This window comes from Kogia breviceps, chromosome 19, assembly GCF_026419965.1.
Source record: "Kogia breviceps isolate mKogBre1 chromosome 19, mKogBre1 haplotype 1, whole genome shotgun sequence".
Classification (NCBI taxonomy): domain Eukaryota; kingdom Metazoa; phylum Chordata; class Mammalia; order Artiodactyla; family Physeteridae; genus Kogia; species Kogia breviceps.
The window spans coordinates 42,231,011-42,339,187 of NC_081328.1; the positions used below are offsets into that span (position 1 = coordinate 42,231,011).

At 40.7% G+C, this 108,177-nt stretch overlaps 2 protein-coding genes across 13 annotated transcripts; one reads left to right on the top strand and one right to left on the bottom strand.

Annotated features, from left to right (window-relative positions):
- Positions 1 to 422: 422 nt before the first annotated feature.
- On the bottom strand, positions 423 to 57,777 carry CDC27 (cell division cycle 27). 10 transcript variants are annotated; one of them, XM_067020681.1, is made up of 20 exons: positions 57,585 to 57,691; positions 50,581 to 50,729; positions 46,276 to 46,351; positions 38,125 to 38,272; positions 36,456 to 36,581; positions 30,921 to 31,018; positions 30,018 to 30,172; positions 29,701 to 29,912; positions 28,615 to 28,729; positions 25,927 to 26,042; positions 17,582 to 17,681; positions 16,156 to 16,363; positions 15,761 to 15,930; positions 12,522 to 12,674; positions 11,425 to 11,633; positions 9,435 to 9,552; positions 6,587 to 6,715; positions 3,179 to 3,253; positions 2,206 to 2,298; positions 423 to 1,004 (listed from the first exon to the last, which is right to left on the bottom strand). In XM_067020681.1, the coding sequence occupies exons 2-19, from the start codon at positions 50,620 to 50,622 to the stop codon at positions 2,224 to 2,226; spliced, it is 2,325 nt and encodes a 774-aa protein (XP_066876782.1). In that variant the 5' UTR covers positions 50,623 to 50,729; positions 57,585 to 57,691; the 3' UTR covers positions 423 to 1,004; positions 2,206 to 2,223. The 10 variants fall into 10 exon arrangements, with proteins under 10 accessions (XP_066876782.1, XP_066876779.1, XP_066876781.1 ...); XM_067020678.1 differs by having other exon boundaries at positions 2,206 to 2,362; XM_067020680.1 differs by having other exon boundaries at positions 15,761 to 15,933.
- Positions 57,778 to 57,834: 57 nt separating this feature from the next.
- On the top strand, positions 57,835 to 86,484 carry MYL4 (myosin light chain 4). Of its 3 annotated transcripts, none has more exons than XM_059048793.2 (8): positions 57,835 to 57,910; positions 75,420 to 75,576; positions 78,393 to 78,420; positions 82,923 to 83,072; positions 84,533 to 84,706; positions 85,192 to 85,269; positions 85,840 to 85,884; positions 86,311 to 86,484. In XM_059048793.2, the coding sequence occupies exons 2-7, from the start codon at positions 75,454 to 75,456 to the stop codon at positions 85,866 to 85,868; spliced, it is 582 nt and encodes a 193-aa protein (XP_058904776.1). In that variant the 5' UTR covers positions 57,835 to 57,910; positions 75,420 to 75,453; the 3' UTR covers positions 85,869 to 85,884; positions 86,311 to 86,484. The 3 variants fall into 3 exon arrangements, with proteins under 3 accessions (XP_058904776.1, XP_066876787.1, XP_058904779.2); XM_067020686.1 differs by lacking the exon at positions 57,835 to 57,910 and adding an exon at positions 58,050 to 58,090; XM_059048796.2 differs by lacking the exons at positions 57,835 to 57,910; positions 75,420 to 75,576; positions 78,393 to 78,420 and having other exon boundaries at positions 82,754 to 83,072.
- Positions 86,485 to 108,177: the final 21,693 nt, after the last annotated feature.

A 108,177-nucleotide genomic window follows, 5' to 3' on the forward strand; every position in this document is an offset into this window, starting at 1 on the left:
TTCTGATTGTATTAAGGCTTTCACTATCATGATCTCTTAAACTCTTTCCATTTAGTGTTCTCATTTTGATTCTTCTGGTGAACTTAAATGGTTATTAAGAGCCTTTTTTTGGCTTTTCAGTGGGCAACCCTTCTATCATTTCTGAATGTTAAAGGTGATCCCACAGAGCGCAAAGAGAAGAGGCAATATGGTAAGGACCAATTTTAAAGTTTGTAATACCTAGACAACAATGATCAACACTTTGAAGCAAGATGAATAAATTAAAATTCTTGGTTAGACATAAAGTATTCTTGCCAAAAGTAAGTGTACACTGTATGGAGGGATATTGATTCCTACATATGAGTTCCAATATGCCCATTATATTTGTTTATGGGAGACACTGCAAGCTTAAGGTAATTTACATTCCTTGGCAATCAAGTTACTCTGTTATAGGCAATGTCTTTTATTGTTCCATCTGGCACTTGCTAACACCATTCTTGAAGAAGCTAGAAATGAAGGTCAGTCACTCTGTTTATCAGGAACAGAACCAAGTAAAAACAAATTGTTGGAAAAATGACCAAGAGATTCTGGTTCATCACCATTTTCCATATCTAATGGTTCCTTCAAGATAAAACAAAACTCTTCCTTCCATGATAGCTTTGCAACAAAGGGAGATTAAAGAAAAAAAAGAAAAGAAAGTTTCCCACCCTACCCCCTAAATTGTCATTCATACTGGTGAAAGAGCCAGTCTTGTTAGCAGCTAAATATTGCACTGCCTTTCATTCTGTGTACAGTCAGGGTCCAATGAAAGGGGCACACTCAGGGTATAAGTGATGGATGATGACACTGCTGGCTCAAGAGTGAAGACTCAGTATATGGAAGGACAAGAAACACGTCAGCACTAGTCACACATCCAGTTGCAAAAGTCTTGATTTTCAGAAGTTAAAATTCATCACTTTCAGCTGCATGAAGTTGTGTGTCATCCGCATCTGTCATGCTGCTCTCCTGGGATTCATCTGTTCCCACTTTAAAAATAAAACAAAAGTCTACAGTAAGATATCTGACAAATATTTTTTGTTGGTTCATGAAAACAAGAAAATTATTATATTCAGAGAGATGAGACCTTAAATAAAAGCCCTTAAAAATCCTGATATCCTTCAATAAAATGCAATTCAAGTTCCTTATTTTATAGCATGTCTAAGATTATTTTATTGCATTTAACCTTTAAGAGTTTTAACTACTAAAACTGCCTCTCCCTAATGAATTCCTCTTCCTAACCTAAGAATCAGAACTATTCTCTGAAATTCCATCCAATTGTTGACTCCATTTTGGGGACAGTCCCCGTTAGTTCACAAAAATATAGAATTAAATATATTTCTGGAACAAAGCCATCTTAGTTTATCTCATCAGAGGTCTCTCAATTCTCTTATTAAAAAAAATTAATATCTTAAGTCTTGGCTCTAATTATTTTAAGATATACTCTCAATTAAGCAATAGAGTATATTTTTTGCTTTTTAATTAATTGATGTATAGCTGATTTACAATATTATATTAGTTTCAGGTGTACAATATAGTGATTCAATATAGGGATAGAGTATTTACTGCCTTAAGTTATCAATCTAATTCTTTGTGCCTTCCTCTTTTCTTGATCTCTTCATTTAAATATATTTGCCATATATTTAGATTTTAGATTTGTGAGAGCTACATAGAATTTGAATAGCTACTACAAATCTGTCAGTACTTTAAAATGTGCACAAATTTATTATTCATTCACTTAGCACTTATAATGTTTTCAACATAGTCACACTTATCATCTTTTCTCCCCCTACCACATTCCTATGAAGCAGATAAGGCAGGCATTAGTTACACAGATTGAAGTTTAGGTAAAAATCAGCAATGGATTTGTCAAAAATCACACAGCAAACTAGATCCAGAACTGAAACTAGTTACCTGGCTCCATATGCATGCTGTTATTATACTACCCTGTTCAATTTCCCTAAAATTTCATTTGGTGTAAAGAATCTAACATGGTTAGAGATAAAATAAAAAAGCAGTCCCTAAGTCCTTATACAAAAGGTAGCTTTCTGAATACTCAAAAAAATTTCCATGTTTATTCTGTGCCATAAAGAAATATCTGTTTCATCTTACCAACTCTGATGTGGTGTTTCACTAGCTTTCTAGTTTGAATAACCACATATAAACCTAATTCACATGGATGATACTCACTGATCTGTTCCTCTTGGGTTATTGGCTCCTCATCATCTGGAAGGTAGCGCTTATCAATTGCCTCTTTAATCTGGTTATTGGCTCCTTTAGGATCTAAATCCATAGCCCAAGAGAAATTCATCAGGGCGAGGTGCGTTTGACCTAACTTCTTGTAAACCTAAAAATAAACAGCAGCACTACATTTTTCATTAAGTTGTAAGCTTCAGCTATAAAATCCTAAATATTTTAAATTTAAATTAGGCTCTTGATTATGTGCTATAAATTCATTCTGATGAGTAGGACATTTTCATCCTATCAAGAATTCATACCAACTTTTGAGTTCCTTTTAATATATTCATATATTATTTTCAGAATTCCTTGCCTATCTATCTCAGGTAGTGAGCTTCCAATAAATCTCACTCTGTCTGGAACAATGATAATGGAAAGAAATGGACTATAAGCTGCTTGATTAGCATTCATTTACACTGATTTTAAACCGAGTTACATCAACTCTCAGCACCTGTCCACTGTCCTCAGCTACCTTAACCAACTGGCATCTGGGGGCCTACTGTGTAAAATCCTGACTAGTCTGGCCTTGGAAATTTTGCAAGCCATTTATTCAAACTAAACAACACAGCAGCATTACTTTTTTTCTTTTGGGGGATGTTTGAGTATTTTATTGATAATTGGAAGCTAAGGGCTTTCCTTGAGGTAGCCTCAGTTATGAACTCATTACTGACCATTGGCTGCAAGTGCTAATACACTTCCAAAACTATAGAAGGATTAGGGTTATAGGGTGTGTGTTCTTGCTTCTTCATTAGGATATCATCTTCTTAAATGTTAAAACTAAATCCATTCTTTATTTCCAGAGCAATTAGTTCAGAGCTGTAGTTGAATTTGCCCAACAGATATTGTACAATAAAATATATTTATTCTTCAAAAATTAATATTTGTTATGAAAGTCACAGTTTAGAACCAGGGCCCCAATCTTTACCTTTCCTATTAAGAAGTAAACGAGGGATTCTTTGGGAACAATTTGTTTCAATTCTTCAAGTTCTTGTAAAGCAGACTGAAAAAAGCAAAGAAAAACACAGTAGCAAAATTGTACAGTTTTGACTAAGCAAGTGTTTTTATTTAATTTCCCAAATCATCTTAACTAAAGCTTACTAGATCTTAATAATGTACTTCCTTGTTGCATTAATTCTTGTTGTGAAAATAAAATGCAAGGAAAATACTTATGACAACAGGAACTAAGAAGTGGCAGGAATTCACCAAAATTCACTGAAAACACACACAATTCTTTGTGAAATATGGAGGTGACAACCTTGCTTTTGTCACCATTTTGTTTAATAAAATAACTAAACTCCATCACACTGAATATGAAAGCGTTTTAAAAACTAAGTTGCAGAACAACTCTGAAGTTCTGTTAATTTACCTTCTCCCTAACACCAGCACTAAGCTTTGAATACCAACCTGCCATTTTAATTAATGATGAAGAGCCTAAAATTTAGCCCTCTGAATTGAGTTAAAATTATCTAGCAATTTTCTGACCACTGCTAAAAGGTTCAGGAGATTGAAAAGACAGATAGGAAAATTGCATTTGTATTTAAAAGAAAGATATGATGATTAAAAATAAAAACTGGGGCTTCCCTGGTGGCGAAGTGGTTGGGAGTCTGTCTGCCAATGCAGGGGACATGGGTGCGAGCCCTGGTCTGGGAAGATCCCACATGCCGCAGAGCAACTAAGCCCGTGTGCCACAACTGCTGAGCCTGCGCTCTAGAGCCCGCGAGCTGCAGCTGCTGAGCCCACATGCTGCAACTACTGGAGTCCATGCGCCGCAACGAGAAGCCCGCACACCACAACGAGGAGTGGCCCCCGCTCGCCGCAAAGCCCGAGCACAGCAGCGAAGACCCAAAGCAGCCAAAAATAAAAAACAAAAAACCCCAAAAAACTGGCTCCCCAAATGAGATACTGTCAATTTTTCACCTAGTAAGTGGACAAAAATAAAAAGTTTGATGTTACATAAAGTTACCATGAGTGAGGGAAATCAGGTATTCTCATCACCGAGGGCAGAAATGTAAATTGATGCAACCTCTGTGTTAGGACAACTTAGCATTATCTATTAAGTTAAAAACTGCAGGGCTTCCCTGGTGGCGCAGTGGTTGAGAATCCGCCTGCCGATGCAGGGGACACGGGTTCGTGCCCCGGTCCGGGAAGATCCCACATGCCGCGGAGCGGCTGGGCCCGTGAGCCATGGCCACTGAGCCTGCGCGTCCGGAGCCTGTGCTCCGCAACGGGAGAGGCCACAACAGTGAGAGGCCCGCGTACCACAAAAAAACAAAAAAAACAAAACAAAACTGCAGGTAAACATTGATTCAGCAATCCCACTGTTAGGAATCTAGCCTAGTTATGTTAACTAACATAATATTTTTCTAATCAGAACAGTAAAAAATCAGTGAGAAGAGTGACATTGCTTAACATTTTTGCAAATCTCTGGTTAACAGAAGACAGCTGGACTCTCTTATCTGCTTCTGCATTCAATCTGTTATGATATCGCATCAAGTAGTTTTTGAAACATTCCACTGTACACTGGGGAGAAAATGAAAGTGAAAAAGGCAAATAACATCTAAATATTATTATGAAAATAGTTTTGACCTTGTGGACTTCTTGAAAGGGTTTTTGGGACCATCCCCACCAGAAGTTCCCAGACCATACTTTGAGAATCACTGCTTTAAAGAAATTTTAATCAAGATAATGTACCCCAAAACTTCTATACTTCTAAACCACACACAGTTCACACAGTTCAGAACTGATGTGTTTTTTCCTATGACTATACGTTACAATTGTTATCAAAATTTCATGTATCTATCATGCCCCCCCCGATAATCTACTTGCAAATAGAAAAATAGTGAGAAATAGTGAGAAACAGTGTCTAACACAGCACCAGAGTTCTCATTTTTGCCCTAAAAGACTTAAGACTTACACAACTAGATATCAACACAACACATTAAACAGGGTGGTGTCTAGCAATGTTTTTGCCATAGAGAGACTGAGGTGGCCCTCTAACACAATTTGATTTTCATTTGGGAGGCAAGACATTTCAGAAGCAATCAGTAACTGTTCCTTATGCCCTTTTTCTACCTGTATCTAATCCATGCATCAAAGTAGGCCTTATAATTTAGCCAAGCTCCAAGCTGGTACTCAGAAATGACTATAACCATTATGGCCTGGACAGTGGGTCAGATTAGAACATGAGCTTCTTGAAGCAAGTATAGGGCTGATTTACATGGCATTCCTGGTAGGTGTGGTGGCATTAAAATGGCTTTAAGAACAATAAATTGAATAAAATCCTTCAACAGAAAAACCTGACCACATATCTAGAGAAGTACAGTGAAGCAAAAAAATGAAAACAAATGCTGAATTAGAATTATAGTACTTCAAAGAGCAAGTTAAAAGTGTTTATTAGATTTAAAAGAAGTTTTAAAAGGACAGAACAGTAGGATTAGACATCCACTTCTTCAAAAAGAAAACCAGAGCAAGACTAGAAGAATTATTGAATAAATGACAAAGAATAAATTATACATTTAATCCCTTTATATATCTTTCTTAGTCTTGTAAAAAGTTAAGGGCTTACCACCAAGTTTGTATTTTTCGATTTCAGCAAATTTCAATGTGTACTGGAAGAACAGATTTCTAGGGAAAGAGTCTACTAAAATGGATTATTTAGCCCAAGTTTTTCCATGCACTTAAATTTCGGGTATTTTTTTGGTAAGTTTTTAACTGTTTTTAGTAGAAAGAGCCTGAATTTATTTAAAAAGTAACCTGAACTTAAAATCAAAACTTTGTATTCATAGTTTATGATTACCTAGTCTCCCTGTTATAAGATCTCATAACTCACTATGTATACTTTTCCTTTATGTATTATTCTTGTGATTATTTGATTAATGTCTGTTCTTCCTCTAGAAGGGTACTAGATGGTAAGCTATTCAAAGGCAGGAAATATGGTTGCTTCATTTGCCACTATATTCCTAGTGCCTGACATATAACAGATACTCAAATACTTATTGAAAAATGCACACATTCATTTGTCATCTGTTCACATATTTTGGTCCTAACAGGATTTTAGGTTTTACATTTAAGATAACTGCCTTTCCACATAGGAAATCTTTTCAAGGGATAACATATATTCCTAAATATCCATACACCCATCCTTCCCATGAGTACTTCTCATGAAGAAATAAAATCACACAGGTGCAAAAAAGAAATTAATAGCTTTTAAAAATGGGGAAAATAGACTATTTAAGATAAAAATTCAAGTATAAATAATTTTTAGTTTATTAAAAAAGGGGCAAAACTTAAGCAGTACAATGTTGGGGACGATTAAGATACATATATATCTTACCTTATATTTTTCATTTGCAAATAAAACTGAGGCTCTGTGAAATTTGCATAGAGGGTTCTTAGGATCAATAACAATGGCTTTGTTTAGGGTATCCAAAGCCTTCTCAGATTTTTTCAGTGCGTGCTGAACCTGTAAGAAATAAAGATCCTATTTTTCCTTTTGATATTTATAAGGAAAGGTGAAAACCAAATAGTGTGACTCAAAACCAACATAGCTCCCAATTCACCATTACCCTACATAATGATAATCAAGATTCTATCTTTAGAGTAGATAGTTGGTTACCTTTAAGCCTAAAAGATAAGAAAAACCTTTGTCTTCCTTCTCAAGAAAATCTGTACTATTTAGCTAGATAATACTCACATTTTAACAGATTTATTATGGTCCTCTAAATATGAGACTTTTCAAAACTTTATCCAAGAACCCCTAGAGGATTTGGCTCTAAAACTTACCAACCCTGTTTCACTCAGAACAATTACACTTTTACCTATTTTAGGAATTTGTTTTAAAAATGGTCCTTCTGGGCTTCCCTGGTGGCGCAGTGGTTGAGAGTCCGCCTGCCGATGCAGGGGACGCAGGTTCGTGCCCCGGTCCGGGAAGATCCCACATGCTACGGAGCTGCTCGGCCCGTGAGCCATGGCCACTGAGCCTGCGCATCCGTAGCCTGTGCTCCACAACGGGAGAGGCCACAACAGTGAGAGGCCCGCGTAATTCTGGGTAGTAAATAATTTATTTTAAATAACTTAAAAAAAACCCAACCAAGTCTCACTATTTATTCATGTGTACTCATATTCTGCTCTGTTCCTCCTTAGATGAATTATATGTTAAAAATGAAGTGGAACAGACTCACAGACATAGAAAACAAACTTACAGTTACCAAAGGGAAAGGGGTGGGGGAGGGATAAATTAGGAGTTTGGGACTAACGGATACAGACTACTATATACAAAATACATAAACAGCAAGGACCTACTGTATAGCACAGGGAACTATATTCAATATCACATAATAACCTATAATGGGAAAGAATCTGAAAAAGAATATATATATATATAACTGAATCATCTTGCTGAAAACCTGAAACTAACACAACATTGTAAATCAACTATACTTCAAAAAACAAAAACAGGGAAACTATAGCAAAGATAAGTGACCTTTGTAGGTCTTAGAACCGACAGATCACACAATGCTGGACTATGGGCTTTAGAAACTGGCCAGTGGGGGGTGTTCAACCATCACACTTTGTCTGTTTTATATTGTATAATTATGAAACCTTGACCCAGTCTCTTACCTGGAATTTGAGTGTGATTGGAAAGTGGGATTAAAACTGAAATTATGTTCCTTGAAAATCTCAATTAAAATAAATAAATAAATTAATAAAATAAAGTGGAGTGAATGGATGTGATTGTGGAACTTTAACGAACAAGAATGTGAGAGTAGGTACTGCTGACATCTGGTGCTAAATTCATCTATGCAATGATCTTTGCAGAAGGTTATTACTACATGTGGCCAAATATTCTGCCCACAGAACTGAAATCCTAAATACTAGTTCCCTAACAGAGGAGCATACTCTTTTATCTAAAAACTTCAAAGAAACCACTCAAAATTATAAAACAATCTGTTTCACAATAACTTTAGAAGCAAGCCTACTTTAAAAAATGTTCAACTTCACTAAAAGGTATCAAGAGATAATCAAGTTTGATTTATCTTAAGTAAAGTGATGGAAAAAAAAATCTTTAATTTGACATACTTTATATTTTTTTGTACAGTATCTAACTATAAAAGAAGTTACCATGTCATTTTTTTTAAGATCTTTGAGTATAACTGTTTTACAATAATGTGTTAGTTTCTCCTTTACAACAAAGTGAATCAGTTATACATATACATATGTTCCCATATCTCTTCCCTCTTGCGTCACCCTCCCTATCCCACCCTCTAAGTGGTAACAAAGCACAGAGGTGAACTCCCTGTGCTATGCAGCAGCTTCCTACTAGCTATCTAATTTACATGTGGTAGTATGTATATGTCCCTGCCACTCTCTCACATCGGCACAGCTTACCCTTCCCCCTCCCCATATCTTCAAGTCCATACCATGTCATTTTTAAAGAAAATTGTTATAAAGAACTACAATTATTCCCCCAAAATGAATAGTGAAATTCCAAACTAATATAATTTTCCTCATATTGCCCGCTTGTTCACACAAAAGCCAAATTTGCTGAGAGAAAGAAAAAGGGGCAGGGGAAGGAAAGAGAGAGAGGGGAAGGGGGTGAGAGGGCAAGAAAAAGAACTTAAGGTACCATGCTTGCAGAGAAACTAGTAAATGAGATTTTTAAAAGCAAACATACCTTTTCTCCTATCTTATCAAAGTACAACTTATTATCAGATACATTAAAAAAATATAAATATAAAATTGGCAATCCACACTGCCTTATAAGAATTTTAATTAGTCCTGACATAGCTATAACACTCAGAGGCTAAAATACAGGAAATCATTTGCCTTAAATTATTAATTACTTAATTTAGGAGCTAAATATTAACATGGAAAACTGCTTTCAAAAATATGAAGTATCTCATATGAGTGTTATAATAACCCTAGAGGTATGCAAGGTGGTATTACTTGTCATTCATAAAATAGAACCTCAGAGAAATTAAGTAACTTGCCTAAGGAATGAGGGTACTCCAGTGATTTCTCTTTATGCCAAGCAAAAAGGCAATATTTTTGGCTGTAAAAGAATCTAGGATATTGTTTCAAGAATAACAATAACAAAAAGGCCTAATTTTCATTATAGCAATTAAGTCAATAACAAACATTTCAAAAGGGATTAACTGAACAATACTTAGAAAGCTACTTACTACTCCAATGTGGCAAAGCAAAACCGAACTTTGAGGGTTGATGTCAAGTGCTTTCTGGAAATGCATTTCTGCAAGGCTGAATTTTTCTTGCTTGTAATAAATCATTCCTAAACCATACCTGAGAGTTTAAAATAAAGTACAATTTTAGGGATATGAACTGCTAATTTAGTTCAACTAATAAAAGGATATGTATGGAATGTGGCATTTTAATAAACTAGTAGAAAAATACTGATGGTCTTAGGATAGGCAAAAACTATCAGTCATGATAAAAAATTGTTAAAGAATTCTAGACAAGTCACTTTTACAGGTAAAAACAGGTAAAAACAACAAATCCAATCCAGTCAAGCAATCAATCAATCAAATAAAACTATAACAATAAGGGAAAAAAGAAACCACATCCTTAGACCCACCACTACAATCTAGATTTAGTAACTAATTTTTACTGAGTGGTTATCATGTGTGTGTGTGCCAATAATTTTGTTAAATTCTTTGTGTGATTTATCTCATTTAATCCTAGAAGGAACCAAGGATATAGGTACTGTTACCAATCACATTTTTAAATAAAGAAACTGAGGCTTAGAGAAGTTAAATAACTTGCCCAAAGTTATACAGCTAATAAGGATTCTAATCAGTTCCTTCCTTTATGATTCTAGACCCTAAACTCCTAACAATGCTACTTCCATGTTATTTGTCCAAATGCATATATATTTTATACTATAATTAGAATATGCATAGTGTCATGTTCTGCTTCCATCCCGTCTCCCGACTCACTGTGTCAAAAATATGCTCCTATAGATTTCAAAATTTACAGACTTCAAAATTATAGTTTTTAAAGGCTTCAAGTAGACTTCAAAATTATACATTTTAAAGACTATGTAACAGTATATTAACTTGATATACAGGTATTTTTCCTGAATTTTCAAAACATCAAATGAATACATTGTGACTGATTTACATTAAGAATCCCTCTTGGCTAAACTAGCTAATGATGATGGGGAATAAACATCAAATAATTAAGAAAAAAAGCACAATAGTATATCTGCTTTATTTGTGTGGTTTTGTTTATTATTATAATTGTGTTAGAGGTGAAGAAAAGGTATGAAAAGTTCTGTGCTAATAATGGTGAAAGTGGAGATAACTGAAGAAAGACTACTTACCTTGGAGTTGGAAAAACAAATTTGCTTAATGTTTAGTTAAATACTTATATAGTTACCTAAATAACTCAATATTGAAATTCTTCCCAGTAAAAGCTTGCTAGTCTAAATATTCCTCCTTTTCTCTAATTGAAACAATTATTTTTATAGCATAATATTTGATATGGTAAAGTTTTTTTAAGAATGCAACTATTGCAATATAGCAGAACAGATAGTACTCATTTAAAAAACAACAGAAGTCCTATTAAGAACTGAGCTCTGAAAATATCACAGAGAACTTTATGTGAATGTTGGCAAGCCTGACTGTTTAATAGGTTGGCAGAAGCTAGCACTTATCAGGCCATCTTTCAGGCAACGTAACTACTTAGAAATGAGATATCCATTAAAAAATACCTATACACAAATGAAAAAATGTATTTCAAAAACCTAGTGCTTCAGATTTAGTGACAAATAGAAAATTGCTATAATGATTAACCCAAAAGATTAACCTTCCACAGTCCCAACCACTTTCTATTTTAATCACCATTTTAGTGGTCTCAGAAAAAGTAGCAAATCAAAGTAACAAAACCACCTATTTGCAAAAATTTGGTAAGAGAAAAGGTTGAAACTGTTGAATATAAGGATCTGGAATTCTATTGGCATTAGTTAAGGGTTTGTTAAAGGTATAAATTTCACATAAAAAAACATTTTGGTTAGAAGTTATCAACTAGTAGGTACCATTCTTAAGTATTAGTTAGTAATCAAATTCATGACAACAAAGAGATATCTAACAAGAAAAATTACTGAGTATCAGCCCCATCAATAAGACACTGCCTTTGTACTTTGTTAGCACTTACCATGCATTATAATGTCTAGGATTGACTCTGATAGCATTTCGAAAACAAGCTAATGCTTTGTCTAATTCTTCAGTTAACACAAACTCATGCCCTAATAGAGTATAGGCATAAGCATAATTTGGATCAACCTGGATAGCTCTCTGGAAGAATTTAATCGCAATATCATGTTCCCGTTGCAAACTGAAACAGTTCCCTGCAGCACACCAGGCCTTAAAAAAATGGAAACAAGAACCAAATGCACAATTAAAATTTTGTTTTATTTTTTTCTAACAAAAGCAATCTATGACTAAAATCAAGACTCAGATCTTACTTAGAAAAGAAAGACAACAATTGAAAGAGTTTTAATATAGTCAATCCTCATTCATGGATTCCATATTGGCAAATATGTCTACTTTCTAAAATTTATTTGTAAAACCAAAATCAATACTTGCAGTGCTTTAGTGATCACTGGTGGATCCAAGTGTGATATGTGTGTATTTCCCCTAGGAGCAATGGTTCAGTATTTGCCAATTCAGTGTTCATGGAGACTACAGAAGCTTAAATATGTTACAGAAGTACCACTAATCTTGAGATGCACGGAAATAAAATCCTTATAGGACTGAAACATGTAAACTGTGCCTATGTCTTAAAATGACAGTTAAAATTATTATTTTAATTTAAAATGAGCACTTTAAAAAATCTCTATTTCTGTTTAATGAACTCTACTCTTGGTGACAACAGCAATTATAACAAAACCAAATCTTGATTAATCCTGAATGAAATATCTGCTTTATGATTTTTCTATTTGTGAATCTGCACCATATACTCTAGGATTTCCCCTTCTTCTCTGAGTCCCTGCCTATACAGAAGAATACGAAAATAAGTGTGGGTAATACTAAATGAATGATTTGGATCATTTCCATTTGGTAAAATGATCAAAAGATAGCTACAGGGAATTCCCTGGTGGTTCAGTGGTTAGGACTCTGCACTCTCACTGCTTAGGGCCCGGGTTCACTCCCTGGTCAGGGAACTAAAATCCCACAAGCTGCGCTGGTGAGGCAAAAAAACAAAAATTAGAAAAATATAGCCACATAAGCAGAGTGTTTCAGTTAATTTACCTCTGGTGAATTTTTATCCATATCTGTTAAGTCTTTTGAAAGAACTGAAAGAGCAACATCCTTTTGAAGATGCCAAAGTGTTGTAGAGTAGATCTCCATGCCTTCGACTCTGTAATTCTCAATTCTTCTAACCTCTGAGAATATTCTTTCAGCCTGAAATACAAAAACTAGTAAGGGGAAAACAAGTTGATACAATTTACATATATAGAGGGAGAGAGCTGGGCACTGTTCTCATAGGACCTAAACGCTGCCTTGTTTTACAGTGTTTATGTGAACTAGTATTGATACTAACACATGGCCAAATTGAGCAAGCTTCCATGGTAGGTCAAATATTGATGTAATCATATTCACACTTAACCGAGTTTTTATAAACAAGTCATGGCAGGAACATGAATTCTGAAAATAAAATTTGTTTCCACCAAAAAGACAAAAGAGATATCTATACGAAGTTAATAATTTAGAAAGAAGTCAACTATTTTATTCTCAAAAAACACTATTCCATGTTTTAATTATGGCTTTATAGAATAACTCTCAGGAAAGGTGAGAGAAGAATGACCTCTGTAATACAAAACCTATTTTTGTACTGATTATTAAGAGGTTGAGCTTAAAACTTTAGGGGAAAAACAGGCTTGGCTGGCTGTCAACCCTGTGGCATGTTGAGCACTGAATATTTCCATCAATGTCTTACCTGCTAGGAACTATAGTCCCTGCCTAGTATAATTCCCTTTTCTTCTGTAGCACTCTCTTGACTTTAGGGTCCCTTCTCAGCTACCAGGTCAAAGTTTTTCCTCACCACACTCAAATCTTCCAGAACTGTGCTTCTTTCCCCTGAAGTTTGAGGCTTTGGGTTATGTAGCTCACCAGTTTATCAATTCAGTAAGTTAAAAATTCTGAAAGTCAAGTTTAGTTTAGAATAAGGAATATCTGGTCTACTCTTAATGAAATGAAGATGACAAAATATGGAAACAGAATTTATAAAACTAGAAAAATAGGAACAATTCTTAGATATGGCCATATACTATCTAAAATTAGCTTAGATTTGTGACTTCCCTGAAATACCTTAAAAGTTATACAGATAAGTTTTTCAAACGGGCATTTTTCAAACATGCATTGGCTAAGAGAAGACAGACCTAACCACCTGCCAAATACAGGTTTTGGAAACCTTCTGGTTTAAATTTTTTTTTTTTTTTTTTTTTTGCGGTACGCGGGGCTCTCACTTTTGTGGCCTCTCCCATTGCGGAGCACAGGCTCTGACGCGCAGGCTCAGCGGCCATGGCTCACGGGCCCAGCCGCTCCGCGGCATGTGGGATCTTCCCGGACCGGGGCATAAACCCGTGTCCCCTGCATAGGCAGGTGGACTCTCAACCACTGTGCCACCAGGGAAGCCCTGGTTTACAATTTTTCAGAATCTATTGCTTCCTCTGAAAAGTGACTGTGCCATAGACAAAAAGGAAAATGAAAAAAAAAAAAACTTATTAAATTAAGTTGAAACAAAGGTTTTCTTTAGTTAAATATCTGGTTCTACATCTGCTCTATAATTAGGGGTAACAATAAAATTCATGTAAAGTACCTATGAAACAATAAATAAGAAATAATCCAAACAAAGCTTTTACCTGTGTACCAATTAAAAAAACCACAATCCAGCAATGAAAAAGTCTTTCGGTCTACAACTCTTTTTTCTTTAGTACTCAAAATTATAAGATAAATTACAATTTATTACAAGATAGATTACAAAAATTACAAGATAAATTACAATTGTAACTTACAATAAATTACAATTCTGCATTTATTCTCTACCTGGAAGTACACTTCACCCCTAGAGCTTTGTATGGCTCATTAAGGGAGAAGCAACCTTTTTCTGAGCATGGTTTTTAAAAAATAGCACCATACTTCACTGTCTCCCAATCTCCTTACCATGCTTCATTTTTGTTTCATATGACTTACTGCTATGTCATATGCTTATTGCTATTATTATTGCTTATTGCTATGACTTATTGCTATTTCTTTCATATACTTATTGCCTGTCCTTATATATTTATTGGCTTACAATATGTCTCTTACTAGAAAGTAAGCTCTCTGAAGGCAAGCAATTATCTGTCTAGCTATATTACAGTACAGAAGAGAGTCTAGGATACAACATGCACTCAAATATATGCTGAAAGTAATCAGGGCAAATAAGTGACCTTATTATCAACTTTAAATAATTTATGTTAGAGAAATTTTACTAATATATAGGTTTCTGAAAGTTTTTCTTAAACATTTTTCTAATTTTAAGTTTAGGGGCAGGGGGATGAAGTGCTTTGAAAGAAGAAATGGGGAGTAAATTAGAATTTTCTTTGGCTTTAGGCTAATCATCCTCTCCTTTCCTGATTTAAACAGATAACTTAAGCAACAAATATAATTAAAATAAAAATGATAAAAGCCTTGTAATACGGACATTATGTTCTCGGTTACATACAACTTTCTTCATAGTATTAAATTTATAAAACATACTAAATGCCAAAAAGTCATCCCAGTAAGAACTCTATATATATAGTAGAAAGAATTGATTATAAATGTCTATTACATGGTAAATACATATTTTCAGATCCAACTGAGTACAAATGTTTCACATAAGAATGTATGGATGGGGACTTCCCTGGTGGTCCAGCGGTAGAGAACCCACCTTTCAAGCAGGGGATGCGGGTTCGATCTCTGGTCGGGAACTAAGATCCCACATGCTGTGGGGCAACATAGTTGCCCCACAGCACAACTATGTTGTGTCCCAAGTGCCACAACTATTGAGCTCACGCCTCAAGGAGAGAGCCCGTGTGCCACAAACTACAGAGCCCAGGTGCCACAACTAGAAAGAGAATACCTTCCCGCCACAACTAGAGAGAAGCCTGAGTGGCACAACTAGAGAGAAACCCAAGAAGACCATGTGCCGTAACAAAAGATCCTGCGTGCCCCAAGTAAAACCCGATACAAGCCAAAAAAAAAAGGAAAAATAAATTAAAAAAAAAAAGAATGTATGGATGACTTGGGTTCTCTACAAATCTATCTCAAGTAATCACAAAGAATTTAAACTACCCCTTAACACAAGAAAGAATTGTGCTGACAAATTATAAATAGTGACAAATAAATATAGATATTACATAATAAATACTGACCCTTTAGACCTAAGGCTTCTCAAGCATAAGCATTTTAATTAAATTTAAATTATCTCTAGAAAGGCATATATAACTATTTTTCATACTTACTTGCATGTACTCTGAAAGTTCAAAATAGGCCCTTCCAATCTGGCACAGGACCCAACCAGTATTGTAGTGGTGAGAAGGTAGGTGGCTCAAGATATTTATAGCTTCTTTGCAGTTGTATGAGCACAAAGCTAAATAACCTTTCCCCATTTCACGAAGAAGGCTCATCAAACCTTCTAGGAGAAAACAATGTAGTAAACAAAGGAGAAAAACACAGTAAAGCAGTCTGGTTTTCTAGAAAGGCTAATTACAAAATAATTCATTAAAAATTCCAACATCTATCCAGAAAAAAATGGAAAGCACTTTAATGAACATAAATAAATTTACTTAAAATAAGTGAATAAAATAAAATAAAATAAAATAAAATACAAGGAAGATATTAAGCATTTAAAACAGACCTGCTGCTGCTTTCTGTAGATTAAATGCCTGGATCTGAGGTGTGATTGTGGAGATTTTCCCTTCTGAAATGATTGCAGAGTCTAATTTTGTTATTTCTAGGCTATCATTTATGTTAGGTTGAGTTATTCCTCCTTTATTAGTTTTACTTTTTGTTTTTCTGTTTGGGATTTTAGGTGGAAACTTCATTTTTAATTTTTTGCTATTCTCCTGTAACAAGAAGGAAAATCCCAAACTTATTATACTCATTTATTTTAGACATCCCCCCAACCCTTTTTCTCAAGTATTAGATATAAAATAAAGTTTTTATTGATCTGTATTTTTCTCAGAAAACAAGTCATCAAAGTCATTTAATTTGAAACGCAACAATTCTGAAAATAAATCATATTGACTAACTAGTGTTTAAGGTACATTAGCTGTAAGCATTTCTCTTTATTCAAAGTATATCACTTTTGGGACTTCCCTGCTGGTCCAATGGTTAAGAATCCACCTTCCAATGCAGGGGATGTGGGTTCGATCCCTGGCTGGGGAACTAAGATCCCACATGGCGTGGGGCAACTAAGCCCACAGGTCACAACTAGAGAGAAGCCCGCGCGCCGCAATGAAGAGCCCATGTGCCGCAACTACAACCCAATGCAGCCAAATAAATAAATAAACAAACAAACATTAAAAAAAACCCCATCACTTTCATTTATTATTTAAAAATAAGTAAGTAGATACAACAACTATCTAATTGTCTCAGAGCATTGTAATTTATAAGGTATAAAATTGCTGATCTATATATGTCAAAGTTAAAGACTGTCCATAATATTTGTCAATGGATGAAGAAAATTTACCAAAGGTATAAGTTCCTCCAATTGTGCAAAGAAACGTGCAAAGAAAATTTCCATTTACTCTTCCCGCAATTTTTCCCAATGGTAACATTTGACATAACCGTAGTACACCATCAAATCCGGGAAATTGGAATTGGTACAACACTAGCAACCAAAGCTATAGATCTTATTTGGATTTCATCAGTTTTCACATGCACCTTTAAAAAAATTTTGGTGTGTATAGTTCAGTATAATTTTGTCACATGTATGGATTTGTGTAATCAACTACCACAATAAAGATATAAGACTGCTCTACCACTACACAAAGAAATTCCCTTGTGCTATGCTGTAAAAGTCACATCCTCCCCTGAGTTCTAACTCCTAATAACCATTGACCTGCTCTCCATCACTATGATTTTGTAATTTCTACAATGTTATATTTATTAAAGGACCAAGAAAATTTACAAATGTTACAGATGGTCCTCCAAATTAAAAAACATTAAACAATTTTTAAATAGTCTCCTAATTTATTCATCAGACATAGAGTCATCGATGAACAGAAATTTTAGAGGAGGAAGCATTAAGTAAATGTGACATACGGAAATCTTTAAATTACCTTGGTTGTAGAGCTGTCACTAGTAAAAAGTCGTGAACTTCTTCGAGGCAGTGCATTTGGGGGAGATGTGATAGTGGGGCTCAATACCTGAGGTGTTGTACTAAAAAATTATAAAAGTAGACATTAAAAAAAAACCTCAATTTATGACCATTAACTATTGTTTCAAGTATATTAAAAAATATGCATTCAACATGTTTGCATTCTAAAGTTGATGAGATCAGTCCTTTTCTCATCCCCCTATGAAAACTCTTATTTAAAAGATGATTCTTGTTATGATAAAATGATAAAAATTATAGCACAGATCTTCACTCTATGTGAAATCGCTAATTTGAACTTAAAACAATCCACATAAAAATTGTGGGTCAATAAAATAGTAAACACATCCATAAACCAATTATCTCTAGCCCTCATTTGCAACTATAGCAAGTTAGAGAAAAAGAAAAAGAAAGCTGGACATGGACAGTCTAAATGTGGGGTATTTGCCAACAAATAAATACCACTAGAACAACTGATACCTGGGAAGTTATTATCCTGTAAATTCAAACAGCCACACCAAGGGATTATTCTGTTTAGAGCAAAAGGAATCTAATAATCACTTGGATAGCTTTTTTTTTTTTTTTTACTTTAAAGGCAAATCTTAAGATACAAGAATTTTATTCTTGATACACACACTATACATAAAATAGATAAACAAGGATTTACTGTATAGCACAGGGAACTATATTCAGTATCTTCTAATAACCTACAATGGAAAAGAATCTGAAAAAGAATATATGTATATATATATATGTATGTATAACAAATCATTTTGCTGTACACCTGAAACTAATAAAATTTTGTAAATCAACTATAGTTCAATTAAAAAAAAGAATTCCATTGTTATAAAGCAAGCAGATTTAAACCTCAAATTATCTAATTGACAGTAAGTCTATGGACTAAACTATTTACAGTTTATACAGCTTATGGGAAATCCTACTAATTACCTGAGTCTGGGTCAAAGAAGCTTCTGAAAATAAAAGAGAAGCTGACCAGTGAATAAAAGAATGCACAGGCTTTCAAAGACACAATCTCAATGTAGAGATTTTCAGCAAGTGAGGTCATTTGGGTTGACCAATTTACTTTTTAATGATAATTTTTTTATTAATACTTTTTTTTTTAGCACAGTTTAAGGTTCACAGCAAAACTGAGGGGAAGGTACAGAGAATTTCTATATACTCCCTGTTCCCACACATGCATAGCCTCCACCGTTATCAGCATCCCCCACCAAAGTGGAACAATGTTACAGTTGATGAATCTACAGTGACTATCACATCGTCACTCATTGATAATCATCCAAAGCCCATAGTTTACCTTAGAGGTCACTCTTGGTTTTGTATATTCTATGGGTTTGGAAAAATGTATTATGACACACATCCATCATTATGTTATCATACAGAACGTTTTCACTGCCCTAAAAATCCTCTGTGCTCTCTGCCTACTCATCCCTACTCCTTCCTTGGCAACTACTTACCTTTTTACTGTTTCCATAGTTTTGCCTTTTCCAGAAACCTATTCATTTTTCAAAGTAACATTATCCTTTACTTGGCAGGAACAACTATGTGTCATTTATACTATACATGTAAGCTATATTTTGTCAATAAGATTACATAACTATAGAAAAGACTTTTGCCTGAGAAGTAGGAGGGAATAATTTCATAGTATGGAGAAGTTTATAGAGAGGACAAGCCTGAGAAAGATGCTGAGCTTGCTTTAAACAGGCAAAAGGCTACATGAGGGTAACATACATCTTGCGGGGGTAGAAGTAAAAATAATAAGAGAGTTCTGGGGCTACAAGGTTAAAGAAGACATCCCTATATTATAATTTTCATTAGGGTTCTGTTAGCTCCAAAGGGCCATTTGACAAAATAAAAAACTCAAAGTCTGACAGGCACCAGAAAAGTGAAACAGGATACTGCATCTGTTTAACTAGGAGTTTGACACTGAAAGGCATGTGCTCCAGAATCAGACTGTTGAAGTTTGAAATCAGGTTCTACCACTTACTACTTAATTTGACTATGTGCCAATTATATGAAATACCATTTTTAAAAGTTTTTGTAAATAGCATCATCTTATGGCTTTGCAATAATATATGAAATATCCTAGTAATTATAGGAAAATGCCTTGGAAATATTATAGAAATGATTTTTAGAGGTTAACATGTGGAGAAAATGACACACAAACTTTCTTGGGTGATTTAGCTAAGAGTACTAAATAAAAGAACAGACTTCTACCAATTATGATAGAGTAATATGGAATTATTTACTCCAGATTTATTCTCCCATCTTAATCAACTATAATACTGAACAAAATATATGAAACAATGTTTTTCAGACACTGGACAGCAGGTAGCACATGCCTGAGGAAAGTTCTGAGGATGCAGGGCAGGGAAGGGGAACACAACTAGAGCTCAGTGGTCTCCGTGTGTTGAGAAGAAAATGTTGAGAATTCAGGGAAGCCAAGGCAGTTAGAATCTGCAGGTTGCAGCACCAGAAAGGTGGGGAGCTCCAAAGATCTGTAAGAGGCTTCCCTAGAGTCTTCAGCTGAAAACTGACTAGTGCAGGTGTTTGAGTGTTGTATAATAATTTGCCTAGTCTGGTCCCAAGTTGTTGGTAGGGAGCTTTTAAATCTTCAGAATTTCCCAAGTGATATCGTTGTTACTCATTGTGGGTGTCTGGGACCATGCCTAAGTTTATGCTAATGAAGTGACTCATGGTGGGGTCCTAGATAGTTTCAGGATGGGGGGGCTGGCCATATTGGAAAGATTAACTATGTGACTAGAGGACTGGGCTTTGAGCTAGGTGATATTAGCCTGACCTCCTCCAGGAAGGGGAAGGTGGCTGGAGACTAAGTTCATTCAACGGGTCAATGACACAATATATCATGCCTATGTAATAAAACCCCATTAAAAACTCTGAACATCAAATCTTGGTTGAGTTTCCTGGTTGATGAACACACAGATATGCCGAGAGGGTGACATCTTGATTCCACATGGAGAGGACACAGAGGCTCTTGTATTCAGTACTCTCCCAGATCTTAACTTATGGGTCTCATTTGTCTGGTCCTGCTCTGTATCTTTTATAATAAAATTATAATTTTAAGTATAGCACTTTCCTAGATTCTGTAAGTTGTTCTAGCAAATTACCAAACCTGAGGGGCTAACATGAATCCTCAAATTTGTAGCCACTTGATTAGAAGTGTGAGTGGCCTGGGGACCCCCTGAGCTTGTAACTGGCAAGTCAGTAAGACTTGATGACAGTCTTATTGGGACTGTGACCATAGCCTGCAGAATCTATGCTAAGTCTGGGTAGTTAGCATCAGAATTGCTTTACAGTATTGCAGTGAAGAAACTACCAGAATGTGGTGAAAGAACTACTGAAAAGGAGAAGGCAGAACAATTCTTGGAGCTCACCTTGGTCTGGGCTGGCTCATATTTTCAACAGCCAGAGTGAAAAAACCTCATACTAAACAGGCCATTGAGTAGAGTACTCAAAGTGGGGCAAAATTAATCCAGACTAAAGGCTGCACTTGTCCCACCGAACAAATTAAAAAGCAAAACCTGAAAGGATCAAGCTGTTAACAAGTAATTTAAGTGCATCCCACATATGGTCACCTTATCTTTGATAAAGGAGGCAAGAGTATACAATGGAGAATAGACAGCCTCCTCAATAAGTGGTGCTGGGAAAACTGGACAACTACATGTAAAAGAATAAACTTAGAATACTCTCTAACACCATACACAAAAATAAACTCAAAATGGATTAAAGACCTAAATGTAAGGCCAAACACTATAAAACTCTTAGAGGAAAACAGGCAGAACACTCTATGTCATAAATCACAGCAAGATCCTTTTTGACCCACCTCCTAGAGAAATGGAAATAAAAACAAAAATAAACAAATGGGACCTAATGAAACTTAAAAGCACAGCAAAGGAAACCATCAACAGGACGAAAAGACAGCCCTCAGAATGGGAGAAAATATTTGCAAATGAAGCAACTGACCAATTAATCTCCAAAATATGCAAGCTGCTCATGCAGCTCAATATCAAAAAAACAAACAACCCAATCCAAAAATGGGCAGAAGACCTAAACAGACATTTCTCCAAAGAAGATACACATATTGCCAACAAACACATGAAAGGACGCACAACATCACTAATCATTAGAAAAATGCAAATCAAAACTACAATGAGGTATCACCTCACACTGGTCAGAATGGCCATCATCAAAAAATCTATAAACAATAAATGCTAGAGAGGGTGTGGAGAAAAGGGAACCCTCTTGCACTGTTGGTGGGAATGTAAATTGATATAGCCACTGTGGAGAAAAGTATGGAGGTTCCTTGAAAAACTGAAAATAGAACTACCATATGACACAGCAATCCGACTATTGGGAATATACCCTGAGAAAACCATAATTCAAAAAGAGTCATGTACCACAATACTCACTGCAGCACTATTTACAAGAGTCAGGACATGGAAGCAACCTAAGTGTCCAATGACAGATGAATGGATAAAGAAGATGTGGCACATATATACAATGGAATATTACTCAGCCACAAAAAGAAACGAAGCTGAGTTATTTGTAGTGAGGTGGATGGACCTAGAGTCTGTCATACAAAGTGAAGTAAGTCAGAAAGAGAAAAACAAATACCGTATGCTAACATATATGGAATCTAAAAAAAAAAAATGGTTCTGAAGAACCTAGGGGCAGGACAGGAATAAAGATGCAGACATAGAGAATAGACTTGAGGACATGGGCAGGGGGAAGGGTAAGCTGGGATGAAGTAAGAGAGTGGCATTGACATATATACACTACCAAATGTAAAACAGATAGCTAGTGAGAAGCAGCGGCATAGCACAAGGAGATCAGCTCGGTGCTTTGTGACCACCTAGAGGGGTGGCATAGGGAGGGTGGGAGGGAGACACAAGAGGGAGGGGATATGGGGATATATGTATATGTATAGCTGATTCACTTTGTTATACAGTAGCAACTAACACACCATTGTAAAGCAATTATACTCCAATAAAGATATTAAAAATAAAATTTAAGTGCATCCCAGAACAAAACTTGAAAAATATTTAAAAGGATACAAAAAGTTCAGCACTCAACCATGTAAAATTTCCAATAACCGGCATACAAAAAAACCTTGGCATGCAAAGAAGCAGAAAAATATAACCTATACTGAAGAGAAAAACCAATCAATAAAAAACACAGTAAGACTTAGTAGTTAAGATCATTAAAAGAGCTACTATAAATGTAGTTCCATATGTTAAAAAAGGCAGAAGAAAGCATGGGCATGTTAAGGAGAGAACCAAATCAAACTTCTAGAGATGAAAAACAGAATGCCTGAGATGAGATAAAATACACACACACACACACACACACACACACACACACACACACACACACACTGAATGGGATTAACAGCAGATTAGACACTGCAGAAGAAAAGATTCGTTAGCTTGACGACATAGTAGTAAATCCTATCCAGAATGAAAGAGAAGAAAAAGACTGGAAACAAAAAAGAACAGAGTATTAGTGAACTGTGGGACAACTTTAAACAGTCTAATATACATGTACTTGAAGTCCCAGAATGAGAGAGAGGGACATGGACAGAAAAAGTATGTGAAGAAATAATGGCCCCAAATTAGCTAAATTTGATGAAAACTATCAACTTACAGATCCAAGGAGCTCAATGAATTTGAAGGCCAAGAAAAGGAGAAAACACACTACAGCACATCATAATCAAATGGCTTAATTATCAGTGATAAAGAAAAAATCTTAAGAGTCAGAGAAAAGAGACAGATTACATACATAGAGAAACAAAAATAAAGATGGCAACAGGCTTCTTGTCAGAAACAATGCAAGCCAGTACACAGTAAAGAAACATCTTTAAAGAAAAAAAAAAGAAAACCTGTCAACTAGAATTCCATACCCAGGACTTCCCTGGTGGTCCAATGGGTAAGACTCCGTGCTCCCAATACATGGGGCCCAGGTTCAATCCCTGGTTGGGGAACTGTTAGATCTCGCATGCATGCCACAACTAAAGGTCCACATGCTGCAACTAAGAAGCCCACATGCTGCAACTAAGAAGTCTGCATGCCACAACTAAAGATTCTGCATGCCTCAATGAAGATTCTGCATGCTGTAACTAAGACACACACAGTGCAGCCAAAATAAATAAATAAATAAATAAATTAAATATTTTTAAAAAAGAGTTCAATACCCAGTGAAAATATCTTTCAAAAATAAAAACAAAGGTGAACTTAAAACTTTCTTCTGCATACAAAGGCTGAAAAAAAATTCATTACCAACAGACTACAAGAAATGTTAAAAGAAGTCCTTCAAGATGAAGGAAAAAAAAATACCAAATTGAAATTTGGATCTACAGAAAGAAACAGAGTGCCAGAAACAGTAAGTATGTGGGTATCTATAAAACAGACTTCTGGGCTTCCCTGGTGGCGCAGTGGTTGACAGTCCGCCTGCTGGTGCGGGGGATGTGGGTTCGTGCCCCGGTCCAGGAGGATCCCACGTGCCGAGGAGCGGCTGGGCCCGTGAGCCATGGCCGCTGGGCCTGCGCGTCCGGAGCCTGTGCTCCGCAGCAGGAGGGGCCACGGCAGTGAGAGGCCCACGTACCGCAAAAAAACAAACACACAAAAACCAAACAAACAAAAAACCAGACTTCTTTTTCTTATTAAAAAAAATCTCTGTTAAAGATAACCATTTAAGGCAGAAACTACCACTCTAAAGTAAAATATATGAAGCAATAGCATACAGACTGAGAGAGGAGCATGAAAACATACCGTTATAAGGTTTTATACTGTATGTGACATGGTATAGTATTATGTGAAGGTAGACTTTGATAAGTTAAAATGTGTAATATAAACCCTAAAATGACCTCTAAAAAGACAAAATAAAGAGAAAGTGTTAATAAGGCAATGTTATGGGTTGAATTGTATCTCCAAAAGGGTATGTTGAAGCCCTAACCCCCCAGTACTGTTAATGTGAACTTTTTGGGAAATATGGTCTTTGTAGATGTAATCAAGTTAAGATGAGGTCATCAGGGTGGGCCCTAATTCAATATGACTGATGTCCTAATAAGAAAAAGGAAATCTGAATAGAGGCACACAGGGAAGATGGCTATGTGGAGACAGAGGCAAATACTGAGTTGTGCTACCACAAAATAAGGATTGCCTGGGGCTACCAGAAGCTAGAAGAGATAAGGATCCTCTCCTAGTGGCTTCAGAAGAAGCAGGGCCCTGTCTATACCTTGATTTTGGATTATACTGTCTAGAACTGTGAGTGAATAAATTTCTGTTGTTTTAAGCCACCCAGTTTGTGGTACTTTGTTACAGTAGCTGTAGGAAACTAAAACAAGCAACAAAGAAGATAAAGTGGTGTATATCAACTATACCTTAACTTAAAAAAAGAGAAGATAAAATGGAATTAATAATACAAAGAACACAAAATCATTATAGTTGATGCATATTACAGTTAGTATATTTGTTTAAAGTGAAATGTATAATTCAGTAAATTATGTTTATGTATTCTTCAAGACTAGCATATACTTGGCCTCATTAATACTGCTCTGCAGGAGGCCTCAGGCTCCTTCTCATAACCGAGCCTGAGGCAATCACTGTCACCTGCCTGAGAGCTGGCCCTCATGATGAGACTTACCATCCTGGCATTTTAGAAATATTGAGGCCTTTTATATAGTCAAGGTATATGCACATGTATGTCTGTTTTAAGACTTACGGTACATGTTCATTATTTTAGGAGACAAAGTTGGAGCTTTCTCTTAAAACATTAGCTATAATTTATTTTTGAGTCCTTGAACAAGAAGAGAGATCCTACTTAACACCATTTCTGTGTGGAAATGGATTCATTATTTGAAGATTTATTGGAAGATTAGTATTATGATCTATTTATAGAAATGCATAATAGGGGAAGGGGAGAATAATCTATCTGTACTTGACCAGTGGAGAATGTCATATAAAAAAAGAAGAAAATTATTTTGGAGGACTGCTCAGAATATCTAGTTCAAACAAATTCATGAGGCAATTAGAGTAAAAAGGTATTTTAGCTAACTCTTGTCTTGATTTGCATTATAATACTCAACTAAAAATTAAACTTGTTTTTCAGTAAGTTAGAAATTTCAAATTTAACATATTCAAAATTTACAATAGTCATTCTAGAATTCTTGGGACAGTCAAAACCTGCCTAAACTGAAGGATTACAATCATGTTTCACAATAAGAAACAATATCAAATAATGAACAATATCAAATAATGACACCATAATAAATACCTTGTTTGTGGGCCAGAACTTTGTGTTTGTGCAACAAGAATTGGAGTTACCTCTCGACTGTTTCCACTCTGTGAGAAGACAGACTTTGTTCCAGTTTGGCCGATTCTGGCAACAGACTGTAAAACACAAAAAGTCTAAGGTTTGTGAATTATAAATTGCACTGTAAATGATAAAAGACATCATGATGTGCCCATCTACATTTTCCCAATACAAGATTTCATATTATATACCATCTGTCATCTGAAAACACAAACTATTAATGTCATTATTTATGTCATTTTAGGTTAATTTAATGTTATATTAGGATGAACATCAGCCTATTTCCTCATATTAACCTCAGTATTTTTACCCTTATACTATCCTTTTATCTTTCAACTTTAGTTTCCAGGGAAAGGCTCAAAATTCCTAGAAGCCATTTATTTATATATCTTTCCCAGTTGGGCTAAATGCTAAAGAATTTTAAGATAGCTACCATTCTCAAGATTTATGATCTAAGTTAATATACATTAAAAAATAATAATACAGTAAGATTTTATATCCCTTCTCTGGCACTTAGTAAAAACACTTCTAGAGTAATTCAGAGGAGTAGATTAAAAAAAGTCATCCAATTATTTTCCAAATTCTAAGGATATTGCTCTTAGAATTAGCATTTCTTTCTGGTGTGTTCAATCTTCTATTAACTGGTCTCTGCTTGCCCCTTCTCTTTTCTCTAATTTATTACCTTATTTCTATTTATTTTCATCACTTAACCTTTTTTTTTTTTTCTTTTTTGGCTGCGCCACACGTAATGAGGGATGTTAGTTCCCCGACCAGGGATGAAGCCATGTCCCCCTGCAGTGGAAGCACAGAGTCTTAACCACTGGACCACCAGGGAAGTCCTCACTTAACTTCTTTATAAAGTGATCTCTGGCTACCGTGTCAGTGGATACGAAAAAAATTTTTTTACTACCAAATTAAGATCTTTAGCTACTCTCTTTCCCTAGGAGAGCCTGGCCATTTTAACCCTTTAATTATTATTTCTATCACTTGGCCAGAGTCTTTCCTCTATAACTAACTATCCACTGAATATTTTCACCTAATCTACCACTCACTTACAATAAAACTTTTATAACACTTCCTCCTCTTCCTACCCCAGATTAGGACCTCTACATTCACCCAAGGGACAAAACTTAGTCAACTCTGGTCCTTATTTAGCAAAGAACTATCTACTGAACTCACTACTCGGTTTGATATTTTTAATTGATACTGCAGGCAGACCTAGAAGTATAGCTTTTCCAGGAATGTCTTGTAATAGAACAGAGGCAGAAGAGGTTGAGAAAGGAAAAGGTTGAGACTGGGCAATGAAATCATGTACCTGTTCATTGCCTAACTTGTCCTTAATTACTCTGACTCACATGGTTTTGGCCTACTTCACCTGGCATGCTAACCACCGTCCTACTATGCCTTCTCATAACTGTAAGAAACTAATTTCCACACTTATATTTCACTCCCATAATAATACAACAGCAGGTAGTTGCCAACTTTTAAAAAATCCTATTTAAAATAATCCACATATTAACTACTTTATAGTCCCTGTTTACCACTCTTGGAGTTCCTATTATCACTCATTAAGAAGCCATCATAGAAAAAAATTTTGCTGATTCTAAGGAAGTTCAGGAGTAAAAGAGTAAAAACAAAACAAGAAGAAACATGTCTCTCTAGGAGGGTAAAAGGGCTATATCAGTCATTCACATACCAGTTTGACTCATTTAGCTTCCATTTCTTAAACATCTATTAAGCACTGCAATAGGCATTTTACATATAACTAATTTTTGTGTGTGTGTGTGTGGTATGCGGGCCTCTCACTGTTGTGGCCTCTCCCATTGTGGAGCACAGGCTCCGGACGCGCAGGCTCAGCGGCCATGGCTTACGGGCCCAGCCGCTCCGCGGCACGCAGGATCTTCCCAGATCGGGGCGCGAACCCGCGCCCCCTGCATCAGCAGGCAGACTCTCAACCACTGCGCCACCAGGGAAGCCCACATATAACTAATTTAATTCTCACATAAGATACCCTGCACCATGGGTATGTTTTAAATAAACAGCACTTTGGCTTCTACTGCCACAGACTTTAATAAAATAACATTATAAAAAGAGTCGCAGTTGCAGCTCAGTCTTGTTGCAGTATTTACTATAAGGATACTGTGAAATATTTTTCATTTTACTATACATTTACTACATATTTACTCCACTTGTATGAGGAATCCACTATAAAAATTTTATTATCAGAAATAGCTGGCTTTATCATGTTAATTAGTAAAATGAAAAAACAAACATAGTGGTGGGAATAAGCATAAACTATGGCAGGTATAATTTCCATTATTTACATCTGAAGTGATAGAAACAATTTTAATTTCCTTGTTTTTTAAAAAAAGGAAATTAAAAGTAAAAATCTGAATGTTTATTTAGCTATATGCTGAAATAAACTATACTTGTGAGTTACAAACTTACTTGGCCAAAAGAGCAACCAGCTTTGTGTCTCCTATTATGACCGGAGGCTATGATAATGCCGACCTTCTTTTACATTTAGATAAACTCTTCTAAGGCAACAGCAATTAAAGAAAGTTAGATTCTGAAATTGCCTTTAACAGATTGGAATTTTAAATGAATTCCCTTCATCAATACCAAAACTGTATTTTACATGGAAAATACCTTTTTTGAAGGGGCTCCGGTGGATGGCACGTCAATTACAGAAGATGTATTAGTGTAGTTTTGTAAATAGGATCCATCTCCAGGACTTGGGGTTTCTAATGGCAAAATCCCAAAACTGAGAAGAGGTTGAAATCAAGGTGTCAAAAAGTCATCAAGGCATATATAAAGCAGCAGTATACTTAAATTAGAAGGTCTAAAAGGAAGAGAATGGCAAATCAGTCTTGGGGGCATAGAGGATCTGAGGGGCAGATTAAAAATAAGCTGTGAATGTAGACTATTCCACCCACCATAACTAAAATTAAAAAAAAAAATCAAACAAGAAACTAAATTGAGCAGCAACTACTGACTCAGGAGATTTACTAGAAATAAAGAAGAATGGCTTTGAAAAAGCTAGGATCCAAATTATCAAATTACTTCAAATTCTTGGAATTCATGGGATTTAGACCCTATTACAGAGAAAGTGTCTCCAGAAACCAAGAACACACCTGTGGATTCAATGAGTTTTGTAATCTCATGGTCATACTCATTGAGAGCTACTCAATGAGTAGCTCCCTGGCCCTGGGACCCAACTCATAGTCTGTTTTAACATATATTTTTAAATTTTGATTCTTTTGGATATGCATCCTCTGGGCTGGGTTCCTATATTTATACATACATATATTTCTGATAATTTGACAAAATATTTCATATCAATAGGTGTCAATTCTTCCTTCCCATTTTGGAATACAGCACTTTAACAATAACCACTGCTGTCACTCTGATTATTATCATAAGCATTCCAACATTTTAAGAGGTTCACTGATGCACAGCCATAAACACAATATTTTTTAATGCATACACCAGCTGAATAAGGCATGTTTTAAAATTTTCTCCAATATTTAAGATGGAATTTTTATCACAGGTACTGTATTTCTATTACTTCATTTTCTGAAAATGGAATAGGTTCATTATTGACTTATTAAATACCTCTATTTCCATAATGATTTAGAAGTTGCTGTTCATATTAATTTATATTACTAATATAAGAATTACTATATGATCATTTAATATTACAGCACATTTTAAAGTATCTTTTATTTGTCTTACCTTGGGGTTAATGGGCTAAGAGCAGCTGGTCCTCCTAATAAACTTCGACCAGTTTTTGGTTTATTTTGAACTTGTTTAGATAATATGGAAGTTCCTGTTCCAAGAGGGACAGTATCTGGTGAAATTACAGCTGAATCAATATAAGACACTGAAGAATCTGTATTCAATGAGTACTTTGAATTGGAAGATTCTAAATTCAGTCTGTTTAATTCCTGAAACAGAAAATTTCTACCATGTCATTTATGATACATTATTTAGTTCAGATCATTGTTTTTCATTTTCACAATATTTTGAACACTAGTGTATAATACACTTACAATTGTGTCCTGGGGTGTTTCTGTAAGAACTGTCTCAGGCTGTCTGTGAGATAAACTATGATTAGATACTAGTGTTGTGCAAGAGTTGGGCAGACAGCTGCTGAAGTTCTGTAAAGATGTTAATTTAAATGTTTGGTCAGGATCTGGCTTTTCACCTGTGAAGGGAAAAAAAAAGTTTGCCTCTGAGGAAATGGTTAAATTTTTTTTCAAGCATGCATAAATCAGTCCTTATCCAGAGTTTTAAAGTTCTGTCTGTTTCAGTGAATCAGATTTATCTCCTAAAAGCCCATCCATCAATTTATTGTAAAAGTTTACCCCTAAGATAAAGCTGTAAATTCAGGAAATAAACTAAACCACAATGACACTGACTTTAAATATAATAAATCACAGGAGAATGAAGATTTCTGTGTTTGTTTTAAAGCAGAAAGCAACTAGATCTCATTTTGCTCAAGGTAAGGAGTGAGGGTGGAGAGGTGAAACCCTATAGAAATCATAGTAAAGTTTTGAGCAGTTCTATGTAAAGACACAATGTTTTAAAATGATCCTTCATGCATCCTGGAACATATATGCTGAGACACTCTCCCCCCATATTATCCAGGTCTCATTTATAAGAACAGTTTCTGCTCTGGGCATTCTATTAATTTCCTTTCTTACGCAGAATGCTATTTTGGCTAGTGTTATACTCACAATACAACTCATTCTAGAGGACACAAGAAAGGGCACATTATTCCTGAAACATATGATTCTACCTTATTTCTTGTTCTCAATTTTAAAAGCTCTTAGCTTTGAAAAATACTTTTCTAGTGGATAATTTGTATCACTCTCCAAAAATTAAGCAGGGGAAAAAAAAAAAGAGGAAGAAGAAATGGGAGAATTCTCCCGTAGCCACCTCTACAAGCTTACCTATTTCACATAATGATTCAAAGGGGGACCAGAGGAAAGGATTTAAACTAAGGCTCTTTTGGTAACATTCTGATCCTTTGGCAAGCCGATCTGTCTTGCTGTAAAGACAAACAAATAGATTAGACAAGCTATAAAACCTAAAACATCTATTACAAAGAAACTTTTGATACAGAAAATTAGGTAAATGTTTTTTTTCCTTTTTTTTTTTTTTTTTTTTTGCTGTACGCGGGCCTCTCACGGTTGTGGCCTCTCCTGTTGCGGAGCACAGGCTCCAGACGCGTAGGCTCAGCAGCCATGGCTCACGGGTCCAGCCGCTTCGCTGCACGTGGGATCTTCCCGGACTGGGGCACGAACCCGTGTCCCCTGCATCGGCAAGTGGACTCTCAACCACTGAGCCACCAGGGAAGCCCGGTAAATCTTATATAAGTTCTGAGAGTACTCTTCTAGATTCTTTCTTAAATTATCAATTTCTCCTTCTTACCACCCTCCAGTCTCTATTATTTAGGGTAGTTCAAGTCAAAAGTCAGGGGAAAGCAAACAGAACATGAATTGAAAGGAATGTTAACAAAATAAACAAGCTATCATAGCATTCTTAAATACTATATTGCTTTTAATTTCCTGTTGGATATTAGAATTACTGAGGACATATGGAAAACACCCAAATAGTTCAGTCTTATTGTTGATTTTAAATATAAATCCCAGTGGTAATTTTGAAAGTGACTTAAATGCTTCAAATATAGCACATTTAAATGATCACATTTTTTAACAAAGTAGAGGTGGTAGCTCTTAACTTAAAGGAAAATTCATGTTTCTTTCTAAATTGGGTATATAAAGGCTTACATTTAGAATATAAACAACATTCTTGGGACCCTATATACTTGAAACAATCTGGAAATTATTAGAACAGCATTGTTGCCTCCCTAGCTTTTATTTTATTTTATTTTTAATTAATTAATTAATTTTATTTTATTTTTGGTTGCGCTGAGTCTTCATTGCTGCACACAGGCTTTCTCTAGTTGCAGCGAGTGGGGCTACTCTTTGTTGTGGTATACGGGCTTCTTGCGGTGGCTTCTCTTGTTGTGGAGCATGGGCTCTAGCCGCTCGAGCTTCAATAGTTGTGGCACGTGGGCTCAGTAGTTGTGGCTCACGGGCTCTGGGGCGCAGGCTCTGTAGTTGTGGCGCACGGGCTTAGTTGCTCCATGGCATGTGGGATCTTCCCAGACCAGGGCTCGAACCTGTGTCCCCTGCATTGGCAGGCAGATTCTTCACCACTGAGCACCAGGGAAGCCCCTCCCTAGCTTTTAAATGGGGGAAGATGGGATTGAGGGTTAGTGAGACTTGTTGGAGCTTTCAGGTTAAAAAATACTAGTCACCTGGTCTAAGGTTGAAATTCTTCATTATCTAATGGAAAAAAATTAAGATACAGCAATTTTTCCAAAACCCTAAGGTTTTATAAAGGACGAGATGGCATCTAACCAAGATTTTCAAAACAACCCTCAAATGAAACTATCAGTTAAAACATAATCTCTTTATGTGCTGTCAGTGTATCTCAGAGAACTGAAAAGAAGACCCCCTTGGGTAACTATATATTGGTGTGCCTTACTTTCAAATTTTGCAAGTGAATAGAAACTAGAATAAATGATGTAATAAAGACAAGAAAATACCACTAGTTGAAGACTACCTAGCTTCCCACATTTGCCTAATTTGACCCAATAAACATAGACAAAGAAGGAAGCAGGAGCAGGAGGCAGACTTTCTGAAAATATAAGTTTTATCAGTCTATATCTAGGATTGCTTAGATGAAATTTCTTAAAGGAAAAGCAGTTGTAACAAGAATGATATAATCATTTACCATGGATAGAGGGGTAACTTAAAACTAGGAAACAAAGCAAAGACATAAAAAGAGTATTTTTTGAAAGTAATAATTAGGAGTGGAAAGTGTCAAATCATTGCTCAGGAACTTTTACCATAAGGCCATGAAAAGAAAAGTACAGTGAAATCTCAATGTTTGACCTAAACTAACTCATGTTATATAGCCCCCTCATTGCTTATATAACTAATTATGGTTTGTCTATTTCTTTACCTTTTTTTTTTAAAGATTTTTTTTTGATGTGGACCATTTTTAAAGTCTTTATTGAATTTGTTACAATACTGCTTCTGTTTTTGTTTTGCTTTTTTGGCCAGGAGGCATGTGGGATCTCAGCTCCCCAACCAGGGATTGAACCTGCACTCCCTGCACAGGAAGGCGAAGTCTTAACCAACAGACCACCAGGGGAGTCCCCAATTTATTTATCTTTCATGTGTGCTCTCTTGCAATTGATTATAAGCTTTCTGAGGACAGGAAATTAGATTTCTCATTTTTATATTACCTCTTTCCTATTTTCAATAGCCTCGCCTTTGCTTGTACAATATATCATAAAATACCTTTACTAATAATTTTTAAAGTTGCATTGAGTAGACTGTATGAATTACTTAAATGGCCAGAAAAGTGGTGGACAAACTGATGAGGCAAAGATAATCTATTCAAGAAAAAATATTATGAAAATGTAAGAGGTGATCATTTGTGAAGAAAATCCTCTTCTCCAGTATTATGTAAATTATATTTTCTTTTGACATTAGCAAAAGATAAATTTTCTTAAACCTTTGATAAGTTGGCAAGGCTGATTTTTATAATAAGTCATGATCTGATTAATAGACCATAAAATAAATGTAATACAAAATATCTGCTAAGAAGAGATTAGATATACACACACATGCACACACATGGATAGATACTGGTATGTATAAATATTGGGCTGGCCAAAAAGTTTGTTGGGATGTTACGGAAAAACCTGAACAAACTTTTTGGCCAACCCAATAACATAAAAGTTAACTGGGGAAGAAGCCAGATGTTGACTTACAATAATCAAATCTGGGAGACAGATCTCTATTCAATAGAGAGATTTAAAAGGGGGAAAGATTTAATAAAATTAAGCTGCCCGGAGTGCCCCAACTTTAGATGGATTTTTTAAAAAACTAAAACTCTGAAAAAGTTTCCCAAAGAATTGGGGTTAAAAAAAACTATTTAAATGGCACTGGGAAGAAATAGGTTAATCTAAGAACCAAACTTAGTATCAGCTGTGTCCTAAAGATGCAAGTTTCATGTGCTATTGTAGACAAAAAGACCAATGACTGTCTACATCAAAATACTGGAGATAACACATAACCTAACAAGCTATAGCTTCAAAACAATAACACATGGGTTTCTAGATTATGGGGTGCAACTTTGGTCACAAGACAGGTGTATGATGACTGAAATGAAGCGCCAGTTTTTGAAGCAGGGTTGTGCCCCATTGGATACTTAACCTTTTCAACTTTATGATGAATAAAAATAACGCATCCTTATTTCTCTGAGGAAGGGGAAAAACCTTCCTTCTTCATGGTTAGGACCTGATAAAACTGCACCTTCAAAAACTTTTAAACAAGTGATCTTGTTTTAAAATAATTAGTAATATATATAGCACTTTTGTGATTTAACACCTTCCCTTACTTTGTTCTATTAAATAATGTTATATAAATGATATCATAGTGTACGTAAAATTTTGAAATTGGCTTTTTTCACTTGTCATAATGCCCTTGAAATCCAAGTTATTATGTTTATCAATAGTTTGTTCCGGGCTTCCCTGGTGGCGCAGTGGTTGAGAGTCCGCCTGCCAATGCAGGGGACACGGGTTCGTGCCCTGGTCCGGGAAGATATCACATGCCGCGGAGCGGCTGGCCCGTGAGCCATGGCCACTGAGCCTGCGCATCCGGAGCCTGTGCTCCGCACAGAGGCCACAACGGTGAGAGGCCCACATACCGCAAAAAAAAATAAAAATAAAAAAATAAAATAAAATATTTGTTCCTCTTTATTGCTGAGTAGTAGTTCATTGTATGGATGCAGGTTTTTTTATTCATTCACCCACTGAATTTGAGTTGATTCTATTTTTGGGCTTTTACAAATAAATCTGCTATGAACATTCATGTACAAGTACCATTTTACATTCTCACCAGCAATGTATGAGAAATCCCATTGCTCTGCATCCCCATTAGCACTTGATATTGTCAGTACTTTTAATTTCAGCCATTTTAAAAGGCATGTAATAGCTTATAATGGTAGTTTTTATTTGCTTTTCCTTAATGGCTAATGATTTGGTACAACTTTTCATGTGCTTATTTACCATTCACATACCCTCTCTCTGGTGAAGTGTCCATTCAAGTATTTTGCCCATTTTCTAATTTCTAATTTTCTTATTATTGAGAAGTTAAAAGAAACAAAAAAGACTCTTCTATCAAGTCTTTCCTAGTTACCATCTTACCTCTCTTCTTAACTGGGTAGAACTGATTATTCCCTCATTTGAACAGAATACTGCTCAAATTTTATCATAGCACTTAAATTGTGATGATAAAAATTTATAAACTTTTGCTTACTATTTCTTTCCTCCTACACTTTATTATAAACCTTTGTGGGATGGAGAGGAGGACGGTGAGTTATTTATCTTTACATTCCTAGTGCCAAGTATGGTGTCTAGGCATAATAGGGGATGGATCTCAAAGTGTTTTGAACAAATGACAAGAATCACAGTTGCATGAACTAAATCCATCACTCCAAGTCCTTCTATTAAGATAAATGAAGATATTGGTATTATATCTTTACTTACTCCTGTTCTCAAAAGAGTGGTGCCATCTGAAAATGAGCCCCAAATTTCAGCCAAATAATTTATTCTGTTCAAAAAGGTATTTTCAAGGTTTTTAAAAAAACTGCTATTCAAACTAGCCTCAATTTATCTTAAAACAGATGCTAACATAATTCTTTAGATAAGCAATCCTCAATCATTTCTCCCACATGCAAAAGATGACATTTACACATGAAATGCCCTCCCATGGGCAGTTGAACAATTCCTGTTACCTAATTACTCCCCAACTCAGAGTATTTCAGAATAAAGATCAGTGAGAACAATATTATCATAGTGATAACTCTGAATTCATTCTCACTTGCTTTTAAGAGACTTAATTTAAAATAAATGTAAATAAATTTTAAGATTATTTGTAAAACCACTAACATTTCAGCTACCATCATAGGAAATTTGTCAAATTCATTATGACATACCAGATGGGAACTGCTATTCTTTATTACTGAAACATGACTTCATGCTTCTTTCTAAGGAGCAGTGGTGACATTTAATATTATAGAAAAAACTTCACTCTTTGCTTCTTTTTCCTTGGTAGGTCACATGAAGATATTCTCCTAACCCAAGGTAAAAAAAACCCACATGCGCACTCAATTGTTAGGTAGTGCTGCTGTAGCTATTTATCATTAAAGCAAAGTGGACAGTCATAGACAGGATCGAAATCTCTACTGTTTTACAGGTTTAACAAGATCATGGAACTACAAGACTGTGTACTACTCAACCAAATGCTATTTGATAAAAACAGATCAACATAGTTTTTCTTAAAACCACAAAGCATTCTAGTACTGGAAACAAATTTCTGGTAATCTGAATCATTCTTACTTACCAATATACATGTCCCAACAATGAAAGAGTAAAGCAAGCTGAATCACCAAACTCAGTAACAATATCATCATAGCTTTTCTGCTTATTAAACACTCCACCAGATAAGATCTGTTCCCCTTCTGCAAGCCTTTAAAACACAAATTTACAGATTTAAAAAAAAAATTCAATATAAAAAGCAGTGTGTGTAAAGACATTCTTCATTACTAATGTACCTCTTACTATGGACAAAGTAAATCTTAAAATTTCAGTCTTACTTTTAAAAATAGAAACAGTTACCTTTATTCTCTGTATGTACAAATCTAGTCTGAGCAACATACACATTACTCACATCAAAAGAAACGGAAGACCATTATACTGGGGGGAAAATATGAATGGTTCTTCATTAACAGATGTGGAGGTCCTTCTTAGTTCTATAATTCCTTGACGTAGGACTTTGCAAGCAGGTTAAACAAGTCTAACATATTAATTAAAAACTGCATACTTAATGGCCTCAGTTATTTTTAGGTTTACAACTAAAACTTAATAGCACTTCATCTCTATTTATCAATTATGTTTTCTTGATATAGAAAATTACAAATGTTCCCCAAAGGGAAAAGAAATTTGCCTGATTTCACTATATATTTTTAGCATATCAGAGTTTGTAATGGTTTGTGTTTTAAAGGTTTTTCCAAATCATCATGTGGAAAACTCTCAAGCTTACATAGTATATCCTAAACATAAAACTTGATATCTAAAGTTCTGTTACTATCAGTGGGACTTTTTAAAAACTATAAATATTTATAAATGGGATAAGAATGTCTAATGTTAAGAACTGGCTTAAGAAACTGGTAAATTAAATAAGTAGATTTTTAAGAATTTAACATTAGAATCTTTGGAGTAGAAATAATTCAATAACAAATGTCTCAGAAATTTTATATATATTTTACCTAGCTTTAATTTAAAAGTCATCAATTAGACACTGGACAAATAAAATATTTAGCAGACTATGGAGACTTTATGAGGCTTATTTGTATTCTCTCACTGTAAATCTACAAACTAAATACAAAGGCTTTTACAATTATCTGTTTAGTCACCTTTACCATTATTCCATTTCTCACAGCACAGAAAACAGTTTGACAGAATACAACTAGCTAAATCTCTAGCTGCCTCTAGATTCAGAATATGGACAGCTGACTTGGCTGAACTGTACTGTGCAAAAGAAATGTTCTCCTGAATCTGCCTCCTTGCTTCAAAGGAGTAATGGTTCCCAAACAGAATGATCTTGAAAGGCAAATAATTATACAACTATCTAGACACAAGGGAGCATTAATCTCAGATGAACTGGTAAGTTAGGTTTTCAGGCTTATTCCAACTGGTCTAGCAATGAAAGCAAAGGAGAAGAAATAACACTTAGGATCATTTTAGAAAATGATCGGAATTAGTTATAACTTAGGTTTCTCCAGAGTTAAATTCTATTATTTATACCATAACAATGAAATCTCTCCATAACAAAATAATAATGCCATAAGCAGCAGTGTAAACATTTCAAAAGTTACTGAAATAGACAAACCTCTACTATCAAAAGAGGGGAGAAAGGGAGTCAGTCAGAGTTTAGTCCATCAAAAGAATTTTATCCAGAATTCTACAGTGTACGTAGAACAAAATTAGATAGAAAAGATTTAGAAACTTACTTGCTGAGATCAACACAACATTTTGCAAGCAGGTATTTACATTGCGGTGTAGTACAACTGTGTCCTTTCAAGAGTCTATATGCTTTATATGCCTTTCCTGAGCGGTAATAACAGGTTGCCAGTAAAAACAAGGCTTCTTCTGAGTGTACTAAGAACACACACACAAAAAAATTGGCTATTATTCAGTATGTTGAATGGTAATCATTTTTATCTACCAATAGGTAAACAAGTTTAGCAACAAGAAAAAAAATCAGGCATGTTATTTAATACAAAAAACAATTTATTAATTCAAATTTGAATTAAGGAGAAATACTTTTCTGATAGAAAAGTTAGTTCCCCAAGGAACCAAGGAAATAATACAATGAAGACAATCGTAGTAGTCTCTGTAAATCTTTAAAGCAAACACATGCACACAACTACCCTTAAATAGACTACCAGAAAAGCATCTTGTTTTTATGTAGTTTTTTTCTAATAGACTCTTTAAGAGGACAGAAGTCAAATTTCATGAGAGGGAAACTCAGGGTTATAAACCTAATTATCAATCTGTACATTAAAAAAAAGACCAGATTGGAACACAAACAAAAAAAACCAACCCACTTATTTCTAACACCAAATATACACTAGAGTATATTCAAGATAATTTACGAAAAAGGAAAAAAATTTCTAAATTGTGAATACCCACACTATTTAAACACTCAATTGACAGACTTGACACTTGTCCAGTAACAATAATTAAACTGCTCTTTAATGGCAAGAGCTGAATTATTTATCAACCCATTGACTTTTCTTTACATTAGGAAATGCCTTAGTTAATGAAATGTGGCACTTTTCCCCTTATTTACTCTCTTCCAAACTGACCATCACCTCACTTCTACCCTCACAACCTCCCAACCAATCCAGATAAGAATTTTTTTTCTTTTTGGCCATGCCACATGGCATGTGGGATCTTAATACCCCAACAAACAATGGATTGAACCCGCACCCCCTGCAGTAGAAGTGCGGAGTCTTAACCACTGGATGGCCAGGGAAGTCCCCAGATGAGAGTCTAGAAAGGTAACAATAAAGGGGATAGAAAGAAAGAGGGAAAAATCTGTTCCGTGCTTCTAAAAATGGGTTATGTAATAATATCATGGTGCTGAGGGATCATCTAAGCCAGTGGTTCCCAAAGTGTGGTCCCTATACCAGCATCAGCATGACTTTGGAGCTTGTTAGAAATGGAAATTCTTGGGCCCCATATCAGCTCAGACACCTAAAATCAGTAATTCTGGGAGTGGGGACCAGTAATCTGTGTTGTAATAAACCCTTCAGGTGATTCTGATGCATGCTAAAGTTTGAGAATCACTGTTTTAAAGTACAGATAAACTTGCCACATCTTCCTGAAAAGTTAACTCAAAGACGTGGGATAAAAAAGTAATTTGAAATTTTCCTGTTATAAAGATTTTCCTTTTTCTTTTCTTTCTTTTTTTGCTGTTGTTGTTGTATGCCATGTATGTGCAAGCAAAACCCAACAGAACCCTTCTCTGGTCCACTGTATTTACGAAACCCTAGTATAAAAAACAGTGTACAATAAATGACATGTTGTAAATGATCAGAAATTTTAGCATATATGTGTTAATAGGATCTACAGTAGTATCTGTGATTCAGAAGCAAAAGAATGAGGAGCTCTACTGCAGTGGGAACAAACTGTTAATTTCATTGAAATACAAATGCTAATTCACATAAGTTAGAAAGTGTGATTTCTTATAGATTTTGCAAAGGCCTAGTTTCTTGTCATCTAAAAAATTAAGCTTTTAAAAACTAGTTATTATAGCAATAAACAATGGCTCCCAAAAACTAGTTCAACTTTCAGCTATAAAAATGCTTTATCAAATGTTTGTTTACAAACACTTGATTATGTTTAGGTCCATTTTTCACTGTAGTAAAATTCCCTAATACTGAAACTCCTCTTCTTACCAACAGGTTAGGCTTCAAATATAGGTTAGGTCATTTAATATAAGCCCAAAATAATTAAGAGGAGCTTAAAGCCTGCATCCTTCAGGGACATTTCCATCAAATGGGAAGATGAATTAGTCCCTCAGTGCTTTTAAACCAGATAGACACCTTTTCTTCATGTTGGCTTATAATCTAAATGAGCAGCCTTTTCCAAAATGGACCAGTTTTGGTTAAGACTTAAAAGTCTGTTGAGGTGAGTGTTCTCTATCTAGCCTTGATAAACTCTACAAATACCACAGAGAACTCCTTAGAGGTTAGAGTACTCTGCTTGCCACCTTGTCAAAAACTCTGATGTTATAAGTATTCAAAGGGCATAAAACCTATGGAATCATCTATGATTTGTGATACACATCTTTTTTTTTTTTTTTTTTTGCGATACGCGGGCCTCTCACTGTTGTGGCCTCTCCCGTTGTGGAGCACAGGCTCCGGACACGCAGGCTCAGCGGCCATGGCTCACGGGCCCAGTGGCTCTGTGGCACATGGGATCTTCCTGGACCTGGGCACGAACCTGTGTCCCATGCATCGGCAGGCAGACTCTCAACCACTGCGCCACCAGGGAAGCCCTCATATTTTTTTTTTTTTAAGATTTTTTTGCTGTGGACCATTTTAAAAGTCTTTATTGAATTTTGTTACAATATCACTTCTGTGGGTTTTTTTTTTTTTTAATTGTTTTGTTTTTTTGGCTGCAAGGCATGTAGGATCTTAACTCCCCCACCAGAGATCAAACCTGCACCCCTTGCATTGGAAGGCAAAGTCTTAACCACTGGACCACCAGGGAAGTCCCTACACATTTCATCTTAATTATCTTTTAAGTTCTCATATCACCTACATGTACAGCACATGGATTAGAGTAATGACCCGAGAGTCAAACTGTTTGAGTTCAGATTTTCGCACTACCACTTATTAGCTATGTGACTTATTAGGGCAAGTTAACTTCTCCGACCCTCTGTTTTTTCATCTGTAAAATAAGGATATAGTGATACTTACTTCTAAGTACTTAGAGCTGTTAGAATTAAATGAGTTAATATATAAGTACTTTGGATAGCACTTGACACATAGTAAGAGTTCTAGGTGCCATTATTAAATTATTATTATTGACCTCCTAAATTTGCAATACCTGAGTAGTCATCTGACATTCATGTGGGGTATATATACGTGACATTGAGCCACAAACTCAAGTAATTCCATTTTATCACTTTTTTTGCTGTTTCCAAATGTCTGGGTGCTGTACTTTACATACATGATTTGTTCCACCCTTCAGAGTCATTTCTGTTGTTGAACACTTCACTTACATATACAACTTCAGTATTTTAAAACTATTCTTAATTTTTATTTTCTCTGTATTTGTTCACATCCTAAACTTCAGTAGTAACTGGTTTTGTAGTTGTTGTATATAATGGGGGTTAATATTTTTTAATACTTTGAAAATATGCTTGGAGTAAATATACCACAGATAAGAGGGCTGGAGGAACTTTTAAAAGGCTCCTTAGTGTTTGAGGGGGAAATGGCAATACATAAGGAGAAAGCAGACAGCCAGACTGTGCAGGGCTTTGCAAGCTGTGTAAAGATTTAGGGATAAATTACTATAGCTATTATAGATCTCTAAAGGGTTTTGAGAAGGAAAGTAAAGAGAATGTGTTGATTTGGGAGGGGGAAAGGGAAGCGGCAGGAAAGAGTAAATATGGGAAAATTAGTTAGGAAGCTTTTCTACTAAGACATATTGGTGTCAGATTACAGTGGGAACATTATGAATCCAGTTTTGCATGAATTGAGTTTGATGTATGTGATGTTTGGTGAAACATCTAAGTTAATGCATTGAAATAGTTGAGTCTTGGATTTAAAAAGTTCGTTGGGAAGACCAGAGTCTTAATTCACTAACACCTAACGAAAATGAAAACTATGATGACTAAAAAAAAATAGCATTGGGAGTTCCGTGGTGGCCTAGTGGTTAGGATTCCGGGCTTTCATGGCCGTGGTCTGGGTTCAATCCCTGGCCGGGGAACTGAGATCCCACAAGCTGCACAGCATGGTGAATGAACGAATGAGTGAATGAATGAACTGAATAAATAAATTAAAATTTTTTTTAAAAGCATCATCTTTTTCATCAGTAAGAATTTAACGATGACAGTAAAAGAGTAGGCCAATGGGCCAGATATCCTTTCTGTCCCCCCATATGACAAAGTGACTGGAATTTTTAGCAACAAGATAACATTTATCAAATTTTCCACAAGTAATGGCCTAAAAGTGATACAATATGCCATATCTTTAGAAGTGTTTGGAAAACTTCCCTCAATGATGACCTTAACATAACTGTGTAAGTAATTTTTTTTTAATGTTGCCATTTGCAGTCACATATTTCTGTGAGTTTGGGCTCTCAATATCATGGTTAAGACAGAGAAGAGAACCAGATGCTGAACCTTTTATTCTGATTCAGTTCTCTTCAACTAAGCTCAATTTATGGAAATCACTATACTCAATGCAATTTCTACATCTGGCCCATTAATCATTAAGACAGGTAGAAACCTGGTAAACAATGGTCTTAGTTCCTTCATTTCTAAAATGGTAATAGCAATGTCTATTTTATAGGATTGTTGAAGACTAAATAAGAATTAATATTAAGTACTCAGAGTCCTATTACACAATAAGAAATCAATAAATGGTAGAATTACTGTTATTATTATTGAGCTGGGATAGCATCTGCTCCCATTGCACTTAAATTCTAAAATCTTCCCTCATAGAAATATAGTCAAACAGAGTAGTTAGGTCCTATATTGAGAGAAACTAACAATGAGCAACTTTCCAAGTGTTAAGCACTATATCAGACACAGGTAGAAAGAGGATTAAACAGCTTTATGTGGATTAATTTGGAATCCTGCCTCAATTCTATGGGAAAACCTGATCATCTAAATTTGAAACCACTAATTTGCAATCTTTTGGAACCTAACTATAATAAACTAGAAACTGCCTACCCTTTAATAAACAAATTTAAAAAAACAAAGAAGTATAAGTCAGCAAAACATGGGGGCTACCTAGGTATCGATGAAAATATATATAAGTAGATTATCCACAATCAACCTTGCTTTTACATAATCGAGCAGAATAGGGCAATCTATTATATTACCTCCTTTCTAAGCCTCTCACTCTTCTAAATCTTTTCATTTGGACCTCAGACTTCTACTCAACAGATTTCCCTCACTTTCCTCACTGAACTCCTGTTCTCCCCTGAGGACCTGATAGCACTCCCAAAAGGATGCTAATTCCCTCCTATCCCACGGTAAGGTTGGTTTCCTCCTTGCTTCTCACAATTTTTTCCAAGCATAACCCTTTGTCCTTTTGTGAAATCCCTTCCTCCTGAGATTCATACCTTCTCCTTATAACTCTCAGTTACTAAATTCAAGACATTCTGCTTCATTAACAAAAGAATTCTGCACCTCATTCACCGTCTTCCTCTCCTAATTTATTCTCATATATCTCCCAATTCAACTTCATCTGGACTTCCAGTACCTCTCTAAAACCTCTTATTTACCAATCCCTTCCTGTGTTAACTTTCCTATGTAGTTTACATTTCCTGGTCCACATCTTGTCTATATTCTTAATGTTCTTATGCCTTGTCCCTTTTTGACACATGCCTAGCAAACCCCTAATATCTACCTTCTATGCCTGCAGTTGGGTTACTAAGCACTTTATTAGAGTAAAATCATATAAGGTTCCACTACTAGTTCATGCAGACACACAAAAATAAAACTTACCTACAATCATTAAAAAAATGAAAAATTTTGGTAAGTAATCCAATGGGAGGTTACTCAAAAAGTGGGAAAACTGAGTAAAACATTGGAGTAAAAAGAAGGCAGCACTGTTTCTGGTAAAGAAGGCTTTAAGATAGTAACATATCAGTACTTCCTAAATTAATTCATAGACTTATATAGGTCAGCACTGAGCAAAATATTTGTGAAATTTCAAAGCAGTAGTAAAATACACATGAAAAAATTAAAGAATTAAAAAAAGGGTAAAGACTTCTTAGCAAAGAAAGAATTGGAAAAAAAATGACGGGAGATAGGTGTTATTAGATATTAAAAGACAATATAAAGTGTTAATAATAAAACAGTATGATACTGAGTTAAAAACAGAAAATTAGGGCTTCCCCGGTGGCGCAGTGGTTGAGAATCCGCCTGCCGATGCAGGGGATACGGGTTCGTGCCCCGGTCCAGGAGGATCCCACATGCAGCAGAGCGGCTGGGCCCGTGAGCCATGGCCGCTGAGCCTGCGTGTCCGGAGCCTGTGCTCCGCAACGGGAGAGGCCACAACCGTGAGAGGCCCGCGTACCGCAAAAAAAACAAACAACAGAAAATTGACTAATGAAAGAGAGGAGAGGTTCTGGGGACAGAGCAAAACATTTTTTTTAAATCTAATACATGAGAACCTGTTGTATAGCACAGGGAACTCCACTTCACTTTACAGCAGAAACAGCATTGTAAAACAACTATACCTCAATAAAAAAATAAATAAATAAAAATTTTTTAAATAAAATAAAAATTTAATATAAAACCAAGTAAGATACCATGTTGGATGGGGGGGAATTATTTAATAAATAACATGGATTAAATTAAATAATAATACTATGATAAAATTTTAAAAAATATTTTATTTATTTTATATTTATTTATTTGGTTATGTCAGATCTTAGTTGTGGCAGAAATTTTTAAAAACTTCTTTTAATCTACCAAGAACTATATGTTTATTGAGTTGCAGAAAGATGACAAATTTCCAGCTATTGGAGTAACAGGAGAAAGTTTAAACGACACAGCTGATGAGTTCAACTACATAACAATTTAAAATATCAGATTAATAAAAATCAATAGAATTAAGATTGAAAGGCAAAGAATCTGGAGCAAATATGCAATAAACAAAGATACAGCTCACAGAAATAGGAATAAATTTAAAACAAACACTTGAGAAAATACCCAGAATCCTTCACAGTTATAAACATGCAAGACAAAATACCTCACAATTTTCCAGTAAGCAAAAATACATTATAATGGTAAATCTGATATTGATAGGACTATGAAGGAAGTCTTACACTATTGGTGACACCCTGATTATCACACCTCTCTCTGCTGGGTTATCAACTGAGCAAAAAGTAATTTGTTGTAGAACTGATCATACCTTTTGACTCATAGATTCCATTTTACAGTATATAACCCAAGGAAATGACTTAAAAGAAAAGCTGTACATAATTATCTATCTTAGCATCTTAGAAAGAGGATTATAATAATTAATGACGGAAACAAAACACACATTACCAGCTAATGTTTATTGAGCATTTATTACCATGCCAGAAGGCTGTGCCAAGTGCTTTAAATATACTACTTCATTCTTCAATTCTATGAGACAGTTACTATTATCTTTATTTTATAGATGAGAAATCTGAAATAATCAGACATTAAATAACTTGCCCACAGTATACTACTGCATGTTTAAGTGACAGGGTTAGGGTTTGTACTAAGGCTGTAGGCTCAAAACCCATGCTCTAAGCCACAGAATATAGACTCTAATAAAAAACCTGGGAAAAAATACCTAAAGACTGGAACATGATTAAGTAAACCATAGCATAAAACCCAAAGCAACTCTACAGTTATTAAAAGTAGCATATAAGGAGCTACACAGACACGCGGAAATATTTTTATGAACTAGTGTCAGTCATAAAGATAAAACAAAAGTGATACCCAGGGGACTTCCCTGGAGGTCCAGTGGTTAAGACTCCGTGCTTCCAATACAGGGGCCACGGTTCTATTCCTGGTCGGGGAACTAAGATCCCAAATTCCACGTGGCATGGCCAAAAAAAAAAAGGAATACCCAGAATCTCGTTACGGTCATAAAAAGTGATGGAATTCCATGGGGCTTCCCTGGTGGTGCAGTGGTTGAGAGTCCGCCTGCCGATGCAGGGGACGCGGGTTCGTGCCCCGGTCTGGGAGGATCCCACATGCAGCAGAGCGGCTGGGCCCGTGAGCCATGGCCACTGGGCCTGTGTGTCTGGAGCCTGTGCTCCGCAACGGGAGAGGCCACAACCGTGAGAGGCCCGCATACCACAAAAAAAAAAAGTGATGGAATTCCATATATTTTATTCTTTTACAGTTCTATAGAAATGAACAGATTACAAACCTTCTGCATATAGTCGCTCTGCGAGGAAAACTGCATCTCTGTAAGCATAGTGGTTTAGTGCTTGCCATATAGCAGCCTGTGAGTGGAGGAAAAAGAACATAAATATACAAACATAGAGAGTTTCAAGGTAACTCTTAGCACAGAACCTTGCATATAATACTCAAATTAACATGTCTAATTTAAGTAATAAAACCTCACTGCCCACAGTGCAAACTCCATAACGTATTACATAAGGCTCTTCACTGTGTGGCTCCTAACATATCTGAATTTACTCACTCAACTCCCCATGAACTTTTAAACCTCTGTGTCTCTGTACTTCCTTTTCCTTCACTGGGGAATGTGGGCTCCTTCACCTACCTCCTCTTATAAACTGCTCATCCCTATAGACCCCGCTTAAATAATACCTACTTCATAAAGCTTTCCTCCTCATCCCTATAGACCCAGCTTAAATAATATCTACTTCATAAAGCTTTCTTCACTGGAGAGCTCTAATATTCATTCATTCATTCAATATTTACTGAGTGCCTACTATGTGCCAGCACTTTCTAGACTCTACGCACACAATAAATAACAAATAGTTTCTGTTCTCATAGAGTGCATTTTAGTGTTACTCCTGTCTAGATCAGTGGCTATCAACCCTTTCTTGTGGTGCTCTACCTCAAATCCACTGAATCACAATCTCTGGAAGCTGGGATTGAGTTTAGATATCCTTATTTTTAAACCTTTTTACTGGTAAGCATTCAGGGTTCAGAACAATTCTTCTACTTTCTAGGTAAGTAGTTCTCTCTCCTTTTATAGTATACTCTTTTGAAAAACTTATGAAATCTATGGACCTCCTCCCCAGAAAAAAGCACATGGACATATATACAGAAAATGTGTATACAGTGTTTGGGGTTCACAAATATCTTGGTTCATTAAAAATCACTGGTCTAGCTGATGGGAGACAGTATTAGAGCCCAATACATAAAAGGTGTTCAATAAATATTTATGGAATTCAATTCAGATACGTGAAAGGGGAAGAGACAAGTTACTGACCTAGAAACGTGCTTTCTCTTGCCTATTAGAGACTATAGCAGTACTAGTGCCTTGAGGAGCACTGCCGCTGCCAGGACTAGGAGAGGTACTCCTTGTTTGAAACTCAAAAAGTCTTTCACCATACAAGGTCAGAAACGTTGGGTAAGTATACATGAAATAACAATTGTACTGGTAAATCAATTTGGGTAAGTTATGGATTTAAAAGATTTTAATGGGCTGGTTATTGAATTTAACCATCATTTATAGAACTGCACATAAAGAAAAGTACCTAGGGTCTATCCCCTCTTTCCTAGTCCCAGTCTGTAACAGAATCTTCTTTCCTGTAAGCTTTTAGTTTCCTAAGTGGTTTTTCTACCTACAGGCTATAATGTAATCCATCCTGTCCCAGAAGTCCTCAAACAAAAACATCATCACTGCTAAACAGGAGACAATAGCGAGAGGCTTGGGTTCAAATTCATGTTCCATGACTTAAATAGTTCTGTGTCTTAGGCAAGTAACAATGTCTCTTAAGACTCAGTCTCTTAATTTAAAACATAAGACTCCAATAAAGTACACAATGGTTCCTAGCACATACCTAATAATTACTCAATAAATTTTAGCTGCTGCCCTCATTGTTATCACTATCATGTCTTCTTCCTTGATCAAAACTTGCTAATGATTCCTCTTGGATAGCCCCACAAAGTTTACACAATAAACGTCTACAGAATAAAGCTCCATCAGTCCCTAAACATCAGCTGTACTTCCATATTTCAGAGTTTTCACCTCTGTTTGGGCTGTCCTTTGTCTTTAACTTTTATCTCCTGAAATTTGTCATCCTTTCTTCAAAATTCAGCTTACATGGTCTCTTCCTTTCATGAAGCCTTCACTGATCTATCCCATGCAATATTAATTACTCCATCCTATGAGGTCCTAGACAATTTTGTTTATACTGTTTAAAAAAATATCAGGCTTTTTATTAGATTTGGTTACATTATTTGGTTAACCAGGTTGCAACTTACTGCGGGCAAAATCCAGATTCTATTTTTCTCTATAATTCCCTGGTTATCCTACTTAACTAAGTTATTTCCCTAGTTATCCTAGATAACTGTCTTTAAACATAGTGAATGCTCAATAAAGTTTGTTGAATGAATGTTTTAAAACTCTGAATCTTATTTTCCACTTACTGATAAACTTTTAGTAACCCAATCTGGAGGTAAAATATAAGATATTCCTATAAACATGATTAAAACATTAATGCTGGCAATATTTTAAAAAATACAAAATAACATCCAGCTGTTTCTTCCTTGATACAATAAGCGAAACATTATAAAGGAACCAAGAATCCGGTAAGGAGATAAGAGTCAGTCTGACCAAGCGGTTGGAATACATCAGGTTTTGGGGCAATAAAATCTCTCAGTGGTGTGATCTATAAATACCTGGAAGATAACCAAATTTTTCTGGTAAATGGCAGCTGAGATCATGTCTCCATACTACTTGGATCATTTTCCTTAAAATCTTATTCAATATGCCTACCACCTCTGAAACACATCATTCATCCATTTGGTATTTATTGAGCATCTACTTTGTTTGCTATATGATCCTGACTGCAGTTAAAAAAACAAACAAAAAAACAAAAAACATAAAAAACTTAACCAATTTGAGAAAATCAAGTTCTTCAGGTAGGCTGCACAAAGTCTTAACTTTTTTTTTTTTTTTTTTTTTTTGCGGTATGCGGGCCTCTCACTGTTGTGGCCTCTCCCATTGCGGAGCGCAGGCTCAGCGGCCATGGCTCACGGGCCCGGCTCTGCGGCATGTGGGATCTTCCCGGACCGGGCACGAACCCGTGTCCCCTGCATTGGCAGGCGGATACTCAACCACTGCGCCACCAGGGAAGCCCAAGCCTTAACATTTTGAATTTTCAGGTCTTTACTGACAACAAGAAGTTATAAGTCGGGTATTATTCTACAGGCACCTATCTGGTCATTGTCATTGTGCTCACTGTGCTTTTGTTTTCTTATCAAACAGTCAGGAAGCTGACCCTTTGAACAAAAATATGTGGTGTTAGCAAGGAGTGAATATAATAGCAGGTTTTAAACATACTACAGAATCACTGCTATCTAATCTATATTTCCTATATACTACAACAAAGAGACACAGATAAAAGGTAATGCAATAAACTGTGTTTTCCTCAGAGAATTTCAACATTTGGATAGAATAACTCAAAAAAAAAGTCATTCAGAAAACAACAGCTAAAGGGTATTCAAACCTAGTTTGACTCAATTATTTCCTGAATACTTAATATGATCTCCACACCTCAATCCAAGGCAGATAAAGATCCCTCGGACACTAATCTAGATGACCAAGTCAATTCTCTGAGCTTTAGCTTTAATCATCTGTAAAATAAGGATAAAAATACTTACCTCTGAGATAAGCCTAGCACAGTGCCTGGCTAAATTCTAAACCCCCAAAAGAACTGATCTGGCCTTCTGGTGTTCTACCAGAGCATATATGACCTAGGGTTCTGAAACTATGCCTATAGTTATCTTTCAAAATGGTACTCATTTATTTCATTTTATTAAAAATTTTTTAAATTAATTAATTTATTTATTGGCTGCCATGGGTCTTCGTTGCTGTGCATGGGCTTTCTCTAGTTGCAGCGAGCGGGGTCTACTCTTCGTTGTGGTGTGCAGGCTGCTCATTGCAGTGGCTTCTCTTGCTGCAGAGCACTGGCTCTAGGTGCATGGGCTTCAGTAGTTGTGGCACACGTGCTTAGTTGCTCCGAGGCATGTGGTATCTTCCCGGACCAGGGCTCAAACCCGTGTCCCCTGCATTGGCAGGGGGATTCTTAACCACTGTGCTACCAGGGAAGCCCAAAATGATACTCATTTAAATTAGGCAACTGCAGTAATAATGAAAGGAAGAAACTTAATAAACATTTACTTTTTTTTTTTTTGGTGTAGCACGTGGGATCTTAGTTCCCCGACCAGGAATCGAACCTGCGCCTCCTGCATTGGAAGCACAGAGTCTTAATCACTAGACTGCCAGGGAAGTCCCCTAAACATTTACTTTTAAAGGCAGACCATTTATTCCCTGGATTACTTTAAAAGTGTCTTACTTAGCCCTTCTGAATTCTTTTCTACCCTATGATCCATTCTCTCCCTATGAGCTTTTCACAAGTCAGATCTGATCATATTTACCCCTCTGCTTAAAATCCTTCAATGGCTTCTCATTGTTCTTAATGATAAAAGCAAAAGCCACCAAACTAGGCAGTGTGGTATAGTCTGTACCTACCTCTTCTGTTGATCTTGCATCATATTTTCTCATGCTTTCCATGCTACCACAACGACCTTCTTTCAGCTCCTCAAATCTGCCATGTTATCCTTCTGCCACAGGTCCTTTAAACATACCGTTCATTTTGCCTGGCACACCCCCTTCCTTTCCTTCAAAATATGCAAATCCTAGTCATTCTTTGGACTTCTTTCCCAGGGAAGGCTTTTTTAGGACACCCAAATGAGGTTAGGCATCCTTATACACTCTGATGACATCAAGTACCTTTCCTTTGCAATACTTCTCACTGTTTTAATTTTACACATATTTAGGAGAGTATGTGAGTAATGTCTTCCTCACTATAATATAAACTCTAGAAAGGTAGGGACTACATCTGTTTTTGCTCACTATATACTCCCAGCATTTATTATGTACTTTTTAAGTAGGTGCTTTAACTAATGGTGAATGAATAAACAAATGGCCTTTGACCTCTGGCAGTCCTCCCACTGTTAGCATTTTATGTTAGTCTTAGCCTTAAGTTTTTCTGTATTATTATATGTCCAATAGTTAAGGAGCTCTGGAAATCTCGAAAGAAACTCAATGGTACATAGAATTATTTTTGTAATGCAAATAATTACCACCTAATTACTCCTTTATAAAATATGGTGATTTCCTAGGAACCTACTAAAAGAACATGGTGAGTAGAAAGAATATACCCAGGATTTGATGTTGGAGACCTGTGTTCAAATGTGTGTGCCAGCACTTTCAGCAGTGTGACTTTGGGGAATTATTTAACTTTTCTCAGCCTCAATTTCCTCATGTGAAAAATGGAACTCTATTTTTGGACTTGTGTGGGTTAAATGAAATGATATGGTGCTCCTAGTATACCGACTGGCACACATTAGGCACTTAACACCTTTTGCTTTTCCAGCACTTAATATAAACAAATTTAATAAATATAATTTATAGTTTGTATTAGGTAACATCTCTCATCATATCTGCCACAGTTGTTTATTTTGTAACATATAAGCTACAAAAGACCCAATGATTGATTCACCAGCTACATTAGTGATATTGATCACCAGGAAAATTTGGCACATTAATATTGTGGCCAAAAACTCCTTGAACTTTGACTTTCTTTCTGTCTTTTTAAAATTAAAGAAATGAAAGAGAAAAAAAGTATCATATTCAAGAGTTCTATCCATTTCTGATTTAAAATCAAGTTTTGCTCAGAACAACGTCATTCCTTTATCATCAATTCTTAAGAGGGTCAGAAAGGGATAGTGAAGGCAGGCAACAAAAACTCCCATACATGGGCTTCCCTGGTGGCGCAGTGGTTGAGAGTCCGCCTGCCGATGCAGGGGACACGGGTTTGTTCCCCGGTCCGGGAACATCCCACACGCCTCTGAGCGGCTGGGCCCATGAGCCATGGCCGCTGTGCAACAGTGAGAGGCCCGCGTACCGCTAAAAAAAAAAAAAAAAAAAAAAAAAACAACTCCCATACATCCCAGAAGTAAAACTTGCCACATACAGCTTCCATCACCACTCTGCTCCAGCATCTGAGTGACGGTATGTATCTCTTTTGGGGGAATGGAGTGGGGAATAAACTATTTTCTAAAGCATTACAAATCGGTAGCTCATGACAGACAGGGCTAAGATTAGCCCCCTTGTTATTCATCTACTGCTCAACTGCTGGTGTAAACCTGCCCCTAAAAGAATATCACTCAGTGAATCACTTCAGGAGTTCTACAAAGCCAGATTGGACGAAATGCTGTGAAAGGTTATGAAGCCAAACAGCGCAACACCACCACCGACCCCAAAAAAAAGTTTAAAAGAGAAATCCTACTGATTAAATTAATGGGTCAGTCTAGGCTAGTGATTTTAAAGGTAATTAAATCAACACCACAGAAATTAAATGGCAAAGTTCCTACTTGCTTGCTCTTCTTAAATATATTATTTTAAATATAAACAAACCTCTGTAAATTATACAACTAATTCAGACTTAAATGTGACCACATAGATTGTTTAGTGTTGTTCTTGTTTTTGTCAAAAAAGAAAATAGTTTTCTTTTAGATCATAAAAGAAATGAACAATATAAAAAGGTATGAAGAAAAAAAATCACTGTGGAATTTTCCTATTATACATTACAATCTAATTTCTAGAACTCTAATTTAGTTCAGGTCTACATCAGTGGTTCTCAGTCTGGTCAATTTTGCCCCCCAAAAGTACATGCAGTAATGTCTGGGGGGCATCTTTGGTTGTCACAAACGGAGGGGACATCTAGTGGGTAGAGGCCAGGGATGCTGCAAAACACTCTACAATACACAGGACAGTACCCCTACAACAAAAAATTAGCTTGCTCAAAACATCAATAGTGCCAAGATTGAGAAACCCTGATGTACACTACCATGTAACTGGATTTCTCTACTAGCCTGTATGTCTCCTTAAATCTTGTCTCGTCCCTCCTTCCCAATAGCATCAGATTAATTTTTCCAAAGCAGTGCTTTTATTACATAATTTTTCTGTTGAAAAACCTATAATGGCTATTTATTACCAACAAATTAAATCTAAACTCCTCAGCCTGGATGTTAAGTCCCCTGTAACCCGATTCTACCTGGCTAGCAAAACCTTACCTTTTCCTCCTCTATTTCCATTCTAGTCAATGCTATAGTTTTATTGTTTTCCTGTTCCTAAACACCATTCTCAACTTTGGGCTCTTGCTCATGCCATTCCATGCCAAGAATATTCTCTCTTCCCTACCAGTTCAAACCCTTTCCACCTTCTAAAGCTTTAAGTTCTACTCCTTCAAGAAACCATTCCCATTTTTCCAATCTACAAGGATCTCTCTTTCCTGTATTTATTGTTATCTGTGCAATCACATACTGACTTGTAACATTATCCAGTTGTTCCTGCTAAGTATACTTATCTTCCCAACAAGACTAGACCCCTCAAAAGATTAGAGTTTATATATCCACATTTCTACTGGTTGGTTTCACAAATATCTGCAACTCAATTTGTTTACAACAGAATTCTTAATTGTCCTCCTTCAAATCTGTCTCCTTCTCAAAGAGTTCTCCATTTATTAAATGGTGCCCCCCAAAATGAAATCCAAGTAGCTGTTCTTGAACCCCCACAAACAATCAATTTCCATGTCTCACTGGTTCTTCCTCTAAAACATCTCTTGAATTTATCTACTTCCTTCCTATTCCACTGCTACCACCTTAGTCTAGGTTACCTTCATCCTAAGATTGTGTTTACTCTTGCCTCCTTCCTCCCTGACCTTTCACATACAGTAGCCAGAGAGATCTTAAGATCTATATCAGATAGTGTCAACCCAGGCTGAAAATCCTTCAGTGATTCCCCATTACACTTAGAATGAAAACTGAACTCCTTATAATGGCCTTCCATTACTATGCAACTCCAGCCACACTGGCCGTCTTTTAGTTCTTCCAATGCCAAGTTCTGCATGTCTTAGGCACTTTGCACATGCTGTTTTCTCTGCTTGTAATGCTCTTCAAACTACTGTTTCCTTCTCAAACTTTGAACTCAGCTTCAATGTTATTTGCCCAAAAGGAACTCTCCTAACATCCTTTTTAGAGAAGGTTTTAGAATGTCTTTTATCTGTGCTTGGCACATAGCAGGTGCATAACAGTCTTCCCAATTTGATTTTTTTCATTGAGGCTGCTTCTGAACATTGATGGTCCAATTGCAAATCTGACTTAGGTCAGGACCCTTCTATTAGGTCTCTCTCCTAACACCCTATTTACAGTGCCCTTCTTATCACAGTTTATTATTATTAATTGGTGATTATTTGTCTCATGCTTTCTCTCTATATAAGCACAAAGGCTATATCGGGACACTAGTCCATAAAGGAATTACTACATATTTGTAATGACTTCCCCCTCTACCTCCCCATCCCAAAGCTTATTCTCTCAGTTCAGGTACTATGTAGCACTGTCTTCAAGACACTATATTAGACCTAAATATAATGTAATCTGTTTTCCAAAAGAAAATTTTATAAACAAAATGTTTCAGCTAACTTGAATATATAAATTTTTTCAAATAAGATCAAATAGTCAAATGCCTATTGATTGTTAACAATTTAGTTACATACATATATTTTTTAAAGCATAAAATATATTTAGGAATTTCATTTTTTTCTACTCTCGTTGGATAAAACAGTTTTATTGAAAAGTCATTACGGGGGTGGTGGGAATCGTCTACCACAATTTTCCTGAATACACTACCTTCAATTCTATTATTTGAAAATGGTACCTTTTGAATCCACGTTAGATGCTGTCCCTGTTCATCTTATCCCAAGCCAAAAGTATTCCTTCACTATCTAATAATCTCTAAAACAATATTATATGTGTAAAGCACCCACTTACTATACTGCTTACTAAGGTGATTTTTACAACTTCATCCAACACTTCTGTGATGTCCTACCCCCAGGAATAATTGATAAATCTATATAAAGTGTCTTTTTAAAAATCAATTTCATCAGGTGAATTTTATAAAAATGCAAATTAGCAATTGACTCAAGTCACTTAGGCTAGTGTGTCTTCCCTAAATAGTTATTTTAAAAATAAAATAATTGGGCTTCCCTGGTGGCGCAGTGGTTGAGAGTCCGCCTGCCGATGCAGGGGACTAGGGGTTCGTGCCCCGGTCCGGGAAGATCCCACATGCCGCGGAGCGGCTGGGCCCGTGAGCCATGGCTGCTGAGCCTGCGCGTCCGGAGCCTATGCTCTGCAACGGGAGAGGCTGCAACAGTGAGAGGCCTGCGTACCACAAAAAAATTAAAAAAATAAAATAAAATAATTGACAGAATTTCTGCCTCATAATAGGACAGATTTTTTGCAAAGACTCAAAGTAACAATTTCCTATAAGAGACAATTTGGAGGAAGCGCTTATATTTAGGCTTATGTGACATATCAACCTCGGTATTCCATGTTAAAACTTAAAAAAAAGAAAAATCAAAACAGTTGCTCATCTTTTCTCTCAACTTTTTCCTATGCCTAGTAATACCTCAAACCCTGAGGCATCCCTAGAAAGGAAACGCTTTTCCAACTTACTCTCATTCCTCTACAAATACATGCAATCGCTTATCACAGTTTTTTTAAAAAAAGTATCTTATTTAGTTGTTCTATTTTTATTTTCTTCCTTACTCTTCTTTCCTGTTTTCAGCACTATCCCTGATCAGTTTATCTTCATCATTGTAGCCAAAGCTGCTTGTTCCTCCTACTGCTCCAGATCCCTTCTTGAATGACTTCTTATCCTAAAAATTACAACCAAAATTCTCACCTAGCTATATCCTAAAGCTTCTTACCTCTGCCCCCAAATCTAATAAACAAAGGTAGTGTGCGTGGGGTGGAGGGAGACAAATTTGACTCTTAAGCCTTAAAAATACCTAAATGCATTACTGCTAAGAGTACTTTAAAGAAAAAGAGAAAACCTGATGGGTACTATCAAGGAGTTGGCTACATATTTCTTTCCTTCTCCATGTTTTTATGCAAGTTGAAATTGTTATTAAAAAGTGGTTATAGGCTAGCAATAAAACTAGTTTATCATTTTAGAAGTTGTACCTATAGGGCAAATGTATCATTAATTATTAAGACAAAATAACAAAAATATGAAACAGAAATTAAACAACTTGAGTGATCTGCTTATCCATTTAAGAGGGTATAGATAGCAACTTCTAATTTCATGTTAGGCCTCAAAAAAAAAAAAATCTTAAAAAGAGACTCTTTACTAGTAAGAGAAATTTGGATGGAAAGAAATAGCTTTGAAAGCACCAGTATAATGTACAAACAGGTAAACTTCCTAAGATAGAATCCCACATTACATTAATTAAAAAACGAATAGCTGCTATATGTAAAGAGCTGGAGAAGGAGCCAACTAGGAGAAGTTGATATTTCATCCTGTGAAGAAAAATTAAGGAAATATGGAAGGAGTGATGTATTAAAATATTTACTATTTGACATCACAGGTCTTTAAGGGCAATATGAAGCAATTTCTAATTTGCTTTATAACTTCAAAATAAAGAAAGTCCATGACTCAATGACAGCAGTTGATAGAGGTCAACTCTTCTAATTAAGTCAAAGATCACAGGATAGGGTGAAAGTCTCACACACCTGGTCCATCACCAAGGGACAAAAGATTCAGTTTCTTCAGATGACCGGGGGGGGGGGGGGGGGGGGGGGGGATGACTTGGCACCGCTTCACACACTTAAAAATCCAAGTGTTTCTTCCCTGCCAACAGAGCACTGTGCGTCAAAGCATACCTTGGTGTGGTATGGATGGAAAAACCATCATTTGTCTTTCATTTCCTGCACGCCTTGTAAACAGGCACAATAAAATCTCCTCATCCCCCTCACAGGTCATGGAAAAAACCCAATTTGCCGTTTCCACCCTCTCCCCTTGTATAGGTGCTTGCGCCTCGGCACTGGACCTCGGGGTTCTCTTCGCAGATCATTGTCCAGAGGGAAATTTACTGAGCAAGAAAAGCAATGTGGACTATAAAGTCTGTTATCAAAACAGAAATTAGTATTAAAAACACCGATCCTACCCTCCCTCCACCCTCTCACAGAAAACAAAAACAAAACCAACACTCGTCCTGCAAACTTGCCCCACCGTTATGAAGATCGTACAAGCGCTAATCAAACGTGCCTCCCAAACATCCTTAGGCAGGAGAGCACCTGGGGCGAGTTGTCGGCCCCTCATCCCTCACGCCGGCCGGGGCCCGGCCGCTGGGCTGACAGGAGGGGCTCGCCGGACGCTGGCCCGGGGGGAAAGGAGGTATTATTGCCGAACTCCGCTCACACCAAGGGCAAGAAGTAACATAGGGCCAGAGGTAACACGGCTGAGGTTGCGGGCAAGGCCTCGGAACTGACGAGAAGACAGGCAGGAGCCGGCGTGAGGGGAGGCGGGAGAAGCAGCTGGGCCTAGGCCGCACCAGGCCGCGGAGTGGCCATACGCTGCTTCTCGACCGAGGCTGAGAGCCAAGCCTCAGAGAAGACGGTTACCATTACCTGGACAGGTTCCTGCAGCACCGTCATCCTGGAGGCTCAGGCCCACTTTCTGCAGTGCCTCAGGCCCCCCCCGTAGCGGCTCCGGCCCGGCCAGCCCCGGCTCATTTAAACTCACCAGCGACCGTTACCGGGGGATGGGGGAAGCCGAGCGATTGCCGAGTACCTCCGAGCGGGACACGGAAAAACCCGAAGTGGAGAGACCCGCGCGGGAGCCAGACGAAAAGGCCCGAAGGAGACCGGAAATACCCGAGGTGAATCAGCGGAGGAGGAGACCGTTGCCGGAAGTTGTCGAGGACTACCGGAGACTACCGAGTGTGATCCAGAGCGTAGGTTCCTCTTCTCGGCCACGCCTTTCTTCACGCACGCCACGCCCCATCGGCCTCCCTAGGCTGGGGCACTCCTAATCGGCAGCCAATAGGCTGGGCGTGGCGTGCGGGAGTCCGCTGGGAGCGTTACGTGGACGGGCTGAGGTCTCGGTTCGCCATTCAACCTTGCTGGATTAATTGGTGCGCTGTAGAATAAGCAAAGGGTTAAACTCGAGAGTTTGGGGCTGACTTTGATTAATCAAGAAGTATCTGTCTGTTGAGTTTAGGTCGTTCATCCATTCCAGAACTACCTATTCATGGCTCAGAGGGAAATAGGAAATTGGAAAGATTGCCATACTTCAAAGATTTAGTATGACCTCTGTCCTCAAAGAGATTACGGTCTATTTACCGAAAAGTAATGTAACAAAGAATGCTACATTATGTGGTGCCCATTATAAGTGACGTAAAAATTCAGAGGAGAGGAAAGGGAAATTAATTAGCATTGAGATGAGGAAAGTTTCAGACTTAAACTGGGTTTTGAAGGATGGGTAGACTTAGAAGAAATGAAAGGAGAAAGTGAAAGGATGCAGAATGAGATCAATCCGGTAAGAGTTAAGACATTAACTGGAAATGAGTATTTAGGTAGCCAGATCACAGAAAATCTCAGGAGAGCAGAAATTTTTATTCTTGTTAAGAGAGGCATTGTGGTGTGTTGAGAAATCCGGAGGTTGGATTTGAATTTTATCTCTGGCACTAATTTAGCTTTAGGTCCTTAGGCAAGTCACAACCTCTGTGAACATCTATTTCCTTAGTCTGAAAAAAAAACGTTAAGAGAACTACGTGCATTAATGTATGTGACTGTGTCTAACACACATAAGAGGCTCTCAGATTTCCTTTCTGCTCTCTCTACCCCCGAAATGTGTGAACAGGGAACTATTAAAATTTTGGGTTTTGGTAGATGAGAAAAACAAGTCTTTGCAATATTTTTTTAAATTGAAGTATAGTTGATTTACAATATCGTGTTGATTTCAGATGTACAGCAAAGTGATTCGGATATATATATTTTTTCAGATTATTTTTCCACTATAGGTTATTACAAGATACTGAATATAGTTCCCTGTGATATACAGTAAATCCTTGTTGTTTATTCTGTGTATAGTAGTTTGTATCTACTAATCCCACACACCTAATTTCTCCCTCTCTTCCTCCCCTTCCCCTTTTGTAACCATATGGTTGAAGAAAACAGTTTTTAAAGGTTGATGTCCTAATCAGGACATATCTAGGGTAGATGTGGGACTCAATGGTATATTCCATTTGTGTGGAAATTTCCCTTTCTGGTTCTCACATTTTATGCAAATAAAATCAGGTTAGAATGGGTCACTCCCTTCCTTTGGGTGATGTTGCGGGGGAGTGTTTTGTTTTGTTTTAAACACCTGTTGACGGAGCTATACCCTTTACCACCAGCCATCTCTAGTCACTGCTTGTGTAGTTATAGCCCCATAAAGGGTAGGTGCTAAGGTGATTTTATGCTGCCGTATGCCCTGTTCTGTTAGCAGGATTATGCTGGATGAATTAGAGTGGAAATAGTGTTCTATACTGTCCAGTGTGGTAGCCACTAGCTAAAGTTTAGTTAAATTCAAGTGAAATTAAAAATGAAGCTCTTCAGATGCCCTAGCCACATTCTGGGGACTCAATACACGTATGTGGCTAGCGACTCCCATACTGGATAGCATAGATACAGAATATTACCATCGTTGGCTTGATTAGGGCTGGAAGATCCAAGATGACTTCACTCACATGTTTGGGGCCTTGGTGCTGGCTGTTGGCTGAGCTCCTCATTTCTCCTCCACATGACCTCTCATCAGTCAGTAGTCTAATCCTAGCTTCTTGGCTTGGCGGTTGGCAACCAAGAAGGCAGAAACAGAAGCTATGAGACCCCTTAAGGCCTAGGTCTGTAAGTCAAACCCCATCACTTCTTATTGGTGAGACTAAGACACAGGGCCGGCCTGTGTCTCAACAGAAGGAGATGGGAGGAATGGCAAAGTGACACTGCAAAAGGCATGTGCCATGGGAGGGATTGACCATCTTTGGAAACACTCTACAAGGTATGAGATAAGAGACTGGCAGTGGGAATGGAAAGACAGGGGTGGGTAAGCGATATTACTCTTAAAATGTGAGGCTTTAACTGAACACAGCACTCCAGATTTAGTCAAATGAATTCAGAGGGCAATAGGACTATTGCTTTTACTATCTGGATGACTTCTATTAAAGTGGACTAAAGTTGTATGTGCATAACAGTCACATGACTGCTCATGCTAAGCTTTTGGTTATTTTACACACATAGCGCTGTTTCACACAACATGCTGCCATGTCTTGTACCTGCACATTTGATTCTTGTAAATTTAAATGTAGGAACTCACAACACAGGGTATATAAAGATGATATTTTTTGTGTGAAAATGTGTGTCTAGGCTCAGCATTTAAAGACTATGTGATGCTTAGCACTCTGGCTCTTAAGCTTAGAATTTGCGTAAAATTCACCACCACCACCACCCCGTCCTTTTTTTCTTTTTTCTAAAAAAGAGCATCTCTTTTCTGACCATTGTTCACTGGGCTAACACATCTGTTGCGGTTTTGTGCCCATTCAGACCACCACGTTTGAAGTTGTGCTTTGATGGACTCTATTTCAGAGCATTTTTACTTCCTTTTCTGTTCCTGATTGACCTACTTAAACTCACCATCCAGCAACCACTTGAGCATCCTGCCATCACCCATTATCAACATATCTTTAGCTGGCCAGCGGAGTTAGGTTACAATAAGCATTATTCCAAACATGTTGAATTATCCTTTTCCTTAGCCTGCCTCTTGGTCTATTTCATATTCAATCAGATTTGGAAACCAGGGTTTAGGGAACTATTCAAGAAGCTAGACATGGTATCATTGGCAAGGTGCAGGCCCACTGGTATAACCAGAGTAAGCTTACTCTTCTGAATTCCTTCAGTCCCCCTTATCTGTACGCTTCTCTTGCCCCTGTTGTATGCTGCCTCTTATCCTCTTTATACTACCTGACCGTGAAGCTTCCCCCCCCATCTTTGCTCCTCTCTCTTCATCAAATCACCCCCTTCCTTGGGCATCTCTGATCACACAGTCTCCTGGTTTTCCCCCTACTGCTCTGTTTTTTTATCAGTTTCCTTTACAGAACCCCTAAAATTAGAATGCTTCAGGGGTCAGTTCTAGGCCTTCTCATCTTACACCTTCTTCTTAGGCAAACTCTTTCATTCTCATGGCCTCAATTTTTTATCTAAAATTGTTCCAAAATCTGTATCTCAAGCCAGAGTCTTTTTAGAACTCCAGACCTAAATGCCTAGCTGTCAACTGGATGTCTCACAAATACTTTGTTCAGAATGGAACTCCTCATTCCTCATACTTGAAATATTACCTTACTTGAAATATTACCTATCCCAGTTTCTCCATTGCCCAAACCTGAAACCACTCTCTTTTTTTAGCCCTAACATCCAGTCTCAAAGCCCTACTAATTTTACCTCCTAAATATATACCTTCATGTCTCTTCCTGCCTCAAGTTTCACCTACCTCCAAAAACAAGTTTAATCATGTCAGGACCCCCCCCCCCCCCCGCTAAGCCTCCCCACTGTTGACCTAAAACAAATAGACTGAGACTTCCCTGGTGGGGCAGTGGTTAAGAATCCGCCTGCCAATGCAGGGGACAGATTTGAGCCCTAGTCTGGGCAGATCCCACATACCGCGGAGCAGCTAAGCCCGTGCGCCACAACTACTGAGCCTGAGCTCTAGGGCCTGCAAGCCACAGCTATTGAGCCCACGTGCCACAATTCCTGAAGCCGGGGCGCCTAGAGCCTGTGCTCTGCAATGAGAAGCCACCGCAATGAGAAGCCCGTGAACCGCAACAAAGAGTAGCCCCCGCTCTCCGCAACTAGAGAAAGCCCGAGCACAGCTATGAAGACCCAACGCAGCCAAAAATATAAATAAATAAATAAATTTTAAAAAATTAAAAATAAAAAAATAGACTGCCAGTTATTTCTTCAGCAAAAAAATGGTTTTGGGGGGATCAGCAAAGAAGTTCAATTCAGGATCTGCAACTATGGTGAGCCACATGAAAGTTCCCAGCAAAAATGGAGAAGAACTCTTTTATAGAGGGGAAAAGGAAGTCAGGAGGGCTATAATAAACAAAAAGTCCATGGCTCTTCCTTGGCCAAGTTGTGACAGTCTCTCATTGGCTGAGCTCTTGCCAGGAAAGAAGAGGAAGTCTTTCTTCTTCCTGTTGGGCTCTGCTATTGCCCTCACGCCCTCTTCTGGTCTTCCAACTCCATTTTAATTGAAGTTTCAGTTTATTAACTTTTTACATGCCCCAATTTTGGATTTCCCATTGTTCTCAGGATATAGTCCAAACCCTTTAACTAGTCTTACAAGGCTGTCCAAGGTCTAGTCTCTGCCTCCTCATTCAGCCTTAAGTCGCCTGTCTCCCTCTTACACTATATATTCCAGTGAAGGGGATCAGAAAATGCCACTTTGGCATGAGGATTATTTTGAACTGAAAGCAATTAAAACAGCAAACATAAATCTTTTTGCCCACCCCCATCTGCCTAAAAGCATGACATAAATTCCCCTTTGTGAAGGTGTATCCTCTCCCCTCTCCTGTAAAAGGAGCAGGAAAACAACCATTATCACTGGAGACAGAGGGTTGGCACTGAGCTGGGTCTGCACCAAAAAACCTTACTAAAATAACCTTTATCTTCCATTCATTTCCCCATCTATTTACCTTTCCACAACTTACCACCCCTAGAGGCCCAAACCCTGTTTCTTTGTCTTGTTACTTCTCCACAAATATATTGCCCTTTGCTAAGATGATAGGTAGGCCCCAAATTCTAACCACCTCTTTGAGTCACTTATCCCTGAATTCTCCCATTTGTATACATGTTGCATGTGTAAATAAAATGTTGTTTTCTAAAATTCTGTTAACCCGTCTTTTGTCAGTTTAATTTGCAGGGTCCCAGACCCTGAAAAGAAGAAGGTAGAGGGAAAAGGTTTTTTTCTCTCCCCTACACCAGCTACATGGAACTTCTTGACCCACTTTCTTGCCCCAGTCTTTGTATATACTGCTCTCTCTGTCCAGAACCCTCTAATTCCACTCTTCACTTGGCTATCTCTGCCCATCCTCCAAATATACTTCTTTAGATTTTTTTCTGATGTATTGGAATACAGGGATGGGTTGCCTATCCCTGCTACTGCTCGAGTGCTAACATACTTGTCATTACTCTTATCACCCTTTACTGTGATTACTTCCTATCTAGCCTATAAGCTCCATGATAGAAGCCTTGTTTGCCTGTTGCAGGATGTATTCTCCACCCTTAATACAGTATCTGGTACAGGCATACCTTGCAGATATTGTGAGTTGTATTCAAGACCATCACAATAAAGCAAATAGCAAAACACAGCAAGTCACACGAATTTTTTGTCTTCCTAGTGCTTATAAAAGTTATGTTTATAGTTTATTGTAGTCAATTAAGTGTGCAATAGTATTATGTCTAAAAAAATGTACATACCTTAATTTAAAAATACTTCAGCAAGTAATAGTAGTAACATCAAAGATCACTGGACACAGATCACCGTAACAAATATAATAATAATGAAAAAGTTTGAAATATTGTGAGAATTACCAAAATGTGACACAGAGACACAAGGTGAGCAAATGCTTTTGGAAAAATTGTGCCAGTAGATTTGCTTGATGCAGGGTTACCACAATCTTCAATTTGTAGAAGTTTACAAAGCAAAATGTAATAAAACAAGATATGCCTGTACATGATGGGTATTCATTCTTATTTGTTTAATGAATGAATAGAATAAACTCATTCTGTTCCTATTATTATTTTAAAAAAATTTTTATTAGGGTATAGTTGCTTTACGATGTTGTGTTAGTTTCTGCTGTACAACAAAGTGAATCAGTTTTGTATCTATCTATCTATCTATATCTATATCTATATCTATATCATCTATATATCCACTCTTTTTTTAGATTTCCTTCCCATTTAGGTCACCCCAGAGCACTGAGTAGAGTTCCCTGTGCTATACCTGTTCCTATTATTATTTTTTGTTTATTGATTGATGTTATGTACTGAATATTTGTGTCCCCCTCCCCTCCAAATTCATATGTTGAAGCTCTAACCCCTAGTGTGGCTGTATTTGCAGATGGAGCCTCTAAGGTTAATGAGATCATAAGGGTGGAGCCCTGATCCAATAGGATTAGTGTCCTTATAAGAAGAGACACCAGAGAGCTCACTCTCTTTCTCTACTGCCCTCCCTTGTGCATGCACATCACCGTGGAAATGTCATATGACGGCATAACGGGAAGGCAGTCAACTACAAGATAGGAAGAGAGCTCTTACCAGAGATCAAATTTGCTAGCATCTTGATCATGACCTTCTAGCCTCTAAACTATGAGAAAATAAATTTCTGTTGTTTAAGGCACCCAGTCTGTGGTATTTTGTTATAGCATCCTGAGCAGATTGGTTATTCTATTTATGTCTTGTCTCGCTAAAGGAAAGCTAAGTCTTATATTTCTCTATATTGTTCTTTGAAAAGCATTACATATTTAGTAGATGTTTAAAAAATATTGACTGAGTGATTAAAGTGTAAGCCTTGACAAATATTACTTCTTCTTCCTAAAGTACTTTTCCCTTTCTCTTTAACTGGTTAAATTCTACTCATCCTTCAGGCCTCAGCCTTAATATCACCTCCTCAGAATATTCCGTGTGCTACCTATCTAAATTATTAGCTTCATCCTATCTTTTCCTTTTTTTTATAAAATTGAAGTATAGTTGATTTACAATATTGCATTAGTTTCAGGTGTACAGCAAAGAGATTCAGATATATATATATATATATATATATATATATCTTTCCAGATTCTTTTTTTAACTGTTTCTTTTTTTATATATAAATTTATTTATTTTATTTATTTATTTTTGGCTGCATTAGGTCTTTGTTGCTGTGCGCAGGCTTTCTCTAGTTGCAGTGAGCGGGGGCTACTCTTCGTTGTGGTACGCAGTCTTCTCATTGCGGTGGCTTCTCTTGTTGCAGAGCACGGGCTCTAGGTGCGCGGGCTTCAGTAGTTGTGGCACGTGGGCTCAGTAGTTTTGGCTCGTGGGCTCTAGAGCTCAGGCTCAGTAGCTGTGGCGCATGACTTAGTTGCTCCGCGGCATGTGGGATCTTCCCGGACCAGGGTTTGAACCCGTGTCCCCTGCATTGACAGGTGGATTCTTAACCACTGCACCACCAGGGACGTCCCGCGTGTATCTTTTCGAATTAGCTCCATCCTATTGTTCTCTCTCACAGAGTCATCATTCTTTTCCTTCAATAGTATGTATGGTAATTTTAATTATATTTGTTTACTGTAAGTTCCTTGAAGGCAGGGACTTTGACTCTCCATGATATCCCCACCACCTAGCACAGTGCCTTGTACAAATATGAAGAGATATTAAAATATTATAAATCTATAAACATTTTTGGAATATCTGATGATTGAATTGTTTGACCACTTAACTTTTATTGGTCATAACTTGATGCTTTTTTGACTCCCCCTCTCTGGACCTAGAGAACATGCTGGCCTTGCCTACATGTCCTTGAGGGATTTAAAGTCTAGGCAGTGTCTGAAGTGTTGAGGCTAATCAGAAGATGCATCTTGGCTAGGAGGGCTATGCAGACTCAAAGGGAAAGAGATCAACGGTAAGCAAATTAACTTGTTTGGAGCGGAGGCTGTATAAACTTGGATGAAATGATGGTGTTGGGGACAGTTGATAAGCTTTGGGTTCCAGGCTGCTGACTTTAGACTGATAAAATAGACCAAGGGAGCTGCTGGTGGTGACTGAGCTAGGGAGTGACCTCATGAGAATGGAATTTGAGAAAGATTATGCTAACAGCTGAGGATTGTATGAATTGGAGGAGAGAGTAGGGGCCAGGAAAGCAGCAGAGAGGCTGCTAGGGAGTCTAGGCAACTCTAAATTTCTATTATGATAGGATCCTAGATGGTTGAATCTGAAAAAAAGATGGAAAGTGGAAATGGTTCTGAATTACTCATTTATAGTGAGAAATATTCTTATTCAATTCCTTCTCCTGAGGGCACTAAGATTCTAACTGGAAGGCAGCTTGGTGACTATAGACTTCAAACCAAAAGAGCTAATTGAATGATCTTACTGGCTATTATCTACTTTTCCTCAGAAGGGACATATATGTCTGACTGCTAGACGAAAAATATCTGTATCATTTGGAGAGGACACCAACCAAATAATCGATTCTTTATTTCTCCCTTTTCTAGTTTCTAGAGAGACTTTCATTGTTCTCTAAATAAATTGCACAGCAATGGATTAAACACAGACTTGATTTATTCCAGTCTTGAGTATACACCATAGTGGTCTTAAATAGACTTTGTTATTATTCTTGGTTTGTTTTTGTGTCACAAATATTTGATTTGGGAGATAGGTGATAAGGTAGCTTTAAAACATACTGAGTTTGAAGTGCCTCAGGTGAGAAATGTCCAAATGTCAATTGAAAATGTGAAGCTTCAACAAGTTAAGAAAGAAGCTGGCACTGGAGATATAGATTTTTCAGGTAGAACTAAATGCTTTCTTTTTGGAGTTATGTTATACCTTGTAAAACCTTTGTGAGACTACTTATCATTATATTAAAACTCTGTTTATATCTCTGCATCCTCCACACCAGACAGTGAGCTCCTTGTGGCCAGCGGAGGCCTCTCACTCATCTTAGTAAATGTACCTGCACACTGTGGGTGCTCATTAGGTGTTAGTTGAATGAGTGAATGAAAGTAATGTAGATAAAGGAGATAAAGGAGAGGAGGGTCAGTGACATCTTTGGTGTTGTAAGTACAGCAGAGAAGGCCTAGAGATATCTAAGACCACAGATCTAGCCACAGACAAGTCACCAATGGAGTGCAGGGGGGAAGTCAGAATTCAAGAAGTAAAAGAAGAAGCTGGTGGAAAGGGAAACCGAGAAAAGAGAATCATCTTTAGCATTGAAAGCACATCCCCAAATGCTGAGAACAAGTGCCTGCTAGGAGTTTGAATCACCTCCTCCTTACTGAGAGCCATCCATGCTGTAGGCGCCAGGCCAGCTCTTTCATAGATGCCTTCTTGCTTCCATGCTCCCTTGGGGGCCAGGTCTCTCCCAGAGGGAACCCCTATCAGCAACTCCAGCTCCCACTGTCGCCTTAGTGTCCTGGGTTCTTGTCCCAGGTCTGCCGTGACTCACAGTGTGACCTCGGGCAAGTCGCCCCCTTTTCTCTGGGTCTCTTAAGCCCCTTGCAGCTGTCAGGATGTCTGGGAGAATGCAGTCTGGATGACTGCTGAGGATTCCAGCTTGCTCTCTGCTGCTTTTCATCTGTAGGTCACTTTGCCAAACACCAACTGTCCTGCGCTCTGCTTTCGGTCCTCAGGCAGACTCTAACACACCTGTCGTTGGGCCCCCGCAGCATCCTCCTCCCACAGTTCAGTTCGCAGATACGTCACCAGGCGGCACTGCCTTGATCTCAGCACAGAAAATAGCTTCCACCATTTAGGCTGACTGTTGAGTGATGAGGCCAAGCATATGTAGCACTCTCCACCTGAACTAAAACAGCCAAGGAAACGAAGTTTGAGGACATGATTTAAGTGCTCTGAGAGCCGGTGCTGCCATGGTCCTTGAAATTTTGATTTTAGACACCTTTCTACTCCTTTCCTGCCTTTACCGTGGGTGCTCTGGGCCTTAAGGGTCTCTGAGACTTCAGGTGACTCATTGCTTTTTTCCTCCTTCCTTGGTGGCAAGGAATCTTAGATACAGAGGAGAGTTAATCACTCTCCTTGATTTATGGCCTTCTTTCATCAATGGTTCATGCAAGCCCTCTCTTCTTTCTTTGTTTATTTATTCCCTTTTATCTCATTACCCTTCCCATCTAAACTACGCTCAACATTACAACATTAGGCAACCATCAGATATTTTTAATGTGTATTTCTTTTGTTTGTATGTGTTCTTGAATAACAGGTAATGTTTCTAGTATGCATGTATTTTAAGATTTTTAATATATTTTATTCCACCTAGTGTACCCAAAATGTTGTTTCAAGATGTAATCAATAAAAAATTACTAATGAGATATATTACATTCTTTTTTTTTCTTTGGTCCTAAGTCTTCAAAATCCAGTGTGTGTTTTACTCTTATAGCATTATCTCAATTTGAATACTAAATTTTCATCATAAATATTTGATCTGTATTTACATTTCATAAAATTCACAGTTGAAAAGTAGATTCATGTACATGAGTTGTTCCAAACATACTTTAAAATTTTCCAGTAACTGAATCAAATACCAAAAAAATCATTTTCTTTTAATATTTGCATCCAAATAGAAAAAATTGCTTCATTTTAGAATTGATTTGACTGTGAAGCAAAAGCATGTCAGTTTCACAACTATGTGCAAGTTAAGTAAATTTACCAATTCTTGTGTCAATCAGTATTATTAATATGAAATTCAAAGAGATACTGCATAAATTGAAAAGCACCTCTAAGATTTATTAACACTAGCAAAACAGTTAAACTTTTCTTGTCATTTTTGCAGCCAATTTACATAGGACTGTTAACTACAATTAAAATATCCTGTGTGTTTATGTTAGAAAAATGTGTATTGATTTGCATTATGAGAAGTTTCAATTTTAGCATAAATTCTTGTACCTATCTAGCTAAGTTGCAAATAAGCATTTTCTTTCCTTGGAGCTTCAATTTTAGCTTGTTCATGTACAATACAATATCAGTGAGATTGTATGTATATATTTTTAATTTATAGAAATATTATCATGGCTTATACCTCATTCAATTTCTTACTTATCACTATGTTTCTTCTGTGTATGCATCTAATCCTTTGCTTCTAACTGCTACACACTCTTTCATGGTGCATGGTGCATCTTACCCAGGCATTCCCAGTGATGGAGACCCAGATTGCTTCCAACTCCTGCTACCACAAATCATGCTGCAGACATCCTGTTCATGTACCTTATGAATTCATGTGAGATTTCTTTCAGATGTATACTCAGCTTGATTGCCCTTCTAAATCACAAAGCAGTACTCCTTCTATCCCCCATATTTCTTAGCTTTTCTATTTTTTCCTTTTTTCTTTATTATTATTATTTTTTGGCTGCATCAGGTCTTAGTTGCAGCACGAGGGGTCTTTGTTGAGGCATGCAGGATCTTTCACTGTGGTGCGGGCTCTTCACTGTGGCACGCGGGCTTCTCTCTAGTTGTGCTGTGTGGGTTTTTTTTCCTCTCTCTAGTTGTGGCATGAGGGCTCCAGAGTGCACGGGCTCTTTAGTTTGCAGCACGTGGGCTCTCTTGTTGAGCATCGCGAGCTCAGTAGTTGTGGCACACGGGCTTAGTTGCCCCGTGGCATGTGGGATCTTAGTTCCCCAACCGGGCATCAAACACATGTCCCCTGCATTGGAAAGCAGATTCTTTACCACTGGACCACCAGGGAAGTCCCAGCTTTTCCATTTCTTTGCCTTTCTTTTTCCCTTCTGGGAGACATTCTCTCTTTTGTCTTTCAATTCCCTAAGATGTTTCCCAGCTGTGTCCAGTCTGCTACTTTTCATATCTATTGTGTGCTCTATTTTAGTTATTTTTATACCTAACATATTGCTTGTTTTACTAAAGTTGCTTTTCTTATTTCAACTATTTTTTTAAAAAATTTATTTATTTATTTTTGGTTGCATTGGGTCTTCGTTGCTGCGCACGGGCTTTCTCTAGTTGTGGTGAGTGAAGGCTACTCTTGGTTGCGGTGCGCAGGCTTCTCATTGCGGTGGCTTCTCTTGCTGTGAAGCACAGGCTCTAGGTGCGCGGGCTTCAGTAGTTGTGGCACATGGGCTCAGTAGTTGTGGCTTGTGGGCTCCAGAGTGCAGACTCAGCAGTTGTGGCGCTCAGGCTTAGTTGCTCCGCGGCATGTGGGTTCTTCCCGGACCAGGGATCGAACCCGTGCCTGACAGGTGGACGCTTAACCACTGCACCACCAGGGAAGTCCCTCCTATTTCAACTATTATAATTTTCTATATGTGATGTTTCTGTTTGGTTCTTCTTTATGTTTTCTTGTTCTGGTGTCGTACTGGTAATATGTTCATCTCTTTTAGCATGTTTATTAAGCTACTTTTAAAATCTTGGTCTATCTGTTGTCATTTTTCTACTTAAGGTACAATCTGTAATCAAATGGGTTGTATCCATCTGAATTAGTTGTGTTCCTCCCCTGTCTTGTTATTTGGCCCATGGGCACATAAGTTGCTCTGTTCAACAATGTGTACCAGTGCCATTTAGCTCAGGGGGTGAGGGTCGGGGTGAATGAGCCGTAAGACTGAGAACCTCAAGCACCAAAACTCCCAAGTCAGTCAGACCCAACCTCAGTAAATAACTCCTCATGTCAAGTAGCTTGACCTTTTGCCCCCAACTCCCAAGGGAGAAGCAACTTTAGGGGAAGTACTTCTTAGACTGCAGTTCTCCTGCTATGAGAGTTTAGGGGATGAGGAGGGGAAACAACTGTCCAAAGTTCAGTTTCCCCTCCTATTTTTTATTGGCTGCTCACAAGCACAGTGCGTCTTCAGTGCCCTGATGTTACTCTTACCAGAACCTGGATCAGCAGTTTGAGTCACGAAGGTGATGGCACATCACTGTTTGTTCTAAGACACTGGCGGAGGAACAGACAGGTGAGAACCCCAGAGATCCTCTTCTTTTTTTATCATTCCACAGCCATGCCTGGCCACCTCCTGCCATAAACCAAAGCCACCCCTTTACCACATACCACACCAGTTCAAAACAGGGCCCCCCTTCACTCAAGGGATATCTCACAGTTTTCTTCATTTCTTGGTATTTTCTGTTTATGATTCTTTTGCAGTTGACCTTGGGAGAAAGAGCAGCAGTCATGCTGGTTCAGTCAAGCTTAAGGATTTTGAGTACTTGTCTTGTGCTAGACCCTGCTCTAAGTGCAACATCTGTATTAACTCATTTAATCCTTACAATCACCCTGTGAGGTTATATTAGCAGCCCCATTTCACAGACGGGAAAACTGAGATGGAAAGAAGTTAGTTAGCTTGCCTAATGGACAAATCAATCAGGACTCTAACCCAGAACTCTTAACTCCTAAGTGGGCCCTCTTAACCTCTGCCTTGCGACAGAGCCCGATTTACCCAGTGTCCTCTACAGAGACATATAAATGTAGTATTGGCCAGGGCTTTGCCCCATGATGTCTAGCTTATGAGACACTGTCTGAAAGAGGCGGGGGGAGGTGACAAGAGCAAAGCATTAACAGCCAGGCATGCTGTCAGCATCATTTGATCCCAGGCAGGCAGGACACAGGCCCTACATGGTTAGAGGTGAAGGGAGGAGGACGGGTGAGTGTGTGGAAGCCCAGCCCAAAGGAGGGCTGATGTCAGTTCTCTTCTGTGCGTTTGTCCAGATTTGACATGTGGTGTAAGCTGATTGGTGTGAAATTCTGTTCTGCGTTTTCCATCTACTGAGTGTGAGGCTCTTCCAGAGGCAGCGTTCAAGTGGCTGGAGCAGCTCTGGCTGGGGACCACTCGATGCCTCCCCAGAGGCAGTAGTTAGGCTACCAGTACCTGCTACTCTGCTTGCCTCTTTATACGTCTGCCTCTTCCTTCCGTCTCTCTTCCTTTCCTTTGCTCTGATTGGTCAACCCTGCCCTAGGTCCTGTGAAGGGTACTGTAGGTGGATGAAATTGGAAGGTGAAAGTCAGTGGCCGTGCAGCAGAATGAGGACCATAAGAAAGTGAAAGCTCTGACTCCAGTTCTCGGGGGTCTCATGAACTGTGGGCATGATGGGTGTTAGTATAGCAAGGCTAGCGTCAGGTATCTGGATTCTCGACACAGCTCCTTCTGGGAAACCACAGCTCCCCTCTAATTAGCTTCTTAAGTGCCAGCCACTTTTTTAGCTGGGGTTGCTTAAAGAGAATCAGAAAATGATTTGAGGAGCATCTCCTCCCCCACTGAGGTTTCAGGCAGGCAGTTTCCTCCTCTGAGTGTCGCTGACAGGCAGGCTGCCGGGCCCTAGGGACCAGTTAGTTACATGCTTTCTGAGTCACAAATATTTCACACTGTGGGTACCCAGCTGCTGCCCTTCCCCTCCCCCATTCCCTTCCACCTCTTTCTCCTTCCTAAACCCACACCTTACAGTCAAATTAGCCACAGCCACCGTATTAGTCCCTCCCTCCTGTGGGCCCCTCTCCTGGTGTTCCTTCTTGGAAACCTGAGACACCAGAGCACACCTCTAGCTTCCTCTGGCTCAGAAACAAAGTGAAATGGACGGCTATGATTGTTTCCTATATGCCAGAGATGGTTTGTGGTGTCTAACTAACATTATTTCATACAAATCTCACATGAACTTGAGAAGGAAATGTGTACTGTTAAAGGTCCTGAGGGTCCTGGGCCCAAGATGTAGAAATGGCAAAACCAGGATTCAGACCTATGCTTGTCTGCCTCTAAAGTCTACACTCTTTCCATGTTTTCAGATCCTCCAGCCCCATTCTGCGTTCCTAGTTTTTTAACCTCAGAGCTCTGTTCCCAAGCAGTCTGGATATTTTGTTTCGCTTTAGAATTTAAAAAAAAAAAAAAAAAAAAAAAAAAAAAGAGGAGAAAGAAGAAAGAAAGAAAAAGAAACGAAAGGAAAAGACAGAGTTACAGCTGCCTGTCTTTGGGGGATCATATTTCTTCACAGAATGATTAGAATACCTTGTTTTTCCACTCAACATCTCATTCACTGGTTATTTTTGAACTATTAAACCATGGAACTATTTCCTACGAAATGACCATGGGACCTCCAGTATATAGAACACCTAGAAGTGGTGCTGTTTGAAGTGGCAGGGGATGGGGGAGCCCCAAGACCTGGCCTCTCTGTGTCCCTGACAGCCAGAATCAAGCTAAGGAATCCTTAGTTGTCTGTTGAACACATTGAAAGCTCCTGATTATCTCTCACTTTAGAGATGAGGAAGCTGGGCCCCAGAGAGGGGAAGCGGCTTGGCAGTGAGGACTAGTAGTGTCTGGCTCTTGCAGCTTCTGGCCTGCAGCTCTCTACAGTGTGGGTAACTCTGCACCTAGTCCAGGAAGGCGATGCGAGTGGCGGTAGAGAAAGAGGAGAGGCTGGGCTTCCTCTTTCCTCCTTCCTCATCACCAACAAACTGAGCCCCCAACCCCCTTGGGGAAGGAGGTGGTCAGGGAGAGAACAGCTGGGGAATACTGAAGGGTGCAAGCAGAGGCACTGGGAGCAGGGGACGAGGAGTCGGAAGGAAGAGAAGGCTGGAGAGGGGAAGGGGGGAAGGGAAAAGAGCCAAGGAGCTGACGGACTAGCTCAGGACCAGGACTGGCCTAGGGTTTGCTTCCTGGTCTTGCTCTAGGGTCCCCTTGGGCAAGACCTGCCCCCCTTTCCTGCCTCAGTTTTCTTTGAGCTTCTCTGCTCACCAGCGGTGAGAGCACGTACAGGGTACAGGAGGGGCAGGGTGGTGTAGGAGCATCGCACACGCACACGAGCAGCCAGCCGGGCTTAGCTGGCGCAGCTCCACCCGTGAAGAGCTGAATGTCTCGCCCCGTAGCTCCGAAGTCTCCTGGGCCTTAGATTCCTCACCTGTCACACCAGACGGGATGAGACGATCTCTAAGGGCCCTTCTGGCTCTGAAAGATGTGGGACCTGGAGCCTGTGCTTAGGGAACCCAGAGAATGGGCAGATGTGGGCTCCAGGGCACCATGCGTTATGTGGTCTAGCAATCTTGTTTTTTTTGTTTGTTTGTTTTTAATGTATATTTTTAAGTCTTTATTGACTTTGTTACAATATTGCTTCTGTTTTACGTTTTGTTTTTTTGGCCGTGAGGCATGTGGGATCTTAGTTCGCCCACCAGGGATGGAACCCTGCACTCCCTTCATTGGAAGGTGAAGTCTTAACCACTGGATGGCCAGGGAAGTCCCTAGCAATCTTGTTTTATGGGAGAGGAAACTGGACCTAGAAAGGCAAAGTGACTTTTCTGCTTCTCTCAGCTTTATTCCTCTTCATCCTCTGAAATGTAGAGCCATACAATTCAGTTCAAAGCAATTCTGTGCAGTGGATAAGCTTTTTGTTGTTGTTTTTCTGAACATTTTTTTTTTGACTTTCAACTTTTTTAAAAAAATAAAAACTACATGCTTGTTGTAAAGAATTCTGTTAATACAGGAAGTGAAAAAAGTAAAAACTGTAAATTGCTGTCATCCTCCTGTCCTTACCCTTTGAGTCCTTAGGGGTGTCTCCTGTTAACATTTTAGTGGTATTCATTCTGACCTATCTGATGAACCCACAAATATATACGTGTCCCACCCCCACCATGGGATTATAATATCACTGATTCAGGCACAAAGTTTAGAATCAGGCACACCTGGGTTCTAATCCCAGATTATAGATAATTAGCTGAGTGGCCTTGTTACCTGACCAGTTTTAGTCTCAACCTCCTCATGTGTAAAATGGGAGTAATAATATCAACCTTATAGGACTGCAGTGAAGATTTAAGGAGATTTTGTATGAATGGCACTTAACTACCAGTGCCTGATACACAGTAAGTACTACACACACACACACACACACACACACACACACACACACACACACACACACACACAAATACACACACATCCAGGGGGCACAGAATGAGTAAGAGGTACAGTATATAAAAACGAGACCCAAGCTTCCTTACCTTCAGTCTCATCGACTTTCAGCCAACCTCTCTGCTTCTCACCCTGGCTCCACAGCACAAGTTATGTGCTCAATACTTGTTGAATGAATGATTGAAGTTGTGGGGTGGACCCAGGGATTTGAGGTCTGTGGAGTTCCCGGGGAGCCTGCTCTGGGAGATGCAGGGTTTTACTCGTGGATTGGGAGGGGGTGGGACACTGTGAGTTGGCCGGACCAGCTGTTGCTTCAGGGTGCCCGGCCGGAGAGTTGAACCTCAGGGCAGAGCTGAGGCCCCAGAGTGGCTCTCAGCTTAAAGGATCTTGGCTTAAAAGGAATGTGCAGTGGGCTGCCTCTGTTCAGGAGGGACTAAAAAAAGCCTTGCCCTCCCCTGGGCTTTGTGTGAGGGTTATCAACTACTCAAGTCAGCTCATCTCTCTGGTTGGACTCTGGCATTTTTGAGAGGGTCTGTTTCCCTGGCCCCTCTGGGTGTCCACTGATTGGCAGGAAGGGGTCAGCCTGACCCAGAGGTGGAGGTCCTGAGGAGTGTGAGGTGTGGGGGGAGGGGGAGGGGGAGGGGGCTGGTAGCCCCAAACCTGGTGACAATATACAGTTGTCAGCTGTACCCTGCTGGTGTTTCTTCCTTTTATAGGCAGCAGCAGTTGCTCTTGCGATCACCCAGCCCCTCCGTGGGGGCTCCTGCCCAGGATAAAAGGGGCGGGAGGCAGCCCAGTCTCCTGTCTCATCTCCTGGGCGCCGTATCTCTTGATTCCTTCCTAGGTCCTACCTCTGCGGAAGAGCCCAACAAGACAACATGCCTCCCAAGAAGCCTGAGCCTAAGAAGGAAGCGGCCAAGGCAGCCTCGGCCCCAGCCCCGGCCTCTGCCCCACCTCCTGAGCCTCCCAAGGAACCTGCCTTTGATCCCAAGAGTGTAAAGGTAAGTGAGCCTCAGCCACTGGGATGGCGGTGGGGCTGACATTCAGGACCCTCTTGGCCCTGGAGCTCAGAGATCTACTTCATGGAGGCTGGACCGGGCTGAGGGCTGGGGTGGGGAGTGGAGCAGGTGTTGGGGCTGGTGAGGGCTATTTTGGATTGCAGGCTTTTCCCCTCAAGAACAGGTTTCTGCTCTGCCTGAGGAAGCCCTGCTCCGTCATCCCAAATTTGCCCAGCAAACTTGGAAATAGCAGGGCGGTACAACCAACCAACCATCTAAACTTTCTTTAAGGCACTGTGGGCACCACCATAGCGAAGTAAAAAAGGCTGTGTGATATCTTATGGAGAACAGATACAGACGATAACTTCCAGTGTAACTTGGAGTAGGTGATATAAAGGGCGGGGGAGCACTGCCCTCTGGGTGCTGGGGTCTCAGAAAGGCTTCACCTGCAAAGACCCTTGTGCTGGTGGGTGGTGAGGGCAGGGAGGCCCTAGATAAGACGAGAAGAGCCTGCTTCTCTCTCCTCTTCCCCACCCAGGTGGACCCCTCCTTCTGTGCCCTTAGCCTGGGCTCCTATCTGGAGCATGCCATGGCCTAGCCTAGCCCAGGCCGAGACCCTCCCTCTAACTTGGTGTAGGAGCTGGGCCAGGCTCCCTCTCTGCCCCACCGCGCTCCCCTCATCCTGAGAGGCTCCTCTCCTTGGAGCTGGGGTAGACCCTGCCTGCTGACTCAGTCATTTTAGGCCTCCCAGCTATCTGGCCCAGCTGCTTAAGGAATGGAACGGGTAGGGCATGGGCCAATGAAGGAGGGGGTCAGAGGCCTCTGGAGACTGAAGCAGTTTTAAGCTTTGGCACCAGAATGTAAGAGGTCAAGTGGCTACTGGTATGAAGGGCTATTAATAGCAGGTTGGGAGTGGTGGGCCCTTGGGGATATCATGAGCCTCAGGGCAGGGCTGGGGGTGGTGAGGAATCAGATCAAAATTAGAGCTCAGGACCTGGTTCTGTGACAAAGAGGAAGAGAAACTAGCCCCCCGGAGCTCTAACTGGATGACCCTCCCTGGCCCTCTCAGGATACTTCCTAGTACCCACAGCCCTGGGAGACCCTGCCACTGTGCCCAGAACACTGGGGTTGATGATCTATGGTAGTCCCTACAAGGGGCGAAATTTAAGCAGAACTGGCTTGGCCAAGAGATGGGACACTCTGGGGAAACTGAGGCACAGGGTAAGACCTTGAAAGTACCTGAAGGTTTTCTAGGTCATATATCGCTCCCTCTCTGGGCAAAGCCTAGCAAGAAAAGCTGACGATCTCCCCCTTCAGGAAACCTGGATTTCTGATTTGTTCTGATAACGCACTGTTCCCGTGGGACAGCTTAGTCTGGACGAGAGCTGCCTAGTGGTATCATCCGAGTTCCTTCTCTTTGGCCTGTCACTTCCCTCCATCCACCCACCTTCCCCAGTGTCTCACATCTGGTTGCAATTCTCTTTTCCGTGTCTGGATTTTCCAGTTATGGGAGTTGTTGAAATTGCTTCAAAGAGGAAAAAGAAAATTAGGTATTTTTCATGAAGACTATTTTCACTATTATTATACTTTACCCAGTTCCTTTGCTTAGAAGATTCTTTGCTCAAAAATAGAGCAAAAGTAAACTTAAGCCCAATGTGTGTGGTTATGACCATATATTCAGATGTTATGTTGTTATACTAATTTCTCTTACACGTTTAATCCTGGGGCTTAAAGCATAGCAAAGTAAGGCAAACTGCACCGTTCCCCGGAGGGTTCATTCAGAGCATCCTTTACCCCATTTAGGGGGTTTCTTTAACTTTCTGACGAACCCTCCCCTACTCCTTCGGCAAAGTCCATTCCTGGGCACAGCTAGTTCTCTTCCCAACACGGTGTAGCTCCTCTCCTGCTCTCCTCGCTCGTTCCAGCCACCTCCGGCGGTCGTCATTAACGAGGTCAGCCTCGGATGGGCACAGAACAGCAGAATCAGGACGAGGAATGGTGGCACACAAAGAAGATGCTCCAAGATCGGTTGCCGCCACCAGCGGAGAGGGGATTTGAGGGGGTGGTGGTAGACAAGGACCATGAAGTAACATGCAAGATCCTAAATTAAAATAATGACTAATGCTTGTTCATTGTCATTCATTTTCAGAGCCTTCCGCCTTCTGTACTCAGATTTGAATTTAGGGGGGAAAACCCCAAATTTACTCCTCTCAACAAATATATTTTGAGTGCCTACTCTATGCCAGGCATTTTCTGGCAAATTCCCTGCCCTGCCGGGACCCTGGCTTCAAGGAATCACAGTACACATAAAGGCATGACAGGAAAACAGTTAGGAAGCATCCAGGGCCTGCCTGAGAGGGATGTGTGCCGAAGGAGGTGCTGGGATGGAGGGGGTGAGGGAAGGTTTTGTTGAAGGAGGTGGGTTGAAAGCCAGCATCAAGTAGAAAGGGGAGAGACTGAAGGGGTGGATGCGAAGGCTGTTTACAGCCGCTGGGACAGAATTTACATTCGACCCAAAGGAATTATAATAGGGAGTCAGTGTGGGTTCTAGAGTTATTCAGAGTGTTTCTCTTTCCCTCTCATTTGGAGCCATCACTTAACAAGTGGTGTTGAGAGAGCTTTGGAGGCTGCATTATTTGACAGCCTGTCAATTGTGGCCCAGTTGTCAGGAGGCCGGTGTTTGACTCTCAGGCCGTAGTCTCCTTCCGTCCTCATCAGTGTCTGCTGGAGGTGACCCGATTGCTGCGGAAGCCGCTTCTGCTTCCCTTTGGAAGGCTTTAGCAGTCCCAGCCCTCATTCCTCTGTGTTTCTCTCCACAGATAGACTTCACTGCTGACCAGATCGAAGGTGAGTGCTAGCAGCCCCGCCTATCCCACCACACTCTCTCTGTTGCGCTTCCTGGGGAGGAGTTGTTGTCGCCACCATAATAGCAATCAGCACCGTCACCATCACCATCTCCAGCATTGCAAACCCGTATCTGAGTCAGCGTACACAAAGGCGTGACTGGAAAACAGTTATGCAAAATAGCAAGGATAGGTGTGCTCTCTGCTCACTTTCACCTACTACATGTTATTACTTAAGCACTTTACTTGGGTTAGTTTGTTTAATTTTCACCGCAACCCTGTGAGGTAGGGATTATTACCACCCCACTTTACAGGTGATAAAACTGAGGCAGAGAGGTTGGGTGGCTTGCCCAGTCTCACACAGACTGTTGGCGGTGGAGCCAGGATTCTAACTCAGGCAATCTGATTCCAGGCTTGAGTTCTGAACTACTCTGCCAGACTGCCTGGAACATAATAGATGCACAGCAAAAATGCCTTTTTTTCCTCCACTCTATAATCTCCTGTCCAAGATATTTAGAAGCCCTCGTTTCTGGTTTGTTATTGGAAAGCCCTCCTTAGGTTACCAGCTCCCTCTCCCTGCATCCTGAAGTCTGCCAAGCTGCTCACCCCCTAACGGCGGCAGGACCAGCGGTGACTTGAGGGTGCCCTAGTCCACCTGTGATCTCCATCAGCCCTTCTCCGTCTTAGATGAAGACAATTTGTTTTCTCAGCTTAATATAAGTATTATTAAGGTACCTTCAAGACAAGCCTCGAGACCTCCCACCCTCCAACTTAATTGTTGCCCCTCAGCCCTCTTCTGTAGGAGTCTGGTGTTTTGAGAATGAAATGTTTCAAGTGATATCTACTTTACAGCTGGGATCCACCCTCACTGCAACTTATCCCTTTGTTTCCCCCACCAAATGCCTCCTGGACATAAAATCATAGGAATTGAAAGGTCACCTGATTCAACCCCTTGATTTTAAGCACAGACTATATTTTAAAAATTAAACTAATCCATGAACGTGGTAAAAAAAAATCATATACTACTTAAAAATAAAGAAAATTAAGAATATTTTCCCCTTGCTTTCCTCTCACACTGATCCCCTCTCCCCAAAACAATCATTGTTAATAGGTCTATGTATCCTTTGATAAAAAAAATATGATGTTAAACCAGTATGTATGTATGTATGTGTAAAGTTTATACAAATTGAGTCATGTGGTGCATACTGTCCTGCATCTTTTATTTAATATATATTTGGGTTTAACAATGGATAACATAGTACGTATTATTTAATAATATATTTAAATATCTTTTTATATTTAACACCAAGAGGTCTACCTCATTCTTTTAAACAGTTATATAGATTCTCACACGTGGATGCACCTTTTAATCCAATCAGGCCCACATTGATAAGACCTTCAGGTTGTTTCCAGTTGGGGGAAATAATGCTTTCCCCAGGGGATCTTCCTAGCAATGAGTCAAAGGATATGTGCATTTTAATAGTTATTGCCAAGTTTCCCTCCAAAAAAGTGATGCCAGTTACCCAACAATAGGGCATGAGAGATGGCAGATGCATTTTGAAACAAGGGAACTGAGTCCGACTCCATTTTTGCAATACCCTGTGGACACTCACTTTCCATCAATGGTTTGTAGTGCTGTGAAATTCTTAAAATAAATTTTAATGCATTTTAGTTAAATATATACTCAGTGTATATACAAACACAGTGGTACCCATGAGGACTAGAAAATCAACTAATGATAAAAAAATTTTCATTTCCCAAATGGGAATCCTGGTCAAAGCCAACTGAGACAGCTGGTTGCCTCTTTTCTCCGTGAAGATTTTCAGGGCTGGGGCCTAACTCATTCCAGCCTTTCATCTCTCTGACTTTGAAGGCATTGTTCCTTAGGTTGGATTGGAATTGTTTTTGCTTTAATTTTATTCCTATCTCTTCATTTGCTCTTTGGTGAAACTGAAGATGGTTTTCTCCTGTTTTGCTGGGAAGAACATTATCTGCAACTGGAGACTTTGATATTAGCCCTAAATCTGCAACTATTGGCCATGAGACTTAGAGCAAGTCTCTTCTTTAAACCTGGATTTTCTTATCTGCAAAGTGAGGGTATTTGGTTCTTTTCAATTCAGAAATTCTGTGACTCTATTCAGCATCTTCTAGATACCCTCCATCTATTTGAAGATAGTTATCAAATCCCTTCCTAGCTTTATGATCTCCAGGTGATATGGCTCCAATTTCTTTCATTCATTTATTTATTTCTTTTCTCATAGGAATTAGTTTCTAAGTCCTGACTTCCTTCTCTGGTCCATATTTCCATATCCTTCTGGAAAGGGATCACCACCATTGTTCACTGCTCTAGCAGGCAGCTCTCTACTACAGATCTTTCAGAAGTTTCTTCTGGGACAATGAACTTCATCTCTCATACACCTCGAGATCACACTGGCCTTGTTTTCCTCCTAGTAGCTATCCTAGACTTCAGTGTTTGGTTTTTATGTGCACACCAGCCTTCCCAGCATCTGGAACATTAGCTGGTATAGCAGGCCTCTTCCGCCTCCTCCTCTTCCTCACTTGGTTTCCTTAATAGTTGGCTGGAAGTCACATCTGCAGTGGCCTGTAAATGACGATAATAATAGCTATAGCATAAAGTCTTTGTAAAGATGAATGGGATGATTCATGCAAAGTTATCAGCTCAGAGCCTGGCCCACGGTAAGTGCTCAAATCATAGGTCATTATTCTTGTTATTTCCCTCCTGTTCCATCCTTCTAGTAAATATCATTCTTCTTTTAAGTGGAGACTCCTACTTTTATTAAGTTTGCCCTTACTCTTCTGAATGAATTAGGAGAAGATCAAAAAGTCTGAGTTCAGATTCAACTACCATATTTAATGAACAATGAATTTGTGCCAGAAGCCATGCTAATTGCTTTAAAAGTTAAAAAAAAAATTAAATTGTTCTAACAAAGCTGTGAAGTCAGTGCTGTTCCTTTTGACAGAGGACAAAGTTCAGTGAGGTTATGTGACCTGGCCAAGATCACACAGTTAAGTGGTAAAATTGGGATTAAACTCAGTAAGAGATTACTAACAGCATTGTTGGAGAATTTACTCTGTGTTAAGACACAGAGTTAAGGTTTTTTACGTACATTATTGTATTGTATTTGAATGTAATTTAAGGACCCTATGAGGTAGGTGCCATTTATAGAAGAGAAGAGGTTTATAGAGGTTAGTTATTTACTTGCCCAAGGTCACACAGCTACTAAGCGATGGAAACAGAATTTGAATTCAATTATTTAGTAATTTGAAAGGCTTGCAGTTTTATATCTTTGAAATTCATACAAAGCCTAATAAAGAGTGGCAGGTAAATGTCTTGGGAAACCTGCTTTGATATGTGGAATGATTTGTAAATAATCCATATGCAGCATCAAAGGAAATAAGTGTTTCTAAAGTGCTTAGAGAAGATTAAAAGCAGCTTTTCTCCTAAGTAGTTCACACATTCTTCTTAGGTTTATATTGTTAATCTGCTTAGTAAACCGTGGTAGCATAAGGTAATTTCAATGCCATACCCAGTCCATATTATCCCCAGTGACGAGTTGGTTGAATCCAAATTGATTAGGAATTAAGGTTCTTTGCAAAGGGCCCAGGAGTGCCTTCATTCAGCCTTGCCCCTTGGACACCTGCCCTGGAACCTTCTGGGAGTCTGGCTCCAGAACTAGGAAATATAATAATAACCACCATTTGTTGATTCCCTTACCACATGCTAGACACCATGCTTGGAGTGCTTTGTAATCCCCCCAGCAGCCCACACAGGTGGACACCGTATCCTTACTTAGAGCTAAGAAACGGAGGGCCCGTGGGAGTTAGGAGTTTGCCCGAGGCCACTTGCGGGTCAGTGGTAGAGCTGGGGTGGGTTGACTGTTTCCACCAGGTCACCTTGTCCAGCCTGGGAGCCCCCTCTCAGCCTGGACAGGCAGTACTGATATTAGCTGACTTTTGAACAGGTCTTATCACTTTGCAAAGTGCTTCCACACACTGCCACCTCCTTTGACGCGCGTAGTAACTGGGAGGGGAGGGTGGGGTGGAGCCTTACTTTCTGCGCGTGCGCAAGGAAACTGAGAGCCAGCCCGGTGCTGCTTGGCAGAGCCAAGAGGAGAACCCAGGAATCCTGACTCCTCAGCCAGTGCTCTTTTCACCTGCAGTCAGCCACCTCACCTGCAAAGGGAAGGATGGGTGGATGGGAGGGGCGGGGGCAGGGGAGACTTCAAATGATGTGACAAGTGATCGATGGAAGAGATCCCAGGCCCAGCGCTGGAACAGGTCGTGGGGCTCCAGGATGCTTCTTTAGTTGTCAGAAGATGGGGTGGGGATGGGTTACAGGGAGCGGCTGGGATGATGGCTGCAGGGAAATACTGAAATATTTTATCAACCACACTGACATGCTCTTCAGCGCAAGTGGAGGCCGATCAGCCCCCAGCCACCGCCTTCGCTTGGCGCCGGGGGCTGCAGCCAGTCTTTTCTCTGCAGAGTTCAAAGAGGCCTTTTCATTGTTTGACCGGACCCCGACTGGAGAGCTGAAGATCACCTACGGGCAGTGCGGGGACGTGCTGCGGGCCCTGGGCCAGAACCCCACCAACGCCGAGGTGCTGCGTGTCCTGGGCAAGCCCAAGCCGGAAGGTCAGCGTGGGCCTCGTGGTGTCTCCCCGCCGCCCCTGGGGCTCTCTCCCTTCAAGACCTCCCTACCCGCCCCAGGTTACCCTCCTCCCATTGCTAGAATTACCTGGAAGCGCCTGGCACTTAGTTGACCCTCGAAGAGTGTGACTTGGGCTTGTTCTTGTTTTCCCCATGAGGGCGGGAGCTCCTGGGAAGCAGGAGCGACATTCTACTTCTTCAGTGTCTTCCTCTGACACGGAGGTTGCCAGGGACATGGAGCAGGGAAGCTTGGAGGGAGGCTGATAACTGACCAGTGCCCCCCTCTTCCCCACCAGCAAATTGTGGTCGAGGTGTCACAGCACTGAGCTGTCCTGTGTCTAATGATGGTTAGATCATTCAGGATTGCAAATTATTCATTTAATATAAATTAGAGCAGACCCAAGATTAGCTCTATAATGATGCTTCTTTCACTCATTTGCATTTGATAGATTTTGGTGAATGAGAGTTTAGAAAGTGGTGCAAGTGGCAACATTTGTGAATGTCACCTGTCACCATGGCAGTCAGGGTAACAGCTGCCCTAACACACATGTCCTTCTGAGAGGACGGGGCCAAGCAGACCAGGGCAGGAGCCCCCGGCCAGGGTGGGTCATCTCCGGAGGCTTCCTGGGCCCCATTTTGGCCCTACCCCCTTCCTTGGTTCTGGCCCCTTCCACTCCTGCTCTTGCTGGTGAAGACACCGGTTGGGGGTGAAGGATGTGGGCCAGAAGGGCCAGAGGACCAGGAGCCTACCGGTGTCAGGAGGGCTTCTCAGAGGTCGAAAGATATCTGGGCACTTCCATTGTGGGAGGTTCCTGGGTTATAAAAGAAAGCAATGCCAACATTTGGGGGTATTTTAAAATGGTTTACCTCTATTAAATTAAAGCTTTTAACACATGACAATGTGGTAGAAGGGTGCTAGTCACACAAGAATCACACATTTTTAAAAGTGATTGATTCAGAGTTGCTCTAGGCACTGTGGTCTAGTGATGGGACCCAAATCTGGAGTTATGCACAATTTTCTTTTTGCACTTTTGTCAGTTTACCCTGGTGACTGGGAGTCTGTCACGTGTCAGAAGTCTAAGTTGTGAATGTGAGGCTTGCCCTGTGTGGTCCTTGGGGCCCCTCAAATCCTACTGCGGCCACCTCAGCTCCCTGCCCCGCTGGCCACCTGGAGCTCAGAGGTCTGGGTGGAGTCACAGTCACTTTTCCCTCCTGCCCTAGTCCTTTCACTGAGAAGCGTGCCCAGAGCCAGCTCCTGCCTGGCTCCCGGGCCTCTGAGCCCTCCGGGATTGCTGACGGGGTGCCCCACCCAGAAGTGGCAGCGGCTGAGCTCTGGGTGCTGCCAGGAACGGGCTAGCCTGGCAGAGCCGGCTGAGACCCCTCCTGACCCTCTGCTTCCTCGAGCTCACGTCGAATTTCCTTTCCTTGCTCGTCCCCACCGCAAGAGATGAACGCCAAGATGCTGGACTTTGAGACGTTCCTGCCCATCCTGCAGCACATCTCCCGCAACAAGGAGCAGGGCACCTACGAGGACTTCGTGGAGGGGCTGCGCGTGTTTGATAAGGAGAGCAACGGCACGGTCATGGGCGCCGAGCTTCGCCACGTCCTCGCCACCCTGGGTATGCCAGCTGGGCAGAGGGGGAGCCCAAGGACAGGGGGAACAGAGGCGTGGGAAGTGCCCGAGTGGCATATGTTGGGGAGACATGGGGGTCCCTGCGTCCTGAGGATCACATCCTGATCCAGGCCTCTCTTGCTTCCCCAACTGGGTTTGCTCAGCAGGGTGGGAAGGAGAGGAGAGCAGGTTGGCCGAGCAGGGGTGAGGCCTGAGAGCTGGGACCCAGGGCTCCTGTCCTTGTCTTTGCCTCAGTCACTGGGGCCCTGGTCTGCTCACCCACTGGTGGCTGTAGCCAGAGGGAGAGACCTTGGGAACTAGGAAGGGCCTTAAGACCCTTGGCTCCACCCTCCAAAGCCTCTGGGGGAGTTTTGGTATGGCCACTTCCTACATCCAGGAAGTCTTGAGCCATCAGACTCAAGGGGGTGCTTGGGTGTGGCCTGTGCCTCCTTTGCCCATCTGTAATTAAGTGCCCACTGTCTCCCGCCCCAGGAGAGAAGATGACTGAGGCTGAAGTGGAGCAGCTGTTAGCAGGGCAGGAGGATGCCAATGGCTGCATCAATTACGAAGGTATCGGCTCATGCTGCACTTCCCCGGTCAGGCAGGGATGGGGGGTTGGGTACAGTTTGGGCTGGGCTGGGCTGCAGAACAGAACAGATGGAGGGGCTAGGGAATATGTGCACCCCGTGGGCTTTGGTGAGCTCCCAGTCGATATTGTTCTTTTTCTCTCCTGGGAGTGAACATCATGGTGTAACGGAAGGGGCATGGATTTCAGAGACAGCTCTGTGATATACCAGCTGTGTGACCTTGAGCAAGTCATTTACCTTCTCTGAGCCTTGGTTTTCTCATCTGAGCAATGGGGTGATGCTGGCCCCTTTCCCAAGGTTGCGGGGATTGGCAGAGATAATGTAGCTCATTTCATCTGTGTCAAGTACCAGCACAGAGAATGGACACAGAGCGGTGGTTATGTCGCTTCCTTCCTTCCACCTTCTCCCCATCAACCCTAAATGGGGGAAAGAATCATGATCTGAAGAAAGGGTATTGGGAAGGTTTGAGGTCAGGCGGTATAGAGCAGGGAGAAGAGGTTTAAGGGGCTGAGAGGGGCCAAGTGCAGTGGCTGATTTCCGTCTTCTTTCCCAGCCTTTGTCAAGCACATCATGTCTGGGTGAAGCAGACCCCTCCAGGGTGAGTGCAGCCTCTCCTTCGGGGTCCCTCTGGGGCCCCACGGGGCACTGCAGGGGGTGGAGAACAGCCTGGCCCCGCCCATCAGTCCCCTGCCCTCTTAGTGCTCCTGTCAGCTCCTGCCCTGCCGCCTGCCCTCCCTGGTGTTTGCACCTGACCTTGACCTTCATCGGTCACATCCTCCTGCCTCTTCTGGGGTCTCTCAAGGCAAGATCATTTCCTCAGGAGGGGCCTCCTGTATAGGCTCGTGTGTGTAAGGAGCCAGGTCCCAGGTGCCCTTGACCCTGTTCCTCTTTTCTCCCTTCCCTGACCACCCCCTGTGCCCTCCTGCCCAGGCTTGGTGCCATCCTGGTAGGGGTGGGGTCTGTGATCAGGGGCTGGGGTATGGAGAGTGAGCTAGAGCCCTGTATATCTAATGCTTTCTTTCAGGTGCCTGGCCCATGGCCTTAGCCCAGGTGAGTTAACGAGAGGCCCAGAGTGACTGAGCTGGGGTTGGAGTCCTGGACTCTCCACTGCACCGCAGCCCCGAGGACCTCATGGGCCCATAGCCCTCCCCGTAAATAAACAGCTCCGGCAAGGCTGTGCCGAGTTCCCTGATTTCAACCAGTCTCTGAGTTGCTTTTTTAAATGTAAACTAGTTGAGCTTGGTTTTTGTGAGTGTGTGTGATAATGTCACCTGAGGCCTCATGCATATTCCTCAGAGAAATGAGCAGTATCTGGGAGCGGGGGGAAAAGGGCCAGAGCCCAGAGATCTAGAAACATGAGGGCCAGACCATGAGCAGAGAGCTCAGGAAGGGCCTGCAGTTTGAGGAGCTGTAATCAGGAGGAGTTTCATTTCCTTCCAAGGCTCATTCTCTACCTTATGTCCCGTCCAGGTGACAAATAGGAAGAAACCACATGCTGCTTCTTTTTAAAAAAAATTGTGGTAAACAGGGGGAAGGGTTGGGGGGAGGGATAGTTAAGGAGTTTGGGATTGACATGTACACAATGCCATACTTAAAATGGATAACCAGGGACTTACCTGGCGCTCCAGTGGTTAAGACTCTGCCCTTCCACTGCAAGGGGTGTGGGTTCGATCCCTAGTGAACTAGGACATTCTGCATGCCGTGCAGCTCAGCCAAAAGAAAAGAAAAGACGACAAACAAGGACCTACTGTATAGCACAGGGAACTCTGCTCAATATTATGTAACGACCTAAATGGGAAAAGAATTTGAAAAAGAATAGATACACGCATATGTATAACTGAATCACCTTGCTGTACACCTGAAACTAACACAATATTGTTCATCAACTTTACTCCGATATAAAATAAAGTTTTTTTTAAAAAAAGAAAAAAATTGTGGTAAAATACACATAATATAAAATTTTCCATCTTAACCATTTTTTTTTTTTTTTTTTGTGGTACGCGGGCCTCTCACTGTTGTGGCCTCTCCCGTTGCGGAGCACAGGCTCCGGACGCGCAGGCTCAGCGGCCATGGCTCACGGGCCCAGAAGCTCTGCGGCATGTGGGATCTTCCCGGACCGGGGCATGAACCCGTGTCCCCTGCATCGGCAGGCTGACTCTCAACCACTGCGCCACCAGGGAAGCGCCATCTTAACCAGTTTTAAGTGTACAATTCTATAGTGTTACGTATATTTACATTGTTGTGTAACCAATCTCCAGAACTTTTTCATCTTATGAAACTGTAACTCTATATCCATTAAACAATAAATCCCCATTTCCCCCTCTCCCCAGTCCCTGGCAACCGCCACTCTACTTCCTGTCTCTACGCATGCATTTTTTTTTTGAAGATGTTGGGGGTAGGAGTTTTTATTAATTAATTTATATTTATTTTTGCTGTGTTGGGTCTTCGTTTCTGTGCGAGGGCTTTCTCTAGTTGTGGCAAGCAGGGGCCACTCTTTGTCGCGGTGTGCGGGCCTCTCACTATCGCGGCCTCTCTCGTTGCAGAGCACAGGCTCCAGACGCGCAGGCTCAGTAGTTGTGGCTCATGGGCCTAGTTGCTCCACGGCATGTGGGATCCTCCCAGACCAGGGCTCGAACCCGTGTCCCCTGCATTAGCAGGCAGATTCTCAACCACTGCGCCACCAGGGAAGCCTCTCTATGTGTGCATTTGACTATTCTAGACAGCTTATATAAGTGGAACCATACAGTATTTGTCTTTTTGCGACTGGCTTATTTCACTTTGATAATGTCTTCAAGGTTGATCCGTGTTGTAGCAAGTGTCAGAATTCCCTTCCTTTTTAAGGAGGAGTAGTATTCTACTGTATGTGTGCAGGTACCACATTTTGTTTATGGTCCTTGTACTTTTTTTTTTTTTTTGGCCACGCCACATGGCATGCGGGGTCCTAGTTCCCCAACCAGGGATCGACCCCACGCCCCCTGCATTGGAAGCTCGAAATCTTAACCACTGGACCACCAGGGAAGTCCCAGTGTTTCTATCTTGATGTGGGCCCTTTAGGTGTCTCTTCCCCTGAGAGCAAAGCCCCTGGTGCCTGATTCAGCCCTGCTTGTTCTGGGCATCTCACCGACTCCCTGCTCAAACCTAGGACTCCGTACCCTGGACTCTGGGAAAGTGTCAGGGCTTCAGAGGAGCACAGACCTCGGACTGGGAAGGAAGGGGAGTGCAAGGAGGCAAGTGGGAAAAGGAGGAAAACAAGAAACCAGAGACTGGGAAGAAGGAGAAAGAGCATATAATGAAATTAAAGACACACATGTGAGGGGACTTCCCTAGTGCCTCAGTGGTTAAGAATCGCTTGCCAGTTCAGGGGACACGGGTTCGAGCCCTGGCCAGGGAAGATCCCACATGCCGTGGAGCAACTAAGCCCATGCACCACAACTACTGAGCCTGCGCTCTAGAGCCGGTGAGCCGCAGCTACTGAGCCCGCATGCCACAACTACTGAAGCCCGTGCACCTAAAGCCCATGCTCCACAGCAAGAGAAGCCACTGCAACGAGAAGCCTGCGCACCAAAATGAAGACCCAACACAGACAAAAATTTTAAAAAATATTAAGTAAAATAAATTACATGTTCATGAGCCCTTTAAAAAAAATTTAAAAAACAAAGACACACATGTGAGCAGAACACATGCCAGAACTCAGGGGCCAAGTCACCCCTGGATGGGCGTCCCTTACATCCCTGAGAACTACCCAAGGTGGATTAGATGCTCCCTCTCACAACCTTTCTGCTACCCTGTCAGGGCATCCAGCCACAGAATTTTGTGAAACATCTTTTATTGATAAAGGTCCAGCCAAGGCTGAGATTCCATGAGCCCAAACAGGAAGTTGTCATGGGAAGTTGAGAGCCATGACCCCAAATTCAGTCTTCTCAGAATCTAAAGTCTGGCTGGGAAGATGAGACCAAGGCCCATGTGCACCTTTTCTTCCTTGAGGAGGGGCTCCAGCTTTGGGAGAGAACTGCTGAACCATAAAACCTGAGATCTTTATGTAGTTGTGAGCGGGGTTGTTGACGCCAGTGGTTTTCAGACTTTGTTTTAGCTCCGTAGCCTTTTGCTCAAACTAAATTCTGTGCAGAAGCCAGTGCATGAATCTGAAGGGAGCAGGGCTTCTCTGGCTGAGGAGATGAGGGCCGGATGCCAGCGTCTTGGAGCCTCTACCTGGGCTCCTTGGAGCAAAACCAGAAGACCACTGATTGAGTCAGACCTGCTAATTGTAAAAGTAAGGAAATGGATCGTTAGAGGAGAATTGACTTACCCAAGGTCACAGCTAATGACTGATGAGCCCAGGTCCCCAGAATCCCACATTTTCCCATTTTTTGACACACACCAACCTGCCTTTGAAATTTTTTCCAAGTTAGGCTCTTGGGAGTCTTCTCTCTTATTTGCATCCTACCGTTCTGCCCACTCCTTTTTGACCTTACTTATTTCTCCTTTTTATTTTTTATTTTCATTTCATTTATTTTATTTTTTTGGCCATGCCATGTGGCTGGCAGGATTTCAGTTTCCCAACCAGGAATTGAACCCGGGCCATGGTAGTGAAAGCCTGGAATCCTAGCCACTAGGCAACCAGGGAACTCCTCATTATTTCTCCTTTTTAAAAGTCACCCTCCCCAACTTGAAACGCTAGCATTCCTCCTCAGTGTTGGGGCCTTGTCAGGTTTTCCTCCCTCCTTCCCTTCCCCCCTCCCTCTCTCCCTCCTTTCCTCCCTTTCTCCACAAAGTATTTATTGTCCACTGTATACACTTAGGAGGAATTGGGGTTAAGCTCCCAATGATTAAAAACTGAAAGTGTTTTCCCTGCCAAAGTAGCTTACCATCCAGTTAAGCAAGGACAGAAGCATCAGGGCACTAACTAGAGAATGATCATCACACGACAGCAGGACAACTTCATCTACGTAACACAGTGTAAGATCCAAGGGACCTTCACGAAGCAGAAGGAAGTGAGGTATGACAAGGATGATTTTCCTTGGTGGGCTTTAAATGAGACCTTAAAGGAGAAGATGCCCCAAGTCTGCTGCTCAGGTTCAGGTAGGAAAAGCGCACAAGCAGGGGGTTACTGACTCATTGGCCAGACACTGATCGAGTGCCTGCCGTGTGTATAGCACTGGTTTGGGCCTTGAGGATACACTGAACCAGACAGACATGGTCCCTGCCCTCATGGAGCTTACAGTATAGTGGGAAGACAGACTTTAAATAATTGTACCATGTGACAGATAACAGCCAACATTTATTGAAGGCAGTAGCGGCTATGAGTATATTGATATTTGGCTGTGGGTTATGGAGACCAAAAGACAGCGGCTTATAAGACATGAAAGTGCGTTTTCCCCTCCCACCGAAGTCCGGAGTTTGGCAGTCTAGGGCTGGTACGGCAGCCCCTTTGCACGAAGTCCTCAGGACCTAGGCTCCTTCTATTTGTGACATAGATGTGTGACCTCTATTCATGGTCCATGATGGCTGCTCCAGCTCTGCTACCTTGTCTCCTACTTGGTAAACCTCCTCGGGAACTGGCATGACTTACTGGTCTCCTTATGGTGTTGGGCTTATTCATTTGTGTGTTTTTTTTTTTTTTTTTGCAGTACGCGGGCCTCTCACTGTTGTGGCCTCTCCCGTTGCGGAGCACAGGCTCCGGACGCGCAGGCTCAGCGGCCATGGCTCACGGGCCCAGCCGCTCCGCGGCACGTGGGATCTTCCCGGACCGGGGCACGAACCCGCGTCCCCCGCATCGGCAGGCGGACTCTCAACCACTGCGCCACCAGGGAAGCCCTGGGCTTATTCATTTGAAGACTGAAGAACTCCTGTCCTCCTTGTCACCTTTTCTCTCCGCCAGACTCCTCCTGCCTGGCCCATCAGTAAGGCTCAGCACCGCCCCATCTGGGAAGAGGTATGGGTAAAAGGTGAGCTATTTCCAAGATTTTCTTTGACTGGACTGACTTGCACTATTTCAAACCAGGACTCAGACCATGTCTTAGTCTGCCTGAGTTGCTATGACAAAACACCACACACCAGGTGGTTTCAGTAACAGACTTTTATTTCTCACAGTTCGGGAGGCTGGAAGTCTGAGATCAGGGTGCCAGCATAACTGAGTTCTGGTGAGGACTCTTTCTGGCTACCAGATGACCACCTTCCTGCAGTACCTCACAGAGAGAAAAAAGAGAGAGAGAGAAAGAGAGAGGTAGACAGACTAATCCCATTTTGAGGGCTCCACCCTCACGACTTCACCAAAACATAATTACCAAAGTCTTTATCTCCAAGTACCACCACATGGGAGATTGGGGGCTAGGGCTTTAACATATGAATTTGGGGGGACACAATTCAGTCCCATAGCAGCCTCTCACTGTTGTGGCCCCTCCCGTTGCGGAGCACAGGCTCTGGACGCGCAGGCTCAGCGGCCATGGCTCACGGGCCCAGCTGCTCCGCGGCACGTGGGATCTTCCCGGACCGGGGCACGAACCCGCGTCCCCTGCATCGGCAGGCGGACTCTCAACCACTGCGCCACCAGGGAAGCCCAGACCATGTAATTTATAGGAATAGGGCCGCTCCCACTGTGGTCCCTTCCACCACCCTGTGGGGTGGCTGACTGTGGACCTGAGAGGATAGCACTATAGGAGGTTGAGTAAGGGTGGGAGAAGGAGGGGAAGGGGTGTCCCAGCTCTTGGGTGGATTGAAGGAGGGCTCCAGCCTGGAGCTAAAGATGGCGTGAGTCCTGACAGGGTGATGGCAAGTGACGGGACATGAGACAGCTGCTTTTGTGGGGGGAAGATGACTGAACGTGCCCATAGGCTGAGCTTCCTGCCTCCCGGGGGTTGGTACAGTAAACATGGGCCCTGGTGCAGCTGCCTTCCCACCCTAAACCCTGCGGACAAATGTTGCGGAGAGTTTTCTGCTCCATGTCAGAGAGGATGGGTAGTTTCCTTTAAAGTTCCCATTGTCAGAGGGAATGAGCCAAGGCAGGAACAGGGAGGAGACTTACGCTCTCCCCACTCAGCTCCTTTCCTTTGCAGCAATTAGCTAAGTGCCATCAGGTGTTTGGCATCCTCTACAAGCTCTCTTTGGTAGCTATGGCTTTTAAGGTAGAATGTATGCTGGTGATTGCTGGTGGTGCAATACCTGCCTCATACCACTGGATGGTACAATTGCAGCATCATGCTTCCAAAGGACACCCAGGAGTGGGAATTAGAGAAAAACTGATTCCCAGGCTGGGTTAGAAGGAACCTTCAGAAGTCACTTGGTCCATCTCTATGCCTTCAGAAAAATGGAGGTCTTATTCACTTTCAAAGACTCACAACTATTAGTGAGCTTGCTTCAGTAGCCCCACAAAGGTTTTGCAGTGAGGGGTCAGAGAGAGTACACCGTTCTGGACACGTGGAAACCTGGCATATAGACCAGTTGTGCTCCTAAGTCACATACACACTCAGCTTCCGATCCACAGGTTGAAAAATAAGGAAGTTGATTAGATCATCTTTAATGTCCTTCCCAGCTCTGATATGGGTCATTTAGAACTCAACTAACTGCTTGCTGTACTCAGCTCTAGTCCATTTGTTTTATTTTCACCCTATGTATATGTGTTTAGAATATTAAGTGGTAGAAAGCATTCATTCAAAATAACTAAGGAGTACACAGTTGTAGGTGCTTTGGGAGATAAAAAGCAAAGTCAGGCTTCTCTGGCGGTGCAGTGGTTAAGAATCTGCCTCCCAATACAGGGGACACAAGTTCGAGCCCTGGTCTGGGAAGATCCCACATGCCGCGGAGCAACTAAGTCCGTGTGCCACAGCTACTGAGCCTGTGCTCTAGAGCCCGTGAGCCACAACTACTGAGCCCATGTGCCGCAACTACTGAAGCCCACGCACCTAGAGCCCGTGCTCCTCAACAAGAGAAGCCACCACAATGAGAAGCCCTCGCACCGCAACGAAGAATAGCTCCCGCTCACCACAACTAGAGAAAGCCCACGCACAACAACGAAGACCCAATGCAGCCAAAGATAAATACATAAATAGTTTTTTGAAAAAGTTGAAAAAAAAAAGAAAAGAAAGTCACTCATGGTCTTTCACTCCATGAGTTTATACTCTGTGGAAGTAAGAATGATCTACAGGTGAAAAGTTAAACTATGTTATAAGGCAAAATAGAAGAAAGGACACCAGGCAGTATGTGTCTTTTTTTTTGCGGTACGCGGGCCTCTCACTGTTGTGGCCTCTCCCGTTGAGGAGCACAGGCTCCGGACACGCAGGCTCAGCAACCATGGCTCACGGGCCCAACTGCTCCGCGGCATGTGGGATCTTCCCGGACCGGGGCACGAACCCGTGTCCCCTGCATTGGCAGGCGGATTCTCAACCGCTGCGCCACCAGGGAAGCCCAGTATGTGTCTTAAGAATTGAGGGAGAGGTGTGTGTGGGATCATAGCCCTTGGATCTCAGGGAATGGCCAGGGAGGGCTTCATGGAAGAGGAGTGGGATATAAATGGGATGGTATATAAACAGACAAGAACCCGGAGAGTGTGATTCCTGACAGGAAGCACAGGGTGCCTTCTTCTTTGCCAACTATAATCACAGTCCCTGCCTTCTAGGATTTACATAAAAAGAAATAAAGAGGAATAAAAGAAGAGTGAGAAAAGTAACTGGAGAATAGGACAAGAGGCAAGGAGAAGGGCAGGACAGGGGGAGGGTGGAGGGGTGTGCAGGGATCACACTCTGGAGTGAGGTGCTACCAATTCAGGGGTAGAGAAGCAAAGTTTAAAAATTCAGTGTAAGCTGGGAAAGTACTCATTCGTTTCTCCCCTAATCTTGTTGAGCCACAGAATCACAGGCTTTCAGGGTTGGAAGAGACCTCTAATTCAAACCCTTCCATAAAAGCCCTGTGAAATGATCGTCCAGCGTTCACTTGAATACCTACCATGACACGAGACTCACTACCTCCCAAGATGGCCCACTCCATTTGGGAAAAACTATAATTTCTATTCTTCTTAGTAGGAATCTGACACTTACATCCCTGAAATTTCTATCCACTGGTCCTGGATTTGTCTTCCAAAGTGACCCAGAAAAGACCTAAGACCATTCCCCATGATAGAAGTTGATGTTTCCTCTTTTCTCAGCTCAGCACCTCCCAGCCGGTGCTTGTTCCACACTGAGATTCTTGAATCCATTTCACGTGGCCGGTTGCTGTCTTGGGGCTCAGTTCCCTCTTAGCAACGTAGTTTGCCACGTTAGAGTCTGGAAATTAATCTTCTTGACAGAAAAGACAGAACTGAGGTCAAGGAGAGGTTGGAGAGTTCTGCAAATGTCACACATGTAGCACTGAGGACTGTGCCTTTTCTGTATTTTCTTGCTCTGAACGATTTTTGTTAATTTTAACGTTAAAAAAATGTCACCTAGCTTGGGACTCACGCCTTCTTGGCCTTGTTCTCACAGCCTCATTGTCACAACTCTATGTTCATAATAAGCCCCGAGCTGCCCCTCCTTCTGTTTATTCTGGATAAGAATGCTGTTGAACTCTCTTTTCTCAGCTCCACCAGCCTCTTCAGAGCCCCTTCCTCACCTGTTTCCTTATTGAATTGTTTGCATTTCACTTTTGAAGACCATCCATTCCTCTGGTGATAGGAACAGAGATTCTTTTTTTTTTTTTAAGCTGTTAATGTGATATAGTTTTTTCATTTTAATGACACATTGTTTTCTTTCTTTTTTTTTTTTTTTGTGCTAGGCGGGCCTCTCACTGTTGTGGCCTCTCCCGTTGCGGAGCACAGGCTCCGGACGCTCAGGCTCAGTGGCCATGGCTCACGGGCCCATCCGCTCCGCAGCATGTGGGATCCTCCCGGACCGGGGCACAAACCCGTGTCCCCTGCATTGGCAGGCGGACTCCCAACCACTGCGCCACCAGGGAAGCCCTTTCTTTCTAATTTTACAAGCAATACACGTTCATTTCAGACAGCTAGAAAATACATAAAAGCATAAAGTAAAAAATAACTGTCACCCATAATCCCCACCCCTCAGAGAAACTACCATTAGCATTTTGATGCATTTCATTCCAGTTTATACACACACACACACACACACACACACACACACATATATATATGGCAAGTGCTTACCTATCTATCTACCTAACTATAATTTAGATATAATTGACTTACAACATTATGTTAAGGAACAGAGATTCTTTTTTTTTTTTTTTTTTTTTTCAATTTGTAATTGTACATTTATTTTCATGATTCTTTTCTTAATATTGTCTCTTCTTTCACCCCTAACCCAGACAGTAAGGAGGAACAGAGATTCTTAACCATAAAAGTCCCTCATGAATGCATTTATACTCTTTTTCCAAGAAGAGAATTTGTACTTTTCATATTTTCAAAAGGGTCAGAGACCCCAAAAAAGTTAACGACTCCTATTTGAGAGCCTTTGTGGGATTCTGTTTATCTTTCCTCTGAATGTTTTGACATTGCATCTGCTGTGGCCAGCCTTCCTCCGGGCTACCACGACCTTTAAAATAGCGCATCTCCTTCTCTCAGGACCCTCTTCACTTCCCCCTCTCCCCCAGCCATTCCTTGGGTCACACTTAAGTGTAAAGAGGCAGTTCCACCTTTTACTTTTACTCCCTCTGTGGCCCTGCTTTTAGCTGAATAAGCATTGCTACCACAGCCCTCTGAGTCTTGCTCCAGACTCTGCTGAACCCACGTGGGTGTGCACCCCCCAGCTGGAGCCGCGGGCTCACGGGCTCACCATATCCGCGTGGTCCCTTTGGCTCCTCTCTCCTTGATCAGACTCCGATGGCCTCCGCTGGGCTTCCTCCCTCAGACAGGTGGGTTCCCTGTGGATATGAATCTTCCTGATGGTCTGCACTCACATGCCCGCTCTCCTACCAGTTTTATCTTTCGTAGAACAGAGTCCGTTGTCGAAAGGCGATGATTCCCATCTCACAAATTTTTGGTCATACCCCAAAGAGTATGTAGAGAGATTCTAAAAAATCTTCATCATTTTGCATTTATGTAAATCTCATAAGATATTAGTTATTAGGGATCGATGTGTCAATTCATAACCAAGGGCCGTGGTCGGTGTAAGGACAGGTTGTTGAGGGTGTCCTGAGTGTCTCTGTGGAGTGTGAAACTTCGGTCTGGGCGTCTGAGGACTTGAAACAGCACAGCTGGCAGTGCTGGTCTATTAGGGATGCCTCCGCTTCCCAGCCCCCAGGCTTCTAAGGAAATTTTTTTTTTTTTTTTTTTCTGTACGCGGGCCTCTCACTGTCGTGGCCTCTCCCGTTGCGGAGCACAGGCTCCGGACATGCAGGCTCAGCGGCCATGGCTCACGGGCCCAGCCGCTCCGCGGCATGTGGGATCTTCCCAGACCGGGGCACGAACCCGTGTCCCCTGCATCGGCAGGCGGACTCCCAACCACTGCGCCACCAGGGAAGCCCCGAAGGGAATTTTTTAAATGACCACTTTGGCCCTACCCCTTCCCCCATTCCATCCCACCCACATTTCAGCTCTCATTGCAGCCTTTCTATGCCCTACATGTTAAGGAGAAGCCAGAGGTCAAAGATCTAGTGTTTAAAACTTGGTTACCAGTTGGAATGTGGGGAGAGCTCTTGTGTAGTTAGTTTCACAATCATTTACTTGGTGCATTTTATTGCTGGTACTGCAAATTTTGTTTTGATTTAGAATTTAGTCTTTGTGATATTTTGCCAGTGTCTAGTTTCTTATAATGGCAGCTGGCATTTTGCCAGGACTTTGGGGTTTATAAAATTGAATAGGACCTGCTCCTTGCACTTAGGACTGATAGGTAAGCTAAAACATATATGGTGCACAAATACAAAAATATCAAGTGGAGGGCAAAGGCTGTAAGACAGACACTAACAAAGAAGTGGGGGAATTTTAAAGGGAAAAGCAGGATTATTTCCAGTGAGGAGATCACAGAAGGCTCTTTGGAGGAGGAGGGGCTGGCACTTAAACTATGGAGAATGGGGGTGATTTTGATACACACTCATAGAAGAGAGCCATAGTTAAGAGTGTAGTCTCAGGGTCAGGATGGGTCTGCACTCATGAGCTGTGTGACCCTGGGCAAGGTCTCCAAGCCTCAATTTCCTAATTTACAAAATGGGGATAATAGTAGTACTGACCTCATTTGGTTATTACAAGGATCCAATGAGTTAATCAATGTAAAGCACTTAAAACAGCACCTGTATATGTATAACTGATTCACTTTGCTGTACAACTGAAACTAACACAACACTGTAAATCAGCTATACTCCAATAAAAATTTTTTTAAAATCTAAAAAAACCCCCAAACAAAACCAGCATCTATAACATAGTAAGGACCCAATTATTAACTCTGTAGGGGAGAAGGGTATTCTAGGCAGTGGGTACAGCTCTAGCAAAAGAAGGAAAATGAAAGAACTATTATTCTTTTGGGAAATCCCTAAATGATAGAGATATCCAGGAAACAGTGGAGAGAGAAATAATGCTCATCATAATAGCAACTCCCTGTGCTGCATAATTACTCTGTGCTTAACGCTCTTCCAAGTGTTTCACGTGCTTTGTATGGTTACTCTTCCCAGCGACTCCTCAAGGGGCAGGTGCAATTATCTCCATTCTGCAGGTGAGGAAACTGAGGCTGGTGGAGGCTAAGTAACGCCCATAAGGGCACTCAGTGAGTGGGCAGAAGCTTCAGACCCACCTCTGCTGGGAAGCACCAGCTACAGTGCACTTGCCTTACTCGGCCCCTCCAGGCTCCGCCCCATGCGCAGTCAAACCCCCGCCCCCTGCGGTGGAAGTGCAGAGTCTTAACCACTGGACCACCAGGGAAGTCGCTTAGTTTCCTTTTTTTTTTTTTTTTTTTTTTTGTGGTATGCGGGCCTCTCACTGTTGTGGCCTCTCCCGTTGCGGAGCACAGGTTCCGGACGCGCAGGCTCAGCGGCCATGGCTCACGGGCCCAGCCGCTCCGCGGCATGTGGGATCTTCCCGGACCGGGGCACGAACCCGTGTCCCCTGTATCGGCAGGCAGATTCTCAACCACTGCGCCACCAGGGAAGCCCCGCTTAGTTTCCTTTTGAAGTAAAGGAGTCAAGGATACTCTGGAAGTCCCTCTCTTCTCTAAGGAGTCTGATTTCTTTTTCTCCCTTCTCCTCAAAACTTGTCTTTACTTGGCTGTCGTGTATCATTCCAGCCACCAAATGTCCCGATGACAGGAGTGCATAAGGAAGTAGAAAACCAAGCACCCAGGTTCCTCGGTGCAAAACTGCTAGCAGGTTAAAAGAAAAAAAAAAAAAAAAAAAATCAAACCAGCATGTAATAAAATCAAGGCAGAAAAACCGAGGTGATTTGGAATAAGGAAGTGACCAGAGACAAGAAGTCAGTGAGAGATCTTGCCCAGGGAACAGGAGTCTAAAATCCGACCTCAGAAAGAATGGGGAAGGCTGCTTTGGGCTCCAGCTGGTAAGGTGGAATGAGGGGGTGTTCCTCAGTGACCCCGGCCTCTGGTCCTCTCTTTGTGGCATCTGGGGCATCTGACTGAGATGAAGCTTGAGGGTTGTTGTGGGGAGAGATGGAGCAGGAAGAGCGTATTTGAGGGCACAAAGGCAGTGAGTCACTTGCGTGACATGACTTGCCATTAAGGTGGACAAGTTACTAAATTTCTTTTTTTCTGGGAATTTGGACTTGTTAGGAGTAGTCTTGCACTATAATCACTCATATAATCACTCATATTTTTTATTTGGTTTTGTTTTCTAGCTTGATAAAGAATACAATTGAAAAACTGCCACAGATAAATAGGGCAGGGACTTATGCTTTTTAACCTATGTAACTAATTTCATGTACCCTCGGCAGTTCTACCATGTGCTTCTCCTCCATCTTCTGCCATGCTACAATTAGTTTTTGAAGGACTTTGAGAGTTCTGTCCCCCTGCCTTAAAGGACTCTCACGGTCACCTGCCACAGTGTCCCAAATGTCCATTATTAACCACCAGGCTCCTGATTATTGAGGGTTTGGGCTCTGAAACCAGAATGCCAGGGTTTGCTACTGAGGACTACAGTACACCAGGGAGTGCCCTTGGGCAAAGGACTCTCCCTCTCTGCACCTCAGTGTCTTCATCTGTAAAATGGGGATAAAAACAACACCCATTTCATTCAGGGGTATTGCGGGGATTTTACAAGCTAATATCTATGAAGCATTTAGTACAGCGCCTGGCACATAATAAACCCTCGATAAATGTTAGCTATGAGTTTGTCACCACCCTGTCATCTGAGCTTAATGGATTGCCCAGTAGAATTCTGAGGCAGTAGGAAATAGAAGTTCATTCTGTGATCTGGGCAAAGGAAACAGGGCATTCATTAACTAGGATGGTCCCAGTCTGAAGGTTTTACCACATGCAAAATCCTCTGAACATTTAGGGGATGGCTAGGGTGTAGAGTTCCCAGGGAAAGACCAAAGACACAGGGCCAGGAAGGCAGGTGAGAGGTGGTTGCAGGCAATTATCCGGGGATGGGGAACGCAACCCTTGGGGTAGTCACAGGTGACTGAGCTCCTGAGGGGAGAATACTGGAGCAAGAGGGGAGAAGCGTGGGGAGCCTGAGAGGTGGAGGAGCTCTCCTGCCAGGGGTTCTGGTTGGAGGGCACGAGGTGTGGGCTCTCCACTTCCACTCCTTCCTCAGACCTTGGGGCTTCCAAGTGCGGGCTGCGGATCGCCGGCCTTACTGGGTTGGAAGCAGCCGGAGCCTTTGGGGGAGTGAGGCACGCTGCCAATCATACTCAGGCTCACAGTCACTCCACTCTGTGTCATCCTTTCAGGGAAAAGCTGAACCCCAGGGGCCCTCTGTCTGCCCCAGACCTTGGTCTAATGACCAGGTTCTTCCTGTGTAGTTGTCATATCTCAGGAGTCAGCTGGTCATGGCTGGTAACTTCTTGTAATCGTTTAGACAGGAAGTGGTCAGGACCTGGAAATAGAGCAGCGCTAGGGGGTAGGAGAGCAGGGAAAAGTCTTTTTCTGGAGGAAAGGCTCTGTGTGCCTTCTTGGGCTATGTGTGCAGAATTCCTGGACTTGGCCTGCGCTGCAGGGACCCTAGGGAAAACTTCTTTATGGACTTCCCAATTTAATCTTTTCCTTTATTCCAATAAGAATTTCTCCCACGAACATAGCAGTGCCCACGTGAAACATTTGGGGGTATCTGGCAACCTATAGCCCCACTTATAGTAAGGGAGACAGTGAGTTGTGAAGTCTGACCGACCTGTTTCTCAATCCTTGCTTTGCCACTTACTACCTAGGTGCTCTTGAGCTAATCATCACATTTCTCGGAGCCTCTGTTTCTTCACTTGTAAAATCAGGATTCCCATGCCTATTTTGTGCTGACTAAATAAAGTATGAAAAGATTCTTAACATAGTATTTTGTATATAAAAATTACAAAATAAATGGCAGCTAATATAACAACAACAACAAAGATAATGATTGTCCCGTCACCCCATCTAACCTCAGTTCCTACCTCTGTAAAATGAGTTATTATGAGGATTAAGGGAGATGATCAATATTTGTAAAGAAGGCGGTATACGAAAAGAAGGATATTTATTTTAAAGAAGGGAGGAAGGTGATCTCGCGTCTTACTCTTCCACCACCTTGAAGTTCCTCCCAGGAGCACGACTTCTGTAAACTTTATTTCTGTCAGAACCTGTCTTGCCAAGCCGTGGCTGGAAGAAGCTCTGGATACAGACCAGGGGCAGAGAAGGCGCTCTCAATTCCTAGTTCTCTCCCTCAGAAGGAAATCACACCCGGGGGGAAAAGGACCTGGGTCAGCAGCTCATCACAGTGAGGGCACGTGGGGATGAGGCAGATGGGAGGCCATTTTCTGGCTGGCGGAGACCTGGGAGCTAAGCCTCCCTGCTGGGCAGGACTGGGTTGAGGGATTGGGGAATGGATTCAGGCGGATTTGGGGGCCCATTGACTGGCCCCTGTTTCTACAGAGAAGCTGGAGTGGTGGCAGGAAACTGGGGATACTGTTGACACTGGCTGCACTGGGGGCCTCTCTGAGTCCTCAGAGGCCCAGAAGAAGGCCTCCCAGTCTCATAGGGTTCTAGACTCTAGGATGCCCCCAAAGCAATTGTTCTTAACATGTGGAATCACAGACCAGTTTAAGAAGCTAGTGAAAACTAAGGACTATTTCTGTAGAAAACATATATCACACAAACTTTTGCCTATTAGAGAGGGGGTTCACAGATCCCTTGAAACTTATCCAAGGTCTTGGGGTGAAGAAACTCTGTCCCTGGCTTCAGAAGAGCCCCGATGCTTTAGGTGTTGGCAAGAAGAGGGGTCCATGAGCTTGGGACGATCTGGTTCTTGTCCCAGCAGCACTGATTATGCCAAGGATCAGCCATGGGTTGGTACAAGGGCAGGGGACCTGACCCAGGAGCTATAGCAGAGGATGGTCAGTTTGACCAGCAAGGACCACGCCCATAGCCTATAACATCCTCAATTCAGCTCACCTCAACTAGCCCAGGGGGCGAGTGATAGGCAGCAACTATGAAGCATTGGTATCTTGACTTGTAGGCAGAATGTGGGGATATACTAGGAATCCAGCATAGATGAGCTGATCCTAAGGGGGGAAAAAAAGTTTACATTTATTGAATACTTATTGCACGCCAGTCACTGTGTTAAGTGGTTTGCATTAATTCTTTCCAGTGAACCCCGATTTTACAGATGGGGAAACTGAGGCTTAGTGCAGTTAAGCGACTTGCCAAGGGTCACTGAGCTAATGAACAGTGGGGCTAGGATTCAATTCTTGGCCACCTGACTCTTGTGCAGGCAATCCTTACTTTACTCTGTCTCTTAGGAAGGCAAGGAGGGTCTGAGAAGTCTAAAATACATGTCTGGAGGGGGAATTCCCTGGTGGTTCAGTGGTTAGGACTCTGAGCTGTCACTGCCATGGCCTGGGTTCGATCCCTGGTTGGGGAACTAAAATCCTGCAAGCCATGCAGTGCACCCCCCCCCCAAACAAACAACAAACAAACAAAAAAACATGTCTGGAGCCCAGCTGCAAGTTTGGACTCACTGAAGAAGGGCCCCAAGGAGGGTGACTGGGAATTTAGAAAGATGCCAGAGCAGGTATTTGGGTCCAGAAGCCAAGCAGCAGCTCTGTTATTAGAACGAGGCATCACCATGGCTTGGGGGTTGGATGGGGAGGGTGTCTGGATTGGTCTGAGATGGGGTGTGAGCAGTCATGTGATGCTTTCTGTGGGCACAGAGCTTGAATCCAGCCTTGGCAAGGCAGTACTTTGTATGCTGAGCTGGGATGGAGAGTCCACAGGCTCTTACTTTTTCTTCCCAGCAGAGAAAGGTCTGGCTCACTTGAGGATGCACTCCCAGACAGAACTTGATTGTCTCAGGCCCAACTGGGCTCAAGCTCTAGGAGGGCAGGGCCTGGGGCTCTTCACTGCCACATCCTCAGTATGCTGAGAAGCACCTGGCACACAGCAGGCGCCTAATACATACTTGTGAATGAATGTGAAAGGCCAAGTCTGATCTCATCCCTCCACAACGTTGATAAAAATCTAGGGGTACTTTCTCAGACAGCTCCCCAGAGCCCAGAAATTCCAAGCTATATCATTGTTAAGTCAGTGTGGACTCTGAAAAGCCCATTTCCTTTAAGCCAAAGGAACAGCTCTATCATCTCTCTCTCTCTCTCAATGGACAGAAGAGCCGCTGACAAATGTGTAGGAGGAGAAGATTCTGAGCCAATAGACTTACTCTACACTCAAGTCTCCTTCACTAGAAGAATGAATTTGCATTGATAGACCTACAATTACTCCACACGTAATAACAATAATAAGAACACATTCCTCTGTGTTTTTCAGATTCCAAAGGCTCTCATATCCCTGGTTTCTAGAACCTCATAAACGTGTGTGTGTGTGTGTGTGTGTGTGTGTGTGTGTGTGTGTGTGTGTGTTGGGAGGGGGTAGAGTGAGTTTGGGGGTGAGGAAAAGGGCAGGGAACAGATAGTTATTTTTAAAGATAAGGAAAATGTGTATAGAGAGGATTTGGAGACTTTTTTTAAAAACAAGATGATCGTGGGTTTTTTTTAACTTTTTATTTTATATTGGAGTATAGTTGATTAACAATGTTGTATTAGTTTTAGGTATACAGCAAAGTGATTCAGTTTTACATATACATGTATCTATTCTTTTTCAAATTCTTTTCCCATTTAGGTTGTTACATAATATTCAGCAGAGTTCTCTGTGCTATACAGTAGGTCCTTTTTGGTTATCCATTTTTAACATAGCAGTGTGTACACGTCAGTCCCAAACTCCCTAACTCTCCCTTCCCCCCAGTACACATAAGTTCGTTCTCTAAGTCTGTGAGTCTGTTTCTGTTTTGTAAATAAGTTCATGTGTATCATTTTTTTAGATTCCACAGATAAACAATATCATATGATTTTCTCTTTCTTTGTCTGACTTCACTCATGACAATCTCTAAGTCCATCCATGCTGCTGCAAATGGCATTATTTCATTCTTTTTCATGGCTGAGTAATATTCCCTTGTATATATATACCATATCTTCTTTATCCATTCCTCTGTTGATGGACATTTAGGTTGCTTCCATATCTTGGCTATTGTAAATAGTGCTGCAATGAACATTGGGGTGCATGTGTCCTTTCGGACCGTGTTTTTCTCCAGATATATGCCCAGGAGTGGGATTGAAGGATCATATGGTAGCTCTATTTTTAGTTTTTTAAGGAACCTCCATACTGTTCTCCACAGTGGCTGTACCAATTTACATTCCCACCAACAGTGTAGGAGGGTTCTCTTCTTGGAGACTTTTTCAAGATCACTTAACTAGTAAGAGGTGGGGCAGAGACTTGAATCCAGGGACCTTCTGACTCTTAGTACAAAGGGGAAATAAGCATGACCTTGAAGGCAAGAGGTCCAAGAAATGGCCGCAAAAGTGTTTCCTCCAACTTATAGTGGTGACAATGAGGAACTGGATAAAAGTGAGGCTTCCCCAAGAGGGCAGACTATTGATGAGAGCACAGGAAAAATATTTCTACCTTGGGGTCAGCCTGGCCAAGGTCAATCAAGGAGCCAGATACTGTGACTCTTGCATCTTTTTTTTTTTTTTTAAATTTTCCTCTTTCTACTGTCTCATCATAGACATTTATTTTTATTTTTTATTTTTTGGTCACACTGTGCAACTTGCGGGATCGTAGTTTCCCAACCAGGGACAAACCCAGGCCCTGTCAGTGAAAGCACCAAGTCCCAACCACTGGGCCACTAGGGAATTCCCTCTTGCATCTTAGGTTTTTGGTGTTTTTTTTTTTGCTGTACGCAGGCCTCTCACTGTTGTGACCTCTCCCATTGCAGAGCACAGGCTCCGGACGCGCAGGCTCAGAGGCCATGGCCCACGGGCCCAGCCGCTCCGTGACATGTGGAATCTTCCTGGACCGGGGCACGAACCCATGTCCCCTGCATCGGCAGGCAGATTCTCAACCACTGCACCACCAGGGAAGCCCCCTCTTGCATCTTAAATGGATCTTGGAGAAGATCTAGCTGTCATGCATTGGATACCCCTCCATAGTCCTATCACCTGGGGAGTATGGCACTTGGGCAAATCACAGAATAGACACTCAGATCCCCCAACATCATTGTTCAATTAATACTTTATTAAAATTAGCTATCAAGGGCTGCTAAGAAGGTAAAAATAGGAAGAAATTCTTTTTTTTACTGAGAGCCTACTGGGGAATATAAAGATAATAAGCACTCAAGGATCTCACTGTCTACCACAGATAGGTGATGGTGGAAGAAGTGGAGTGGGATAAATAAATAATCACAGAACTTCTGCTTCTGACTATGACAAAGTGACTGGTATGGGTCTTGCTCTTCCACAGTAAACAACAATACATTTAGATAAAATATTTGAGAAACTGCTTTAGACATCGAATACGGCAAAGCAGAATTATAATCCTTGAGGGAAGGGAAACACATGAGATGAGCCCTACATCTGCCGAGCTTTCTGCCTGGGGGACCTTTCTGGACTGCAGTGCAAGAAGGTGGAGCCTAATAAGTGCATGATGGTCTCACTGAGGTGCAGTGCATAGATTACAGTTCAGGGATGCTGAGGAAGCTGTAATTTGTGGGAAAGGCTTTTAGAGAGGAGGGAGTTGAACAGAGAGGTGCCCCCAGAAGTCTGCATGGGTGATCTCCATGGTCTTTGGGTAAGGGATGAGCTGCACATGCACATGATGAGACTCTATAAGGCTTAGCAGAGAGCAGCTGAGAGCTCACAAGAACACTAGAGGGCTTCCCTGGTGGCGCAGTGGTTGAGAATCCGCCTGCCGATGCAAGAGACACGGGTTCGTGCCCTGGTCCGGGAAGATCCCACATGCCGCGGAGCAACTAAGCCCGTGAGCCATGGCCGCTGAGCCTGTGCGTCCGGAGCCTGTGCCCCGCAACGGGAGAGGCCACAACAGTGAGAGGCCCGCATACTGCCAAAAAAAAAAAAAAAAAAAAAAAGAACACTAGAGGTTGCACATGGCTTAGAGATGTTGGAGTTTTAGCCCAGTCAGAATGAAAAGATCTCACTAAACAACTTGGGTACTTAGGTGATACAGAAAGTCCATGCCTTAGGAGTAAGGACTATGTTCTACAGTAAAAAAAAAAAAACCACACCCTAAGACTAAGGATAAAATTTTAAATGACCAGCCCTGAAAAAGAATAAAACCAACCTGTCAAGATAAACTGCCAGTAATTTAATTACCTAATAGAACAAAACTCAATAATCTTCAAGGGAAAACAATATACACTGTGAAATGAATAATTCACAATGTTTAGTATATAATCTAATATTACTATACATATGAAGAAGCAGGAAATTGGGACCCACCATTTTTTTAAAAAGCAATAAAGAGATACAGTTCCTGAGATGAGTCAGAATTAGCAGACTGAAATTTTAGAATAGTGGTTGTAAACATGTTTAAGGGCTTAAAGGAAAATACAGACATAATTATTGAAGATATGGGGAATCTCTGCAGAGAAAATGAAACTATGAAAGACAAGCAAAGGGAAATTCTAGAACTTAAAACACAATGTCTGAAAAATTTCATGGCTAGGTTTAACAGCATATTAGAGACTGCCAAAGAAAGGGTTTGGAAACTTAAAGAGAGATTACTATTTAACTGAAAAACAAACAAAAAAATGATTTTAAAAACCTGGAGCCTCAGTGGCCTGTGGAACAAGTTATTTTAGATAACATCTAAAATATGGGTAATTGGAGTTTCAGAAGGTAAAGAGAGAGAGAATGGGCAGAAAAAACATTGGAAGAAATAATGGCTAAGGAGTTCCTATATTGGGTGAAAAATAAACCACTTATATATCCAAGAGTCTCACCAACCTCAAGCAGGATAAATATGAAGAAAACCACCTATTCATCTTACAGTCAAGCTGCTAAAAAACCAAAGATAAAGAGTAAATTAAAAGCAACTAGAGTCAAACTGAGACAGTTTGAGCAACAAAATAAATCATAGTATTGGATTATAACTCATAGAATAAAATAAATATCCATGAATTCATACTGACATAAATAAATAACTGAATTTTAAAAATGAGGAAGAAGGGGGCAGGTCTTCCTTACTATGGAATATCAATTAATAGCTGCAGAATGAAAAATGGAAGTGGAAAATCACTATTAACCAAACATCACACTAACTAATTGCAATCAAGAACCGTTGATGGATGCTAAAATTAGTGGGTGAAAGTATGAAGAGAAACAGGATATTTGCATAGAACTGCAGTATTATATTCTCATAAAGTATTTACTAATTACAAAGAGCAAGAGCAAAATAGTTGTTTTATAGTGAAGAAACCTGGCAGACACCACCTTAACCATGTGACCAAAGTTAACACTGTAAGTCATAAGATGTATTGTCATCATGTACCCCTGGATATAATGTAATGACAAGGCACATACTTTTTGTGATATTCTTGTTTAGAATGCCTCAATACAATCATGAGAAAACATCAGACAAACCCAAACTGAGGGTCATACTATACCATAACTGGCCTAATAATTGACACAAAAGTGTCAAGGTGATGAGAAGAAAAGGAAGACTGAGAAAATGTCATAGATTGAAGGAGACTAAGGAGACATGATGACAATACAATATGGGATCCTGGATTGGATCTTACACCAAAAAAAGGACAATAGTGGAATACTGGCAAAATTCGAATATGTCTAGATTAGTTAATAGTATCATATCGATATTAACTTCCTGTGTTCAATAATTACAATATGGTAATCCAAAATGTTAATAGTAGGGGAAACAGTGAAGAATAAAAGGGAACTCTCTCTAATATTTTTAAACTTTTCTGTAAGTGTAAATTATTTTTTAAAGAAAAGGACAAAAAGGCCAGAGGGAAAAGACAAGGGCACAAGAATGTAAATGATGGGAATTCCCTGGCAGTCCAATGGTTAGGACCCTGTGCTTTTACTGCCGAGGGCCAGGGTCTGATCCCTGGTCAGGGAACTAAGATACCAAAAGCTGTGTGTTGCGGCCAAAAATAAATAAATAAATAAATTCAATACAATACAATACAATAAATGATGGCTGACTTCTTATCAGAAACAGTGGAGGCCAGATAACAGTGGGACAACATCTTTAAAGTACTGAAAGAAAAAAAAAAAAACCCTGTTAACCTAGAAATCTCTATATAAGAAATGTCACTAAAAGTGAGGATGAAACAAATGAAAGTTGAGCATATCAGTTGCCAGTGAACCTTAATTACAAGATCTGCTAAAGAAAGTTCTTCAGGCTGAAGGGGTTGGAAATTTGGATGGCATGTTTTCTGGGCCAGTGCCCACCCCAAGTGGTTGGCACCAGCAGAGATA

Excerpts from the sequence above, each read along its gene's own strand:
- CDC27 (XM_067020677.1), bottom strand. The coding sequence starts at position 50,622 with ATGGAAAGCATGAGAAAATATGATGCAAGATCAACAGAAGAG. Across the intron at positions 38,273-46,275 it reads AGAGCGACTATATGCAGAAG|TACACTCAGAAGAAGCCTTG; the intron begins GTTTGTAATCTG and ends GTGTGTTCTTAG. Across the intron at positions 29,913-30,017 it reads AAACACCCCAGGACACAATT|GAATTAAACAGACTGAATTT; the intron begins GTAAGTGTATTA and ends TTTCTGTTTCAG.
- MYL4 (XM_059048796.2), top strand. The coding sequence starts at position 82,754 with ATGGGGTGGGGATGGGTTACAGGGAGCGGCTGGGATGATGGCTGCAGG. Across the intron at positions 84,707-85,191 it reads CCACGTCCTCGCCACCCTGG|GAGAGAAGATGACTGAGGCT; the intron begins GTATGCCAGCTG and ends CTCCCGCCCCAG. Across the intron at positions 85,270-85,839 it reads TGGCTGCATCAATTACGAAG|CCTTTGTCAAGCACATCATG; the intron begins GTATCGGCTCAT and ends CTTCTTTCCCAG.